At 34.1% G+C, this 140,430-nt stretch overlaps 18 protein-coding genes and 2 pseudogenes across 25 annotated transcripts in view; 13 read left to right on the forward strand and 7 right to left on the reverse strand.

Moving 5' to 3' along the window:
• The first annotated feature begins 4,264 nt into the window (after positions 1–4,264).
• On the forward strand, positions 4,265–10,730 carry LOC129290255 (glycosyltransferase BC10). The gene is made up of 12 exons (XM_054926980.1): positions 4,265–4,704; positions 4,786–5,059; positions 5,865–5,978; positions 6,241–6,341; positions 6,550–6,621; positions 7,447–7,528; positions 7,642–7,722; positions 8,008–8,046; positions 8,256–8,321; positions 9,268–9,417; positions 9,967–10,095; positions 10,381–10,730. Exons 2-12 carry the CDS (start codon positions 4,826–4,828, stop codon positions 10,402–10,404), a joined length of 1,092 nt encoding a protein of 363 aa, XP_054782955.1. The 5' UTR covers positions 4,265–4,704; positions 4,786–4,825; the 3' UTR covers positions 10,405–10,730.
• Positions 10,731–18,495: 7,765 nt separating this feature from the next.
• Positions 18,496–21,950, forward strand: LOC129288655 (probable galactinol--sucrose galactosyltransferase 5). Its single transcript, XM_054925341.1, is given in 5 exon segments — positions 18,496–19,640; positions 19,642–19,971; positions 20,423–20,600; positions 20,704–21,071; positions 21,159–21,950. Coding segments are annotated over 5 exon segments (2,343 nt in total). The 5' UTR covers positions 18,496–18,743; the 3' UTR covers positions 21,729–21,950.
• A 1,466-nt stretch (positions 21,951–23,416) lies between these two features.
• LOC129316583 (formin-like protein 14) lies at positions 23,417–29,029 on the forward strand. The gene is made up of 3 exons (XM_054961001.1): positions 23,417–23,942; positions 25,833–26,111; positions 27,679–29,029. The coding sequence occupies exons 1-3, from the start codon at positions 23,619–23,621 to the stop codon at positions 28,777–28,779; spliced, it is 1,704 nt and encodes a 567-aa protein (XP_054816976.1). The 5' UTR covers positions 23,417–23,618; the 3' UTR covers positions 28,780–29,029.
• Positions 29,030–30,332: 1,303 nt separating this feature from the next.
• On the forward strand, positions 30,333–31,312 carry LOC129316593 (germin-like protein subfamily 1 member 13). The gene is made up of 2 exons (XM_054961011.1): positions 30,333–30,506; positions 30,601–31,312. The coding sequence occupies exons 1-2, from the start codon at positions 30,380–30,382 to the stop codon at positions 31,131–31,133; spliced, it is 660 nt and encodes a 219-aa protein (XP_054816986.1). The 5' UTR covers positions 30,333–30,379; the 3' UTR covers positions 31,134–31,312.
• Positions 31,313–34,842: 3,530 nt separating this feature from the next.
• On the forward strand, positions 34,843–35,914 carry LOC129287228 (germin-like protein subfamily 1 member 7). The gene is made up of 2 exons (XM_054923421.1): positions 34,843–35,040; positions 35,161–35,914. The coding sequence occupies exons 1-2, from the start codon at positions 34,914–34,916 to the stop codon at positions 35,691–35,693; spliced, it is 660 nt and encodes a 219-aa protein (XP_054779396.1). The 5' UTR covers positions 34,843–34,913; the 3' UTR covers positions 35,694–35,914.
• A 3,038-nt stretch (positions 35,915–38,952) lies between these two features.
• Positions 38,953–45,423, forward strand: LOC129309161 (uncharacterized). Of its 3 annotated transcripts, XR_008592866.1 has the most exons (5): positions 38,953–39,076; positions 39,320–39,522; positions 39,903–40,118; positions 42,430–44,064; positions 44,280–45,423. XR_008592866.1 is itself a non-coding variant. In XM_054950576.1 (4 exons), the coding sequence occupies exons 1-4, from the start codon at positions 38,967–38,969 to the stop codon at positions 42,582–42,584; spliced, it is 684 nt and encodes a 227-aa protein (XP_054806551.1). In that variant the 5' UTR covers positions 38,953–38,966; the 3' UTR covers positions 42,585–45,423. The 3 variants fall into 3 exon arrangements, 2 of the variants coding, with proteins under 2 accessions (XP_054806551.1, XP_054806542.1); XM_054950576.1 differs by having other exon boundaries at positions 42,430–45,423; XM_054950567.1 differs by lacking the exons at positions 38,953–39,076; positions 39,320–39,522; positions 39,903–40,118 and having other exon boundaries at positions 40,591–44,064; positions 44,280–44,373; positions 44,452–45,423.
• Positions 45,424–46,697: 1,274 nt separating this feature from the next.
• On the forward strand, positions 46,698–47,699 carry LOC129288129 (germin-like protein subfamily 1 member 13). The gene is made up of 2 exons (XM_054924529.1): positions 46,698–46,886; positions 47,016–47,699. Exons 1-2 carry the CDS (start codon positions 46,763–46,765, stop codon positions 47,546–47,548), a joined length of 657 nt encoding a protein of 218 aa, XP_054780504.1. The 5' UTR covers positions 46,698–46,762; the 3' UTR covers positions 47,549–47,699.
• Positions 47,700–52,441: 4,742 nt separating this feature from the next.
• On the forward strand, positions 52,442–53,442 carry LOC129288390 (germin-like protein subfamily 1 member 18). The gene is made up of 2 exons (XM_054924931.1): positions 52,442–52,634; positions 52,755–53,442. Exons 1-2 carry the CDS (start codon positions 52,511–52,513, stop codon positions 53,285–53,287), a joined length of 657 nt encoding a protein of 218 aa, XP_054780906.1. The 5' UTR covers positions 52,442–52,510; the 3' UTR covers positions 53,288–53,442.
• Positions 53,443–55,187: 1,745 nt separating this feature from the next.
• LOC129302588 (putative germin-like protein 2-1) lies at positions 55,188–57,325 on the forward strand (annotated as a pseudogene).
• Positions 57,326–59,920: 2,595 nt separating this feature from the next.
• On the forward strand, positions 59,921–62,245 carry LOC129307296 (sirohydrochlorin ferrochelatase, chloroplastic-like). The gene is made up of 6 exons (XM_054948222.1): positions 59,921–60,053; positions 60,201–60,418; positions 60,593–60,654; positions 60,933–61,043; positions 61,123–61,215; positions 61,710–62,245. The coding sequence occupies exons 1-6, from the start codon at positions 60,010–60,012 to the stop codon at positions 61,809–61,811; spliced, it is 630 nt and encodes a 209-aa protein (XP_054804197.1). The 5' UTR covers positions 59,921–60,009; the 3' UTR covers positions 61,812–62,245.
• On the reverse strand, positions 62,197–63,423 carry LOC129307306 (chaperone protein dnaJ C76, chloroplastic-like). The gene is made up of 4 exons (XM_054948231.1): positions 63,308–63,423; positions 62,997–63,103; positions 62,539–62,749; positions 62,197–62,407 (listed from the first exon to the last, which is right to left on the reverse strand). The coding sequence occupies exons 1-4, from the start codon at positions 63,387–63,389 to the stop codon at positions 62,277–62,279; spliced, it is 531 nt and encodes a 176-aa protein (XP_054804206.1). The 5' UTR covers positions 63,390–63,423; the 3' UTR covers positions 62,197–62,276.
• A 3-nt stretch (positions 63,424–63,426) lies between these two features.
• On the reverse strand, positions 63,427–64,972 carry LOC129302599 (chaperone protein dnaJ C76, chloroplastic-like). The gene is made up of 4 exons (XM_054941522.1): positions 64,798–64,972; positions 64,422–64,599; positions 64,298–64,330; positions 63,427–63,441 (listed from the first exon to the last, which is right to left on the reverse strand). The coding sequence occupies exons 1-4, from the start codon at positions 64,893–64,895 to the stop codon at positions 63,427–63,429; spliced, it is 324 nt and encodes a 107-aa protein (XP_054797497.1). The 5' UTR covers positions 64,896–64,972.
• A 351-nt stretch (positions 64,973–65,323) lies between these two features.
• Positions 65,324–74,578, forward strand: LOC129313374 (uncharacterized). Of its 3 annotated transcripts, XR_008593903.1 has the most exons (8): positions 65,325–65,814; positions 65,915–66,043; positions 67,214–67,288; positions 67,419–67,651; positions 71,138–71,185; positions 72,246–72,441; positions 72,687–72,871; positions 73,507–74,578. XR_008593903.1 is itself a non-coding variant. In XM_054956409.1 (7 exons), exons 1-6 carry the CDS (start codon positions 65,700–65,702, stop codon positions 72,435–72,437), a joined length of 792 nt encoding a protein of 263 aa, XP_054812384.1. In that variant the 5' UTR covers positions 65,327–65,699; the 3' UTR covers positions 72,438–72,441; positions 73,507–74,578. The 3 variants fall into 3 exon arrangements, 2 of the variants coding, with proteins under 2 accessions (XP_054812397.1, XP_054812384.1); XM_054956409.1 differs by lacking the exon at positions 72,687–72,871 and having other exon boundaries at positions 65,327–65,814; XM_054956422.1 differs by lacking the exons at positions 72,687–72,871; positions 73,507–74,578 and having other exon boundaries at positions 65,324–65,814; positions 71,297–72,388.
• Positions 73,095–75,373, reverse strand: LOC129313369 (high affinity nitrate transporter 2.7). The gene is made up of 2 exons (XM_054956398.1): positions 74,100–75,373; positions 73,095–73,793 (listed from the first exon to the last, which is right to left on the reverse strand). The coding sequence occupies exons 1-2, from the start codon at positions 75,230–75,232 to the stop codon at positions 73,550–73,552; spliced, it is 1,377 nt and encodes a 458-aa protein (XP_054812373.1). The 5' UTR covers positions 75,233–75,373; the 3' UTR covers positions 73,095–73,549.
• A 13,572-nt stretch (positions 75,374–88,945) lies between these two features.
• Positions 88,946–90,199, reverse strand: LOC129302610 (shewanella-like protein phosphatase 2; annotated as a pseudogene).
• A 2,218-nt stretch (positions 90,200–92,417) lies between these two features.
• Positions 92,418–101,112, forward strand: LOC129312727 (DExH-box ATP-dependent RNA helicase DExH17). Its single transcript, XM_054955764.1, is given in 32 exon segments — positions 92,418–92,466; positions 92,469–92,484; positions 92,783–92,966; positions 93,268–93,399; positions 93,401–93,430; positions 93,677–93,914; positions 94,004–94,040; positions 94,146–94,196; positions 95,086–95,122; positions 95,230–95,251; positions 95,358–95,571; positions 95,747–95,902; positions 95,996–96,047; positions 96,504–96,575; positions 96,752–96,785; positions 96,788–96,800; positions 96,915–97,032; positions 97,107–97,170; positions 97,482–97,501; positions 97,504–97,609; positions 97,705–97,800; positions 97,803–97,900; positions 97,974–98,000; positions 98,002–98,163; positions 98,240–98,491; positions 98,596–98,645; positions 98,825–98,842; positions 99,314–99,393; positions 99,498–99,693; positions 99,786–99,822; positions 99,903–100,224; positions 100,309–101,112. Coding segments are annotated over 32 exon segments (3,492 nt in total). The 3' UTR covers positions 100,818–101,112.
• Positions 101,113–106,823: 5,711 nt separating this feature from the next.
• Positions 106,824–109,889, reverse strand: LOC129285304 (cysteine-rich receptor-like protein kinase 42). The gene is made up of 6 exons (XM_054920937.1): positions 109,033–109,889; positions 108,736–108,849; positions 108,286–108,636; positions 107,909–108,143; positions 107,629–107,773; positions 106,824–107,525 (listed from the first exon to the last, which is right to left on the reverse strand). The coding sequence occupies exons 1-6, from the start codon at positions 109,799–109,801 to the stop codon at positions 107,157–107,159; spliced, it is 1,983 nt and encodes a 660-aa protein (XP_054776912.1). The 5' UTR covers positions 109,802–109,889; the 3' UTR covers positions 106,824–107,156.
• A 3,701-nt stretch (positions 109,890–113,590) lies between these two features.
• LOC129317248 (polyribonucleotide nucleotidyltransferase 2, mitochondrial) lies at positions 113,591–128,943 on the reverse strand. Of its 2 annotated transcripts, none has more exons than XM_054961618.1 (16): positions 128,523–128,943; positions 127,196–127,351; positions 126,925–127,095; positions 125,388–125,513; positions 125,149–125,310; positions 124,923–125,042; positions 123,983–124,120; positions 123,530–123,692; positions 121,311–121,436; positions 119,694–119,824; positions 119,145–119,364; positions 118,952–119,035; positions 117,446–117,525; positions 116,139–116,282; positions 114,978–115,637; positions 113,591–114,505 (listed from the first exon to the last, which is right to left on the reverse strand). In XM_054961618.1, the coding sequence occupies exons 1-16, from the start codon at positions 128,853–128,855 to the stop codon at positions 114,401–114,403; spliced, it is 2,919 nt and encodes a 972-aa protein (XP_054817593.1). In that variant the 5' UTR covers positions 128,856–128,943; the 3' UTR covers positions 113,591–114,400. The 2 variants fall into 2 exon arrangements, with proteins under 2 accessions (XP_054817593.1, XP_054817598.1); XM_054961623.1 differs by having other exon boundaries at positions 128,444–128,664.
• A 7,254-nt stretch (positions 128,944–136,197) lies between these two features.
• Positions 136,198–138,735, forward strand: LOC129317437 (glutaredoxin-like). The gene is made up of 4 exons (XM_054961766.1): positions 136,198–136,358; positions 136,450–136,538; positions 138,125–138,223; positions 138,479–138,735. The coding sequence occupies exons 1-4, from the start codon at positions 136,300–136,302 to the stop codon at positions 138,559–138,561; spliced, it is 330 nt and encodes a 109-aa protein (XP_054817741.1). The 5' UTR covers positions 136,198–136,299; the 3' UTR covers positions 138,562–138,735.
• Positions 138,736–139,739: 1,004 nt separating this feature from the next.
• The window catches only part of LOC129317418 (uncharacterized), a 3,989-nt gene continuing 3,298 nt past the window's right edge, over positions 139,740–140,430 (reverse strand). For all 3 annotated transcript variants that reach the window (XM_054961759.1, XM_054961755.1, XM_054961749.1), the window contains exon 9: positions 139,740–140,430. This exon is cut by the window's right edge and continues 28 nt beyond it. Coding sequence is in view for 2 of the 3 variants with exons in the window: in XM_054961755.1 (XP_054817730.1) it covers positions 140,347–140,430 (84 nt within the window). In the remaining variant the exon portion in view is untranslated.

Here is a 140,430-nt window from a genome sequence, read left to right on the forward strand (position 1 = left end):
AACCGAACAGAAATTCCCATTAACACCATACATTAAAATACCCTGACAAGTCATGCATCATTCAAATAGCCAAACAGGAATATATCCGAACAATAATATCTCATCATGATAAATAAAAATAAATTTTTGACCCACTTGGCAATAATTTCAAACAAGTATATAACAGTATTTATTTTCAATAATTCATAGTTTTTCCAAACAACAAGTCAACACATAACCATTCACAAACACACTCATCACAACACATTAATAATGGTTACCTTGTGTCTTGAATAACAAGTTCCCCTTCACAACTCCTTTTTCACCACTATCTTTGTCAATATAATCTACATAATTATTTCACAATACTGTATATTAATTTTACATTAAAATAAATAACTCTAATTTAAAGAATTAGAAAGTCTTAGATCTATAATCCATATTAATACTAATTTAAGATTTATGCCTCATTTAGCTTCCCAAATTTTTTTTTCTAAAATTCTCGTACCCTAATAAATTATTTTTTTTATCCTCAAATCACTTCTAGTATCACAATTTCATCCTTCTATATTCTAAAAATTCATCCAAAAATAAATTAAAAATTTTAAAATTATCCTGAAACCTCAAATCACCTTTCTATAACCTCAAAAATACCTATTCATACTTAAATAAATATTTAATAATTAGAGGTTTATCTCTACATCTCAGATTCCACATAAATTCAACCATATAGATCTAGATTTTAACTCAAAAATTTTTAAACATGGGTTTTAACCTCAAGAAAATATTCTATAATATTTATTATATCCCTAAGAGTTTTAACCTATATTTTTAATCCATCATATGATCAGATTAACTATCCTATAAAAAAATCCTAATCAGAATATTTACTCTATCCTACAAAATAATCATATCACTAAAAAGCTAATGTTATTTAGAAAATAACTATAAAATTAATTTTGTAATTAAATAAATTTTTTAAATGCTAATCTAAACAGGAAAGTTAGAACATACCTGAAGAAAAAGAAAATAATTCCCCTTGCGAGAAAACGCTGAGCAACGTGAGAGGAAGAGAGAAAAATAATATAAAAATGAGATTGTGGTCCCAAGGTTATATTAAAAAAAACTATAGCTTTGAATTTAATTATTCAAACCTTTGAGCCATTACTTGCAATTTTCACAAATTGCATCTTGGGCCCTTAATTGTAATTTTCACAAATTGCAATAAAAAATTCTTCATGCTTCCTCCATAATGCACCTCTTCTTTTTATACATGAGGAAGTGCCTTTCATTCCCACATCTAACCGATGTGGGACTAAACCCCCTCCCCTTTTTTTTTTACTTTCTTTTCTTTTTTTTTAACTACACTCACACATTAATAATATTTTTTTTTAAATCTTAAAATTATATCTTAACAAAATATTTCTTATATAATTTTAAACTTAAGTTTTTAATTCATAATTAAATACCTAACCATATTATTATTTTCAAATAACCTCAAATAATATAAATTCCTATTATTATCATCATTTTAAAAAAATTTAAATTTCATAAATTTTTTTTATCTAAAAATTAGGATGTTACATGTGGCATTGAGAGCTTCTTCTTCTTTTTTTTCTTCGAGCAATCTTTGGTATGGTTACAACTCTTCTCGTGGGTATTTCAATCAATGTGTTCTCTATGAAGTAACATACCGCGGGATTTCAAGTTATTAAACAGGCTTCTGTATCATTTAGTACTAGAGGTAGGTTTTTTGTAAAATGTTGGATCCTTTCATAACATTCCATCTTTACATTTATCCTGTCTATTCATTTGCCCATCCTTTATTCTGTACAAATTATTACTACTATAAAATATATCTTTAAGAGTGGGTATTTAAAAACGCTTCTTTGAAAAACACTCTGAAATGTGAACATGAAGTTTATTGGAGCACTTTTTTTAAATAAGTACTTATGTATGTCAAAACTTTGAGAGCACTTAATAAGATAGCACTCTAAATTAATATTATTAAAATATTTTAAAAAGGCCTACAATATTATTTAAAAAATGTAACTAGAAATCATCTAGTTTAGTTAAATCAACTCTCCTCTATTTTTATTGAATTTTCGTATTTATTCTTTCATATATTTTATTTGTTTAGTATTTGCAAGTTTTAATAACATATTATGGGCCTTTGGGCTCAAGTTATCCGTTAAGGTTTTTATACGAGGTCTTTAAAAAGTCTTAATTGAGTTATGAATCTTTTATATTTTTTTAAATACTACTTGTGTGTGGACAACATAAGGGCAAAGTATATGGAATAAATAAGTTATTATTATTATTATTTTTTTACAAACTTCGCTTGTTTATTAGTGTTCAGGGTTAAATACTTTTCAAGTAATTGTGGCATTGGGAGTTTATTATTTGAGAAATCTCAGGCATAATTCAAACTTTTTGTGTGAGTATTTTAATTAGTGTGTCTTCTATAGAGTAACCGACCGCAGGATTTTGAGTTATTGTGAGTTTTTGCATTACACTTGATAGGGTGATATAACGTGATTAATGTTAACGACATGTTGCCACAACAGCACAATTCCTTTTCAGTAGAAATGATGTCACATGCATGTTTAACACCGAGAGATGAGCGCGGGCTTGATTAAGTAACGCTATTATATTTTTTGGTTGTTTCGAACAAAAGAAAAGGAGCTTGAATGGTTGATCATTGATTCATGTTAACAAAACAACAAATTTGTCAAAGTATTATGTTTTGAATAGACTCAGCAGAGGCAAGTGGATGAATTGCTTGTATTTAAAAAAACACAGTGTTATTCACCCAAAAATAATAATAAACAAATAAAAACACCACAGTATCTGCATCCATGTATTAATGCTCCTCGCCCTCACCGCATGTTTGATCACGCTTCCTCAACTAACTCTTCATTATTACTCCCTAACCACCTCCTTTAGGTATCCTTCCCCCATCATCACCAGCACCCCACTCTCTCAAGTTTACTTGCTAAATCAATCAAATATAGTTTAATTCTACTGATCAGGAGCAAGCTTTCTTAAAAATAGGATTTTATCTGATCTACATACATAAATCTTGTCAAAAGTATTTTTAATATAATTATATGATTATATGATATCTAGTAACATTTTGTAAGGTAAAAAAGCAAGTTGACCCAAAATTCTATATATATATATATATATTTGTGTATTGTTTTCCTTCAACTTTAAAAACAGTCTAATCTATCCTTACTATTAATAAAAATTAATTTTAATCGCTAGTTAACCAAAAAAATAATAAAAAAGGAACTAAGAATTATTAAAAAAATTAAGAAATTATAGACAATGACCTAGATTTTTTTTGGCTTTTTTTTCATAATTTTTGAGTTCATTTTTTTATATTTTTTAGTTAACAAATAGTTATAATTAATTTTTATTAATAATAAAAGTTAAGTTGCATCGCTGTTAAAAGTCAAGAAAAAAATATCATATAAAAAATGAGTTTAAAATAATACATATTTATGGATCGATAATTTAATAGTCAATTTATTTTTTAACTCTATTTTTTAGGGGAGGTTTGAAATAATATTTTTCAATGAAAACCTTTATTTTTGATTTGGAGGATTCTTCCTAACAAAGTTAATACTCATTGACATCAATAACCATTTTGATGCCAAAATGTTTTTAATTAATCATTTTAAAATTTAAATTGATATGAGTAATTTCTCACCATTGTTTTTTTAACTGGAAATTTATTACTTTTGATTAAATTTGTACAAACATATACTTTCTTATCTTTATTATATGATACTTTCAAATGATTCATGTATATTAAAAAAATTAATTATAAAAAGTGAGAGATTTGTTCAATTTTTATCCTTAATTTTAAATAATAATATAATTACATTAATTTTCATATTAATTAAGAAAAAATAAAATTAAAAAAATAATTTAATTATTATAAACTGTTCTCAAATAAAAAATTATTTTTAAAAAGCATGTTATAAATAGGATGGGAGCGAGTACTTATTTGTAAGTTAATTATTTGTGCAAATCGAATCCACCCAATAATCTTCTAGGAAGCACTACAATCTACAAGTCTATAAACTATTAATAAACAAAGCAACCCAACCAGAATTCATCTTGGCTATCAAGACTTTCTGCCTCTGAAATAATCATTCATTCCTGCATCCTAGAAGACGTTCTAACAAAATCAAATCATATTATCTGGAGATGCACAGATTCTGTTCTCCTGCTGTCCTGCTTGCTTTTTTCTGCTTAAAGAACAAGGTTATGGAAAAGAAAGTGAGTAGTTTCATTGAAGTTTAATCACAGGCTTCGCATCACACGCAACCAGAAAAGACCTTGTCACTTAGTGCCTGCGATGCGGAATATATATTTGGCAGGCAGCACCTCTTTCTAATTGAGACTAATAAAAGTTTCCCCGCTGAAATCGACACTCGACTAATGACTCAAGCGCACTCCTTCTCTCTCCTCCTCTCCATTTTCTAATGCTCTACAGTCTAGCTTCTTAACTCCTTTAATTCGTCTCAATCACATGCTCTCGCATATTGTGACAATTCACGAGAATCTTGAAGGACATTGTTTCTAGCACCACATCCCAGCATCCTCGCAAGCAGAGCTTGTATTTTCCTTGGGGGTTTGGATGGTTATCTGGGGAGTAAATTTTCCCGGGCATTTGTTCAAGTAGTGAGGGGAATTCTCAAGTCTCTCTCTAGGGTGAGAAACGCTGTTTGTTTTTACTCTAGAGTGAAGTCAAATGTTTCATTTCTCAAGGTGATTGAACTACTGCTGGATCAGTTAGAAATGGGGGAGCAATCAAACTGAAAGGGTTAACAAGATGAAGCGGAAGGTTTCTCAGCAGAAATCTCAACCCAAATGGACGAGGAAGCTCTTTGTTGTGTTATTGCTGGGAATTTGCTGCGTAAGCTTGTTGTTTATGCAGACGCATTACTCTCGAATTACGGGCCTGACTTCCTTGCAGCACCGATTCGTTGATAGGCCGAAGATTGCGTTTCTCTTCATAGCACGGAACCGGCTTCCTCTGGAGATGGTTTGGGATGCATTTTTTCGGGTGTGTTATTCAATTATTTTGTCTTTTGTGTGTGTGATCTGTAGGAAGCTAAAATAGGGTGATTAATTAGCTACTTATCTCTTTTTCCTTTTTTGGAATATCTAACGCTTTTAACTACTTTTGTATGGCTCAAGATTTCATGGATTCGAGTAATCTTTAGCAAATATCAATTAATGCGTGGGCAATCGCTTATGGATGGGCTATGGTTTCAAATTCTCAACACTGAGCTACTGTTTTGGGACTTGTTGCTTAAATATGTAGCGAATCCGAATACACAACAGTTCTGAAGTAGTCTTCTTTTTTCACCATAGATCTTAATTGCATGTGTATTCAGAATGTTTTTTTCCTGCTAAGAATATTCATCGAGTTTTCCACATTCAAAGCACCACTGATAAATAGCTCAATCTGCAATGCTATATTGAATCTCTTCTCGGAATAGTGATTTAAGCAAGGGCAATTATCTATCTCAATTGTCGTTTAAATTTTCACAGCAATGATGCGAATTTCCTTACCTTCTGGAACTAAATTCATCTTATGCAGTTTGCACACAGAGTTTCATGGTTCTGGCTAAATTGATTGTCTGAACCTCTTTTGATCTTTCTTCTCTCCCTCTTTGCCAAATGAGAAAATATATAATCATTTACAGATGTTCCCAATGTACAGTCGTAGAAAGTTACCATTTGTGCATTGAAACTTGAAAAGTCATGAACAATAAAAAATATTAGTTAATCATTTGTAATTGTATTTCTTTTAGTTTACCTATTGAAGCGTCATCCTTAAAAAGTTATTTGTGCTGTTTTATCAGGGAGGAGATGGCAAATTTTCAATTTTTGTCCACTCAAGGCCTGGGTTTCTTTTCAACAAAGCAACAACTAAATCAGTCTATTTTTTGGATCGTCAAGTTAATGACAGTATACAGGTTTCTCTCATTGAAAGTTAACAAAACTTGTTTTTGCATATAGTACTTTTCAATTTTCATGTCTTATTAGGGCTTTAAAGTTATTCACATTGTTATAGTTTCAATTTTCTTGCTTATCTGACTGAACTTTGGCTTGTTCAATTTTATTATCTTGGCCCAAAATTTTCAGAAATTAATTGTGATCTAAAGCTGTAAATCCACCTTGTTATGTGACTTATGTCTGCTGGTCTCTTGATACTCCGTGCACGTTATCTATGTCCAGGTAGATTGGGGAGAAGCAACCATGATAGAAGCAGAGCGCGTTTTGCTCAGACATGCATTAACTGATCCTTTAAATGACCGTTTTGTATTTCTCTCAGATAGGTGAGGAACTTTGAATCTTTTTTCACATGCTTTGCTGGACTCAACTCTGATCGTTTGTTTGCTTGAATATACTGTCAAATTCATGATTTCCTTCTATTTGTCTTATGGTTATGCTTTGCTTATTTGATGCCAGAAATGGCATTGATATCGCTAAATTCTTCATGAACTTGGCACCTTACTGTATTTCAGTTGCTTAACCTCTTTTCAGCTGTATACCTTTATACAACTTCAGCTACACATATGACTACATCATGTCGACATCAACTAGTTTTGTTGACAGGTGAGCATTATTATCTTGACTTTGCTGTACATCAGCTCTGCCATCTATTTCCCCGCCTTTTTTATCACTTGTTATATTGAGACCTTAAGTTGAGAAAGTGTATCTCTAGTTCTACCAAAAGAAATCAAAATTTAATTTTGTGAAACTATAATGGTCATATGAAAACCTAAGGTCAGCTTAGCTGCAAAGGGTAAATTTATAGTTAAATATTGATATTATCTGGTTAGTTTGAGCAAAAATCTCAGCTTAACTGACTTTATTGAGTTAAGAAAGTCGGCAGCCTCATGACCTGACTGCAAATGAAAATATACTGTATCCAATGATTGAGTATAAGTTGAATTCGTTGATGATGAACATTCTGTTCCATGGTGGTGGCATTCAAACTCTATCTTTACTGCCTCTTTCTGATCCTCTCGATGCCTCCTGACTAAAATGACGCAGACAGAAACAACGTAGCATGTTAAAACTGGGCCAGTATGTGTCCCCATGGCTGGGACGGTCATGGGGTTCGGTATTTACCATGATGCCTTGTCACTGGCATGGGGGTCAAGGACCTCCTTGCTTGGGATGCATTGATGTTTCAGTGAATAGCAGGAAACAAACCGCCCTATTAGATATAACACAGGACTCAACTATAAAATTTCGCAGTAATGAATCTTGAAGAGCTTTAAGCCTTTCAAAAGTCAAAAATAAAGTAATGGGATCACTTGTTATGTTATCATCAATTTTCTGAATTACTTGTCATCAATCACTTGTATAATTTTTTTTTTTTCCATTCATTGTGGATTGAATTGTAATGATTTTGGCAACCAAATGTGGGAGTAGCTTTGCTGACACGAAAGAAGGTCGTTACAATCCAAAAATGGCTCCTGTTATTCCCGTTCATAACTGGAGGAAAGGATCCCAGGTAAAGGCTTAAGTTACTACTGAGTCATTTTTAAACTTGAAAGCAAAATTCATGAGATATTTTATGATCCACGACCAAAGAATATCGTGTTAATCCTATTTATCTTCCTCCAGTGGGCTGTTCTAACCAGAAAGCATGCTGAAGTTGTAGTAAATGATGAAACTGTCTTTCCTATGTTTCAGTGGTATTGCAAGGTAATTGGTGACTGCATCCTTTCCAGGTCCCTGGTTTTACAAGCGGTGTTGCTAGTCATAGTAATTTTTTTGGAAAAAAAAAAATTTGCCTATTCTTTTAAATTTTAAAAAGGTTATGAATTATGACCTTGAAATATGTTCCGAAATTTATCCATGAAATTGAAAAGTTTTTTTTTTTTTGGACCAACATGAAATTGAAAAGTATAGAGGGCTTTTTTTTTTTTTTTGGGTCTCTTGCTTCTGACAACCTCTTTTCTTTTCTGACATGCGGAATTAATTATGCAGAAAAAACCACTACCAGAATTTTGGAGGGATCATCCCATTGTGAGTACTATCTATGCGTGTAAAACTCATGGGGATTTTTTTTCCAATATTAGTTCCAATCAAGCTTTTTAGCTGCATTTCATCCCTTTTTCACGAAATAAATTATGGTGTTATTAAATAATTTTATTTTGAGTTGTTACCTGCTGTCATTTTGGTTATTGCAAATGGTAGGAAAGAAGAGTACTGACCCAGTTCATTGTTTCATGCAGCCTGCTGATACATCGAAGAAGCATAACTGTATACCAGATGAACACTATGTTCAGACCTTACTGGCTGTAAGATTCTTGCTTATCCTGTTCCTGTGTGTGAAAGACTAGTGGTGGTTAACCTACTAAGTGAATAGATAGTGACGAAGAAAAGTGTCGCCAGATAGTTATGCCTGAAGTTTTCTTTTCTTTTCTTTTTTCTTTTTAAACTCTGTCAACTCATGCGAGTTAACTTGGATGTTGAGGCCCTTTTTTTTAATCTTACTATCAATTGGTGAGGATAACTCCTAATTTTCTTTGGGCATGTCAGAATGTATCTTTTTTTTTTTTTTCCTTAGCAATAAATGGTTAATCTCATCTATGTCAACACTTTTGCATGTGGATCAATGTAGATAAATCACAAGTAAACAGATGGATGCAGCGTTATTTTGGTCATTTCGTTATCAGCTACCTTTATTATCCCTATACTCACAAAAAGGCTGCTTATCTAGTTACTTGGAATGGTGGTTGATGATGATCAATTAAGTAGTTGGTTTTGAGTTTGCCAGAAGCGGTGGTGTGTATAAGTAATTATGCCCTGGGTCTGGATTCCTTAGTGGGTTTTCGCTTAGTATACTTCCCGAACCACTCAATGTTTGGTTCACCAGCTGAACAACCTCTTATAGCATAATTTATTACACTAGAAAGTTGGGCCATGTGGGATTAAAAGCTAAACCCGTAGTTTCTTTCCAATTCTATTCTATTTTGGCAGCACCACAATTGTAACGAGTTAATCACTGATATTGGTGAGACATAAAAAACTTTGGCATTGTTATTCGATATTTCAATTATGAAGACAAGTTAAACATAAGTTGCTCAAAAGCATCATATGAAAATAGACAGCAGCAGAAAAATTATGCAATAGCTTTGTACCAACTATTGTGATAGTGTTAATCTTAATGAATTACATTTGCAAATTTGCGACCATCTCATTAGTTTTGCTTAACATTTTTGGTGTTTGCCTTCTGAAATCTAGTTAAAAGGCCTTGAAGGAGAAATCACACGGAGATCAGTGACGCATACCTCCTGGGATCTTTCCTCCTCCAAAGATCGTGAACGTCGAGGATGGCATCCTGTGACATACAAGTTCTCGGATGCTACTCCAATGCTTATTAAGTTTATAAAGGTGCGACCTTTGCTGCTACTGCTAACATTATTCTGTTGAAGCAACTGTGCTTCCATAATTAACCCATTCCTTTTGCCCTCCTCCTCTCAGCTCAAACTTTTGTGCTCTTCATCATCTTTTATACTGGTTTTTGTTAGAAAGAAATTGAATTTGGGGGAAACACATGGAGATAGAGAGCAAACCTTTGGAGTCAAATGACAAAATCTGAATTAAGAATGAGATGAAACTTTGTCTTAATTTATGATGAGTATCATCCAACTAATGAACGCAGCATCTCGAGGAATCAGTATAGCATGCGTAAGCCATAAGCAGTTCATGTTGGCAAGTGATAAAGCATCGATCACAATTTTTAAGTAACTTTGGAAAAACATTTGGGGTGGGTGGACTCAGTGGTTGCTGAGTTGCAAATGAGCTGAAGATGCAATAAAGTTCACAAGATTGATTGATCTGGAAATCTTTAATCTAATTGATTGATTTAATGTAAGCATGCACAGCACATCAATTCTACTTTGGTTTAATCACATATTTAAAAAGTTGATAATTTTTCAGGAAATAGATAATATTTATTACGAGACTGAATACCGGAGAGAATGGTGCAGCAGCAAGGGAAGACCATCCACATGCTTCCTTTTTGCTAGAAAATTTACTCGTCCTGCAGCCCTACGGCTTCTTAACATGGTGAGTTTGTTTATCATGAATTTCCCTTCTAGTTAAAAGTGACACAACAAGCTTTTGGCTTATTTACACTAGAATCGTCCTTCTCCAATGAGAGTTTCGAGTTTGAACCCCTGCTGAAGCCAAAATAAATTCCAAAATTGTAAAAATGATACAATGGGCTTTCGTTTGTAAGACTGAAAATAGTTTGTGGAGTTGCTGGACTCAGCTGACCTTTTTTTTTTTTTTTCTTATCATTAAATGTTAGCCAGTATACATGCTCATTGTTTCCTGCTGCTTTTTTCGCAGTCTGTTCTTGGAGTTGGCAGTTAACAGCGAGAATGCTTGTGATAATGTCAATTGAGAGGCTGAATGTGCAAGCTGAAATCGTACTTAGTAACGGGAAAAAAGGAAATTCAAAATTAAATAAGAGTAGGCGATGATTATTGACGAGTATATTGGTAGGTACATTGAGATTTAGATTTGGAGAGTTGTAAAAGTGTGCATGCGGTGTATACGTGTTCGATATTTTTTCCAGAACCGAAATAATTAATAAGATTGGAGATGTTTGTTCCCAGCTTCATCTTCGGCTTTAGTCTGAGGTGGGTTTTAAAATAAATTTGCAGTGGAACAAAACCTCAAGTCTGATTCCAGTTCAACGCATTATGTACATACAATCATCTATATATATATATATATATATATATATCAAAATATGATGTAAAATTTATAGAAAGTGGTATCATTCATAAGCCGCGCCATGCATTTCTTCTGGGTTCCATGCAATTTTTCCCTTTTTTCTCTCCTTCCTGCACATTAATTTCAACGAGGTTTGAATTTGAAACAGAAGTATGGTTTTTAATAATCATTATATTATTGGACACAGTCTCCCCCCCCCCCCTTTTTTCTCGTCTCTTTATCTTTTTTTTAACAATCTTCTTTTTTGGAATAAGAATTGTAGGGGGGAAAAAATCTCTGCTGTCTATCTATTACTACTCTGTCACCTTGTTTGCCCTTGTGCAAGTTTCAAATACCTTTAAGCAAGGAAGAATTATATTCAATAATCATTCAAAAAAATTATTTATAAATAGATATCAATATAGAATAAATTGTTGTTAAATATGAGAATATAACTTGTTTTTTCTCAAATAAGATTTATTTTTAGTCGTTTTTTACAATAATATTTTTGAGTGGTGTTTCAATGTGATTCCCTCTTTGAACGAAGATAGTTTTTAGTTTCTACATCACACCTAGATGTAGAGTCAGAAAAATGAAAAGAGTCAGTCTAATTGATCCATTTAATCTTGTTTAAGTGAAGGGTTAAGTTCATAATTGAAGTGCATTGATGCTCAAACAAGCTGGATTGATTCAAAAATAAACGGCCAAAGCTTCTAGGGTTGAGGGTTGACCTGTTTAAATCCATTTATGTTATTTTTATATAAAGAAATTATTAATAGTGAATAAATGAGGAGGGAGAGAATTCAAATGTGGAAAAAAATATTTTAAAAAGAAAATCTTGATTTTTTTTACCATTGAAAGGCCAACTCATAATGAATACAATTAAATATTGTTGATACTAAAAATGATCATGATGATGCTTCTAATATTCTGATATTATTATTTTATTAATATTTAGAGAATACTCATTTAGTTTATTTAGCTTTCAACCTAGTGGTTGGCCGTGGGACAATGAGCCACAAAGAAAAAAGTCAGTTGGTTAGTTTATTTAGCTTTATTTGATTTGATTTGGAGAATTTGAACAATAAGTTTGTATTTTAATAGATTGATATTTAATATTTTTTATATAATTTATTTTATTTTTATATATTTATTTTAAAAAATAAACAAAATAAAAAGGCTCAAGGATCCAAGGGTCAGTCTTGAGCCCACGAGCTCTAGAATCAGACTCTGAAAATTAGGGCTTCAGAATAGAAACAGGCTTTTCAGGCCCTATCCTTTTTAGGGCTGAGTCTATAAAAAGCCTACTAACTCTACCCAGGCGGCTGGACCAATGGAGTGAGGTAACCCCTATTTGCTCTTATATCTCATGGCAATAACAATATTCCGTTTCGCATTATCTCAGTCAAATGTAAAAGGGACGAGAATGTGAAGAGGTGGGCCGTTGCCCGAGGTTGGAAGGCGAGGATACACCTGTGATACAGGTGTTGGGTGGTGATTGGTCCACCGACAAGTAGCAGCAGCTTCTTTGCTCCTCCTTCCGTCAAATGAGCAAGGATTAATTAAAATTAAAAAATTAACAACTGTAGTCATAGCTATGCGATATTGCCCCTTGATTTCACGCAATAATAATATATTATAGTAACTCTGCTCTTCAATTTGGTTGACCATTGCACCCTTAACATTACTTGCTATTTCACTCAAACCCCTTGACCGCTGTGCGCTTTATCCACCGACCATTTCCCTTATTATTATTGTTTAGTGTTTAATTAACAATTGTTATTTACCTTACCCAAGAAGTAACATGTTGGTATAATATTCTTTTATCTTAAATTATAAAATATTTTTTAAAAAATTTAATTTTAAAATATAAAATATTTTGATAAAAATAAAATTTTATTAATGATATTATTTTAAATATTATTTTATTATATTTTATCTAATTCTTAATATTCTTTAATAAATAAAATATTAAATGAAAGATATTTTTAAAAATTTATATTTTATTTTTAAAAATAGAGTTGTGAAGTATATCAAATGAAATTTATTAATATATATAATTTTGTCCAAAAATATTTTATAATTTTTTTAAAAATATTAATATCTATTTCCTTCTATCTTTTACTCTTTTCGGTTCCTCTTTTAAAGCATGGTTTGAAAAAAATATATAATTATTATTATAAATGACTTAATGAGATATTAATTAATTTTTTCAAACATTATTCATCCTTATCTAAAGCCATCAAATATAAAAAAATTATTTTTTTGAAATCATAAATTTATTTTATTTTTAATGAAATTAATGAATTATTTGACTAGAAATGTGCATTATAATAAAGGGAGGAGGAAGGAAGTACCAGAACTACTTTTGCCTTCTCTCTCCATATGCCCATGCCACGTGTTTCCACTGCTTTCTCCTTTAACGCTTCTTCAACTGCTCCCAACTAACTAACTAACGCACGCTAGCATTCTCAGATCTCCACATCTCTTTCGGCATACACCCTCCTGGCATTATTAAAGTTTACAGTTTCTGTTACATTCGCGTGTTACACGAAAACCAGTCCGTATGATTATACCACAAGCTTTCAATATAGAAATGCCGGTGAAAAAATAAAAAATAAAATCACCCTTCGTATAAATATTTGATAAATTAAATCATTTAATTAAATATTTGCGTTGAAACTAAAAGGTTAGGCCCCCTTCAAAAGTTGAAAGTCAAGTTGTTTACTTTCTACGAGGAAAGACATGGTTTACTGTTGAACAAATATAAATTAATACTATATTCTATCTCTATTTAATCAAAATTAAAAAGGTGTAATTAAGTCATTAATTTTATCTAAAAATATAATAAACATTTAATTATACTCTTATTTAAATAATTTTTTTTAAATTTGCATTACATTATTTCTCATGATTAATAAATATAAATATTATTAAATTAAAAACATATTAATACTTCATTGTCTTGTGTATTAAAGATCAAAGACCCTTTAGACTGTGCCCTATGATCAAAACGGGAGGGAATACATGACCAAATTCGTGGGGTGATAAGATATTCATTCTGTTTAGTGTTTATTCTCAATTGCAAAAATAGGAAAGATCGGCTCGAAATTTTATAAGTCATGATATTCAAATTTCAAAGCATTTAATGATATCGCCATAAAAATTATTTTCCACATTGAGACGAGGGAGCAAATATTCTTTTCTTTCCTTTTTGTTATGGGAATAACATTTCAGCGAACATCGCCAAAACTTAAGACATTGATCCGCACTTATCTTCACATATTTTTCAATTTAAGCATTTGATACTTGTCGTTTAAAAAAACAAATCGTAAAATTTGAGGCATGGCGTCCTCGAGACTTTCGTGATCTTCAATAAAATCTCAGTGATTATGACTAGCCCCTTTGCGTTTATTTGGAGTACGTTTTTAAGGCCAGACCAATGCGTTGATGACTTGAATACACGCGTCACTCCACTACATCTCCACGCGTCAGCGGTCTTTATGAGAGTACCGGATTCCAAGGGTCGGTGTACAGTGGACCAGACACGTTGAAATTGTCGGCACCCACGACATTCATTTTCCCCCAAATTTTTTAATGAAAACTGGGAGCTTTTTTAAAAAAAGAAGAAGAAAGAAACAAAGAAAAGGGAAAAATAAAAAATAATAATGAAGGGATGACCCCGCGTAGCGAAGTATTGGAGGCTGATATTAAAATTTTAAAAAGTAAAAGCCCACGATTTTTTATGACCATGAAAATAAATCAGAGTTAAGTTTCATTATAGATAATTCATGACAATTGATTTCTCAGCAATTTTTTATTCGGATAATTATAAGTTTAAAAATTTTAATTACAGAAAAATATTTAAATTTTAGAGAAAATTAATCATTTAATTCCTGTAATTTTGATTTAGTTATAATTAAATTCCTAAACTTTAACTCGTTATAACTCACTTCTTGAAATTTTGACTCTATTATAAATCAGTTTTAAATTTTACCTCTTACAATTTAGTTCCTGAAGTTTTAACTTCTTAAATATTAATTCATTTATTTTTAAAAAAATAAAATTATAAAGATTAAAAATATTTTAAAATTTATTACTAATATCTTAAGTTACTAAACCATTTTACTATTTATAAATATTAAAATATTTTTAATATTTGTAACTTTTTTAAAAAATAAAGGATCAATATTTAAGAGATTAAAACTTCAAGGACTAAATTACAAGAGGTAAAGTTTAAGAACTGATTGATAAAAAGGTCAAAACTTTAAAGATCGGGTTATAATGAGTTAAATTTTAAGGACTGAATTATAATTGGATTAAAAGTATAAAAATTAAATAATTAATTTTTTTAAATTTTAAATATAATTTTTTAGTTTGCGCCTACGATCCACCTACACACATATGATACACCTACCTGCATGAAGGGAAAGGTCATGCCAAGGGCTCCTGGCCAATAATAAGAAATCAAAACTCAAGGAGTCAAGGTTGTCATAAGAAGTTAAGAACATGCCAACCCCTTCTTGTGATCATATTTTTTGATGCAAGATGTTAGAAGTTCAGACCACTGTATAATTAAAGGAAAAAAATATACATTTGTGAGTGTGAATTGTATATGCATGTGAACCCCTTTCATTGTAAAGAGGAGTTTGAAGATTGTTTAAATATGATATCATAATGCAAATACAACTCCCTTAAACAGGGCTTTAATTTTGCGTCTTGTAGATTAAATAAAAAAAAATCATACTTAGAGAGTTTTAACACTCATTTCAAGCCTGGTCTTTTTTAAATATATTAGCTGGGAAGAAAAAGATAACTATACACAATCATCAATCGGTAATTAATTCATAGAGTGAGAGAAAGGGGGGGGGGCGCTCTCAATAATCTGAATTGATTTGGTTTGGTCATTTTGACCGATAAATTTGATTATTGTGATGGGAAGAAATCTCACGATAAATCTAGCTACTATGAAACAAATTGATTCAATCTAGTTTAATTTTGATTGATTCAAGTTAAAGTATAATTATATTGAAAATATTAAATTTCTTTTAAATATTAAGTATTATTCAGCCTGGTCTGTTCGCCAAACGATTATTTAATCTAACAATTAAAGGCAGATACTTGTAGTTTTTATTCCCCTAGGCGTACGTTGCTACCCCTTTCACGTTGACAATAAACACAAAAAATAATTAAATTCTATACAAATCAAGAATGGAGAAAAGCTTATTGAATATGCGTCGGAGCTCATCTTAAATGCCCAATCCAGTCTTGTTTACTGCCTCCGGTACCTAGTTGGAGGATACATTTTGATCCTAAATACAAGCTAAGGCTTTAATTTTTCTTTTATAATCTAAAATTCAGGTGAGTTGAGTCATAAGAACTTACATCATAATTAGGATCTATACTCAAAAATCACTCATATAAATAGTTATAGATTACTGATGAATAAAGTTATTGCATTAATAATGATATTTGATCACACGACCTTGTAAATTATAGGAAAAATTTTTAGATAAATTAGATCCACTGCATCATTTATAGTCTATTTAATTAAAATACTCTAAGTCATTTAAATAAAATTTTATATGATATTAATTTAATTTATTGTCTTTTTATTTCTCTACTGTCATTAATGTTAAAAATTAATTTATATTTAATATTATTCGAATGTTATATTTTTATTAGATAAATTATAAATAAGGTAGTGTGTCTTGTCTACTGAAGAATTCTCAAGCTGTAGATCAAAAGCTTCAATTTTTACTGTCTCCTTCATCTAATATCCCCACAAATTATCATAATCAATTTCATAGTTATTGTCACCTTTTTTTTCCTTCCCTTTTTAGTGCTTCATCTATTAGGTAGTACTTTTGAAAAAGTAACACCTTTTTTTTACATAATAATAAATAATCACATCCTTCGTCGTTGTCCATCGAGAGACTTATTATAGTGTCTTTGAATCCTAGCTGCATCAAGATGCTGAGATGTTTTACTATACCCTCGTCTTGTTTTTGGTTAGTTGATGAATAAAACCACATCCTTCATCGTCATCCATCTCTGCCTCTCGTTCAGACCATATTCACCATCAAGTCGTCGATGTTTGGAGCTCTTGTCTGGTCCCTCATCCTCTGTCAATTGCTAGATTCACATCCTTCGTCACAGCCTCCCACGTCATTCTCTCTGCATGCATTCTTTGTCATTATCTCCTCCTGCTTCTCCAACAAGCACCATGTTAACAATGACTTCACCCGCAGCTATGATTAAAGGGAACTTTGATGGCGATAATTAACCCTACCTTTTGTGACGACAATGGCAAACTTCAAACCTGCACTGCAGCAAGTTCGAAGATGTAGCATGTGTCCCTCTTTGTCGTCGACTTTTAGATCTGCTCCATCACCTCCATCAAGACCTTATTGTTGACACCTTATAGTGGGTACAACGGGTCTCAGGTTCGAAGAAGAAGAGTGGATCTAATTACATGATTTCAATTTTTAGCAACACAATTTTGATTTCTAATTAATGCCTTATTTGTTGATTCTTGTCATATGATTTCAATTACATTGTTGGTTGGCTATTAGTTGACATGATTTACGCGATTTATTCTCATTTTGTTTTTGGGTCGGGCTGGGTTGAACAAGGAAGAATATGGCAAAATGGTGTGAAAGTGGACAGGGGTAGCATTATCTTTTTACATGTTAAAATTAATGTATTTCGCACATTCTATTTCCGGTTCTAATTTTGACTGTGGTGCTCTGCACCAATTAACACTGCATTTTGCAGTGTTAATTTTTTTATTTTTTTAAATCACACAATTATTATTATGATAAAAATTATTGTAAAAATATTATTTTATTATTTAATAAATAAATAAATTTAACTTATTAAAATTTGACCTAAATAGTTCATATGTAAATTTTGGCTTGAATGGTTAAGAATTGTAGTAAAAAAATTAAACTGCAACTAAATATATTTTGTAAAATATTTTTTATTTTATTAATTTTACATAGCTGTCCATCTATGATAAGTAATATCATTCAAAAATATGATCGGGTATTAAATATAAGTACTTTTTTTAATAGAAATTTAAACATTGTTTTGGTACATAATAATAAACTAGCTCATTCTATTAAATTCAACTATTATTATAAACTTTTTAAATCATTTTTTTAATTTTTTTAATATAGTTTTTAACTGTTTGGACTAAAATTTTTATCTAAACTGTTAATTTTTATCTGAACTATGTAGATTAAATTTTAAAAAGTTGAACTTATTTATTTACTAAGAATTAAAATAATAATTTTATAATATTTATTTATTATTATAATAATAGCTTTGTGATTTAAAAAAGAAAAGAAAAAAAATTAACGCCGCAAAACGAGGTGTTAATCAGTGCTGAATCCTTCTATTTCCATTTCATTTTGGGTTCCAACCAAGTGGGGTCTGAGGACTAAGATGCCAATAGGTTATTCCTAGGGCCCACTTGGGAGTACTTTAATAATATCGCTTTTCCTTTTTTGACCCAATATTAACGTTTTCCACAACATTTCACCGTAGAGAGAGAGAGAGAGAGAGAGAGAGAGAGAGAGAAGGGACAAGGGGGGAAAAAGTAAAAAACGGGGAACAGATAATTCCCAAGCCGCTTCATGGCCGAGATGGTGGGACCTATACTTTTTCACAGTCCTCATGGCTCCCTCCCTCTCTATAAATACCCCACTCACCCTCTCAATGCACCATCACCAAACAGGCAACTTTTGATTCTTTTCAGCACCCATCACTCTTATATCGATCTTCTCTAAATCCCTGATTTGTATATATCATTCATCTTCTCCGATTCTCCCCTTAAATATCCCAGTAATTATTCACTTCTCAGTCCCCGCTCAATCACTCTTGTTTTCTTTTTCTGTATATATTAATAAACACCCCTCCTAGAAATCCCACCCTGTCTTCCTCGTTCTTCCTCAGAGTCCTCTGTTTTCTGTCATCGATACAGGACAATAATGGCTCCTCCCAGTTTGGGCAAATCCTCCTTCAATTTCACCAAGCACGTTAATGGCTTCAACCCTTCGCCTTTCCAAGTAGTGGGGTCAAACCTGCTGGTCAACGACCACGTTGTCCTCTCCAATGTGCCTGAAAACATCACCGCCACTCCTTGTTCCTACACGTCCACCACCAAATCCTTCTCCACCTCCGGCTGCTTCGTCGGCTTCGACGCTGCTGACGCAAGCAGCCGCCACGTCGTCCCCATCGGAAAACTCAAGAACATAAGGTTCATGAGTATTTTCAGGTTCAAAGTTTGGTGGACCACCCACTGGGTCGGCTCCAACGGTCGAGACCTAGAAACCGAGACCCAGATGATCCTGCTAGACAAGTCGGACTGTGGTCGGCCATACGTCCTCATACTCCCGATCCTGGAGGGTCCGTTCCGGGCTTCCATCCAACCGGGTCAAGACGACAACATCGACGTCTGCGTCGAGAGCGGGTCCTCTCAGGTATCGGGTGCCTCGTACCGCAGCGTCGTTTACCTGCATGCCGGCGAAGACCCGTTCAATTTAGTGAAGGAGGCGATGAAGGTCGTGAGAGCCCATCTCGGCACGTTCAATCTCTTGGAGGAAAAAACCCCTCCTGGTATCGTCGACAAGTTTGGCTGGTGCACGTGGGACGCATTCTACCTTACGGTGCACCCTCAGGGCATATGGGAAGGCGTAAAGGGTCTAGTCGACGGCGGGTGTCCACCGGGGCTCGTCCTCATCGACGACGGGTGGCAATCCATCTGTCACGACCGCGACCCAATAACCAAAGAAGGCATGAACCATACCGTCGCCGGCGACCAAATGCCGTGCAGGCTTATTAAGTACGAAGAGAATTATAAGTTCAGAGACTATGTGAGGCCAACCGTCGGGTCGTTCCGAGGAGAAAGGTTTGGCCGCATTCGTGAAAGATCTGAAAGATGAGTTTAAGACCGTTGACTACGTGTACGTGTGGCACGCTCTTTGTGGGTATTGGGGTGGGCTGAGGCCCAACGTGCCGGGGCTGCCGGAGTGTGCGGTGGAGAAGCCCAAGTTGTCGCCGGGACTGGAGACGACAATGGAGGATCTGGCCGTCGACAAGATCGTGAACAATGGAGTGGGCCTGGTCCCCCCGCACCTGGTCGATCAAATGTACGATGGGCTCCACTCACACTTGGAGGCCTCAGGGATTGATGGGGTCAAGGTCGATGTCATCCATGTGAGTGTTTCTAACCACGATTTCAATTTTGTGTCAATTATATTTTAATTCCAAACCTACCCTTCTTGTGGCCTCGAAGATCTGCCGTTTTTATGCGGTGGCAGTGCCACTGGTTCAAATAACAGTGCTCCTGCGTGTCAAAACTCAAATCTTACAATTAAAGCGGCAAAGCTCTATGGGCCATTCATCCCATCCCATCCACAAACATATGTGCTATAAATTTTGTTTTTATAAATTTTGGATTCTTTTAAAAAGAAAGCGAAACGAGAAAATTCAACTTCTATTCACTCTAATTTCGACTACTTGGGTTGGGCCTTTTTTTTTTTTTTTTGACTTGGTACTGGTTTTACTCGGACACGTCTTGGTCGGCACGAAATATCGTTGATTCTATTTAACCATTTACATGGATTCTAATTCTAATTAATGGACTAAATTGATTGAATTATAACAGTTGTTGGAGATGGTGTGTGAGAAATACGGGGGGCGCGTTGATTTGGCGAAAGCATACTACAAGGCTCTCACAGCTTCAGTAAGAAAACATTTCGGAGGCAACGGTGTGATTGCTAGCATGGAGCACTGTAACGATTTTATGTTACTTGGAACTGAAGCCATATCTCTTGGTCGTGTCGGTACGTTCCTTTCCTTCCTCATTTATCTAATTCCCATAAAACATTTATTATTGGTGTGATAATTCATTAATACATGAGGGACGGATTAATTTGTGCGGAGCAGGGGATGATTTCTGGTGCACCGATCCTTACGGTGATCCGAACGGTACTTTTTGGCTGCAAGGATGCCATATGGTGCACTGTGCTTACAACAGCTTGTGGATGGGCAACTTCATCCACCCGGATTGGGACATGTTTCAGTCGACGCATCCCTGCGCCGCCTTCCACGCGGCGTCTCGAGCCATCTCCGGTGGACCCATCTACGTCAGCGACTCCGTCGGCAAGCACAACTTCGATCTCCTCAAGACCCTCGTCCTCCCTGACGGCTCCATCCTCAGGTGCCACCACTACGCTCTTCCCACTCGAGACTGTCTCTTCTCAGACCCTCTTCATGATGGCAAAACGATGCTCAAGATTTGGAATCTCAACAAGGTCAGTCTCGCTCGCTTATTCAGTCCTTTCACACACACAACTAGAAGTAGAATCAGAATCTGATTTTTTTCCCCCTTGCTGAAGCAGTTCACTGGAGTTATTGGGGTTTTTAACTGCCAAGGAGGAGGGTGGTTTCCTGAAACCAGAACCAACAAGTGTGCTGCTGAATTTTCGCATTCAGTGTCAACTAAGACGAAGCCTCTAGATATAGAGTGGAAGACTGGCGACGACCTCGGTGTTTCCATTGAAGGAGATCAAGTCTTTGCAGTGTATTTCTACCAGACCAAGAAGGTTGTCCTGTCAAAGCCATCTGATACGGTGGAGATTTCCCTAGAGCCCTTCAACTTCGAGCTCATTACTGTTTCTCCTGTGACTGTCTTGTCTGCGAAGTCCGTGCATTTTGCTCCGATTGGTTTGGTGAACATGCTTAACACTGGAGGGGCTATCCAGTCCCTGGGTTTTAATGAGGATCATCAGAGTGTCGCTGAAGTGGGAGTAAAAGGTGGTGGAGAGATGAGAGTGTTTGCATCAGAGAGACCACAAGCTTGCAGGATTGATGGGAAAGAAGTTGGATTTGAATATGAAGAGGGCATGGTTGTAATTCAATTACCATGGCCTGGTTCTTCAAGATCGTCCATGGTTCAGTACATATTCTGAACATATGGGATGTGAAAGTGAAGAAACACTGACTATTATTATGATTATTTTATTGTTTTCGTGGATGATTTTGATAAGGGGGCTTTTTTAATCCCTTGTCTAAGTGTTTGATGACACTCTAGTTTTTACCTTTGATGCAGAGGAGTGAACAAGTGATTCGAGTATTGTCTGTAATCGGAGTGACTTTCGTGCTTGATTTAATATAATTTTGTCTTGTTTAAATCTGTGACCCTCTTTTTCCCTTCTGTCATGCTTTCCATCTTCCAATTATGTTCTCAGCACGCCCACCATTTTCACTCTGAAAATGAGACAGTGGCCAAGATCTCTATTTGAAGAGGATGTTTTCAAGAGCTTCGATGGAAAATTCGACCAAGTAATATTTTTTTGGCCAAAATTCGACCAAGTAATAGGTGCTAGTGTTCCTCAGTCTTTTATTTTTCCTGTTAAGTTTTCATTGTCATCTTGGCTTTCTCTTCGAACAAGGAAGATGAAGGTGTTGATTTCTCATTCCACTCTTGGTGGTCCTTATGTCCATTTATCTATCATTTTACCCTCGAACTTTGCGATTAAGTCATACATGAGTGTCTCTCCCGCCAATTCTTAAGCTCCTGCGCGTATATCCGAGGGGGAATGGCAAAACGCGGGCAGTGACATGTGGACTACTAACGGCCTGGCCCTTGACCTTTAACCTTAAGTTATTGGGCTTTTTGGGCCAATTAAGTTATTGGGCTTGACATGTACAGAAATCAATGCCTGTAGTGCCACCAGAGGAGGAAGGAGTCTCTTTCACCATTTTCTTTCTAGTTTCTATCTCAAGAGCAAGAAAAAAAAAAAAACGAGGTTATTTTCTTGTTATCTTGCTCAATGCGTGTTTAATTTTTTGCATTAGCTCCGGTAATTTAATTTTACACACGCATGAAGTTGACCACAAAATTGTTTACTCTCTTGTTTATTAAATGCAGGAGCTAATTACTTAATTCACGTTTATTAGAAAAATTAAATTAGTTATTTTGTAAAAAATGTGTGCAGGTTTTCCTAGAATACATATACATATCCCTTTGATCATTTACATATTGAAGAATTGTCAACATAACTTATAAATCATATAAAAAATTAAGTAGAAGGATAGTTTGAGAAAAATAAAAAAATATGAGAGAAAAGAAGTTGAGATCCTACATTCAAGTCTAAAATTCAAAACAAATATTATAATTAGCTCTAACATTTAGGATAGAAGAAGAATAAAATTAAATCAAGATAACTTTGGACATGTTTTTCAAATTTGGACTCTCTCTAATATCAAATACTTTTCACTGGTTGCCACTTGCAGGTATTCCAATCAAAAGAATTTAAATTTTAAAAATAATTACAATATCAATTGACTCAATCAATAATAATATTATAGTCAATATAAAATATGTAACAAATTATACCGTTGATAAATACAATCATAACTATTTTCCTAGACTCTTGATAATTTTGAATTATCTAATTTTTTTACTTGTTTATTTTTCTGAAACATACAATTTTTTACATGTTATTATGATTATGATATGATTCAAATTGGGAAGATCATACATAACCTGTTTATCAATTTTATCTCAGCGCACACATTGTATTTCATAATTTCTTAAATATTTAAATAAGAAAGCAAAGGAACGCAAAAGGCCTTAAGCGAGTCCATCGAACCTTTTATTGGCCCGAAAGAGTCCACTGAAGGGTTGGTTCGTTTTCGTCGGCATCACTGAACCGTGGTTGTCTTGTTCTGCCGGTTATCTCCCACGATCAACAACACTAGCTTCTCCCTGAAGAAAAACCCAGAAATTTTCCAAATTAAATAGCCTATCATCTCTGTCTCACTGGTTTCGTGTGTGAAGAGCAGTCTGGGAATCCATGAATACGACGCCGTTCATGGATAAGCAGATAATGGATCTAACCCAAGGATCGTCTTCGAGCAAGGATTTCATCGACCTGATAAGCCATCCTAAGGAAGAAGAAGGGGCAGACGTGGTAGGTGAAGTTCGCCGTGGCAGCCACCACCAAATCGGTGGCAATGGGATTAAGGAGGATATCATTCCCAGTTACGATTTCCAGCCGATTCGCCCACTCGGAGCTTCGATTCAGTCTCCCAATCACGATTCCAACCCTAATATGGGAGGGATTTCGAGGTCTTGGAATTCTGATTCCAAGTCTAACTTTTCCACCCCAACCCTTAGAGTAAGACCTCCTTTTTCCTGCCCTAATTTACTCATTCATAGTCATAGTTCTTTTGTACTTACATTTTTCTCTTATTTGCTGATAGGGGTTCCTTTAGATGAGAACTTTCGTTTGTGTTTTTTTTTAGGGCTTTTGCTTGAGTGCTACGTTCGGTGTCAGGCTTCTACGGTTTGCATTTAGAAAACATTAGAATTATGAGCATCGTTTGGTAATTAGGTGTGTGGCGGTTGTCGTGGCAGCTGATACTCTGAATGCATTACTGAATGCGGTGGCTTTCGTGTTGATGGCTCTGCTTACTTGATATAGTAGTTAATGTCTAGATCGATTGTTGATAACTTTTTGCTACATTTTTTAATTTTATTCTTCTGACAGATTTGATGTACGATGCCACATCTCCATTTCGTCTCATATGTGTGTTTGATATTTGTTCCTAACATCTTATGGCCGAACATGGTTTATTGTTTGTGATGAATACATTCCAACTGTATTCAAATTGATTTGGTGACTGGCTATATGAGTTATTAAACAAATTTTGTAGTTCAAACCTAATTTTGTGTCAATGTTCTCCGTGAAGTCTCTCCATCATAAATTAAGCTGGGAATATCTCCTCCATGTTAACTTAATATTTTTTTTGGTAGCTTTGAGTGATACATGGAAATGAATGAGTTATGAATTTGATTTGATAATCAGGCTTCCTCTTGTGATGGTAAATTCAAAAAATTCTTGTGGGGCTGGAGCCTGCATAGCTGTAGCTATCATTGATATATTGATATTTATTAGGTTACTTCTACTTCTGCCACACCCAGAGAAGGCCTCTCTAACAATTAGACCGTATCTGAATTCTGAGCTTACTTTCTAATCTGTAACTTTCTATTCATTTTCTCATGCCTTTTCATGTCAATTTTGTTATAAAGCAAAAAAGTTCCACTATTTTTTGCTGTCTCCTTGTGACATTTGCTGTTGCTACCTGTAGCTTGCTCAAGTCAAGTTGTGGGGTAGTTAGGAAACCGTGAGCCCAGTACACATGGATTATCCAAGGTGTATGCTGTGCTGATAATTGTTGCATATGGGCTCACTACTGTCTGCCAACCTTGATGACTTTTTTTTTCTTCACTATTAATGGAATGTGTAAATAGTAAACAGAAGAGAAGCCTGTGAGAACTGAAAGTTTTATCATTGAAAGTGTGGCCCTAACCTTGGTTCAGTCAAACTGCCATGGTTTCTACCTAAGAGCTCTTGGGTATGAATGATAAATACTTCTAGTAGTTCATGAGGTCAGGCCTAATTCCCTTAGACCCCAATTCACCACAATATGATGATATGCCTGCCCCTACCAGCTGCAATACCCATTTGAATACTTGGATCAAATGTAGGGAAGTGGGAACTAAAGCATGGGTTCAATCCATACCATCACTTTCAGAAAGGAAAGACTGTCCAACTGCATGAAAGCTATCAAGAGGCGGCAGTCTCTTGTATCAGGAGAATATGATTGAGAGACTTGCTTTAGTTTCATACACCTCAACACTTTCAACTTTCATTGGCATCTATCGATATTGTCATTTTCACTTTCTAAAACATCTTTTTATTTGTGTGTTAACTACTGATGCTGTTGAGATACTTGTGTTTCCCTCTCATTTTGTCTGGTTCTGTAATGTTGTATAGATGGAAGGGTTAGTGAGTATTTTTGTGTATCTACCATTTCATTGAGCACGAATTTGCTTTGTACCTATATAGTTCTATTGCACACATTTTGTATTGCCACAGATATTGTGAGTGGACCGGGGTTTTGTGTACTTGGATAATATGTTGATTATATCTTGCCTTACATAGTTGCTTTACTACACTGATTTAATGTATTCTTATTATTAATGTTTTCCTTCCATTGCTCAGAATTATAATTCTCTGGACTCTCTAGAACCTGCAAAAGTCACAGCAGAAAAGGATCAAAATGCTTTTGATGATGCAATATTGTCTGAGATAGATCAAACCATGAAGAAGCATATGGAGAATCTGCTTCATGTTCTGGAAGGCATCAGTGCGAGGCTAACACAACTAGAAAGCAGAACCAATCATCTTGAAAATTCTGTGGATGAGTTGAAGGTATCTGTTGGAAACAATCATGGTAGCACTGATGGAAAAATGAGACAGCTCGAGAATATCCTTAGAGAGGTATTTTTTATTATATTATTGCCTTTCACTCTTCTTAGTTCTAACCTTGATGTAGCAGCATTTGATATGAGAATGAATGCTTATGGTGGATGAAGAGGACATGATGTTATTGAGTTTTGGGAAATTTATGGTAGTAAGAATATGGATGTTAACAATTTTGACTATCATACTTTGTGTGTTTCACCCAAAAAAAAAAAAAAACAAGAAGAAGAGAAAGCTGTGTGTGTGAACAAGATCTAGTTTATGTTGTTAATTATTACTCCTAAGTCCTAATGCCTTACCAATTTACAGTATCAATTATTTTTAACTTTTAGTATTATCTATTCTATACATCTATGAAGATATAAAAGGAAAATACAACAAAAACAACAAGCCTTATCCCATAAGGTATGGATATACAAGGAAGATAATTAGCAGTATTCATTAGTGTAACTTTTAAGCAGCATTATCTTTGTTTCTTCAAAATTACTCTCTATATAATATTTACATTTTTTTAAAAATAAATATCCCCTGCATCCAATGCAAGGGGCAAATTATTATAGTTATGTTCTTAAAGTATATTCCAGGTTCAACTGGTCAATAGGCATTGACCAACATTTTTTTCAATTCCAAATCAACACTGGAGAATAACGGTAATCTTGGTATACTCAAAATATTCTCCGCCTGAATAATTTTTTTTGGTCTCTAAATTTGACCAAACAACTTTCTAGTCGAAAAAAGTTTTCCAAGAAATTTAGCTCCCCTTTTCTGGTTCGCTATATTTTTGTCTAAGCAAGGAATAGCATATCGTTGTATGAGAAGCCTAGCAATTATGTGGATATGAATATTGCCTCTCCCCTGACTCCTTTTTTAGTTGATCTAAGTATATAATATTCTTGCCGACAAATAAATTGTGGGTTATTTCTTTCTTGATTGTAATTGTATACTTTGATTTAGCTTATGTTTGATCGTTATTTCTGGTCATGGCTCGAATGGTTCTCTTAATTTTTTTTTCTCTTCCCTGAGGAATTCTAAGTTTCAGCCTTGTGAATTTGCTCTGACCCAGCTTGAAACTAGTACTTCCGTATTTTTGGATAACTTTGGGTGTGTCCTAGTAAATTGGATTAATTTTACCGAAATTCACTTAAAATATCTGGTAATAAGGAGGATATCAAAACTTTACGGCAGTTTGTGATTTACGGAATTGTCTGGTTTATTTAGTTGCAGGGCAATGCCCAAGTTTTCAAGGGCATATGGTCACCTCTAAATATGTTGTGTGGTAGAATTGTCTAAATTGCTGCCCTTAGGAGCTAGGCTCATGGCTTTCTTCAAGGGAATCTGCATTTCTGATAAGAGATTGGGCAGCTCTTTTATGTAGTTAGCTTCCCGGGCCTTTTGTTTCATTGTTCTGTTTTTGTGTTCATTTTTATTTTCTGACTTGAGAATTTCTTATCCTCACTTTGTTCTTTCTCCTTTTTCTAATAAATTCATGAAAAAAAGCATGTATAGTGACTACTGGTCATATTCACTTACTACTAGGTTACTTTAATTATTACTTTGTTTGATGTAAAATCCACAAAATGTACAGGTGCAAATGGGTGTACACGTTTTAAAGGATAAGCAAGATGTGGTGGAAGCTCAACTGCAGGTGGCAAAGCTCCAAGTGTCCAAGGTGGACCAACAATCAGAGACTCACGCTAGTGTGATTCCAGATCCTGCACAGCAAACTGCATCAGCTCCTCAGCAATCGCAACAACAGCTTCCTTCCCCTGTTAACACTCCACAGTCAGTTGCTGCGGTCCCTCACCCTAATGCTCCACCTCAACCTCTGTCCCAACAGAGTTTGCCACCTCCAATTCAACTTCCTAGTCAATTTCCTCAGAACCAAATTCCTTCTGTTCCTCAGCGAGAACCGTACTTCCAACGAGCACCTCAATCTCATGAAACCCCAAATCAGCAATATCAATTGCCTCTGTCTCAGCAGCCACATCCTCCTCCTGGGGCACCTCCGCAGCTGCAATATCAACAGAACCCACAGCCCCAATTCCCTCAGCCTGTACCTCATCCACCTCAACAACAGCCATCACCTTCTCCTGTTAATCCCCCACCTCAACTCCCATCTTCAATGGGTCACCATGTGGAGGATACATCATATACCCCTCCTCAGACTTACCCACCCAATGTCCGCCAGCCACCGCCCATTGGACCACCTCCTGCTCAGCAATTCTTTGGATCGCCATCCCATGTGTTCGAACCACTATCTAGTAGACCTGGTTCAGGTTTTTCTTCTGGATATAGTGCACCATCTCTACCTGCTGAGCCATATCATTATGGTGGATCGCCTCAGTATGGTGGCACTTCAGGGATAAAACCACACCTGCCTCCTTCTGCGGTGGCTCCTCCAAGCGGTGGAAGTGGTTACCCACAGCTTCCAACTGCTCGGGTGCTGCCCCATGCATTGCCTACAGCTTCAGGGGCCAGTAGCAGTTCTGGATCTGGTGGAAGTGGAAATCGAGTTCCATTAGACGATGTGGTTGACAAAGTGGCAAGTATGGGATTCCCTAGAGACCTTGTGAGGGCAACAGTTCGGAAGCTAACAGAGAATGGTCAAGCAGTTGACCTTAACGTAGTGCTGGATAAGCTTATGAACGAAAGTGATATCCAGCCAAGAGGTTGGTATGGTCGGTAGCAAGAGGAAAATTGACCTATCTTTATGTATAGATGCACCACTTGTTCCTGGGTCAAAATTTATGGGGAAGAGGCTTTATGGTTGGACCGTGTCTCATTGGATGCTTTTAGTTCTTTGCTGATTTGTTTTCCTGGAGACCTGAAGCTGTTATTTTGCCTTGCATGCCTGAGGCTCATCTGTGCCTTTTGATCGCACTGTGTATATTCACAATAAACGATAGTGGATTTTTTAAACTACTTGGATTGTTCTATATTTGTTGTTTTGATATAACTAGTAGTATTCATGTTCACAAAATATCTTACTAGCATTATACCGAGTGCTTGGGATATCTAGCATTTGACATGCAAGGAGTCGGCGGCTTCCCTCAGCTCAACTGAGGCAGAGGCTTAACGTATATTTAAATTTAATATTTTTAATTTTTTTTAAAACAAGAAATATATACAAATTGTAAATTTTTTTAATAAATATACATATTAATTTAACAGTTCAGAGTTCAGATTTAATATAGATGGTTTAAATTTAATATTAAAAATTTAAATTGATTTTTTAAAATATTTTAATCGGTGTAGATATATTCTAAACAGAATGTTAAACTTATTAAAAAAAATTTAATATTAAATTTAAATCATACATATTAAACTTGAATTATCATGGATTATCAAATTAATAAGTATATTTATTAATTTTTTTATATTTTTTTTAAAATATTAAATCTAGAATGTTGAAATTAAATCTCTTTCTGGAGAGGCTGAGGAGGTTTCCTCAATAGAAGGAAGTCGACTCCGACATGCAAGTAGTCACTAGTTATTGCTCGTTTTCCGTGTCCGAAAGCTAGTGGCCTTTAGATCTCTCTCCCCGCAAATAAGAAGAAGGAGAAGGAGAAGGAGATTTATAGCGCTTGAGCCTGAGCCACGTAGCTGAAGAAGAAGTGAAAATGAAATGGTCTTTCCCTTAAGAATGTCCTTGGTTACGGCATTAACATTTGGAACGCTTCTAATTACTTTTATTTCCAAATTCAAAGTTTTTTTTTTTTTTCCTTTCACTTTCGCACTCAATATCCTAAAGTGGCTGGATATGCTTTTGCTTTCAAACCAATTCATACTTTATCTTCGACAGCCTGGGCTTGAATTATCCGTAACCATAATATAATAATATAATATAGCCGCATTCCCATTTTTCAAATTAATAAATAATAACATGTCTGGGCCTTTTCAAAAGAGAGACACGTTCAAATTCAATCGTCTGTCAAACCTTACCTAGCCTTAAGACCTTGTTATCACCCATTCGGCATTTAACTGCTCATGCTTTGACAAGTGGCGCCTTTTTTTTCTCGAGAAGGAATTTAAAAAAGTTCCAACGGGAAAAGTTCCCACTTCTTCAAGTATTTGGTAAGGACGATTCATTAATAAATTAAAATATTCATTGTCGTTAAAAAATTAAAACAAACACTAGGTCTTGTTCATCTTCGTGCGAATAGACCAGATCAACGCCTCCTGCTTATAAATACACTTCGCTGCATGTAACGATCTCATCTATCACAAGCAAATATACACCAAGAAGCAAAAGTTACTATTTGATCGATCAGAAGAGGGAAACAAAAATGAAAACCTGTTCCTTGATCCTTATTGCCTTCGTGGCTCTCTCATGTTCTAGTGTCTTTGCGTTCGACCCTAGCCCACTCCAAGACTTCTGCGTTGCCATAAACGACACCAAGACCACTGGTGGTGGTACGTTTTTATCAGCTTTCTCTTTTCCTCCTCCCAATTCCATTTCGATTATGCCATGCATGCATCTTGACCTGTTTCCTTCATTTGTTTGCAGTGTTTGTGAATGGAAAGTTCTGCAAGGATCCCAAGCTTGCCTCTGCCAATGATTTCTTCTACGGTGGATTGAAACAAGGAGACACATCTGGTCCGCTTGGCTCTGCGGTCACTCCTGTTGCTGTTACCGAAATACCAGGTCTCAATACAATGGGCATATCCCTAGCTCGTGTAGACTTTGCTCCAAAAGGCTTGAACCCTCCCCACACTCATCCTCGAGGAACTGAAATTCTTGTGGTTTTGGAGGGTACTCTTCTAGTGGGTTTTGTTACATCCAATCCTGAGAATCGCCTATTTACAAAAGTGCTGTACAAGGGAGATGTGTTCGTATTTCCAATTGGATTGATTCACTTCCAACTCAATGTGGGTAAAACAAATGCTGTTGCCATTGCCGGTTTGAGCAGTCAGAATCCTGGAGTTATCACCGTTGCCAATGCCGTGTTCAAATCAAACCCACCCATTTCTGATGAAATTCTCTCCAAGGCCTTTCAAGTGGACAAGAACATAATTGATGCTATTCAAAAAGCATTATAGATAGAAAATAATTAAGAAAAAGCACTAGCTAGCTAGTCATTCACATTTTATATATTAATTTTATTGATTTGATCATTTGTAATATTTGTTTTTGGGTTTGCCTGTTATAATAATGTAGGTTTGTATCTCATTTTTAATGATGTTTAAATAAAATAAGCGATGTATACGCACGTTAATGACGCCTTTACATGCATGCATGTTGAAAAATATCAATGAGCACAGTGCATTGCGACCAAGCTATCAGCAGTATATTGATCGAACTTTTACCTTCGCGTGCTATCTGATTGAACTTCTACACACACACACAGACAACATATATCTTCTTACAGCACTTAATTATTTTGTCAATCTTCATTATATTTTTCGCCAATAAATTAACCATGCTTGTGTTGAAAAATGAAGGAATTTAACAAAAAAAGTGAAAAAATCATATTTTTTTCATGCCATGATGTCTTGTTCCTTTCTTTAGATATATTGTTGACGCAACTCGATCGCGCTAAAAATTACAGCAGATTGATGCTGAATAGTGTTAACATTAGATTATATAATTTTTTAATCAAATATTGCTAATTATGTGGGAAAATACAAATAAAATTAGAATTATTTTTTATCTTGCTGCAAAAGTAGTATTAAATTTTCAATTCTCAAGAGCATTGAATGAATACTGAAAATAAGCTTCAAAGAGAGAACAGCCAATAAGCGAGATCACGTCTGATTTTCTTTTCAACAGTAAAATTCCAGATTTGGGTAAATTCCACTAATTATATATATATATATATAATTTACGAAAAATTCTAAATTTACTTTATCGTAATTAATTATAATTTTACTTTCAACGTTAGTACACACACACACACACACTCGCAAACATTACCAGTGTATAATTAAGATTGTTGTTACCGGTATTAAAGTTGTTTCTTTGTGGGCCAAAACTGAACATCCGTGTGTGGAATTGAAAGTTGGATCTCCATTTTTATATCTATATATCTTTCCACTTTCTAGTTTCAATTTTGTGTTTTCGTGGTTAATACTCCAATACTTTGCCGTTAGCTAGATCATACTTACAGAACTCAAGCAAGTTAATTAAAATTATACTAACCAGCGAACAAATCTAATTTCAAGTCACAATATAATTTGGATTTTTACTAACATGTCGTCAAAATCAATATTATGTGCTTAAAACGAGACACACGCTCGAACCAAATTTAAAAAAAAAATGCATGGTTGAAACACACGTCTTTTGATTATCATAAATTAATCCATTGGATCGTTCAAAATTAGTTACCTCGTTGATTTCGAGTTAAATAAATTAATTTTATATCTTATAACTCGAGAACATCATTTTTCTGTATAGCCTCCAGCGAAATGTTCCTCAAATATTACATATTCATATGGATGTATGTATTTGTTGATATATTGTTAAAGTTTATCACCAACTAATTAAATAAATAAAAGGAAGGATCTTGAATTATGGAAGCAAGCTGATGACTGATGGCGGTGAAATAAGAATGTCCGAGAATGTCTCAGCTAGTGAATGAGCAAGTATTCAAGAAAGAGGCATAGCCGACTTAGAGAAGCTATACACACACACACACACACACACATATAGGTACAAGTGTGTAGCTCTCGTCCTAAGCGTGCAAGTGAGAAGTAGCACGAGAGCAAGTAAAGAAAGAGAGACGCTAAAGTGTGTGTGTAACGTGAGTGAGAGAAAAGATAAAGGGATGAGCTTCGGGAGTGTAAGAAAAGGATTTAAATTAGTGTATGAAAAGGGTTTAAATTCAATAACTATACTTAATACAGGTATTAAGTGTTTGTATCATCTGAGTTGATCTTTTATATCTTATTTTTAAATATGTTTAAATAAAATGAGCGATGTATGCCCACATTAAGTTATGCCTTTGTATGCATGTTGAAAAATATAAAGGAGCACGGTACATTGCAACCAAACTATCAGCACCATGTTGATCGACCTTTACTTTCACGTACGATTGTACGAATAAGATTGAGTGAACTGCGATGCGCAGAGCATCATTTCACATCTCACAACCCTTGATTATTTTGTCAATCTTCATTATAGTTTTCGCCTATTTATTAACCATGCATGCATGAGTTTAGGAAGGAATTAAAAAAAGTGAAAAGATCTTTTTTTTTTCATGTCGTCAATTCTTGTTCCTTTCTTTAGACCATATTGTTGATCCAGCTCGACGGCGAGAAATTTCAGCACACATTGATGCTGAGTAGTAGTGTCAACATTACATTATATACTTTTTTTAAATATTGTAAATTACTTGACTAAATATATATAAGAGTAGAATTATTATTTTTTATCTTTTTACAATAGTAGTATTAAATTATTAATGCTCAATAGCATTGAATGAGGACCGAAAATAAGCTTCAAAGCGAGAACCAATAAGTGAGATCTCATCTGATCTTCTTTTCGACATTAAAATTCCAGATTGGGTAAATTTCACTAATATATATATATATATATATATAGTTTACTAATTAATTACAATTTTACTTTCAATTTTAGGATGTATATATATCAAATTTCGTCAATGATACGTAATATGGATTTAATTCTTCTGAAATTTGGATTGATAAATTTTTGTGAAGTTTTCTATTTTCAGAAAGAGAGAAAAGATTTTATATTTTATAAAAAATAATAAAATAAGTGAAAATATTAACAAAAAATTATTTAAATTTACCAACCCCAATTTTAGAGGATTTAAATCAAACACAATATTACTAGTGTGCGATTAAGATTGACGTTACTGGTATTAAAGTTACGTTGTCTCTCTGTGGGCCAAAACTGAACGTGTGGGTACGCGGAATCAAAAGTTCGATCTTCATTTTTATATCTATCATTCCATTTTCTATATATTTTCATTTGTTTTCGTGGTTAGTACCCAAATACTTTGCCATTGGCTAGATCATACTTACAGAACTTAAGCAACTTAAAATCATACTAACGAAAAGAAAAAAAAAATCCAATTTCAAGTTGCAATATAATTTGTCTTGTTTTTGTTTTTTAATTAACATCTTGAAAATCAATATTATGTGCTGAAAAAGTGATACGTTCGAACCAAATAAAAAAATGCCTGGCTGAAAACCCACGTCTTTAGATTATCATAAATTAATCCATTTGTTTGGAAAAATCGTATAAAATTAATTACCTCATTGATATAGTTTACGTTAAATAAATTAATTTTATAACTTAAGATTGGGAGAAGATCATTTTTCAGTAGCGTCCAGCGAAATGTTCCTCAAATATAATATTGATAAAAGAAATGCATGTAAATAAATATAAAAAATGGTCTTTCTCTAAAATTTGTTCTAGAAGGTTACAGGAATATTATTTTGGAATGCTTCCGGTCAAAGTTACAAACCAATTCATGGTTTGCTGTTACAGTCTTCGAATGATCAATCTGTTGCTAAACCTTAATTACTTATAATACACACAATGGACTATATCAGCGACATCAATCAGGTGTAAAAGTTTGACACATTGTCTCGATATGACGTAACGAGTTAGATTAATGGCTGAAGAACTACTAGTTCCACAAATAAAACATTAACTCTGACCACTTAAGCTTGCCAAGTCTTCACCTGCCTCGTGCGATCAAGTGCGGTCAAAAAGTTGACCAAATCAACGCCTCATCTATATATAAATGCGCATGGCTTGCCATGGAACAATCTCATCCCTCCCTCGAACGCAAATACACACAAACAGAACTAAAAGAGTTTGATCAGTTTGATCTGAAAGGTTCAGAAAACATGAAAGCTGTTCACTTGGTCCTTATTATTGGCCTCCTGGCTATGGCATCTTCTGGTGCCTTGGCTTTTGATCCAAGCCCTCTTCAAGACTTTTGTGTTGCCATCAACGAAACCAAGACTGGTGGTGGTGAGTCGCTTTGTCTTTCTCTTTGCACTTCAGATCATTTCACATTTTTAGTGATATATAGTACTATTCATGCATGCATACAAAATTTTTCACAGTATTAATGTTTGTTTGCATCGGCAGTGTTTGTGAATGGAAAATTCTGCAAGGATCCCAAGCTTGTCTCTGCCAATGATTTCTTCTACGGTGGATTGAAACAAGGAGACACGTCTGGTTCGCTTGGCTCGGCAGTCACTCCAGTTGCTGTAAATGAAATACCAGGCCTCAATACAATGGGCATATCATTAGCTCGTGTAGATTTCGCTCCTAAAGGCTTGAACCCTCCACACACTCATCCTCGGGGAACTGAAATTCTTGTAGTCTTGGAGGGTACTCTTCTAGTGGGTTTTGTTACATCTAACCCAGAGAATCGTTTGTTTACAAAAGTGCTCTATAAGGGAGATGTATTTGTGTTTCCAATTGGTTTGATTCACTTCCAACTCAACGTGGGTAAAACAAATGCTGTTGCCATTGCTGGTTTGAGCAGTCAGAATCCTGGAGTCATTACCATTGCCAATGCCGTGTTCAAATCAAACCCTCCCATTTCTGATGAAATTCTCTCCAAGGCCTTTCAAGTGGACAAGAGCATAGTTGATGCTATTCAAAAAGGATTATAGATAGAAAATAATTAAGAGAAAGCACTAGCTAGTCACTCACATATTATATATAGTGGTATCATTGTTTTGATCGTTTGTAATAATTTGTTTCTGGGTTTGCACTACTACAATAGTGGATGGATCTTTGTTTCTTATTTTTGATGTTTAAATAAAATAAGCGATGTATACACACGTTACGTTATACATGCAGTCGTCAGCAGTGCAGTACATTGAGGGCTAAAGTTCTGTTGATATATATAAATCAACACAACCTAACCGATACATTTCGCAGGAAGATCTGCCATTCTATACTTCTACCGAGAAACTCTCCTTCAACGGAAATTTTGTTCTGATTCATGAAAACCGAAGGAGAACAATATAATTTGTGAACAACATATTATCTCGGTTCTGATAATTTTGGTTACATATATTATATTGAGTGAAATTTAATTAGCGTAGTTCAAATTACGATGTTGGTGGATATGTATCCATATATTGCTTTGATCACACACACACACACACACACACACACATCATCATCATCATCATCTCGATGTTGATCGAACTTCATGTTCTATTAGGATATCCACTTACAAGTGCATTTAAGCTAATTAATGAAAAAGTCACGTACCGAATAAAATTGAATTATATTTAATAAATATATATATAATAAAGTGAAATTATTTATAAATTTAAATTTTAAAATTTTGAGCTAAAATATATTGTTACCCCACCCATTTATTCTCCTCCTATTTTAATGTTGTCTATAACATCTTAAAAATAAAAAATGATGATGATGATGATGATAAAATATGTACATATATAATAATAATAATAATAAATTAAATTATAGGATACAATTATTATTTAATAATAATAGAAGGGAGGATAAGGCATGTAAAGCGTGTGTTTGTGTATCACCAAATTAAATAATATTATAAATCATTAATGAGGAGAAACTTGTCAGCTTTCCTTGTCCAAGAAGATAAAAAAATGCCTACGTAAAAGAGGATGACATCATGAGTCAAAAGGCTTCGAAAGTTCTAACAAGATAAATATTACACATAGGATTCATTGTAGAATGAGTGGACTATACATACACAAAAAGTAGAAATAAATAGGGTGTTTTCCTAATTAGTAAACACAACGAAAACAACCAAAAAATAGATAAGAAGAGAAAGGGAACAAAATAGAGCTCAAAAATAGAAAAGAAAGTAAGACTTTCTTGTACTCTTGGTATTGTAACATTCCCTTACTTCTTTAAAACATACGTACTTTAATCTCCTTAGAATCGTTTGTCTTTCATTCATACTGTTTTTTTTTTTTTTCATTTGTACTAAACTCTCTAACAGAATTGTTGGGAATATATATAAACTACTTTCAGACACACACACTACCAAATATGCATAAATGCTCTCCCTTTTTCACAACCACACACACATTTGTACGTAATATCTACACACACACACACGAATTTATTAAAGGCATATGATATTAATTTGATTGAGTTTTCTCCTTGATAAGGGTGGCACTGTTATTCAAGAACTTATAATTCACATATGCGGTTGTTTATTAAATATATATTATTTTAGACGATAAAATTGTGATCTATTTTAATTAACATTTTGTTTAAGTATTATTGTTATTATTTTTAGTTAGTTATTGTATTTATTTATGTATTTATGCATAAAAAAGGAGAATTATATTTCAAGAGCCTCAAAGGATTTCTATCAAGAGAATATTCATTAGATTAAAAGGTTTCATATTGTGGCCACACTGTGGTACACCCTAGCTACATGAATGTATTATTTTGATAAAAGAGCAAGGCTCCATTGTTTTATTTATGCATGCATGCATTGATAAATATTTCAGTACAGGGAAGAGAACTTATTTACTTGTTAAGCAGTGGGATCATTATTAGTTTAAAATTATAATTTTTGTATAATCCTCATTAATTTTCACAATGTGTCCAGATGCTGCTCACGCAAGTATTACTCAAAATTGATTGGATTATCATGTTCCAACCAAGAATTGAGAAAGACCAATCATATGAAATATAGTTATTGTAGACACTACTAATGTAATTCCACTTGAGAATTATCCTTTTACTCCACCTCCATTTTATAATTTTTATTCTCCATCTCAAAATGAATACTCACTTCCTCCATTTGAAGACATTTTATTGGCTCTAGAAGACATTTTAGCTCCCCTGCCAACTCCTGTGGACTTTTCAATTGTTCCTCCTCTACATGAAGATCAAGAGTTTCTGCTGAATCTGAATTAGCCTCCACCTCCGACCAATGACTCTTACGATTGTAAATATTATTAGATATCAATAATAATGGATTTTCGTTGTAATAATCTTATCTTTATATGACAATGTACTATAGCTTGTGATGATATTACTAGCATGTGATGATATCTATATTGAGTTAAAATCATTATTGAGTTTTTAATTATTAATATACAGTGAAGATATATATATACACACACACTTTAAGTTATTAATATTTGTACAGGTAAAATTATAAGAGAACTCGCACATAATGATTTATTTAATATTTTCTGCGAATCTAATTGTAAAATAAATAATAATAATAATAATAATAATAATAATAATAATAAAAGAGATATCACATTATCGCTCCTGTTTCTTACATCTTTATCTATACTTTGGGGAACTACACATTGATGTTGAATAGTGTGATTTTTTAAACTGCCTGAATTGTTCAAGTTATGTCGTTTGAATGTAATCAGTATTCTTCCTCAATTTGTTACTGTAAAACATAAAATAAATGTTGGTAATATGATGTCATAACCTCTTTATCTCCTTGGAACGAGTTCTCATTTCATCATACGGTGGGGGACAAGTATTTAATTAATTTGCACAAATCTGGGTGAGAGAGACTGCAAAACCATAACCCGCTTCTCATTTTATTATGGAAAAAATCAATCATATGCATTTAATTTGCACAAGTCTGGGTGTGGGATGTGAGAGACGAGACCAAAATGATTAACTCTAACCCACTTCTTATCAATAAATATATATTAACAAATCGCGTAGAAGGACTCTGATTGGTTATCATCATTGATTTAATACAAATTGCGTAGAAGGAATCAGATTAGTTATCATTGATTTAATCAACCTTAATACATTTTAAATTGTTTATTTGTCTATCTCAGTGTTAATTACCATTACGGGAGCATCAAACTTTTTAAAGGCAGTGAATGTTTTCCCCTGCCAATCTCATTCTTCTGGTCCTTTTCTCAGTGAGTCTTTTTCTCTCCCGAGCAATGAGTCCGAAGAAGTCAATTCTGCCAATCTCATTCCTTTGCTCTTCGAAGGTCATCGCTTTTTTTTCTCCTACAATTTCTGTTCGGCGTCGGCTAATGAAGCTTCGAAGGTCATCGCTTTATTTTCTCCTAGGGTTTCTGTTCAGCATCGGCTAATGTTTCAAAAATCATATCCTCATGCTTATAAAATGTGATCGTGGTACATTAGTAGATCCTTTTATCCTTTTAGCAAATCCTAAACCTCATAGTCATAGTCGCATTTATTACCTGAATTCATGAACCCCTCTTCAGTCCTTAATTTCCAAAACCCTCGTCATGACTGAACCAATTTCATCTTGGGATTTGACTTTCAGTGATTTAGCATTCGGGTTCAATAACCTCCCTGTCTTGTCTATGGATCAGCTTTTTTTATCTGGCATCGACCTCGCCATACCCACGGAAGCATTTGTGGTAGATCTTGCTGATTTAGCCATTGAGTTTAGAGAGCTGTGCTTTACGGAAAGAAGTATCTCACGCTGTGCTTTGTTGAAGGGAGTATTCCTTTGTCTTGAATTTGGTCAGCAGGTTTATTCTATCTATTCTTCCTTCCATTTGGATACTTTATTTATTCTTCAATTTTCCATTATTTGTTTTCTATTATGGGATCCAAGCCAACTAATTTCTTTAAAAACTTCAGTATCAAAGCCTCTATAGATTCAAATGTTTTTGTTAGAACTGCTTTAAATGATGTTTATGCTAAGTGCTCTTCAATAAAAGATGTAAATCAGGTATTTCAGAGCATACGAAAAATAAGTCCTATAACATGGAGTTCTATGGTGGCAGGATATGTACTAAATAGGTTCTATGAAGGCATCTTGCTACTGTTTCATAGTTCTCAATTAATAAGTTTGGAGCCAGATCAGCTTATGGTTTCATCTGCTATTAATGCTTGTGCAGGTTTGTCAACTTTGATCGAAGGGAACTTTGATCTCAAAGATCTATTCGAGGTTGCAATAGTAGGGCCCTTGAGATCTGATGATAATGTAGATACTGTGTATGTTCTGGTGGCTCTTTGGATTTCAGGGTCAATGATTCTATTCATTTTAGCCTTGATTATTTCCCTTTCGATGATCCTGATAATGATGAGCTTTAGTTTCATAACTCAAAACGCAGGTACATGTTGCAATATTATTGGTGTACGCATAACATTTGATCATTGTTCCTACTATTACAAATAATCAATTTGATGTAACATGATGTTGCAATATATATATCTATATATATATATATATATATATCAAAAGTTAGTGGAGGGCTTGCATGAACTGTATCTTGGTATATATATACATATATGAACTATGTACTGTACATGTGTTTTGTTTGTGAAGTCTAAATCAAAAAAGAAGATGCCAAAATTGGAGTTAGTGGAGCCCAAAGGACAAAAACGTATGGAGAGAGTAATTAATGAATTGAAGGTAGGCAGGAAAACACACACAGTTAGATCTGATCAAAGTCTTTGGCTCTTTGGTAAGTGACAAAATGGATCATTGTTAGAAATATATATATATATATATATATGTATGTATGTATGTATGTATGTATGTATGTAGGTGTATATATATATAAATAAAGTTGTTTTTATTTTTAAGTCCTTCCAAAACATGTTGTGACTTCCTCTTCAACACGTTAAAGCTATGGCATTAACACAAGTCCTGTAGAAGATTCTTAGATAGAGAGAGGTCTCTATTGTTCTTCTTCATTTTTTTCACTTTATTAATTATATGAATTGATAGCAAATGATGAATTGGCATGCTACGTAAGTCAAGGAACTGGAGCTAAGGCAAGTCCTTTCTATTGCTTTGAATAGTTGTAAATCTAGAAGATTATCAGCATGAGTAATCTTGTCTTGACTATCTAATCTTATACTTGCCTTTGTCTTCTGATAAATGTCTTTCTTGAGGTTATACTTTTAGATAGAATATATGTTCTAAACTTTTCAAATACAGACTATTAGAATCATTAATTTTTAATTATAAATTTATGCTATATCAGAAAAACTAGTTTTAATGTTTGATAGTAAGAATTAAATCCTAGGCACTTTGAAATTGGAAAAAAATAAATTTTGATTCCTAATACCAGTTTCAATACTTTACATAAGAAAATTAAATCTCAATCACTTCGAGAATTGAAAAGGATTAAATTCTAAAGATTTAAATTATTGGTTATCTCATTGGAACTTAGAAAACCATTCTTCTAGTATCCGTCTATTAAATTCGTAACTAATTGATTTTCCAACCAAAAGTCTCTCATTGTAGTGCCTCTTGAGAAATTGAAACATTCATTTTCTGATATTTCATGTACCATTTATCAATTTAATTTAATTTAATGATGTAGTGAGAATTATTTTTCTCTTATTCCAAACACCTAATAAATTACAATATGCTTCTTATTGCTTGCATGCATTTATAAAAGGCCCCAGATTTTATTACTTTACATTCTTTCCTTCCAAATATAACTATTCTTCTTTCTAATTCTTCTTAATCAAATTGTGTACTTGAATCATATAAGGCAAAGATGGAATTTGATGAGTATGACTTTGTTCAAGATAATAATGACTCCATGGAGACATGGTATATTGTCATAAGAGTTTTGAGAAAATGGCACATAAACTAGAAAAATTCCTCTTACCATATCTGGAACATTTCATTCTTGCTCATTGATGAGAAGGTATTCATTCAAACAATTCTGAAGAAATGTAGGCCATTGACATCTACGACAAATGTAGTTTACAAGAAAATTTTTCAAGATGTTGAATGAGGGGAAAAACAAGATGTTTTATATTAAATTTGAATAAATGTATCCATATTATGTATTCTTTGTGGAAATAATGCATTGTAAGAAAATGCAATCTAACCAATCTTCTTATTTGATTTTTATTAAAATCTCATTCTTTTCATAACTCAATAATGCATAATGGAATCATCAAAAATTAGATATTTTTAACCTTTACCTATAATTTACTATAGGATTGGGAAACAAAGATAAGATGTTAATAAGTCAAACATCCAAAAAGGAAAATGGCATGTAGAATAACACTTGAAAATATAACAATCTCACATCCATCTTTATCCATGGCATCAATTATATTTTTCCCAAATTCCTCAATTCTAACCCGTGCAACGCACGAGAAAGAGCCTAGTTTCATTATCATATATTGTATGTTTCTCACTCCTTCTTCATGCATGTCGTGCGCACTACCAGGATAGGTTTCCAATTTAATAAATGATACTTGATAAAATAGAAAAAATTAATACCCATTAACCTTTAGAATTTCATATCATTTCAATACATGTTCCTTAAATTCTAATATATTTGTATATATTTTGATTATTTAAATCAAGAAAAAATATGCATTTTGTATTGGATTTGCTCATTGAGCTTTATTGTGTCATCTTTGGCATAATTTATGCTATTTGTGTTTAAGGTCTAGTTGGAAGCATTTTTGGACCCTTGATGGTACTTTTGAAATGCTTTTGGATGAAGAAATCAAATGGAAAGACTAGTCATGTTAATTGGAAGAAGCATGCAAAACTAGGGCCAAAGTCGCGACTTTCATCTCTGTTAGAGGTTTTCTTTTGAAGAGCTTGAACAAGACTCTGATTTACTTCATCCCGAAATGTGAAGTCACTCAGTCTTTTAAGGACTATATGCCAATTAGTCTTTGTACAGTGATCTATAAAATCCTCCCAAAAGTTCTTGCGAGTAATATCAAGCAGATCCTGGATGACTGCATCTCGCCTCATCAAAGTGAAAGGAAGACTCATTTCAGAAAATATTTGATTGCTGAGAGCTTTTGCACTACATTCATTCATCGAAGAAGTGTGAAGGTAAATGGGCAGCGCTTAAGATTGACTTTTCAAAGGCTTTTGACAAAATTTCTTGGCCTTTTCTTCAGGCTGTTTTATCCGAAATGAATTTTCCTCCCATTTGGATTTCTATGATTATGCAATGTGTCTCCTCTGTGTCGTATCAGCTTTTATTAAATGGCAAGCCTTCCAAAATTTCAATCCAAAGAGGGGGATTAGGCAAGGAGATCCTCCATCTCCATATCTCATCATTATCTGTGCTAATGTCCTTTCTTTTGCCATTACAAAAAGCGAACATTGTAAAAATTGGGAAGGGATTAAAATTTGCAGGGGAGGAGAAGCTATGACTCATCTTAGCTATGCAGATGATACTTTATTATTTTTCAAAGCTGGGAAAATCCAATGCAAATGTGAAGGAAGCAATTGATGATTATTGTTTTTTCTCTGGTCAAGAAGTTAATTTCAATAAATCAGAGGTTATTTTCAGTCCCAATACCACACCTTTGTTGCGCTGGAATTTTAAACACTCGTTACTCTTCTTCTTTGGGCATATATCTTGGAATGTTCATTAATAATGGATCTAGAAAGCACAGAATTTTCAGGGATTTGATGCAAAAAATTCAAGCAAAGCTTGGAAGTTGGAAGATTTTGATGTTATCCCAAGCTGGAAAACTAACTCTAATCAAATCAGTTTTGGCCTCTTCCAGCATTTATCAACTTTCATGCTTCCTTCCACTAAAGAGCCTGGCGGCAAAACTTGATTCCATATGTGCGAATTTTTTCTAGGGTCCATCTTCTAATGGCAGTAATAAAATGCATTTTGTCCCATGGAAGAATTTATGCAAGCATAAGAGTCTGGTAGGTCTGGGCTTCAGATCTACTTATCACACTAATATGGCTTTACCTGCAAAGCAGGCATGGAGGATTGTTTCTGCAAATGCAAATTCTCTGGTGGGGAAGACTCTACAGGTTAAATATTTGGATTTTATTCTGAAGGGTGATTGCAAGCCTAGAAATAGATTCTCATGGGTCATGAAGGATGTTCTTAAGGTTTCCTTTTTGATTGCGAACAACCTAAAATGGCAGATTGGTGATGGAACTATGATTCCTTTAGACCATGTGAAATGGTTTCCTTTGCAAAATGACTCAGCAAATCATAATGTCACCGTGGCTAATCTTATTTATAAAGAACAAGCTTTCTGGAATGAACAGCTCTTATCTTCCCTTTATTCACGCCGAATCAAGGAGGAAATGTAAGTACATCCTTCTCCCTGTTTAGACAAGATGATCGTTTTATCTGGAGCAAATCAAATGATGGTGTTTATTAAGTCAAAGCTGGATATAACCCATCAGATGTCTCTGATTCAAATTGGAATTTCTTTTGGAAAATAGATTTGCCATTCCGTTGTTTACTGTTTATTTGGAGAATTATCAATGATGCTATTCCAACACCTGAGATTTTTCGTAGGCATCATCGTCAATGTTCATCCTTATGCCCTTTCTACAAAGATCAGGAGGAATCTTCAGATCATATTTTCCTTTCCTGCGACTTTGCCAGAGCAGTTTCGTTTGCTTCAACCTTTTTTTTTTTTTTCAGATCAAGTGATGTGGATAACATTAAAGTTTTCATCTCTTGCTAGGTTAAAACTGCTGAACCTAACTCCATCAATGTTCCTATTCACCAAAGAATTTTCCTCACTCTGCAAACTCTTTGGGATTCTAGAAACCTAGTAAAACATCAATCAAAAGAAATTCATCCTTTTCAGGTAATTCAAAAGGTAAAATGGTATACATCCTTTTTGTCCCTAACTTTAGATGAAATACCAAAAACTCCAAAACAGATGAACTCATGCAAAAGGTTAGAAATAGTTGAAGCTAAAGCAAGACCTGGTTGTTTTCTCATCATTGATTTGGTGAACAAAGTCATACTTTAGGGAGTAAATCGAAAGGACTTGACATCATTATATTCAGGGATTTTAATTTTGTCAATGCAAGAAGAAAGATTTTGGACAACGAATGGTAATCCTATTTTTTTCATTCTTAAAGAATTGAGATCTATTATCAAATGGATCACAGATTTGGAGGACTTTGGCCTGCTAGGCTTTTATGATATTACTCTAGTTTTCAAGGATCCCAAACTATTAGGAAATTTTTAGAGTAGAGCTGCAGTGTTCCTGGAGAGCAAAATGCTTTGGATTAATGTCAACTGCTTCTTGTCTCTGTTTCACTTTTGTTGGGTTGAAGGTTTTCCTCAGCGCTGGTCCCAGGGGTGGAAATCTTTAGATTTTAAGTTTTCTCATAATTTTTATTGTATTAACTTAAATAACTATTGTTTACCCTCTTAGCTTTGTTTGCAGTTGATCTTTAAATAAAAAAAATAAAAATAAAATATTGCGTTTTGTTTAGCTGAAAATGCTTGGGTGGCAACTTGCTCAACTCAAAACTTATTCTACACACTTGAAATCACTTTAGGAGTTTGGTTGTATTAGAGTTTTGGTTTTGGATGAGTTGGGTCCAAAAGTTTGAAGCTTTAAATGCATTTGAAGCTCCAATTTTTTTTTTCCAATTTCTTTTGTTTATTCTTCATTTTTCTTCTTGTAATCCGATGTGGCTGTAAATATTATGAATGGCTAAACTTTTTGCTTTACAATTATTTTGAATCATTGTATGAATTAATACTGATTTCCTCATCTCTTTTTTATGTTTAATGATATCGAAGTATTTATACTCTTTTTTTAATATTTTTAAGTGTTTAGTCACCATTTAACTTATACGTTTACTTAGGTGATATTTGAAAGGGCTAGCTTGAGTGTAAATTTAGTTAAAATAGTGCAAAAACTTAAAATTTGTATAGTGATTGAGTGGATGCTTTTGTTAGTAAAATAGAGATATACTAGCTAACTTTGCATAATCACTTGCTCATGATTTAAGAGAGTTTGTTTAAGTATTTTTAAAACTCTCGATTATCACTTATTTTTATTAAAAATATTTATGAAAGGAGGTTATTTTAGTGTTATGAAATGCAAAAGGAAATAAATAATTGTAGATCCCAATTTGTAAGTCCAAGAATTAATTATTTTTCTTTATTTTTTAATTTTAATATAATTTGCAAAATTAACTTTCTTCTTTAATTGTGTTTATCTCAACTAAACTGAATTTGCATGGTATTTGCTTGGTCACTTTTTTCTTTAAACAAATCTCCATTTCTATGATAGTTTACTCATCTTATATCAATATATTACTTGTCAAGACCTATACACATGTAGAGCAACAATACCTTTTAATAATTTTAAGTGTATCAAACTCCACGTTGAGAAGGATTTTTTTTTTCTAACTGATTTAGTTTGAATCTAAATTTATAGTATCTCATCAGTATAGAAACTTGATAGTTGTAATTTTTTTTTAAAAAAAGTCTTAAACAATAATTTACATGTTATTTTTTGGGTAAACAATCAGTTTAGTTATATTATTTAATTTCTACTTGTTTCTTAAAAAAAACTACAAGGATAATTTTTATAACAACTATAATTAAGCATCATTAGAACAACTTAAAATTCATGTGCACAAAGCATTATACTTGTATTATGTATTATTCATGAGCATAGACTTAATATTTAATTTGGAAGGTCAAAGTTATAAACCAGTTCATAGTTATAATACACCAAATGGACTATATCAGCCATAGATTTGGTAGTGTAAAAGATTGACACAGTGGCTCATTATGATGTAACAACTCTCCACAAATAAAATAATATTATCTATCACGCTCAAAACTTATGTTACTTACCAAGTCTTTACCAGCTTCGTGCGATCAAGTATATATATGGTCAAAAAGTTGACCAAATCAAGGCCTCATCCATATATAAATAGGCATAGTTTGGCACGCAACAATCTCACCCCTCGAACGCAAATACTCAAAACAGAACTGAAAATCTGAAAAGTTCAGAAAACATGAAAGCTGTTCACTTAGCCCTTATTGCCATCCTGGCCATGGCATCTTCTGGTGCCTTGGCTTTTGATCCAAGCCCTCTTCAAGACTTCTGCGTTGCCATCAACGAAACCAAGACTAATGGTGGTGAGTCCCTTTGTGTTTCTCTTTCCACTTCATTTCACATTTCTAGTTATATATATAGTACTCTACATTCATGCATGCATGCATGCATATAAACATCTTCACAATACTTATGCTTGTTTGCATCTGCAGTGTTTGTGAATGGAAAATTCTGCAAGGATCCCAAGCTTGTCTCTGCCAATGATTTCTTCTACGGTGGACTGAAACAAGGAGACACGTCTGGTTCGCTTGGCTCGGCAGTCACTCCAGTTGCTGTAAATGAAATACCAGGCCTCAATACAATGGGCATATCACTGGCTCGTGTAGATTTCGCTCCCAAGGGCTTGAACCCTCCGCACACTCATCCTCGGGGAACTGAAATTCTTGTGGTTTTGGAGGGTACTCTTCTAGTGGGTTTTGTTACATCCAATCCCGAGAATCGCCTATTCACTAAAGTGCTGTACAAGGGAGATGTGTTTGTGTTTCCAATTGGTTTGATCCACTTCCAACTCAACGTGGGTAAAACGAATGCCGTTGCCATCGCTGGTTTGAGCAGCCAGAATCCTGGAGTTATTACCATTGCCAATGCCGTGTTCAAATCAAACCCTCCCATTTCTGATGAAATTCTCTCCAAGGCCTTTCAAGTGGACAAGAGCATAGTTGATGCTATTCAAAAAGGGTTATAGATAGAAAATAGTTAATAAGAAAACTCTATCTCGTCTTGAGTTTGAGTTTGTAATGATTTTTTTCTGGGTTTGCGTATGACAATAATGTATGGAGCTTTGTATCTTGTTTAAATAAAAGAAATAAGCGATATATGCGCACATTATAAGTTAATTTTGCCTTTTTACATATATCATTATATTTGTCTACTCCTGCGTACCAAGTAACTCTACTACAACAGAAAATCAACTCCGATTTATGAAAGCTAAAGGAGAACAAATAATTTATTATCGAACATACATCTCAGTCAGTCTGACTATGAAAGCCAAAAGAAAATTAGTGTCTAAACTTTGTGCGCTGCAAAACAATGACGTTCTCGCGTGATATTATTTATCAAGTGTAAATTATGGGACAACATCTAAATAACAATATAATTTTTTCTTGTTACAAAAGTACGTACTACGGAGAATCAAAATGAACTCATGAATAACAATATTGCTTGAACACCGAAAATTAGCTTCAAAAAGCCATAGTCAACAAGTGAGATCACAATCTATTTTCTTTTCCATACAACAAATCCGTTTCAGTAAATTCCACTGATAATATATATATTTATGTGATTTTCTCAAAAAAACATAATTTTACTTTAACATAAATAAATTACAAGTTTACTTTGAATATTAGGATACATAACAAATTTCACTAATTATAATTTGCCATAGAAGCAATAGTTTTGAACAGGCCTACACTGATGAAGATTTAGACTCAATTGTTTCAATTGAACTCTTATCACAAAATGCAAATTCAAAGGATGATCAACATTTGGTTGATATAACCAAAATTGCTATGGCTCAACATCATCCAAAACTAATTGTGGAAGACCTTAAAAATGATCCAGAATCCATGGACGACAATTAGGCTAGATTAGATACTCATAGTTCTAGACTATCTTTTGAATGTTGATATTTGGGGTGGAAGCTTCATATACACTTCTTTTTCTAGATCTCTATTAGAAAGGCATTTTGAACATCCATCTAATGAAGAGGCTAATATGCTTAACAACAACAATGGCTAGAAGGTTGTGAACAAAAGTCATATAGGTAACAAGTGCAAAAGTCTCCTCATAGCCAACACCATACTTTTGAGTGAATCTTTGGGCCACCAAGCAAGCCTTACGTTGCTTCAAAGAGATGTCAGAATGAGTCTTGTTCTTGTAGACCCATCAATGCCTAACCATAGTTTTACTAAGAGGATGATCAACAAGATCCTAAGTATGTATTTTCTTTAGGGTTTGCAATTCATTATCCATAACTTGTTGCCAAAGGGGATTATGAGAAGCTTCCTTAAAGGATCTAGGTTTTTGAAACTAGAGAATGGTGAAAAAATAATGGTAATCATTGAGGTAAAAGGGCGAATTTCTTACATAATTGGGCAAGAGTTTATAGACGATATGGGCTTAGTTGGCTTGACTTGTGCTAGAAGAGCATTAGGTGTGACAGTAGAAGAATCCTTTAAGGAATGGGCATATCTGGAGCAAGCATAACGTCAATCGTGGAAACGAGCTGATTAGAAGAATCTGTACTTGAATTAATGGGAAAACGATCAATAGAAATATTTGTAAAAATAGGAGGTAAAGAAGATGAGAATGATGAGAGATCAGTTAAAGATGAAAACTTGATATTTTCCTAAAAGACAACATGCTAAGAAATACGAATGTGGTGAGAAGGAGGATTCTAATAACAATAACCCTTATACTCAAAATCATAACTAAGAAAACAACATACACAAGAATGAGCTTGAAGTTTGTTTGTCTCATGAGATAGAATAATAACAAAACAAGCACAAGCAAAAACTTTTAAAAGACTACAATCGGGACGATAACCATAAAGACACTCAAAAGGAGAAATGTTACTGGTGACGGCAGATAGGATTCAATTGATGCAAAAGATAGAGGTTAAAACTACTTAATCCCAAAACCATTTAGGACAGGAAGAGAAAATGAGCAATGGTGTTTATGCTTAGTACGCATGATATTCGAAAGCATTATCATGATGAAAATTTTTGATAACTTTAGAATACTGAGTGTGAATTATAGTAGAAAATTTGATATAAAGTTCAGGTAACTTATATTAATATTTCATCATATAAATTCAGATAAAATGAGAAAAGTCATCAACAAAAATCACAAAATATTGAGATCCTCCTATGGAGGGAGTAGGTGCAGGATTCCAAACATCAAAATGAATCAAATCAAATAAAAAAAACAGCAATAGAATCATTTTTATGAAAAGACATAGCATGTTATTTAGCAGTCTAACAAAAAATGCATTGCAAAGAATAACTATGAACATCACCTAAAAGATTACTAGAAATTAAAGAATGCAATTTACTTATAGAAGCGTGAGTAAGACAATGATGTCATAAGTTGAGAGAAGAATTAGGAGAAGAGGATGTGGAGGCAACACATAATGTGAGAACATTGATCTCAAGTAGGTGCATTGAGGTGAGCTCAAACATGTGACCAACTTTGCATCCAATCCCGACAACTTGCCTCGTATAAAAATCCATCACAACACAACTACATTTATTAACCCATATCAACAAGTTGTCCAATAAAAAGAAGGTTAAAGTTAATGGCAAAAACAAAATATGTATCATAAATAGATAGAAAAGGCAAGGAGGCAGTACCAATATGACTAACAAGCATGTGAGAATTATTAGCAGTATATATAGGATGGGCAGTAGAGTTAGATGCCATAAAGAAGAAAAAATTTTCTTGACCTATCATATGATTGTAATAAGCAAAGTGAAAATACCAAGTGAATTTATTGGTGAGAGTAGATAAGGTAGCAAATAGGCTAGAGGAATTAGAGATGAACGTGTGTAACAGAGTTTCAAGTTCAATCACAGAGGATTTCAAAGTAGGCTTAGCAATATCACATTTTTCCAACCCAAGAAGGTAATTACAACCATTCATGGTAACTAATACAGACTGAGCAACCTTTGAATTTTTTATTTTTTAAAGGGAAAAAAAGGCTTACAAAAAAAATGAAGGATTAAAAATACCCAAACTAGAGACTATAGTGCGAATGGCATAGTACTCACACCAAAAAACTAATCAATGATCGAACCATTGAAAATGACACATTGGATGTCTTATACCTTTTGACCAAATTTTAACACGATCCAACAATTAACAAATCTGCAAATGCTGATTTACCGAAACTGCCTTGTGGATATGCGAAAATAAATTTCAGGTGGATCTAAACTCATGATGAAGGATGGCAACATTGCGAAAGAAGGCTAATGCAAAAATATTATATAACTCTGGTACCATAAAAATTATCAAAGATGAGAGAAATAAATTAAAGAAGAATTGAAAAATATTGTATTAATTACTATTGTGATGAGTAATACATACAAGGAAAAAGGGATAACCTAATAAAAACCATTTACAACAATATCTTATTAAATAATATTTTCCAAATAATAGCAAATGATAAATAGTAGTATATCTTTAAAAAATTCTAAATAACAGTTTCAAAAAAATACTACAAATTATATTACAAAATAATTTTTAAAAATAAAAAAATAAGAATAGAAATCGAGCGGGCCCATAGTTCCTTTAAAAAAAGTGGATTTGACGGACGTGTGAATATGAAAGGGTCTTTCTCTTAAACACTTTTTTATTAGTGTCGATCAGTTCGGAATGCTTCTAGTTATTCTCATTTCACCGAATGCTTTAGATGGCATTTATAATACCAACTTACCAAGTCATATCACACATGTAACTGCATACTTTTCTCCGACCTTCCCGATCTCTTATCAGATGCATCAACTACTTGAGAGACCAGGGGCAGAACCAGCTTTAAAAATCAGGGGGGGCCAATTTTTTTAAAAATAAATGTATGTTTAATTTTTAAAATTAATTTATTAGTTAAAATATATTATTATATTAGTTATTAGAAGTATAATTACTTAAATATTTCAAGAAAATTGAAAAAAAAAGCACAAGATACCATATATCAAAATAACTAAATATAATATATATTTTTATTAAAATATATTCTCTTCATTCTTATTTATAAGTCACTCAATGCATTTTTATTGAAATCAAAAAAATTTTAAACCTCATTAACTTTATTTAAAAATTCAACATATTTTTTACTTTATTCTTATTAAATATACATATTTTAAAAATAAAATACTCTAATATTTAATATCATTCGCAACATTTAATATGAGCAATGATAAAAATAGCTATAATATTTATTAAAGTATTTTATAAATAGAATCAAAATAAGTATTATCTTTTTGCCTTATATATAGGACCAAAGAAGTACAAAAAAATATATACATATTGTATTATATACATATAATACCTTAATTAAAAAAAGATATATGATGAGTTTTTTTTTTTTAGGGGGGTTGCAAGTTGCAGCAGACGCCACCCCCCTCTTATATAACGTAGGTCCGTCCGTGTGAGAGACAATATATAACACGTCAAACAAGAAGAGAGACAAACTCATATATACTCGGCATAATCAATAGACAAACGTACGCACTTACATAATTTATTCCTAAATAAACCATGTCGTGTAAGCATGCTAATTAATTTGACCTTGTTTATGGTAAATTATTACAATATCAACCGTTTCTTATGTGTAGTTTGACAATATGTCGTGTGATCTTGAGGGGAAGGAACAAAACAAGAGACAAGAAAAGTTCCAAGTTGTACAACTTTAAGTAGTTGTTGAAGAATAATTCGTTCAATAAAATAAACTACATAAATTACTATTGCTTGAAAGCGTGCAAGTCTTCATCTGCTTCGTGTGTCAGGTAATAAAAGAATCAGACCAAATCAACGCTTCGTCCTTATAAATAAGCATTGTTTTTCATGAAACAATCTCATCCCCCGAACGCAAATACACACTCACACAATTCTCAAAACAATACTTGCTTTGTTTTTGCAAGCTAAAGAAAACATGAAAGCTGTTCACTTAGCCCTTATTGCCATCCTGGCCATGGCATCTTCTGGTGCCTTGGCTTTTGATCCAAGCCCTCTTCAAGACTTTTGCGTTGCCATCAACGAAACCAAAACTGGTGGTGGTGAGTCGCTTTGTCTTTCTCTTTGCACTTCAGATCATTTCATATTTTTAATGACATATAGTACTATTCATGCATGCATGTAAATATTTTCACATTTTTAATGTTTGTTTGCATCGGCAGTGTTTGTGAATGGAAAATTCTGCAAGGATCCCAAGCTTGTCTCTGCCAATGATTTCTTCTACGGTGGACTGAAACAAGGAGACACGTCTGGTTCGCTTGGCTCGGCAGTCACTCCAGTTGCTGTAAATGAAATACCAGGCCTCAATACAATGGGCATATCACTGGCTCGTGTAGATTTCGCTCCCAAGGGCTTGAACCCTCCGCACACTCATCCTCGGGGAACTGAAATTCTTGTGGTTTTGGAGGGTACTCTTCTAGTGGGTTTTGTTACATCCAATCCCGAGAATCGCCTATTCACTAAAGTGCTGTACAAGGGAGATGTGTTTGTGTTTCCAATTGGTTTGATCCACTTCCAACTCAACGTGGGTAAAACGAATGCCGTTGCCATCGCTGGTTTGAGCAGCCAGAATCCTGGAGTTATTACCATTGCCAATGCCGTGTTCAAATCAAACCCTCCCATTTCTGATGAAATTCTCTCCAAGGCCTTTCAAGTGGACAAGAGCATAGTTGATGCTATTCAAAAAGGGTTATAGATAGAAAATAGTTAATAAGAAAACTCTATCAGGATTTCAGTTTGAGTTTGTAATACTTTGTTTACTAGGTTTGCCTGTCAGAATAATGTCTTGATGTTTCTAATTTTTTTAAATAAAATAAATGATATATCATACATGCGCACATTTTTACTTAATCATGCCTTTACACATATATATGAGGAGAAATATCTTGCGACCAAGCCATTAGCAATATAATATCGAGCCCTAAAGTTCTCTTGATCTCTACAAATCGTATACATGTAAATACATTTTGGAAGAAGATCTATCATTCCATTTTTCTTTACGAAAACCAAACGGGGAACAAATAATTTAGGAAAAATTACACCTAGGTGCACAAAAGAAATTAATTACTAAGAAATCCCATGAAATATACAAAACACTCACAAGTTTCAAATCTTGCATATTTACAGTTTGGCAAAAGATTTTACAACTAGATAACAGGCATTTATAGTTTGTAAAGAAAAATGACAACTTATAATAATAAATTGTGAATACTCATTGCTCAAATGTAAATGCATAAGATTTAAGACTTAGGATATATTTTGTGCATTTTATGGGATCTTTTAATAATTAAATCTCTTTTGTGGGACCTGAGTATAATGTTCCCTTTAATTTATTATCAAACACCTCAGTCTGATTTTGGTCAAAATATGCATTGTGTAGAGTGAAATTTAGTGTTTTAACTTTGTGCGCTAGCTACAACTAAAATTTAAAACAATGGCGTTGGTGATTCTTTATCAAATGTCAATTATATACGTGAAAAAATCTAAATTAAGAGTATAGTTATTTTTTTTTTGTTACAAATGAATAATACTCGATGAATACTCTTACCAACGTATATCACTATTTCATGCATTTATAATTTATTCTTTTGAAACTAATGCGATGAATGAATAGTAACAGAGTTCCGCGGACAAAAAGCGTGAGGGTGCTTTGTTCGTACAACAAGGGATGGACAAAAAGGTTTTGCTTTTTCATTTTCTTCAAGATAGACAAAAATTAAAGCTCAAATATTTGGTGGTGAAACTTAAGAATATACACATAATACAAAAATAACATTTCAAGTCAAAGGGAAACGTTTTCAAAAGGCATAGTTTTTTAAAAGCTGAATACCAATTTTGAAGTCAAAAAAGATATATCACTGTACGAGCGAAACTAGAGTCATAGATGTTTATATGGCTAAAGATATTGCTTAATTTTTTTATTTTAAATATTTATTATAATTTTACAATGCGAGAAATTTTTTAAGAATAAAAATCATTTATAATAATAAAAAATTAATAATATAAAAATAAAGCATACTAACATTATCATTATCAATATACACACTTTACATAAATAAATAAATAATAAATTTTGTAAAGAATTTATGAAATTTTTTTTAAAGAATACATACAAAATTAATAACATTTTTATAATATAGGAGAACGATGATTATAAAAGTTAAAAAAAAATAGTTTATCAATGCTCTACAGAATCATTATTGCTAAACCATATAAAAGACACGTAGAAGTGAAGGAGAAGAGAAAGGAAAAAGGGGAAAGGAATGCACAATTATCACACACAAGAGACGAGAGTTAAAATTGAAAACATAGGGGGGCCAGGACAGTAATTTTTCCGTGGAGTTAACCTCTCCCTCACCAACTTGAAAAAAAAAAAAAATCTGGAGGGCCATATACGCCCCTACAAGACCAACTAAGATAACAACTTGTCAGCTTTATTCAAATATATTTTTTCATTAGCTTAACGAGTGAAGTACTGTTTTATTTTAAGTGTGGGAAAAAAAAGTGGATTTGACGGACATGTGTGAATATGAAAGGGTCTTTCTCTTAAACATGTTCTTATTATTAATATTGATATTGATTGATCAGTTCAGAATATGGCCTCCAGTAATTTTCATTTGAATGCTTTAGAGAGTAGTTATTCCCAATACCAACTTAATTACCAAGTCATATGTATCCATACGTTTTTCTTCGACTTTCTCCCGATGATTAACCGTCATCAGATGCATCAACTGCTTGAGAAGACAATATATAACTTGTCAAACAAGAAGATAGACAAATTCATACTCAATGTACTGTAGACAAACGTACGTACGTATTACGTAATTCTTCATTCACCGGATAAACTAAGTCGTGCGATTATAGTATGATTACTTAGACCTTGTTTATAAAAAAATATTACAATATCAACCGTTTCTTATGTGAAGTTTGACAATGTATCGTGTGATCTCGAGGGAAGGAAGAGAACGAGAGATAAGAAAAGTTCCAAGTTCTATAACTTTAAGTAGCCTTTGAAGAATAATTATTCATTAAATAAACTATAAATTAATTACTGTTGCTTGAAAACGTGTGAGTCTTCATGTGCGTTTTATTTTCAGTTCGCCAAAAATTTATTTGGTGAAAATCAATTTAATGAAAGTCAGTTGTTGTAACAAAATTTGTGTTTGGATATATTTTTTCAAAAGTCAGTTTAATACATTAAAAGTTGTTTGGTTTGTGATGGTAAAATGTACTTTTGAATGTACAATTACCAAAAAGGATATTGATTTATAATAAATTATAATTTTTATTATACAAATGTAATATATTCAAAATATTTAAAAAATGTAATAAAGATTATAAATAACATAAATTTTGATCTATAATACTAAAAATTTGATCTCTAATTATTTGTATTTTTAATTTATAATTTTAAAAGATGTAATAAAGATTTGTAATTTTTATTATACATTAATGCTAAAAATTAACATGATTAATTACTCAATTTATAATACTAAAAAAATTGATACCTAATTATTATTATTAAAATAATAATTATATTTTTAATGAATTAATTATTTTTTAAATAAAAAATAAAAGATTAAACTTAGAATAGTATGGTCAAATAACATCCTACTTTTTAAATCTACTTTTCAAAAGTTTTAAATAGTTACATTTCAAAAATTCACTTTCAGCTACTGTTTGAATGTACTTTCAAGATGTGCTTTCCTACAAAATATTTTACCCAAACAACTTTCAACTTTTTAAAAGTGAAATTTTGCTTTCTGAACGTAAAATAGAGGAAAAGCAAACGAACCCTTCACCTGCTTTGTGTATCAGGTAATAAAAGAATTAGACACCAAATAAACGCTTCGTCTAACCATTGTTTTGCATGCAACAATCTCATCCCTCGAGCGCAAATACACACTCACACAATTCTCAAATCAATACTTGTTTTTTTTTTGCAAGGTAAAGAAAATACGAAAGCTGCTCACCTAGCCCTTCTCGCCCTTCTGGCTCTGGCATCTTCTGGTGCCTTTGCTTACGATCCAAGCCCTCTTCAAGATTTCTCTGTCGTTATTAACGACACCAAGACCACTGGTGGTGGTGGTGTGTGTCTGTTTTTTTTCTACCTTTAACTATCCTCACTCTAGCCCGCACATCTAATTTTAATCTGAATTTGCAGGCATGCTAATGACTCACGGGTTTTATTTTCTTTACTTGTTTGCAGTGTTAATTTGTGAATGGAAAATTCTGCAAGGACCCCAAACTTGCCAATGCTAAGGATTTCTTCTTCTCTGGACTCAAGCAAGGAGACACGCCAGGTCGACTTGGTTCAAGTGCCACTGTTGTTGACGCTACTAAGATTTTGGGACTCAATATTATGGGCATAGCCTTGGCTCTCTTGGACTTTGCTCCTAAGGGTTTAAACCCTCCTCACACTCATCCTCGAGCCACTGAGATTCGCATAGTCCTGGCGGGAACTCTTCATGTTGGTTTTGTGACATCCAACCCTGAAAATCGTCTCTTTACCAAACTACTCAACAAAGGAGATGTGTTTATGTTCCCAATTGGTCTCATCCACTTCCAACTCAAAGTGAAATGCGGTTGCATTTCTGGTCTTAGCAGTCAAAGTCCAGGACTTATCACCATTGCCGACGTCTTTGGATCTAATCCTCCTATATCTGCTGAAATTCTTTCCAAGGCATTTCAAGTGGACGAGAAGATAATCAACAATATTCAAAAGCAGTTCTAAACAGTTACTCGTATATAGCTATTGAACTTTGGAATAATATTATGGATTTGAGTTTGTATTAATTAGTTTGTTACCAAGATAGGCTGACACGTTATGATTATCATGAGAATAAAAAGTTCAGGATTAATTTTATGTATTTTAATTCATTCTATTATATTGTTATCTGTGGAGGCTTGGAATAAGAATACTTTGTTATTTTATCTTTGTGTTATTTTTTTTATGTTATGGAACATCCAGAGTATATTACTAATGTAACATCTTTCCAATCCAATTTTAATTGGACGTGAGAGGAAGTTTACAGGTGCCCTTCGAAGAGGAGAAGCATCTTGACAGCTCTAACATGCACACTTTAATGTTTAAAAACCAGGACTAGGAAAAAAAAAATGGTTTAGTTCAACCATTTAGTTCGGGTTGACCCTCTTTGAACAAGGCAAGTTTTAAAGATCAAAAAATAACTGAAACCCGAAATGGGTTTTTGTGGGTCGGGTGTGTCTTTGAAAGGGTAGAATTGGTATTTGAAAAATTGAAAACCCTTCTTTATTTTGCGTGGTCGCATACTCCTTTATATGTTCTCCCTCTTAACCTCAGGTTTCACTCTCACCATCCCAACAACACATTAATCAGCCTCAGCGACTCAGACTCAATTATCATTCGGTGTCGATCAGCCTTTATTCCGTTCCACCCTTCTTCATTCTTCATCTTCTTCAACAATGGCAGACTAGCAGACTGGGAGTGGGGACTCGAGCTCGAGCTCATCTTCGTCTTCTTCACTCTTCACTAAGCTCAACAGTGATTAGCAATTTACATTCTTCACTCTTTTGTCACCTTTGTCTTCTTCACCCTTCAGAATAGTAGAGGCGATCGACCGTTGAGCCTTCACCCTTCTCATCTTCATCTTATTCTCCACTTCTAGATTAGATTCTTTGCCATGCTTTCTTCTTCTTCTTCTTCTTCTTTGCTATTTGAAAAATTATTAAATCCGATTGTGAGGCCAGCTGATTGATCTTGTGATCTTTGGTTCTAAATGCTGCCAAAATTAGCTCCAATTTATTTTTAATATATATTCTGATAGCTTTTATGGATTAAAGGGATATTTAATTGTGTTTAAAAAGGGCGATACTACATTATCACGACTTTCCAGTGTAGAAAGAAAATTTCTACCACACAATTTGCTTTAATAATGTAGTGTTGCAACTAAAACATATTATGAAATTATGGTGTTGTTGTATTAATAACATGATATATTGTGATTTTTTGTCAATCAAATTAATATTTTGTTTTTTATATATATAATTATATACATACAAATATTATTTTTTATTCAATTATTTGGGTTACCTATTTGACTGATTGAATCATGAGAGTTATGAATCACTAATATTTTTTGTTCATCATCCAGTTCACAATTTAAAACATTATATATAATTTATTTTCATTGGAGAAAAACCGTTTGAAAATAAATAGGTGGAACCGTTGGGATGACTCATTGCCACGTCATTTTAATGATGTTTATAACATTTCTTATCATTTCAATTTTTTAATTAAAATTTATTTTTAACTAAATATTATGTCAAAATATTTGACAAGTGTTATATAGATAACTTAAAAATAATTAATTTCAATCTTAATATTATTTTTTATTTAAATGATAATAATGATATTTATAAAATAAACTTTTTTCATATTTTTAAAAGTATTCGTTTGGGTTGGGCTAAACTCAACCGAACATTAAAGCGTGGGGTTGGCCCAGCTACACACCAGGGTAAACCAAGGGACCTTGCCCATGTACTGAATTTTGTCCAACCGAGGCTCTTAAAATTATTATAATTAAAGTAAAATACAATCACCTTACTTCTATTTTGTTAAACTACATAGACCTTCATTCTATTTTTTAAGATCTACACTTTAATTTAATTTTTAATATTTTTAGAAATATTTCGTTAAGAAATTTATTTTTTTTATTATAATTATGTCAATAATTTTGAATTATGATATTGCCTATATGACTTAATTTGTCTTCTCTGTCTCCCAATTTTCAAAAAATCTCTAAATAATTAAATATGTTGATATCTGAATAAATAATTTAAAATTTTTGTGTTAAAATTAATGAAATTTAAGGAAAAATAGACATAAATTATATTGAGCAATTTATTATATTAAATTCTTATTTCATATTTTTATTGTATGTTTATATACTTTTTTATCTAGTTTATATATTTATTTTCTTATAAAATTACTAAATAAATACATTTACATAATTAAAATATAAATAAAAAATTTAAAATTATATACATTATTTGTTTGGTTAGTTTGAATTATTTTTAAAGAATATTTACATTTAAAAAAAGAATATTTTGATCTAACCAATATGATTTAATGATTAAGCAATGGTTTTGTGGATGAAAATAAAATTTTAAAAATAAAAAATATTTATATTTTTTTATGGTTTATTTTAAAAGAGGTTGGTATAAATTTGAAAAATAAATAAATAAATATTTATAATTAAGATAAAATACAGACAAGGTCAGAGTATTTTGATTTTATAATAATAATTATTATTATTATTATTCTTATTATTTTTCGCTGTGGACCAAGTGATGAACAGGTATAAGCTTCTAGCTTAGTTTTCATTTTGTCTCCCTGGGGCGTGCACCTGAGACGGCTTTAGCTCCCAAAATTGGAGGATGAACCTCGAGTTTCTGTCGCTTCCATCCCGCACAATCACAAGGTACTTATTACCTTGTTCCTTCAAATCCACAGTTGGATGATCGCCTTCGTTTTCCATCTCAAATTTTCGCTATAAACACTTTGACCTTCTTGTTTTTCTCGTTGGCGATGCATCATCTCATTGCCATTTCTCTTCATCCTGTTAAAGGTTTGCTCCTATTGAAACCGGAAGAACTGCTGGATGGGCACCGTTCAAAACCCCAAATTCGCTCATTTGTTCGTCAAAGACTCGAAGTATGGGCAGACTTTTGTGTTTTAGCGCTCAAAACAGAGACTTTAGAGAAATCTCTGGAAGGGTTGGTGATGGGGACGGAGTGATTATTGTGGATCACGGGTCGCGTCGTAAAGAATCCAATTTAATGCTTAGTAAGTTAAACTCAAATATTACGATCTCTGAGTTTGTGTTGTGCACTGTCACTGTTATTCTACCACTGACATTTAAAATTCTGTTTTAATTTTACGTAATGTGAAATTGGTTGTTATGTATTCTTTAAAACGATTTAATTTGATGCCTAAATCTCGTCATAATTTGAATGTCAGATGAATTTGTGGAGATGTTTAAACATAAAACTGGATACGAGATTGTGGAGCCTGCTCATATGGTAGTTTTCTGATTTATTACTGTTGTTATAATTATGTTAATCTGAAAAAAAAAAAAACAAGAAAAAGAAACAAGGCGAGTGTTGCTTTAATTTCAGCTTGAGCTCTGGGAATCTCTTCTTCATATTGGGGATAACTTATTTTATCAAGAGTAGGTTACCGTTGCTATATGCAATAACCTTAGAAAATTCTTAGTGTACTGAGAAACATGGTACCTTTCGCATTTTATGAAGAACTTGTAACCGTGAAACTTATCTTGATCATTCTAATACATGATCAGGAATTGGCAGAACCATCAATAGCAGGTGCCTTCAAGTCTTGCATTCAGCAAGGTGCACGCCGTATTATTGTTAGTCCTTTTTTCCTCTTTCCTGGTAGGCATTGGCATCAGGTTGGTCTGCGTTAACCCTGTCCTACTTTTATTGAGTCATGAAAGTAATGAAATTAATATACTTTGCCCTATTTTACAGGATATTCCTTCCTTAACAGCAGAAGCAGCGAAGGATCACCCAGGTGTGTCATATATTATAACAGCGCCCCTTGGACTTCATCAGTTACTCGTGGTAAGAATTCTCTGATTTTTTTTTGCCCATCTGTTTTCTTTTGGAGATAAGAAAAATTAAAATAACTAACCTGAGAGAAACACTCTTAGATAGATGTAACCACCAACTTCTATTGGACTTAAAATTCTTAATGTTACATGTCAAGGTAAATTTGTATGCATTGTTTGTGAACGCAATATGACCGGTTCTTTCTATTTCTAGTTAGTAATAACCTCTTCAGAACCCGTTGGGAGTGATATTGGGTAGTTGAAAGGCTCTCTCTTTGCCGGTTTTCATCATTGGGTTACTTGAATTAAGATCCCTAGTGTGTTAGACTGCAGCAGCTTGGTCCTTGAAGGGGTTGGTTCAACTGTTGGAAGAGTCTGGCTTTGTTGAACCATCTTGAGAGAATTTCTAAGAACTTCGATTTCAAAGTGCAGAGGGCATATCACTTAAAAACGGATCTATGTTGCGTTATGTCTGCAATTTTAAACTTTGATGATCGTTTGCTGCAGGATGTTGTAGATGATAGGATCAAGCATTGCTTAAGGCATGTAGCTGGAGATGCAGATGAGTGTTCAATTTGTGCTGGGACTGGCAAATGCAGGCTATATTGATTCATAAAACTTGCTTGTATGGGATGCTCTTGATGTGAAGGCAGATGAATCTGAGTCGATGGAATCTATGAATTGAGACATAAATTGCACAGAGCAATTGCAACTTTCTGTAGCCTTGATTTTGAGGGAGGTTGTGTTCGTGATGATATATTCTTCTATCATAATCTGCTGCTGGAGTTGAAGTTTAATGGGTCCAGCCTTGCTGATGTCATGGATTTTTAGTAAAATTAATGGATTGAATATCATAATTTACTTTGGCGTGTGAAATTGATGGTTTATGACTGCTCTAGTCTAGTCTCCTTATTTGCACATCCATGCTTTTGTAATGGTGCTGGAATTCTGTAATAAGAATTGAGATTGTGTAATAACCAACACCTCCACCAGATTTCTTTATATGTTATACACATTCATTTTTGGTTGTTCATAATTTTTTACATTTCTCTCATGAGACTGCATAATTCATCTCTATGGATCAGGGGTGCTAAATGTTTCTGTCACCCACTTCCATAGTTTAAATAAACCTCCCATTTTTATCTCCAAACTTGCTTGGGCTCGAGCCTGGGCTTCTGCTGGGCTTTCTTCAACAGTTGTTTCACCTGCATTGAGGCAACACCAATCTTTATCTTTTATTTAAAAAAAAAAAAAAGACACCAATCTTTATCAACGTATAAATCAATGCCACATGCAAAAAGTTTCATCACAGATGCAATGAGGGAAGATTGTGTACCTGAGCTTTGACTGTATCCAGCTGCTGCCTTTCTCTCTAGTTGTTTATTGAAAGCCTTAGCTGCGCTGAAGACATTTGCAGGCCTTTCCCAACCTCCTCCAAATACACCATACCCTTTCTTTGGTTGAGGCTGTATCAAGAACTCTAGCACTGCCAACTCTTCTGTCTCCACCCAGTGGATGCAGTTCACTGGGCATGACTCCACCGATACCTAAAATTTGTTGTTACTGTAGACTCTTAATGTGCGTGTATATATAGAAAACAGTAGTATATATAATTGTTGAATAGTGCGACTCACCTTCCTTGGACTTAGAGCAACATGGAGGTCTCATATTTAGTTTCGTATTTTGCAGACTTAGGTTATGTGGCCTTTTATTTATAAATCGAGTGTGCTAAAAAATTGTTCAAAATCATACCAAATATGCAGGAGAAGTTCATTTTTTTGAGAGTTGGTATACCTCAATATTTTGGTCATCATCTCCATATTGGACCTTTACTCGCGCAGATCCAAGAGCCTCATCCATAATGAATGTATTGCTTGCAAAGTGCGCACACTCTCCGCATCCTGGCAACAAACAGTTAAACTTTTTTGTGACTGATGGAAATTGATGGTCAGCTACCCTCCAATGTATAGAAGCTCTATAAATATATCAGCGGTGCATGGAACTTTGAAAAGCTATTCATTACAGTGATGATTGATGACCTATGCATGCATTCTCATCAACAAATAAAGCTTGTGGCCTCAAGGGTCCTTTCCATGTGCTGTAACCTGATGCAGAGTTCTTTTCCCCAAATCTAAGTCTCATCTGACCGATCGATTCATCATACTTCCTTCTTTCATCCTCTGACATCAACACTTGATAAGCCTTATTCAGCAACAGCGTATTGTCACGGGCTGAGAGTCTGGCGCAGCACATGGCGCCCGTGCGGCGTCCTGGAGGACCCTATAATCCTCAGGACAAGCCTTACCACGTACGGATCACACTGGTTTCGCCCTGCCATGGGCTCATCAGGGAGGCGGCACTAGCCCCCGACCAGTTGTGCACACAGTCCGAAGACTGAGGCAGAACACCCCCAATGCTAATGTCGCCCCCTTTACCCATATTGTGCGAGGCTAACCAGCGGACCGTTCATTATCTTGGTCTTTACACGGTCACGGAAATATCATCCGTGACATTCTCCCACACCCAATCTAGCACGCCCTCGTGCTAGGGGAGAACGACTCCGCCCAAGGATCGTACGTACAGTACTGCCACAAACACATCAGCTTACTTGCTGAGTGGCCACCCGAGTCCTGCACTCTTCGGACCCACTCGCACCCGCGAGCCAACAGGAGTGGAGTCGACAACGGCCAACCATCCCGCCCGAGTCCCCACTTTGGACCCACCTGCTCGGAGGCCTTTCTGGAGCGGTGCCGAGGCCGACCAGTCCCAACGTGGGACCCCACGCGCACACGACAGTAAAGTACGTCCTGCTCTGATACCACTCTGTCACGGGCTGAGAGTCTGGCGCAGCACACGGCACCCGTGCGGCGTCCTGGAGGACCCCATAATCCTCAGGACAAGCCTTACCACGTACGGATCACACTGGTTTCGCCCTGCCATGGGCTCATCAGGGAGGCGGCACTAGCCCCCGACCAGTTGTGCACACAGTCCGAAGACTGAGGCAGAACACCCCCAATGCTAATGTCGCCCCCTTTACCCATATTGTGCGAGGCTAACCAGCGGACCGTTCATTATCTTGGTCTTTACACGGTCACGGAAATATCATCCGTGACAGTATGCTCATGACCCTGAAAATTGAACTTAGTCCAAGTTCAATCTGCTTCTCATGAATCAAGTAACAAATTAAGTAGAAAATTATTGGAGATGCAAGGGACGGACCTGCTGGCCAGCGATATCTGGATGATATTTCTTTTGCAGCTTCCGATAGGCTTCTTTGATCTCCCGGGCATTTGACTCAGCAGAAATTCCCAGCAACTCGTAGTAATTCTGTTGAGCCCGTGACTTTTCCCATGCCCTTCTATTACAACATCTGATTACAGTCCCGTTCTGCCTCCATCTTCAAAAGGATTTCAAGTTAAAAAAAAACAAGATCAAGTAGAGGCTAAGACGTCATAGATTTTGAACATGTAAGTAACTAGTAGCATTTTTAAGTAACTAGTTCAAAAATCAATTCTCTACAGGGAGTCGTTGATCTTCTACTTCCTCACGAACCAGAGAGCTGTTAGCTGCTAAGAAACATGTTAAAAAAGAGTACCTTGACATGGAGCCATGGAAATTCAGATAGCCATGAACTTGAGAAAAAGGCTTTGAACAAGACAGGAAGCAGCAACTCGAGACTACCCCAACTGACATTACTCTTTTTTCTCGTCAATTATCGGGGATGAATTCTGAAGGATATCCTTTGAAGAAAATATCTCCCATTAGATAGAAAATAACTAAAAGCGTAAATGAATATAAAAGCGCTTGCAAAATATCTTGAAGATATTTACAGTCCCGTTCTTATTGCTTCTGGTGATTTGATGCGTTTTTAAATGAATAGTGGATTATAGTTAATAGTTAAATAGAGATAAATTTATATTTGACAACCGTTGTAATGTCTGGTTGTTATAATATTTTAATATAAATAATTGTAATTTAGAATTTGAGTTCTATTTATTTTATTTTTTTTAAGCGAAAACTAAAATGCATTAATATTCAAACAAGAAGGGTCTATTCAAATAGACTAAAGAGAGAGTCAAAAAAATCATTCATCATCTACCTTTAGCCTTGTGAAAGTGAGTTTTCCTAACTAATCTATGAGAAATGCTAGCGATGTTCTTATATACAAAATTAATGGTAACAAACCAGTTCCGGTTTAAAATACTAATAGCATGAGAAATGATATCTGGTAAAGGATGATCATCACTACAGCCTCTAGCGATCTATTTATTTTATTTTGGATCACTTTGTTGGCGATGATCAAATGATTAAACGGCGTCCCTGTGTCGGGTCGTTAGATGGACCGAGGAGTCGAGGACAAGCGCAAGAAAACCATCAAGCGCGTTTTGATATTTGAGCTACAAATCGACTCGTGACTCCGGGAGCAGGGCCCGGTTCGCTGCGGGGCAAATAACAGTATTGTGAGCGAACTTTGGGAGTGAGGGGCTCAAGGGGGCGATGATTGTACTGCGCCGAGGCATGGCCTACTGTACCAAATTTCTTCATCCAATCAAGCACTCTATTACTGTAATCTCGTCTCACAGCTCATCATTTTCTCATCTGAAGCGGTCCAGTAGGTTCTTCTTTCTAACTTGTATTTCGCTAATTTCGTTTCTTTTACTTCTGGTCGTTTCTTTATTGACTTTTTTGTTTTGGCGCTTCTTTCGTTTCAGATTATGGCAAATTCGATTTCATAAAAACATTTCTGAAAACCATAGAGCCCTCAGTATGCGGACGTTCTTCCATATTCAAATCCGATGTACATATAGCTAGAAAGTATCTAAGAAATATCTATTTTTGTGGTGAGTAATCATGTTTCGTTATTTTGCTTGATTTTATTTTTTTCAATTTAAAATTTCCGCCTTGTTTTTCTTGCTTCCATCATCAGTTGCTGTATGAACTTGGTTGTTTATGGTTCTACATTTCGTTTTTGAAGCTTCCAAAGTCTTCTGTTGAGAATTCAATGGGTTAAACTTCAACTCCTATTCATCCCATTGTAAATTGAATGTCAACTTTACATGATTTGCGTTAGTTTTCCCTCTTTGCCTGTATACAAGCTGCAAGCACTAAAAAGCTCTGATTACGATGGAAGATGAGGAGACAATAGTGGGGAGTGACAATGTACCATACAAAAGTTTTAACTTTTAAGAGCTATTCCATTGACGAGGGGCGTTGGAGGAAAATATAAAATTATCTGAACTTATTTAATTATTGATGATTTAACCGAGGAATACTTTTGGTTTTTTTTTTTTTTTTTTGGGGGGGGGGGCGTAGACGTAGGAAGATCTGAATGTTACTATTGATGTATAGTGGGATCGTCGAACCATGGCCCGAAGAGCTTCTATCCATCAGTGGGAGATGCTGTTTCTTTATTAGCTTTTTAAATATGCTTTCAGTCGTCAGTAGTTATCTATACCATGAGGCAGTTTCTGCTTCTAGCCGACACGTACTAATATAATGTCATTCACAAGTAAATATGCGAAGCTTCCTTTCTCCCCAAAAGGATTGTTTGATGGATCAACCTGTCATAATTAACCTTTTTTACTTATTATCTACTCGTTTTGGTCACATTTATAAGTCACATTCTAGAAGATTCATTTGATATCATTTATAAGTTATGGTGCAACTTTTTAGATTATATTTGAAAGATATTTCCAAAATTACCCTTCATGAGAGAGAAAAAGTAACAGGCATTACTTTTTGGATTTGTTATATAGTGGCATATTTGGAATTCTATAAACTTTTATTCCTTATACTTTTTTTGCATTGGTATTAATGAGGTTGGTAAAAATGACTTATAAAGAGGATTAGAGGAGTACATATCATGGTTCCAAGTTTGGCTGGAAATCAACATTCTTTCATTTGAAGCAATACTAGAATGAAACTTAGTATTCTTGGAATTTAAATGTGCATATAGATTTTGCTAATCATTATCCTTTTTTTGTCACTTGGGGTTTTGGTAAATGTTTCAGGAAATAAGTTCAGCAGTGGAATCATTTTAGGCACGTCAATTGCATATGGGTCAGTTATGGCTTATGCTATGGATGGTGAGATAGATATCTGATTGTTGCTATGACTACTTTTTTATCTTATTATTATTAGTAGCTCTCTCCTTTCCCATCTCTTGTTTGAAGTTTACCCTTAATAACTTTCAGTACCTTTTTTCCTGATGAGTAGCTCAAGATGCTCTAGTTGATGAACCCTATGAAGACTCGCTGGACCTTTCAGAGGAGGAAGAACATCGGCACCATCTGTGGATGCTTGCTAGGAGATTTTGGCTTCCTGTCTTTCTCTTTCTTACTGTGTTGACAAACTTGGATGATCCGATCTTGCTACTACTCATTAAAGTTACTTTATTCCTCCTTAGCACAAAGCCCAATCCTTACTCTGTCTATGTTTTCATTGATGAGGTCTGAAAGCATTCTTCTAAGTTCTAATTGCCTCATTAACTTCTTCAGAAACTCTTACTGTATAATTTACTTTGATCTCTTATTTGGCCTTTCACTTCAAAGTCATTATACTGGGCTAGGTTTCCTTCATTATAGTGCATTGGGTCACTCTTGAATTTCGTTTGTTATTTGCCAAGATGTTTTAGAAAATTTATCTCTACTCATTCTTAACCTAGATTTTTCTTGTCTTCTGAATAGGTTTTGTTTTGAACAGTGCTTATATGGTATTGCTTGATTATATATTTTTTGACAAATTGTTCTTATTGCAGCTTTGAACTCCGCCTATGTTTATAGCCGGTCCCAAGCCCGGGTAAAGGAGGAGGGTTGTGTTAGGCCATCAACAGCCAATGTAAAAATTTGTTGAATCTATCATGAACATGGACAATAGACGTTATAATGTTAATGCTAGGTCGTTGCCCGTAAGTAACGCGCTGCATGGCTCGAGTACAGTGATAAGTGAGTTAGAGCCGCTGCATCGGCGCCCGGATGTAGTGTTAAATGAGCAAGGGCTACCGCGTCATTCTGGACGCACGCGGCTAAAGAAGTTAGTCCATAAGAGCAAAATTAGATTTGGTACTTGGAATGTTGGGACATTAAATTGTAAATCTGTAGAGGTTGTAGGGGTTATGATTCAAAGGAAAATCAATATCATTTGCTTGCAAGAAACAAAATGGCGTGGAGAAGAAGCTAAGGATATTCAAGGTTTCAAACTTTGGTATACAGGAAAAGTAAGTGCACGCAATGGAGTAGGCATCATTATAGATAAGGAGTGGAAGAAGAACGTTGTAGCAGTTAGCAGAATTGGAGATAGAATTATTTCTTTAAAAATGATAATTGGACGTGAGACTGTTAATATTGTTAGCGCTTATGCGCCGCAAGTCGGGACAGAAGCCAGTCTTAAGGAATTATTTTGGGAGGATCTAGAGGGGTTGATTCGACACATACCACAGAGTGAAAAGATTTTTATTGGAGGAGACTTTAATGGGCATGTCGGGAGGGAAGCTGGTCAGTATGCGAGGGTGCATGGTGGTTTTGGTTTTGGAGAGCTAAACAATGAAGGACAAACTCTTCTTGATTTCTCATTGGCGTATGATTTTAAGATTGCCAACACTTGTTTCAAGAAGAGAGATGAGCATCTCATCACTTACAAAAGTGGAGCCTCAAGGTCGCAGATTGATTTTCTTTTGGTTAGGAACACAGATAGAAAACTTTGTAAAAATTGTAAGGTGATACCCGGAGATGCTGTAACGACACAACATAGGGTCCTAGTCCTTGATGTGTGTATTATGAGTAAAATCCAAAAACGTCGACAAGTAGTAACACCAAGGATTAGGTGGTGGCAATTAAAAGGTGAGAAGCAAGATATTTTCAAGCGAAATCTTTTGGATAAAGGAATTTGGGATTCTCAGGGAAGTGCTAACATATATGGGAGGATATGGCTAAAAAGATACGGGAGGTTGCAAAAGTAGTTTTGGGAGAATCGAAAGGTTCTGGTCCGAGAGATAAGGAGTCTTGGTGGTGGAATAATAGTGTACAGGACAAAATCAAGTATAAGAAGAACTGTTTTAAAGCCATACATTTGTGTAACAATGAGGAAAATTGGGAGAGGTACCGTATGGCTAAGAAGGAAACTAAGAGAGCTGTGGGTGAAGCTCGTTCTAAAGCTTTTGAAGAATTTTATAAGAACCTTGAGACGAAGGAAGGAGAGCAAAATATTTATAAGATTGCCAAGAGTAGGGAAAGAAAATCAAGAGATCTAGAACAGGTAAGGTGTATTAAGGATGAAGAGGGAAGAATTTTAGTTACAGATGATGAAATTAAAAATAGATGGGAGACTTATTTTTCTAAACTTTTCAATGATGGAGAGGATTCATCTAGTAACTTGGAGGATTTAGTAACTGGTGAAGGAGAACAAAATTTGTCATTCTATCGAAAAATACGTGATAAGGAGGTAAAGGAAGCTCTTAAGAAAATGGCAAATGGTAGAGCCAACGGACCTGATTGTATATCTATGAAGCGTGGAAATGTTTAGGTGAAGAAGGGGTGAGATGGTTAACTAAGTTATTTAATGTGATTTTACGGTCCAAGAAAATGCCTGATGAGTGGAGGAGAAGTACATTAATTCCTATTTATAAAAATAAAGGAGATATTCAGAATTGTACTAACTATAGAGGGATTAAACTCATGAGCCACACAATGAAATTGTGGGAGAAAGTAATTGAGCACAGGTTGAGATTGGAGACAAGTATTTCTGAGAATCAATTTGGTTTTATGCCAGGTAGATCAACTACAGAGGCGATTTATCTACTAAGGGGATTAATGGAAAAGTATCGTTGTAAAGATAAAGATCTACACATGGTTTTTATTGATTTGGAAAAAGCTTATGACCGTATACCAAGAGAAGTGCTTTGGAAAGCGTTGGAAAAAAAGGGAGTACGGATTGCTTATATTAAAGCCATACAAGATATGTATGAGGGGGTAAAAACTAGTATAAGAACGCCTAGTGGTCAAACAAAGGATTTTCCTATAAAGATTGGACTACATCAGGGATCATCTCTGAGTCCTTATTTGTTTAACTTGATTTTAAATGTTTTGACGGAACATATTCAAGAGGAAATCCCGAAATGTATGCTCTTCGCGGATGATATAGTTCTTATAGCAGAGACAAGAGAAGAGGTTAATTGCAAACTTGAGTTATGGAGGAGGACATTGGAGTCGAAAGGTTTTCGTCTGAGTAGAAGTAAGACGGAATATTTATATTGTAAATTTGGTAAAGGACTATTCGAAAATAATTTGGAAGTGAAATTGGGAGATCAAATTATACCTCAAGTGGAAAAGTTTAGATATTTGGGAGCCATTATTCAAAATGATGGCGAAATCAGTGGAGATATTTCACATAGAATTCAAGCTGGGTGGTTTAATTGGAGAAAAGCTAAAGGAGTTATTTGTGACCGTAAGGTGCCTAATAAACTTAAAGGAAAGTTTTATCGTACTGCTATCAGACCGGCAATGTTATATAGTAGTGAATGCTGGGCTCTAACGGGACAGCAAGAGCATAAAGTTGGAGTAGCAGAGATGAGAATGTTACGATGGATGTGCGGACATACACGTAAAGATAAAATTCGAAATGAGCACATACGCGAAAAAGTGAGGGTGGCACCTATTGAGGAAAAAATGGTAGAAAATCGGTTGAGATGGTTTGGGCATGTACAAAGAAGACCAAGGGAGGCACCAGTGAGAAGAGTGGAACATATAACTTTGAGTCCGATTAAGAGAGGTAGAGGAAGGCCTAAGAGAACACTCTTGGAAGTTGTTGAACGTGATCTCTTAATTAATAATATTTCTAAAAGCTTAATAAATGATAGAGCACAATGGCGTCTTGCAATCCATGTAGCCGACCCCACCTAGTGGGATAAAGGCTTGTTGTTGTTGTTGTTCTTATTGCAGCTTTGCCAACAATGCATGCGTCAAGAACCTTCATTGCATAAATCAAAGGTGGGTAGCCATACCATATCTTATGTATTCAAACATTTTTATTTGTAACATGTTATTGTAATTTGGATGAAAACCTAAGTGAACATGGGGAATCCGCCCTCAAAAAACCAGTTTGCTGAGAATGTGACTGGCTGGATTGTGACCACCCCAGGGTGCAGCCACCTATGATGTCAACTCTTCAGAGTTAGTGTTATGATGGAGTCTTACATGAAGCGACCACAAGTAATTTTTCTGGTACTTTACCAATTGATGGAGACCTAAACAAGAATGGGGATCTCACTCTCAAAAATTAGTCTGTAAGGGAGAGAACCTCCGCCACTTAAGTACTACTGGAATGAATTGTAGCTAACTTCTTTGAGACTCCATGAAATTAACAATCTCTGTTCTATCACATCTGAAATAACTTTTAGCATTTCATTATATTTTTCTTTTAGAAACCAGGGCCGTTTTTGTCCTGAGACTTATGAATAGAAATTATGGGATATTTTATATAGACAGCTTATCCTAACTATAGCTTTCCATATGGAATAGTAGTATTAATTGTGCTTATTATGTGTCTTCTGTCTTGTATTGCTCTAACCACTCATGCCCACTTATGCATTTGTTGATCTCCTTAGAGTAGCTAATATCTATCGATGTGGCAATAGGCTATGTGTAGTTTGCTAAAGCCAATTTGCCAATTTATCCATCTGTGATGCATAATCATCGGACAAATTACCAATTTCCTACTTGTTATGTTTATATATTTACTGTTGCATGATTTCTGGAAATATTTCCCGCTTTAATTTTTGTGTTGTCATAAAATATAACCCTATGTCATTAACCTGTATATTCATATAATTGGTTTCATTAATAAATCGCCACATTTTGAACGTGTATCGTTTATACCGAATATCAAAGTAAAATATTAGGATAACTTAAATCATACAATCTCCTTCCTTTTTCCTTCCCCCTCCCCCCATTCCTTTGAATTTCACTCATCTCAAAGTATATTAACAATCTGTTTGTTAGGTGAGTATATTGCCTTAAATTTGATGTCTGCTGATTCTTTACTCTGTAGTCATTATATGCCAGCAAAGTTGAAGTTCAGGACTGTAAGCTTCTCTGTCTGGCCAATATTGAAGTGAGGAATCAGAGTTTCACTTTGGTTGGAGTTCTGGGTAACTGGTGGACCTTGCCACATATAATGCCTCATGAGGCATTTTCTTTAATTAGAGATAGACTTGGAAGCATGTTAGTGAAAGCAACTTAACAAGGTAACCAGCTAAGTTAAATTTATTGATCCTTTTACTTAATATTGATGAGCTTGTTATTTTGGGTTCTGGATTGTGAAAATGACCTACTGAACTTGTTTCCTTGAAAGGGTCATCTAACCCCCCTTCCCGTGTGATCAATTGATCTGAAAAATCACCATTTTTCCATACAGCTTGCATTTCGTTTTAATCTGACTGCCTAATATTTTTCTAATATTTAGCAATCCCTCATTTTGTGTTAAAAACAGGGATTTGTTTTGAATCTTTTGGACAATCATTAAACTGAGACTGAAGTTTGCTTGGGTTGGAATTTATGGTGGTTAATGGGAATTTGCACTTACCGTGGAGTGGATAAGGCTGAATGAGCATAGTTTTTCTTAAGATGCACTGATGCATATATCTGAAGACCATTATCTAATGGCTAATGAGTGAGGTTGTGTGCAGTAGCGAAGATTCATCCTTTACATTAATCATGCAGTTATTCCCAGAAGTATCTGTTTCTTTGGCTTTTGGTAGATTTAACCGACTTGGGAGGCTTTTTAACTGTTGACCGCTTAGCTTTCTCTTAGCTTTCTCCCTCAAGTTATCAAATACTGATCTGAGTGAAAGAAAAAATAAATAAATAAAATCTGAGAATAATTTCACGGTTGTAATCATCCTTTTGAAAATAAAAATTTATTCGGTAATTGGCAATCTGAATTAGCATTCAGTCATGTAAAAGAAACAACTAAAATTTGCAGTGTCTTCGGTTGGCATGCTTCTGAACATCCCTTTACCTGTCTGGTCAGCAAATGTTTGCCGGTGACCTTTTTGACCCTTTTGTAATTTGTCTCTAATTTTTCAGTACATATTTGTTAAATGTCTGCAACTTATGCCACGAGTGGAGTGAATCCTTTGAATATTTTTAGGAAAAATCCCTTTGCCAAACTTGTATCATAATATTACGCAGTCTGTCCAATAAAATACTTCATTATCACTGTACAAATGGATGTTTTTTCTGTGGATTTTAATGGGTTCTACCACTAGAAATGTAAAACTGATTGCACGTTCATCTTGAGCTTTATGCAGAATGCGTCTGTGGACATGAGCACCAGGAACCCATTGGATCATTCTAATGTAGCAGGCGATCATTTTCTTCAGGGGAATCGGCATCTGATGAAGGGCCACAGAACATGCCTCCCCATTGAGGGAAATACAGCAAGGTCACTGGAAGAGTGCACAGTACCATCATAATGCCCATCAGAGATATGCTTGTTTGCCTTGAGAATTGGGCCCCTGAAAACAACAGCGTTTGAGTCACCACGGCCCCAACAGTCCCTCCGCTCCCCGTCATCCCTGAAATTACTCCAAGCGATCTGCACAATGTGATGCATAAAAATTCAGAGAGAGAGAGAGAGAGAGAGAATTTGCAAAACTGAGGAGCCGTGGGTATCTTTTCTTTTTGTTTTATATCGTCATTAGGAAATTGTGTTCCTACCATTTAAGATTGAAAGTCTCGAACTCATTTGAAGGGTTTCGAAATTAACACATTCAATTTGAATTAGAAAGGAACTGAAAGCTTATATTATTTACCAACAAATACGAGCCGTGTTTTACTTTCCTTCTTGCTCTGACGTGGGTTTGTCTCGAAGCTCAATGGAATAATGAGATAGTGAGCTAACCTCTTGGAAACGAAGGGGACGACACCGAATATGAGGCCAGAAGCTGCTTGGACAAACACGGAGAAAGCACACATGACGAGGATAGAGCTGCAGAGAGAGTTGAGGCGTCCAAGTAACACACAGAGAACTCCAGCCACTGTTTGGACCACCCACAAACCCCACAATCTCCCTCTCATGCCAAACCTCCTTCCCATCCCATCAGAAATCACTCCTCCCAGAGGCCGCGAGAACAAATTCGCCATCCCAAAACTTGCCGCTATACTCCCCGCAACTTCAATATTCACGTCAAACCTGTCATAAAAGTATTGTGCTATTATGTTGTCTGTAGTTAGTTCCACCCCGAAAGAGAACCCATAAAGCAGGCCCAAAATCCACCCTCTGTAATTGGTCAAGCCCTCCAATACAATCTTCAATGCGTTCTCTCTTTCACCCTTCTGGGTCTGGCTGGTACGCACGTATTTCCCCGAAGGCAGGTCTTGCCCGAAAGCCAGGACCAGTATCCCTGTGGTTGCTTGGAAAATTGCAGGAACAACAAACGCAAGCCTCCAAGCAATGGAAGACGGGACGTTGAAGTGCATGATGAGAGAGTAGATCAGAGGCATAACAAGTTGGGTCACACCCGAGCCCACGTTGGCCCACCCGGCTGCAACACCATTAGCCAGGCCTACTATGGAGGGGGAGAACATGGAGCTCATCCAGAACTGGCTGGACACGAAGTTGGCCAGAGAGAAGCCGACGAGGAAGCGAATGATGATGAAGGATTGGGGTGTGCACACGAAAGCGGTTGCGAGGATGACAGGTGCTGTTAGGAGGGAGAGAGTGCCGGAGGCTATGCGGGGGCCGACGAGGTCGCAGATGGGGCCCATGAGGAGGCGGGAGAAGATGGAGCCGACGAAGGAGGCGACGCCGGCGTTGCCAATGTCAGTGGGGGTGAGGTGGAGGTCGTGGAGGATAACGGGAAGGAGGGGAGGGATGGAGAAGGTGGAGAAGAAGCAAGAGAAGAGGTTGAGCCATGCAAGATGGAAGGCGCGCATGTGAGGTGGGGCGAGCGAAAGTGGGCGGAACACGGTGGCTCTCTCTTGGACGTCGACGGGGAGGAGGAAGGAAGGCTTAGAGGAGAAGTGAGATTGCATGGTGGTGGACTGACTGGACTGGAGGTGACAGTCGTGGAAATGGTGAAGAAATTTGAGTGGCAATAAGGCAGAGAAAAAGCAAAGGTACGTTGGACGTAATTTGAGGCGTCTGGAACTTTTGATTCGCTGCGTCAGGTGGTAACTGGTACAGGTTCTACATAAATAATGGAATCTTAATCCATGTAATATGCTGCTATCACACTAAGGGCAAGGGGCCGCTGCAATGAAAAGAAGCGTGGCAAGTTATACAGGGAGAAGGACAGTTAGGTTTTAGAACATTAAGTTGATGGTTGTTGGGTTTTTGACAAAATTTAAAAAAAAATAAATTAAAAATATCGATATAAATAATCATAAATTCAAGTGTTTGAATTGCAAATATGCATTTAAGTATCAAATGTAATTTTTAAATTATAACATGAATTTTTACATTTGAATTAATATTTACAATTTATTTTTTAAAAAAATTATTAAAAATCTAACTGTCGTTAATTCAAACTTTTAAAATTTTACTATTATTCTCCCAATTATATATATCCAGCATTTATCATTTAAAAGTTACATGTGATAATTTTTTTAAAAAAATAGATATTATGTTTTATAAAAATCATGCTAAACAAAATTTTCTTCCAGTAATAATTTAAAATCAATTTTTTTTATTATTTATAAGTATTATCTTATAGGAAACAATCATATTTGAGGCAAGATTGTGCATTAAATGTGGATACCTCTCTAATAAGAATTTAAATCTTAGTCTATCATGTTATCAGAGACTAACTCTTTTACTAGACCTAATTTTATTGGTAATAGTTCAAAATTGATTTAATGATACATTATTATACGGTTAATGAGTATTATAAATTTTAAATTATTGTGTAAATAACATTCTAAACTCTAAACTTTTAAAATATGTAAAAAAAATTCTTAACTTTTAAATTTTAAGCACCGAAAACTCCATCATTAAGTTGGAGAAAGTGACTGTCATTTTTAAGGGTCAAATGAGTGTCACATTAGCATGTGCTTGGACTTCACAGCTATAAAAGTAATGGTTATTTTTTTAACTTAACGGCAGTGTTTTAGACATTTAGAATTTAGAAGTTGAAAAAAGTTTTTATATATTTTTATAAGTTCGGAATATAGGATATTATTTATGCAATAATTTAAAATTTAGGATGCTAATTAACCCTACATTATAACCATGTAAAAAGTTGGTTAACTCTATTTTACAATAAATAAATTAGAATAGAAGCTGCTCATTATGCATGACGCGCATGTACAGGTACGTAGAAAAAATTCTGTTCTAATTAACTAAATAATTAGGAGTGTTCAATTTATATCCATCCCGATTGACCAGATATTATCTCGATCATAGTGGAACGGGTTTCTTCTCAACTCGAAAATAATCAAGACAAGATTTTGAGGGAAGGGAATGGAAAGAAATTCGGGACGGGACGGGACATGAGATTATTATAAAGACGTCTTGTCCAGTCCAGAATATTATATATATTATTTTTATTTTAAAAATATATATTAAATATATTAATTATATTAATATAATTTATAATTATATTAATTATAGGAATTATAATTTCAATACTTGTAATTCTTATATAAAACTAAAATTTTTTATATTGATAATTTTAATGACATAGAGTAAACAGGTTGATATCTTTCTTTCTAATATATTAATTATATTAATACAATTTATTCTTATATCTATATATTTAATAAGTTTTATTTATATCGTACTTCTTGTTTTATTTTTAAAAGAGTCATTAGTTTAGTATATATCAACTAAAGTAAAAAAAATAATGATTTGATATTATGATTGGTTTGCATATTGTTGTTGCTCTTACAGTCTAGAGATCACTTGTAATTGTTATTATAATGTATAGTTGTGACTAATATAATTCAATAATTGGTTTTAAATTATTGTGATTTATATACTTATATTGTTTTGATTTTAAACTTAATAAATTATATATTTTAAAATTTTAATGAATATTATTATTTAAATCTTTCTTTAACATTATTCAATTTATTGGGACAGCGAGACGTCCCAATCTTATTCCGGTCCGATCTTAATTCTTAATGAAATGAAATAACTTTTAGAATAGGACGGGACGGAATAAAAATTTAATCTTAATTTTTTTTCAAAATGGGTCATAAGATAAGGTTGTTTCAATTTCATCCTATTCTTTGAACACCCTTACATATAATGAATCACATATATGACGTCAAATTTCCGTGTGTGTGGGTGGAGTTACGTGGACGAAGCCTTTCTTTTGTTTTAGTTTATCCTTATACAAGATTCAGTGTGAAAAGCATAAATCTTCGAAGCATCATCAGGACAAATGACAAGTGGGTGTAAACGAAGCAGGGAGGGAGTGAGAGAATGGGAAGAATAATAAAATTTTTAATTATTTAAATTTATTTTAGTTTTCACTTTGATCTTTCAAATTTAATTTTTATCAAGTTAAATTTGACTCAATTATTTATTTTGTCTTCATTATTTGAAAAGAAAGTAATATTGTTCAAATCTACTGAGATACATAAACGAATATTGATAATAATTATGTAAATTAATTAAAAAAATTTAATTATTTACATAGGAAATAATAAATTTAAAATTTTAAAAAACATAAAAACAAAATAAAATGTAGTGTGAGGGAATGGATTAATAAAAATTAAACTGATCAAATTACAACACAGTTTACACTTTAATAATTTAAGAGTCAATACCTGTTTTAAAACTTAAAAGATTAGCCAGATGATTTTAAAAAATATAATAATTAAATTGATAAAAATTAAATTTAAAAATTCAAATTGATGAAAATTTTATTATCCAAAAAATGGAAATTATTGAAAAGAAACAAAGGAAAATTATTGAGAAGTTTCACACAGATAATTCAATAATCTTAACCTTAAAGTCTCATGAAATGTATAAATTATTATCAAATTTTAAATCCTATACAATTATAACTTGACAAAAAAAAAATGACAACTTGATAGTAAACCAATACTCAAGTTGTCATTTTCTTTTGTTAACTTGTTATTTTCTTTTACTAAATTGTAATTTATATATTTTATGGGATCTCTTCATAATTAAAATATTTAGAGGAAACTTGATAGGTATTTTTCCAAGAATGAAGCTAGTTTGGAGACGAAAAGACGTCCTCCTACCATATATACGTACATTTGTTTTCTTCCTCCAAAATCTAAAAATTTACCTCCACAAATCTCTTGATATCCTAAAATTGAAGAAGGGGTTGGGCCCCTAATAAAAATACAAAGAAAGTCAATGTTTCACATTAATTTCTTTGCCGCTAAGATAAACGGAGCATTGTGATTAGTCTAAACGATCGACGAGTAAAAATTGAGCGAGCTGTACCCAGTGATTGAGATTTCAAAGGTGGCTTCCAATATTTCACATTAATTATTAAAATACTTCAATTTTCCATTATTCCAGAGAATAAATTTTCTAAATTCAAAGACAACGATATGACTTGTCGTCATTTAATATGCTTTGGTTGGTGATGTTGATTTCCCAATTCTTGTGGAATTCACGGTGACGATTGGTTGTTCATATCAACCTTTGGCGAGCAAAGTAAGGTAGGCTTAGCTTAATCCGCAAGCTCTCCCAATCCTACTGGTACTACCCATGTTCAATTTCTACTTCAAGCTACCAGGTAAATGAAGATATATATTAATAATTTATTTAAGAGACAATGACAATTAAAGACCTGCTAAGAATATTAATCTCAATTATGGATCGTAAATTTTGAAATTTCAGTTAAGGACCATGGTCCTTAATTGTGATTAAAAAAATATAATTTGTGTAGTGGGATTTATTATTATCACTTGGAATTCACTAACCCAACTTGAGAAAAATTTGTAATGTATATTGTGAAAATATGAAACCCCACTTGAAAATTGAATGTTTAATAAAAAGCGTCACTTGAGAATTCATTAACTCAACTTGAAAAATTTCTAACATATATTGTGAAAACATGAAACTTTACTTGAGAATCGATTGTTTAATAAAAAATACTAATTTGGATAAGTCACTTTTTATTAATGATTCTCAAGTGGGTTTCATTTTTTTACAATATACGTTAGAAATTTTTTCAAGGCTAATTAGTGAATTCCTAAGTAGTGCTTTTTGTTAAACATTTCATTTTCAAGTGGGGTTTCATGTTTTCACAATATACGTTAGTAATTTTTTCAAGTTGGATTAGTGAATTCTCAAGTCGCGTTAGTAAATCCTACCTTACAAATTACATTTTTTTTATCACAATTAAGGATCATGGTCCTTAACTCTGATTTCAAAATTTCACGGTCTATAATTAAAATTAATATTCTTAATAGATCCTTAATTATCATTCTCCCTTTATTTAATTACTTTCCCCTGAGTCCTTCAAACGTTGAATTGAATTGGATTGGATGTACTTGTAGAGATAAACTTTTTAAGATTCGAGATCTTGTTTCCAAAAATGAAACTAGTTTACATGATTCATATTCATGTAAATTTACCCAGAAAATTCATAGATATTCAGATACACAAGCAATAATAATCTAAAATTGTTTGTCTCAATGCTTGAATTGGAGAAGCACTTGATGATCAAATTCTTTACGGCCACACTTTAAAAAATAAAATAAAATAAAAATTTGCCTGATAACATCATTTGAGTTACTCCACAAATTCACTCTAAAACGCCAGGAATATTGTGTCTCTAGTCTAAATTATAAGCAAAAACATATTCATTCGTTTTATTTCATCATTTTTGGGAGATTAATTTAGACCATTCATTCTGAGATATATTGTACTAATACTTTTTAGCTAATTTGTCCATTATAGTGATTCGTTAGAGAACTGAAAAACTTATTTTTTATGTTAATTATAAATAAAAACTACCCAGTTTTAAAATGTAATTAATTAATAAATGTTTTCAATTGTATTCCTTGTTCAAAATTATTGATAGAGAGAAGCATTTTATATTGTTTTAATAATTCAAGGTTTGAATTTAAAAAAAGTATTCATATTTAAAATTGTCTCCAATAAAAGATTTGCTGATTATATATTGAGGATTAGAAGTCTATAAAATAAGCAAAATAATAGAGAGAGGGGAGAGAGAATTTACCCAAAATAGAAAAAATTATAAGGATTTAATTTCCAGCAAAATGATAATATTACGAAGGATTCAAAATAAAATACATATTGTCATACACACACACATAAGTGAAGAAAAAAATAATAAAGATATATACATAAATTTTTATAAAAAGGTTTGGGTATGGGCCCAAGGCCCACTTCCACCCATTAATCTGAACCTAAGTAGTCAAAAAGTAGAAGCCAGCGCACCATTCATTCTTGATTTCCTCATTACGGCAACATGCCAGAAAGAGATAGGAATGTGAATCAGTGAGATTTTAAAACTTAGGTTTGTGGTGAGATACTTCAAAGGTAGTTTTAAGTCTTTCTAAGACTTGATTCTCACTGAGAGCTCTTATAGCTTGAATTCTTACTATACAATTATTTGTAAACTTAAGGAGAACAAGTAACTCAAGATTTTTTTTTATATGTACGCCAACTGTGTTTGTTGTGGTGATTTATAAAAATACACCAGTACAATTTTGTATAATCAAGTATGATACATGTACATGAACTTATGATAAATAGTAAAGGATTGATTGTGGAACACTAAAATCTAATGAGTTACTTTAATCTTGTTAAGCATGTCTGTGACTTATTGTCATATTATGTGGTAATATATTTCCTTTAAAGCTTGTTGGTATGCATTGTGATTGTTGCATATGGTGATAGGTTGATGAGATGATAAGGATGATGACTATGATGTTGAGATATATATAATTTGTGACCATATAGTTTATCTCCACTTTTAACACAGTGATTGGCCTTATGTAAGGCCCCATTCCTCAATACTCACTTGACTAAGTTTGTAAAGGAGAACATGGAACAGTGACACTTCCTTGTTGGGTTCTTTAAGGAGGGGAGACATAGTCTAGGTTTGGGTCCTATACCTTGGTCGAATACATCTCAAACACCAGAGATGCTTTAGTCAGTCCAACGTGTGGCTTAGACAGTGGATAAGCCTATAATTTTAGTCAGTGGTATAAGGTCGGACGAAGTAATACGGGGGTTACCTACCTCACACATCATCGCATGTTGCATATAATTATTATGAGTTATGTCCCATGAATTTGTATGTTCATAACTAATAGTAATGAAATTTTATGTATACTTATAGTTAATTATGTGTGGTTGTTAGTGTGTACATGTATGGTAAAATTTTAGGTTACTGGGACGTTAGTTCTCACCCCTCTCTTTAACATTTTATGTAGCTTAGTAGAGTTAAGTGAAAGCATCTGAAAGTTGAGAGCTTGGCTTGAATAAACTTTAAGTCCCATTTCAGATTATAGAATAATTACTTGCCAGTACATGACTTATTTTCGTTTGGATGGATTTTTGGAGATTGTTTATTATCTATTGATGACTGTTAAGTACCAGTGGTTGAGGCCTAAGACCATTGGAATTGCATAACTGATTTATTCAAAGTATATTTTGATATAGAATTTTAGTGTTGAGACTTTTATTAAAATAAATATTTGAGTATTTATAATGAGATGTGACTTGCATGTTAGCATAATTTAGTAAGCCTAGGCTTTTGTGAAAATGAATAAATATGTTTTGGTTTTTTTTTTCTACCAAGATTAGTTTTTGTTTAAAAAAATCTACTTATTAACTAAATCTCGTTATCCATGGTAGCTCTTGAATAAGTTTAATTATTGTCTACCATAGTTATCTAAATAAAATAATAAGTTTAACCAACTGGTTTTTATCAATTTAATTATTTTTATCATTATGATATTTGATTTAGTTAGTAAGATTTTAAGATGTTACGTTAAGCCATTTGTATTTTTAAAAGAATTGATTGAATTCATGAATTAAATTTCAATTGTGAGACTATTTCAATTGGTGTTGTTCTTTATGAGATAACACATTGTGGGATTTCAAATTATCATGAGCTATAGTTTGGTTGCTCCGTACCATTTGGTATTATGAACTTTAGTTGCTTTTTCAGGTTGTGTCATTCATCGTGTTCTTCAATTTCTCATGTTTATCTTTCTTACTTGTTCATCCTTTCTTCCATATATCATTCATTGTCATTGTGTTTTTCATTATTTATCAATTCATTATTTTCATTCATTCATTCATTTATTCCCTATATATTAATCTATTTTTCCATCTATGTATATTGTCTCTATCCATTCTTTTGTAATAAAAAATAAAAAAATGCATTGATTTGTTAATGGTAATGTTTTTGGATCTCTTTTCCTTACATATTCAAATTGAAACAAAAGGCAATGTGCTTTAAAGACAAGAGCCATCATCATTTTTAGATCTCTTTTCCTTACATATTCAAATTGAAACAAAAGCAATGTGCTTTAAAGACAAGAGCCAACATCATTACAAAAAAAAGAAAAAAAATCGTGCCAAAAGAATTAAAAAAAATAGAGAGCTAAAAAAAGTTAGAGAGATGGGAGATTCAATATAATAAATGATAGAGTTGATATATTTTTTTTGCTTTGATGAAATCTTATCATATCTCATTTACCATATTTTTTTTTATTTCATTCTTATCTCATATTATTTTATTTATCTTATCTTATTTTATCTACCATATCTTATCATATCTCATCTTATTTTATTTTATCTTACCTGCCTTATCACACTCTCATCTTTTACACTTTCTTTGTAACTTAAGATTAGTTTCGCCAAAACTGTTATCTTATACTATCATTTCTTATAACATCCTAAAAATTAAACTCTTAATATTCAAGATAATTAAGGGCAATTGAGTAAGATTTATGTGGTGTGTGGCTAAAGAAGGTTGACGAGTGTTTTTTAGTTGTAGTTTCAATTATAAATTGGGCCCAAAGTGAAATTGAGTTACTTAGACATCAAAAGAGGAGAAAAACAAAGAAGAAGTCTCGTGCCACATACCACAACACTTATGTCGTGGGCCGTGGTGCATTGGGCTAAAAAAATTAAAGGGTCTTTTTTTATATCACATGTTGTGGCGTGTAGCATGCGTCATTGCTCATTGCTCATTTTCTAGATAATAATTTGTAATCAAACTCAAAATTAGAAGAGAAAGAAAGAGAAAATGAAGAACATTGTGAGAGCTTTTTTAGGGCGTCAAATCTTAAGAAGCTTGAAAAAGATATTTCTGAGCCATCAAACTCCAAGATTAAGTCCCCTAACTCTTCCTTTTTCCTTTCTAACAACCCATTTTTCTTAATGCCTGCGTCGTTTGGTACAGTAGAAATGATTTTGACGAAAATGGAAATTGATATGGAAGTGAAAATAGATATGAATATGAAAGTGGATATGGAATTTAAAAATATGTTTAGTATGTTCATGGAATTGGAAATTATTTTTATTAAATATTAATATTAAAAATATGAAAACATTACTGCCCTGCCCCTCATCCTAAAAAAATCTACCCCTGCCCAGATCATCCAAATTGAAGCAAATACATTTATGGCAAGTAAAAATCAAGCAAACTACATCCAAGCAAAAATCGTGATCCATTAGAAATGCAAGATGCAGCCTCCATTAACAATTGATTCAAACATGGAAGCAAGGGATGGCACAGGGGAAGATGGCGACATCGTCAAGGTTTTGGACACTAGTTTGCCCACGGTAATGTCACTGCCATCGCTAAAGACTTCCTTGGATGCGATGGGGTTTCAATTGCCGACCAGATAGTTTTGAAAGGAAGAACCAACAAAGTGAATAAATGAAGAATGAAACCCATAGCACTTTCCATGACTTCTCTTTACAAATTGATAAGAGGGGGGAAGAAGACAACGACAGGGAGTAGTGGAAGTAGAATCAGTGAGGGAGGAGGTCGTTGATGTTGGAAAACAAGCGATGACGCTAAATAGTGAAGTTCAGAGATCGACATCAAAGGTCAATCTTCACTGCCGATGCTGAGGAGGTCGGTATTATTCATTTGTGTGAAGGTGTGAGGGGATGAGAGAGAAAGGGTAAAAACTGAAAGAGGATATGTGGAATTGCAAAACTGACTTTTTTTATGGAACTCAATTCCATCAATTTTGATGGAAATGATTTCCATGTGGAAATCAAATTCAACTTGATTTTAACCAACCAAACATAAAAAAATTTCAATTCCATCTCCATATCCATTCCCCACCCTTCAAATTCCATCATACCAAACAGGCCCTAAGTATATGGTTAGGGTTTGTGTTAGAGAGTTGATTTTTGGTCTCTAAAGGTTATAGATCCAACTCATTAGCTCAAATAGAGTTAATGGAAATTGTTTTGAGTACTTAAACCTATAAATTATAGGTTTATTGTTAGTGGTGATTGTTGGATATTTATGTCCGAAAATGAGTAATAAATAGGGTTGTTAAAGTGGTTTAAAGCCATTAATGGTGAATTAAGCCTTTAATGAAGCTAATGAGAGTTAAAGAGAGTTAATATCCCAACATGTAAGCCTAAAATGAGAGAAAAAAAGGGTTTTAGATATTTTAGAGAGTTTAAGAAAAGAAGTTAAGTGTGTGAATAATGATATTGATGATGTGGGTTTGATTAATTATAGATTAATTACCCTGTACAACATATTTGGCTTAAAGAGCAAGCTAGGAAGCAACAATTTATTTTAAAGGGGTGAACATTTAATTCTTAAATATTTGAGGTAACCAAGAGAAATCTCTTTTGTGTAGTTATTTATTAATTGAATTTATATTTTCAAATTTGAAAGAACTTACTTGAATGATTGAATTTGTGATTACTAATATATGCCAAAATTATGTGAGGTTTTCTTAACCTTGGTTTGACTCTAAATGTGAAGTTGAATTAAAATGAATTCAAACAACAACTACGTGTCGAAATGAGAAATTGGCAATTGATATGATGAATGTGATTGTTTAAAATATAATGATTGAGTATAGTAAAGAAAATATAAATGTGATTGAGATTGCAAGTAAAAGTTATAAGTAATAAATGAAAATGATTGTCTTGCTCACATGCTTAAACTAATAATATGATTTAAGATAAAGCTTGTTATTGTGAATTACAAGCATGTGTAAATATGTATGTGTGAGCACAACACATTGCATGATCGTTGGCGGGAGTTCGCCTAGGGAGAGGATTAGATAAAATCCATATAGTAATATATGGTCACCTTTCAGTGCATGAAGGCTAACCTTATCCCACTGTTTATTAATGGACTATCTCATATTTATTGAGGAGACCAGCTTAGGTTTAACAACACCCTTAAGGATTCGAGAAGGGAGGAACTTGTGGTTTAAGAATTAGTGTAGTGATCTTTGGCTAGGTCTCTCCCTACAATTGATGAGTTTGGGTAGTCCAGTCACTTAGGCAGAGTCCTGATTTGTATTTTAGCTTATTGTTTTAGTTAGAGGAAATAAAGATATAATGAGGAATCGATCATGTATATATATATATATTCAACGTGTCACATGGTTGATAAGTTTTGTGACAAATCATAATAATGATAATACCATTATCATATAATTATTGGTATTGTGGCAATGCGCATTATGATTGTGAATTAGTCATTATCACATAATTATCTGTATTGTGGCAATGTGCCTTGTGATTTGATTTTTAGAAAATGAGAATAAGTTAAATTGTGAAATTATGATATATGTGATTGCATACATTTGAGTATTCATTTATCATTTATGTGTTTTGTCAATTGATATACAAATGCTAAAGATAGATGAGATGTACATTAATTACTGAGTAATTATACTCACTCCTTTTTTTTATATTTTACAAGCTATAACTTAAGTGCGAAAAGGGAAAAACACTCTAGAGATTATTTTGTGTAATTAGATAAGACATTTCCAATTAGGAAATGCATTTTTGTTACACTTACACTATGTATTATGCATGATTAGATGTTTGTATTTTGAACCTCAGGGTTATTTTAAAAGTCATTCAATGATTTTGATAGGTCAAATATTAGTATAAGTATAGGAAATGTTGTTCATATTGTTATATTTGAAATTAAATGATTTATGTGGTGCTAAAACCTCCCCCTTATATTTTTGATCTTAAAAGGATTGAGGAGTAAAAATTTAGAATTGTTGAGATTATGTGCATGCGGTGTGTTATACACATAACTTAAATCCATTGGATATAGTATGGGTGTTAATTGTGGCTTTTGGCATAAATGTGGGGTTTTGGACCCCTTGAGTTGTAAAAAGTGTAAAAAAATTATGAAAATATATTTGGATATCCAACTTCCTTGTGTGAAATAATTTGAACGTAAAACCTATGCTATTAGCTAGTTCATTAAAATTTTTTCTATAAACACCTAGATCAACTCATTTAGACATTAGACGAAAAAATTGGGTGTGTCAAAAGTTGCCCTAGTTGATGTTATTTGACAGCATAATGCTTATTTGATAATGTACAAACACACTACAGCACATGATGCTTGTGTCACAACGCGTGGCATGAAGAAGGACAGTCTCAGTGCATGTGCATATGCCACGATGCATCTTTCTGTTTTTTATTTCTTAATAATTTTCAATTGGTTTTGAGTCCTTTAACTCCTAAAATATATCTCATACTTTTGTAACAAAAATTTACTCTTATTTAATGTTTGTTAAAGGAGGTTTAAGTAATTTTTAGAGATGAAAATTTGATATCTTAATTTTGTAAAACTATAAACTTGATTATCTATTTGGATTAATCTAAGGATTGCTTAAGGTTTTGTGATAAGTGTTGGTCAGTAAGGGTAACCTTACATTTCTCATCTAGGGCTTTGCCAAATTAAATTTGAGTAAAGCGTGTTTAACTATATATTAAGAGAGTGATAAACACAAATGATATTCTATTAAGTGAAGCATGTGAGCAAGTGTGTGAGGTTTAAATTTTTTACTTTACTACATTAACATTTTAGGTACATCATGAGTGAGTATTCCTATTCAAGGGAACACTCTTCCTAAAAACCTAAAGTTGATTTTGATAAGGCTTTCTATGAAAAGCTTACTCAACCTAAAAAGAAACTTAGAGAATTAAGACCTTCTTAAGGAGATAAATGTAATGGTTACAGTGAAGAAGAAATCTCAATCAAAATTTGACATTTCCTACAAACAAGTTAAATATCCACTATTAAAAGGTAATCCAAATCCAGATGTTTATCTTGTTTAAGAACTTAAAATGAAGCAAATCTTACAATCTAATGACGTGCCTAGTAAAAAAAAGGTAAAAATCACTACCTATCAATTTTCTAATTATGCACTAATATTTTGGGAGGATTTGTTAATGAAGTTCTGAATCATTGACAAATAGCTTCCAAAATCTTAGGAAAAGCTTAAGAAGCACATGAGAAACAAGTACATGCTTGACTACTACAAGGAGTTAAAAACAAGGCTATAATTGTTCAACCAAGATTCACTGATCGTGAAGGAGTATGTACATATGCTTGATTAACTCAAGATGTGAATCAGAGTACGTGAAGTTAATGAAGCTTCCAAGACCCAAACTATTAATGGACTTGGGCCAAAAATTAGAGACAAAATGAATATGCAAATTTACACTTTATAAAAAGGAATAGCTCGTGTACAAGCCCATTAAGAATTGAGAAAATATTTCAGGAGAAACGATAAAAATTTTCAACTTTTAATTGGAGGGACAAAATCAACCTCTAAATTGAAGGATTCTAAGGCCAAACAAGAAGTTAAGTCTACATCTAAAGCTAAGGAGGAATCCTAGTCCAAATATGATGATGGTCAAGCATTTGACTTTATAATATCTTGTTCTACTAAAACATCTCCTTAACGTTATACATGTTATGAAAAGGGGCATAATTCATTTATATTTTTAAAAGATTGATTTGATTGAATTTATGAATTGAATTTTCTTTTAATTAGTAAGACAATTTTTGATTTTATTTCCATGAGATAACATGGCCTAAAATTTCAGATTATCGATAGTTACCATTCAGTTTCCGCATCACAGAATTTAGCAGAGTTGTTTCTTCAACGGGGAGTCACCATGCCTTTCAACGTATATCAATTATTTAGATGGATGACATTTATTTGTTTTATCATCATTAACTAAGTGATGGCCCGTAAATTATAAAGACCTCCATTGCATTAATCGTGTCCTCTATACACTGATTTCTGCAACTCTGTCAGCAACGCGACTTCCTGTGTAAATTTATTATATATTAGACCGTGTTCTTAATTCAAACAAAAATTCATTACAAATTGGCGGGGCATCATTCTCATTTCTGAACAACTAATTCTGGCCATTCACCCTGACAAAGTTGAAAGGAAATTTAGTCTGAAACCATGTTGATGCAATAGCCTTGAGCTTTTTTCAGTTGAAATCATGTTCAACAAGATTGGAGAACAGAAGCAAGGAATACCTTCAGAGTAAAAATTCCTGAGGTAGCAATGCAGTATTACTTGGAGGGTTTCTCAGTTATCATCGCAGGCAAATAGACTATATTCTTGTTACACCATTTCTCCTTCTTCATTGATATTTCCCATTTTTTCCCCAGCTTTTGGACTGCAGATATGATCGATTTTGAAATCTGGGAACCCATATTTAAGCCATGGAATGCCACTTGAGGAAAAGCTCAAAGCTGAGAAAAATCATATAAAATTATACGCTATTAGCTTTCACCTCACTTGCTGTGGTCGATGTTCTGGAAGCAACGATCCACGGCCTTCTTTCTCTATAACCAAGCCAGGAGATATGTTGTTCTGGTACAAAGGATTTGATGTCAATATCCGCAATCCTGACCTTTTCCCTTCTATCTCCAACACTTCAGGCAAACCATTTATGCAACCCTTTGACATGCCTACATCAATCCTGATAGCTCTGTTATCACAAACACCATTTATCCCAACCTCTTGGATTGTGTGGCCCATGATCATTCTCTTCGCACCAGGAATCGTAGCGAGAGAACATGCTCAAGCGTGGAACAATCACAATTTCTAGCCAATTCATCCGAAAATCTCCTCGACCAAACCACACCATTCCTCCCCCGGCAACAAGCAGGCGAACGTCTCCCTGACCACCCGTTAATCCAATCCCTCACTTCTTCATTAATCCGCTCCAATCCAAGCGTAACATGTTCGGGCAATAACCCCCGTGAACAAAAAATCGAATCTCCAACAACCAGAAACAGTCAGATTCTGCGACAAAAAACCGGCTCGAAATTGGACCATTAGGCCGCAGTGCAGCAATCCTGGCTTTAAAGCCGTCAAAGAATTCTTCCCTAACGCCGCGAAAAACAGAGGGAATCCCGTCAAACGGATTTTTGGGCTTTTCCAGCCCTCGACAAAGACTCTTCATTTGTTCCCCAAACAAAAACCAGTCCGCCCATACCTTAAATTCATCCAGAGCAGGTTGGGTGACGTACCTGAAATCGCCGTCCACGTTCATATCTCGTGGTTCCCATTCATGGTAATGATGGCGCCACCACTTCTAGCTGCCTCGCGCTTCAATTTCTCGAGAAAATAGAGGATCTTAAGCTCTTCACCTCCCCGGTCCAGCACATCCCCGATCTGGACCACAGTGGTGGACCCTCCAATCCAACGATCGGACTCATCTATCAGCTTGGCAAGTCGGAAAGCCTGTTTGGATTTCTCAAGATCGCCATGGAGATCGCCAATGGCAATTAGACGGTCTGGTGAAGGGAGGCGGGTCTGCAACGCAGGGAGAAAACGTAGAAGAAGAGAGAGACGAAGACGGCTCGTCACAGCAGCGAGGGTAGGATTTTCTACCGGCGGCGGCGGCAAGAGGAAGAGACCGCTGACTGAGAAGTCAACGAAGGCATCGACGAAAGATGACAGAAGATTTGGAACGCCATTGCAGAGCGATGAAGCTGAGGCCTCTTCCATTTACTGGAGAAGGCTTCAGAGATTGGCTTTCCTAATTGCAAGTAACTAACTATTTGAACCCCAGAAATTTCTTGGCTTCTTCTACAATGGGCTCAAGCCCTTTTGGATATAAGGGTTGGAATTTGAAGGTGGACTTGGCATCCTCTTTCACTTCTTACGTTTTTTTTTTTTTTAAATATGTATGAAAAAACAGACTATAACCTGGACTGAATGGAGTATATTTATAATTATAGTATAATGTTGCAATCACAAGCATTATCATGTGTTTTTATTTATAAAGCAAAAACAAGTCGTATTACATGGCTTTTTGTTGTCCTGGAGTCGTGTTATATAATATATAGGTTTGATGTAAATTTTATATTGTAAACCAAATTAAAAAATGTCACATCTGATATGGGATAAGGGTGAAATTCACTTATTTCTTTTCTTTTTCTTTTTTTGACATGGTATTATGAGAATATAATAAAAAAATTTAGTGAATGTTAATAGTCATGATCAAGAATACTTAATTTTTTTTAAAACAAAGCAGAAAAGAGATATGAACATGAAAAATGTAAAAGAAGGAAAAGAAGAAAAAGAAGCTGTATTTATAAAAAAAAAAAAAGAAAGAAAGAAAATGACATTTAAAACCTTTTTAAGAAAATGTGTTGCAATAAAAGTTTATTAATTTTGTATTTAATATTGTCATGTAAAAACAATCAAACTTTAAAATTAAGTTTCAACAATCGTATACATGTTTTTATAAAATAATATTGATATAAAATTAATTAATTTTCACGTGATAAATTTCTTGAGAGGCCTTTAGTTGTCATTCCCCAAAACTAAAAGCCATTTTTTAGTGTTTTACGATAAAGAGGAGATTATTAATTAGTTAAAAACTTATTAATTTTTTTTACAAAATTATTTACATTGTGCATACTAAAAAAATATAAATACTTAATTTTATTTTTGAATTTATTACCAATAAAAAATCAAAATATAATTTAAAAATATATAAATAAAAAATATGTTAATATAATAGTATCAAAATATAATATAAAAAAGAGGAAAACATAATTTTAAATCTTACATTTTATTTACATTTTGTTATAAATTTCTGTATTTTTTTAATATTTTAAATTTTTAAATTTTTATTTTTTAATATTTTAGGTCTCTATATGAATAAAGTGTAGAATCTAAAATATTAAAAAATAAAAGTATAATATTTTAAATTATTAAAAATGCAGGAATCTAAAGAAAAATAAAAGTAAAGTTCAGGGATTTAAAATTATGTCTTCCTTATAATTTTTTTAAATAGTGGTAATTTGAGTCAAACATATTTAATATTTAACAAAATAAAAAAAATAGGTACAATAAAAATATATTGTAACAAAAAAGTTGAGAAAAAGCAATGAAATTTTTATTTAAAAAATCTTGATCGATCCAATAATTACTGTTAATTCACTATTCTTTAGAGCAGTAATTTTTTAAAAATATTTTATAATATATAAGAATAAAAAAGATAAACTATATAAGATTATATAATGTTGAAACTAACGTTTTGATAAATAAAAAATATATTGAAACTGACACCAGCACAGTGGAGGAAGGATTTCCCGCCGTTTTCGTCGTCGACGAATAAGCATTCCACGAGTGGCCGAGCTCGCCGTTGGACGCGGTCCACCGTGGTCAGTCCTGCGTGCTTGTTCTCTGGAAGGTCTAAACCACGCTAGGGCTTTGTCTTCTACCAAAGTCGGTGAGATTGATTTGTACAAGCTGGCTTCGAATGATCTAAATTTTGAATTTGTTCCCCGCGTCACCTTACCCTGCGTGGTTTTCCACCGTGTCGGTCGCCGTCTCACTGTCTTGCTTGTTATGAATTTTCATTTTAATTTGGCCTTGAAACTGTTTGATGAATCTCCCTTGCTTCTTAACCGTGGAGCTTCTTGGATTTTGGTGAAGACCTGATTCTATTGCCTTATAATTGACCTATCTTCCTCCTCCTCCTCCTCCTCTCCCTCCCTCGCACACTCTATCCGTTTTTAGGCTTCTATCTAAGATGTCTCTTCCTCATTTTTTGGAATAATCACTGGTTCTTATCTGCAATGACCATGACTGCATACAGTTTCATTCCTCTACACGTGATCATGATCATCTGTTCTGACGTTTCTTTTTGTCTAGGATCGATCAAGTTAACTCAACCACAATAAAGTCTGTACTTGAGAATTGATAATTTCTTGCTCATTTTGTTTGTGTAGTTCTGATTATGGATACGTATTCATTGAAGTCTGTTTCAGATTTACCCGTGCCTTTTCGCTAACTTTTAGTTTCAGGTACTATATTTTATTCCTTAGGAACATCTACCAAGTTAAAACATGGAATGATGTTAGCTATTCTGAAAGTTGTAGTCAGCATAAGCTTTTACCAATTTTTATTCCATTATCACATGTAGTTTTTAAAATAAAGATGGTTATCTTTCATCTATTATCTCTGATATAACATACAATTTTAATTGGCATGTACAATATAAAACCTCTAATGGTGTAAGCGCAGAAAATAATCTGCATCTATACGTAAAAACTTGAAAGATTAGCTTTCGTAATCAGCCATTGAGTTTAAATGTACGTGCAGGTTTTTTAACTCGCTCCAGAGTGAATGCTTTCCTAACTGTTTCCACTCCGATATAAATATGGTAATTTCTGCGCCAACTGGAAGTGGTAAAACAGTACTCTTTGAGCTTTGCATTTTGAGGCTTCTCTCTAAGTCCATTTCTACAGAGGAGAGATTTATACATGCAAATGGAACTCTCAAAACAGTAAGTCCTTTACCCGGTGGCACCGGCTGCCGTACAATTCTCTCATTCCTCCTTTGAGAAAGAGTAAAAATAACTCCAAGTTTATAAACTACAGAAAATTGTTGTGAGCTCAGTTCTTGTTCTCCTTGAGTCAACTTAATAGATCAAATGAATCTTTCCTTAAAAGTTGTATTTTGCTCGAAAATTGGCTTAAGCTTTTGCATATAGTGAATGATGTTAAGTTTACTGGTTAATGAGCATGTGGATCTCCGTGTAGAAGTAGCTTACTGTTGCTTCTATGATTTTCAAACATGGTGTCAAGGTCTATATAGCCCCGTCTAAGGCTTTGGTACAGGAGAAGCTTCGGGATTGGAATCAAAAGTTTGGGCACTTGGGAATCAATTGCCTGGAGCTGACAGGTGACAATGAATCTTACAATTTGAGGAACATACAAAGAAGCAGATATTATTCTGACCACCCCTGAGGTCAGTATGCAAATACAAGTTAAGTGAAAATTACTCTCTGGCACACTTTTCCTAAGTCTTATCAAATCGATATCATCTTGAGTTATGAAGTTAATGGCACCTATTCTCAACACTGTGGGAGGAAAGCATTAGTGAATTACTTTATTTGGGGCACCTGCAGATACACAGACATGCACAAGCAGTGGGTTGGTTTATTGCTATTACTGGAGATGGTTAAAACATATCTTTTTTTTTCCCTATGGATAGAAATTTGATGCAGTATCACGTAATGGTATAAAAGATGGTGGCTTGAGCTTTTTCAGCGACATCGCACTGCTACTCCTTGATGAAGTTCATTTGTTGAATGATCCACGAGGAGCTGCTCTGGAAGCAATTGTTAGTAGAATAAAAATGGTTTCTTGCAATCCTAAATTGAAATCAAATCCTCTCGCCCAAGCTCGCTTTCTAGCTGTCTCTGCTACTATTCCAAATATTGCGGATCTTGGTAATTTTTGTTTTAGTTAATACTGTCTGAAGAATTATGTACATCGTAATAAATGGGAAAATCCTTATGCCATATTTGCGCTAATGCAGCCGAGTGGCTTATGGTTCCTGTCCAGGGGATCAAAAGGTAGGTTTTAAACCTCCACATCAATAGGATGAGCATGTGCTCTGGTGCTTAAAATAATATAAAGTTACACCAGAGAAATATCAGCCGACTTTTAAATGCTCACAGGTTTGGAGAAGAAATGAGGCCTGTAAAGTTGACAACTAAAGTGTTTGGTATGTTTCCAAAACTGAACCTAATAGTCTTGAAATCAGTTCCTTCTATTTATATGAGTATATCATGCATGCCTCTTCTAGATTTTGTTAAAATGATATACATACACTTTAACTTTTCAATATACTTTTTTGTTAAAATATAGTCCTTGTTTAAAATATATTTAGGTCTAACTCAGGTGGTAAGTGTGGGGTGGGGTATGAGTAGAGATCAATTGTTCAAACCATTCGTATATAACCCAAAAGAACAAAGAAACTCTTTTGTTCAATTTTTATTTTCTCATCTACCTTTGTGATAGTTATGAGTGGGCCAATAGAAAGGGTATTTTATTTAAAACGTTTAAAATTAGACTAAAGTTAGAGTAACTTGTTGTTTCAAGAAGGTGGAATAAATTTTGAAATATAGAAAATGTTAATGTAATTTTAAAAAAAACTCGTGAAAAAGTTTCAATAATTTAATCTCCATTTGTAATTTCTACGAGTGGGTGACAATCCTTTCTCTTGGAAAAGGAGATCATAGCAGCTTGTGATCTTATTACGATTATTATTATTTATGTTGGCATTTATGAATTCTTATTTGTATGTCATAATTATGGAAGTAAAGAAATGTTTGGTATAACTCCGCCTATGTTTATAGCCGGTCCCAAGCCCGGGTAAAGAAGGAGGTGTTGTGTTAGGCCATCAACAGCCAATGTAAAAAATTTGTTGAATCTATCATGAACATGGACAATAGACGTTATAATGTTTCTAAAAGCTTGATAAATGATAGAGCACAATGGCGTCTGCAATCCATATAGCCGACCCCCCTAGTGGGATAAAGGCTTGTTGTGTTGTTGTTTGTTGTTGTAAGAAATGTTTGGTATCATCAATCATGATTCTACAACTACATTTCGCAGGCTATGCCCGGCCCAAAATGACTTTCTATTTGAGAAGGTCAGTTTCGTGTTGTAAAAAAAAGATAATAAATGTTCTTATTAAAAAGCAATCTGACCAACTAAGCTAATCATAATGTCTGATTTTATTGTTTTGCCACCATGCAGCGCCTTCAAAACTATATTTTTGGTAAGCAGGGAGAGTTGAGCCAACCATTTAACAGCTTTCATGGTCTCTCTGCCTGAGAAAAGTATTTGAAGGATTTCATCGTTTCATATGTACAATTGATTACCAGATATTCTCATGCAATACTCAAGAGGGAAATCTGCACTTATATTTTGTTCAACAAGAAAAGGAGCACAAGAAGCAGCTCAGCGACTCTCTCAAATAGCCATGACTTTTGGTCACTCGAATCCATTCATTAAGAACAAAGAACAGCAGGATCGACTGAGGGAAGCTTCTCTATCATGCAGCGACAAGCAAATTGCAATCATACATCCATTATGGTGGTATGCAAATGAGCTTTGTAAAATAATAAAATATAAGACAGTTCAAAGCGATAACAATGATTGTGAATGTGAGTTGCCTTTGTAGTCTCCATCGGGGGTTATGTGGGATTTGCTTATAGTTGGTAGTTTCCATGTGAGTTGGTAGCCGGATCGACTGAATGGCTTTTCTTTGTAGTTGGTTTCACAATGGTGGGCTTTGCCTAAAGGATCGGAATCTTGTAGAAGGCCTTTTTCTCAAGGGTGATATTCAAGTACTTTGCACTACAAATACACTTGCCCATGGAATCAATCTCCCAGCACATACAGTGGTTATAAAATCGACACAGCACTTGTACAGTATTTTCTTTCTTTTTTAAAGTGCACGTCGTCAGAGCATATCTAGAAATCTTTTGCTATTAATTTATTAAATTTCAATGATTTACAGCAACAAAGAAAAAGGTCTCTACATGGAATATGACCGCTCTACAATATTGCAGGTGCGCTTCTTGAGATGCATTCTGATAATTTTACTTTCTCTATGCACAATCTTGCCAATGGCTAAGGACTTAGTAACCATGGATATTAGACTTGTATCTAGGTTAGACTTGTCCTTAATTTAAATCAAGTATTGCCTTTCAATGTTACCTTGTAACATCTGCACTCATAGGATCTGTTTCATGACCTCAAAGAGGTCTTGTCGCTATTGCGTTATACTATACAGGATAACCTAATAGCCAGTGATTGAGATGTGCAAGTGACTTCTCCGCCTAATAGCTATGACTGTCAAAGTTTACTTGAATTGAGAAAGTGGTTTCTGTAGGACAAATTTCATAGACAAAATCGAAGTGGCACACAAACCAAATTAAAATACTAGTTCGAGATACGTGCATTTGCTTCCGTTTCTTCATCTTAGCTTGAAAGGGAAAAAGTTGCTTGACCTTTTTATGGTGTAGATGTGCGGCAGGGCAGGCCGACCACCATTTGATGATACAGGCATGGTTATAATCATGACAAGAAGAGAAACGGTGATGCTCTTCCCCCCCCCCCCCACCCCCAAAAAAAAAAAAACAAGCTGTACTTGTCTGTATTGCTTGATGTCGGCTTGCATGATTTTATTTACTGCTTCTTTGTTCTTTGTTCTGGAAGCAGGAACTATTAACTCTTTCCAAGTATGCCTTCTTGTTTTTCTGTTGCATTACAGGTCCACCTGTACGAAAATCTCTTGAGTGGTTGTGAATGGTGGAATCACAGTATGAGTCATGACTACCTCTCTTTTAAGTTGCAGAATGGATTTGTGTCCTTGACCATTTGTAAACCTCGAGCACTTATTCTGATTAGCCGGTTGATTTTTTTCTTTACTATAGATTGTTCTCATGTGTGACGGAGCATTTGACTGCGGAAATTGTCCAACTGACGGTATCTGATATCACAAAAGTAATTGACTGGATGAAATGTTCCTATTTGTATGTGAGAATGAGAAGGGTATGTAGTCAAGGATTTCTATTAATTTATGTAAAGTTTCTCCTATTTGATAATTTTATTTCCTTCACAAGCAGAACCCAAAAAAATATGCTGTTAAAAATGGAATTTCTGGCGATCGTTTGGAGAAGCATGTACAAGGTACAATTGTCATTATCTACCTGTTTTCTGTAGATTTTTAACTACTGTCTATCGTTGTCACTGACACAGACATTTCTATTGAGGTTACTTGCCATTTGCCTTGATTAATTATTGAAGCTATTTTACATCAGAAATATGTGTGTTAAAAAAGTTAAGAGTTATCACAGCATCAAATGGTCTGGGTGATGAAGATGGTTTTCTCTAAGGCCATTAGGTATCAATCTTCGACTTATAAGACTTATTCCTGCTGCATATATATAAAAAGATTAAAGTCTCATTAGTTTCTGATTTTATCCTTTTCCTTTCTTCAGAGCCTGGAAGGCTGATGACAACAAGTATTATTTGAGATTTAACACTATGAAACAGATAATGCGAACCCCTGAAAACTGCACTTTAGAAGATGCCCTTCGTGTTATTTGTCTTGCTGAGGAAATCTCTTGTACGAGTATAGTTGTGATGATCTAATATTATGATACAGTAGAACACAGTTTATTCAATGTAGCATTTGACAACATTCTGCACTTGAAATTGAAGGGATACAACTTCGACGCAATGAGAAGAAGATCTTGAATGAGATCAATGCTGACAAAGATGGCCGGCTTCGGTTTCACATCCTTGGAGACAAGGGAAAAAGAAAAAGCGCATTCAAACAAGAGAAGAAAAAATTATATTTTGGCAAAATGACTGCTTAACAGGCGATCCCACTGTTCATGATCTATCCCTAATTCAGGTGCAGTAGTAACCTCTATTTTGCGCTGCATGTCAACTTATATCTTAGTGATTCAGCGAACTTGGTGCTACAGGACACGAATTCTTTATGCTCAAATGGATTGTAGAATTGCTAAATGCATGAAAGATTATTTTATTTACAAAAAGAATTACAAAGGAGCTGTGAATTCTTCCCTTCTAGCCAAATCACTTGACCAGAGACTCTGGGATGACAGTCCATACTTGTTGAAACAATTACCTGGAATTGGCATGGTTACCGCGAAGGTAACATTATTGATAAAGTATGATGGCAAATCCATATTTGCTAGCCTTTAATTGGCTGCTTTTCTTGTCCATTCAGGCATTGCATTCAATGGGCATTAAATCATTTGAGGCACTAGCTGAAGCTGATCCCAGGAGAATAGAGATAGTAACTGGTCGAAAATACCCATTTGGGAACCATATCAAGGATTCTCTTTTATCGCTACCTCCAAAAATTGATATGAAGCTTGAGGAAACCGAGAGGCAGAAGCAAGGAAAGTCCAAACTAGTGGTTACACTGACTAGGAAGTCAGAGTCAATCCAATCAGTGAAAAGGCATTATGCTGATATGGTGAGCAATCTGGAATTTTCTTTCTTTCTTTCTTTTTCTTTTTTTTTTAAATAAAAAATCTTTTGAAAACGTTTAGTGCATTTGCTAACACTTCTTTCTTACAGATCATTGGTGTTGAGGAAGACAACAGCATTCTCTTTCATGAAAAAATAAGGTGATGACGTATGAGTCACGTTCTATGCTAGATAATTTACACTATGTTAAATGGTTTCTCGCAAGCATTTATTCTCTCTTTTGACGGTGATGACTCTATAATACTGTGCCCAACTACCCATGCTAATTGTTCTTCCTCATCTGGATGCATTTTGAACTCTCACTAAATTTTTGCTGCAGGGTGGATCAATTCACCAGGTATGTAAACTTAAATCCTTGATTCTCCTTTCGCGGGGAATAACTTTTAAAAATGTGGAGCATCCCGGGCCGAGATACTTTCAATGGAGAATAGGAAGAATTTTTATTTTGGGAGCTTTCTGCAGATTCATATTTCAAAATTCGGAGCTTCTAACGCATTATTCAAACAACTGATACCCTGCATGAAATGCATTTTATAGTAGTAGGCAAAATAATTACGAAAGTTATTTCACCAAAAATTGCAGCAGTGATTTGACGTCGGATGAAATACTTTTGGCTTGCAAGTCACGATCATTAACCATATTTTGTTTAGTGGATAATGATACAATTGAAAACGAGAACCGCATAGAGTACAAGGGACGCTTGTCGATGAGAAAAGTATATACAACTCCTTCTATCGGACAGTCGACTGCTATCTGTACTTCAATTTTCTGCAAATTTAGAGGCTGAGAATTTTCTTTCATGTTGCAGCCCTTATAGTGCGACAATACTTGTCCCAATCTCACGTGGGAAGCAGATCATCAAAGCTGATTTTATATATGAAGAGTATAGTAAGTTGTGTCCACCGTATATTCACGTTATGAATGATCTCAAATCTGTTTTCTTTAGATAGTGCAGTTATGGGTTTTTTTTTTTTTTTTTCCTTTTTGTGCAGTTGGTATTGATGTCCACCAAAATCTTTCCTTGATCCAAGAGAGAAAATCAAATGTGCAATTACAAAGAAATAGAAAGCTCCCTGCTTTTCCCTCGCCCGAAGGGATACATGTTATTGAAGATGGCAACATAATCGCACCTCAAAAGCCAACGGAAGAGCTATCCAATTTGAAGTCTAAGGATGAAACAGATTCCATGTCAGTCGTCTTCCTTTGAGATATCTGTGATAACTTCTTTTCTTAATTCCTTTTTATCCATATCTTATTTCTAATTATCTCTTCTGTTACAGTCCGAATTTTAACCTCCTAGATGAAGAGTTGGGAGAAGGTACGACATAATTCAGAGATGTTTTTATTTTATTGGTTTTATGTAACATAAGAAAATTCTTCCCGTTTTCACCTGTGCGGAAGGTGGGTGTGCGCCTGAGGAGGATGAGGATGATGAATGCAAAATCATCAATGAGAAGACAGTATTTGACCACATACGCGAGAAAGCCAAAAACTTCTCTCTCCTGTCTGCATATGATAATATTCGCCTCGCATCACCAAAGGTCGACCTTCTTCTGACAAGAAAGCGCGCCCGAGAGAAGAGACCTGGAGTCCATCATGAAGTAATTGTTTTGGATGATGAGACAGAAAGACTCAACATATCACCACAAGCCGAGTTTACTTTTCCTGCGGGGCTCAGAAAGGCAGAAGATAACACAGTTGGAAGCTCAATCGACACAGGTGCACGTTTGACTATCATATGATTTAATTAACATCTTTTGCTCTAAAAGTTTTATCTTTATCCTTATCATTTCGTCGTTGAAGGCGTTGTCCTCACTGAACCTGAAGCAAGAACATACGAAACGTCAACTGGCCAAACAATTTTCGACCATATACGAAGAAAATCCGAGGATTTCCCACTGATTAGTAATTTGGATTGCAAGGAGTCAATTTTCCAGAGAAAGGAATTAGTCTCACACAACCATTCTGATTCCCTCAATGCCGCTTCCGAAATGGAAATGGAGAGTAATGTCTCGAACATTGTCGGAGAGAACATACTCACTTCATATACGGAATCGGTTGATCATAACAAATTTGAAGGTTGCAGTGGCGAAGACAGAGTAAGTACAGTGTTAAAGGACAACAAGCGAGCGCCAGATGCAAGCAGCTTTGCACATAGCAGTAGGAAGAAGCATTGCACTTGTATAGAATCGGAAGCAGAGAAGTCGAGCTTAAGTGAAGCAAGAAGACAGTGCGGTTTTTTGGAGACCGCAGGCAAAATGAAGGAAGTAGGTTCAAGTCCTGTGTTCAAGAGCGTATTTTCCTTTCTCTGACTTTTTAAAAAAAAAAAAAATTGGGGGTTCATGGATTTTAGTTCAGAATGCCTCATTCTTGGGTTGCCGGATCGCACTAGCTTCTTACTATAAACGGTGTATTTCATTATGCTGTCCTACACCGGTTATGGGATCAGCTGGTAACAGCAAGACTGGTTATAGTCGACTGCTCGACATGGAGAATATGACTCGCGAGTAAATTTCGGTGAGAATTTGTACCGTGAACTATATGATGATTTGCCAGCCCAAATGCTATAACGCAAATAGTTTTTGAAGGATTACCTTCATGGCTTCATCTCTTTGATTCAACTGCCAATATCAAATTACCATGGTGGTTCTGAAATCTTAATGTTTGGCGCCATCTGGTGGTGTGGTGTGTGTGCGTTGGTACCTTATATGTAACCTGTAATTCAATATAAAATGGAATAAAAAAATTAAATTTGGAAAAAAAAAAGTGATGGAATAATTTTTTATACTTTCTATTATTATCATAATTTGTAATGAAAATTTCATTAATATATAATTTCTTAATTAAGTTGTTTGTGTCATTACTATTTGAGAATTTGATCATTATATACTCCCTCTTAATTATAGGACAAAATTAACAAATTTCACAATTTTTAAGAAATATATCCTTGAATTTAAAGAATTTATTTGAATTATCAATTTTTCCTTTTGCTAAAATTGGTAATTGATAATATTAATAAAATTTGTTTAAGACTTATAACTTAATGAAATTAAAGAGACAATATTGAAAAAAAAATATTATATATTTTCTTTATATTTAGTATAAAAAGCGTTTCTTAAAAAAAAATTTTAAGAAACGCTTTTTAAGTTATTATAAAGCAAATAACAAACGCTTTTTTATTTGTCAATTTTCCAGAGAAAGGAATTTAGTCTCACACAACCATCTGATTCCCTCAATGCCGCTTCCGAAATGGAAATGGAGAGTAATGTCTCGAACATTGTCGAGAAGAGAACCATACTCAATTCATATACGGAATCGGTTGATCATAACAAATTGAAGGTTGCAGTGGCGAAGACAGAGTAAGTACCGTGTTTAAAGGACACAAGCGAGCGCCAGATGCAAGCAGCTTTGCACATATAGCAGTAGGAAGAAGCATTGCACTTGTATAGAATCGGAAAGCAGAGAAGTCGAGCTTAAGTGAAGCCAGAAGACAGTGCGGTTTTTTGGAGACCGCAGGCAAAATGAAGGAAGTAGGTTCAAGTCCTGTGTTCAAGAGCGTATTTTCCTTTCTCTGACTTTTTAAAAAAAAAAAAAAAAATTGGGGGTTCATGGATTTTAGTTCAGAATGCCTCATTCTTGGGTTGCCGGATCGCACTAGCTTCTTACTATAAACGGTGTATTTCATTATGCTGTCCTACACCGGTTATGGGATCAGCTGGTAACAGCAAGACTGGTTATAGTCGACTGCTCGACATGGAGAATATGACTCGCGAGTAAATTTCGGTGAGAATTTGTACCGTGAACTATATGATGATTTGCCAGCCCAAATGCTATAACGCAAATAGTTTTTGAAGGATTACCTTCATGGCTTCATCTCTTTGATTCAACTGCCAATATCAAATTACCATGGTGGTTCTGAAATCTTAATGTTTGGCGCCATCTGGTGCGGGTGTGTGCGTTGGTGCCTTATATGTAACCTGTAATTCAATATAAAATGGAATAAAAAAATTAAATTTGGAAAAAAAAAGTGATGGAATAATTTTTTTATACTTTCTATTATTATCATAATTTGTAATGAAAATTTCATTAATATATAATTTCTTAATTAAGTTGTTTGTGTCATTACTATTTGAGAATTTGATCATTATATACTCCCTCTTAATTATAGGACAAAATTAACAAATTTCACAATTTTAAGAAATATATCCTTGAATTTAAAGAATTTGTTTGAATTATCAATTTTTCCTTTTGCTAAAATTGGTAATTGATAATATTTATAAAATTTGTTTAAGACTTATAACTTAATGAAATTAAAGAGACAATATTGAAAAAAATATTATATATTTGCTTTATATTTAGTATAAAAAGCGTTTCCAAACTTGTCTTACATAATTAGGACAAGAAGGAATACTTATTAAGTTATTATAATATATCAATAACAAAAAAAATCCATATAGAATAAAATTTATGAAACAATCATACACCATTTATGACTTATCTTTTTTTTTTTTTGGTTACTTCCAAGTAACTTGTCTTTGTTCTAAACACAAATCTGAGTCCTATATGTGTTCTAGATAATTAAAAATAAAGATAAAATGATACTTCATCTTTTTAAATTATAAAACTATTTTAAATAATATTACGTACATTAAAAAATTCAATAGTAACAGTTTATAAATTTGTTTTTTAAAAATAAAATTATAAATTTTTAAAAATTTCTCTACACATTTAATCATTACACTGTATTATCTTTTCACTTTAAAAGTAATATAAAAAATATTATTAATAAAATTTTATTTTATTTTTAAATTTTTTCAAATTTTTGGAATAATCAATTTTTTAAAATTATTTTATAATTTGAAACGTCATATAAACCAAAGTTATTAGTCGGTAAAGTAGTTGCCATGTGGCTTGGCTCATCAAAGGAGCGAATAGCTCGGTGGTTAGCATGGACTTTCGCCATTGGAGCATATCCAATCCAGCAACGTTGATCACAATTGATATTCCATTGATTATTCCTCCCTCCATTTCCATGACACGTGGCAATCTTATTAAATGCTACAAGAAGATAAGGTGGGGAGGGTCACCAAGTCAAATTTCACTTCTTTTTATTCCTTTCTCCCTGATCCTTTCAATTTCTCAGATCAATTTTTAAATAGTTAAAATGTAACATTTTATAAAATTATTTTTTTTAATTACAATCGAATTGTGATTAAGATTAAATTTGTTTATATTTTAAATTTACTTATTTATTTAGTTTTCATATGAAATTAATGGATGATGGGACATGCAATGGCCGGAAGTGGATACGTGGATGAGGGCGGGGTGCTTGGAGCCAATGAACCGCCGACGACTTGCCTTGCTTGACTTTGTAACAGTAGAAGAAATGGATGATTTTGTCAAACAGCATGTCCCTGTTCTGGACATGGTACAATTCGCACTTGCCTCCAAGTTTCACTCTCTTACTATTCTCTCCAAATTCTCACGTAAAAAGGCTTTCAACAAAATAATAATTTCGTATCGTCGTAATTTTTTGTTGGCCTTCTCACAAAATTTCTCAATGGTGCCTTCTGATGAAATTTCTCACTGGCCCACTCATCACTTGCCTCATTTTTCCCCCCTTCATATGTTCTCTTATTACAAATAATTTTATTTAAAATACATTTAAATATTAAATATAAGCAGATTTTTCAATCAAAATTAAATATTGATTTACCATATTAAAATATACTAACACATTTTAGTAGACCCCACCCATGTTAGTTTTTTTTTTCCTTTATTTTTTTAAGTTGGCAGTATTAATATCAATTACAAAATTTATTCATATTATATTATTCAATAAATGAGCAAATTATATTCTAAACTTTAAATTCAATAATACCATAAATCTTAAACTCATTTATTGTGTAAATTATTTTTTTAATTTTTGAAAGCAATGTAATCAAACTTTTACTGTTAACAAAAGTTAATTTTAACCTTTAATTGAGCAAAATATTAGAAAATGATCCAAAAATGATTTGTGGGTCATTTATTGTAATTTTTGGTCATTTTATATAATTTTAAGATTTTTTTATTATTTTCTAATCAATTAACAATTAAAGTCAACAGGGATCAGATTGTACCTTTTTTCAAATGTTACGAAAATAATTTGCACAATATATGAGCTTAGAGTCTATGGTGCTATCGGATTTAAAATTCAAAGAGTAATTTATTCATTTATTCTATATTATTCATGAATTATTAACATTACATATTCATAATTAACTGTGTCAGTTTTAAAATATTATGTGCTCTGTAACTAGATTTTACACCAATGTGATGCACATGATATTAGCATTTAGTTGTAATATAAAGAGAAAGAGAGGAGAAAAGATTTTAATGAGTTCAATTTCTAGAAAAAAAAATAGGTTAAACTTTTTAATATATTACATTCAATTCTACTTATAAGTCTCTTCTAGTCAATTTTATCAAAATTAAGAAAATTAAATCTTAAACCTCATTAATCATGTCTAAAAATTGGACAAAGTGAAAGATTATAAAATGAAATCAGCTATTATTTATATTTTTAATATATATAAGAATAAAAAAATTATAAAATAAAACAAGTTGCTTATTATATGTATAACATGCAAGGGAGATTAAACTTTGAATTGCACGTTGTTATTAATATTTTTAAAATATCACAAAGCTAGCAAATTAAAAAAGGGTTACAGGTGTCATCAAATTTTTTTGGCATCATTTTAATATATTATTTATATCTTGATGAGTTAGATTTTAAAAAATAGAGAAATATGTTTGAAATTTTTTAATTGATTTTTGTATATATTTTTCTCCTATATATTTTCTCTTTATTCAAATGTTATAATCCTATTTGTCTAGATTTTTAAATTAAACTTAAAACGTCTCATACCTCCCCTTTATTTTTCTTGAACTGAGTAGAAAATTAATGTGTTCCATGCATCACAAGGGTATAACTATTTTTATTATGTAATTATCGTCGTTTGGGTAAACTATTTCTTTCATTCTTTTTCTTTTTTGGCTTTTTCATTTTATAAAATTTTATATAATAATGTATAGTGAGACAAGAGGCAATTAACGTGATGAGATGATGTCACATGAATAGAACTTACATCAATAAGATTTAAATTTTATTTTATTAAAAATCTAAAACTTTTTTAATAAATCAAACTGCAATTAAAATTTTGATTGTTCCATTTTATTTTCTCACCATTAAAATTTGTTAGCTATGGCCCTTTTCATTTATTAAGAGAGAGACCTATTTCTTTCATATATACTTTTATACATTAGATTTTATTAAGTTACTATATAATTGCATTTGCATACTTTCCATGTTATTGCCATCCTAGCATAATAAAATAATAGATAACAAGTAACTAATACTAAATAAATAAAAAAAATAGTACAGGTTAAAGTTTTTGCTTAATAATTTTAAGGAGACATTGTATTAATATGAAATAGATTAATGTTTTTAAAATTACAATATTCTATATCATTTATGATAAAATCTTTCTAGTGCATTGCACCAGTGGGAATTCTAGTTCTTTAAAAAGTGTCGTAGGTCTCACACCCAAAATGTGATTGCTATGGTGGAATATAGTCTCAGTTCACCAAAAAAAAAAAAACAAGGGTTATAGTTTTATCTTTAACTTCAAATTTGAATTCATGACACAGCAAATTTATCTTCAAATAATAATCTCAAACCAGATCTCGTTTTTTATCTAGGGAGAATTGCACCAAAGGTTCTCAAAACTAAGAAAATCGCAACAAAGGCCTAATATAATCTGAACCGATTCTACAGGCCTAGGGTCTCACATACAATTTAAATTTTGTCGTGAAATGACGGGATTGTCCTTGTTCTCTTCCAACCCCCACCCCAACGAACCTTCAGGTAAATAAAATTCCTTTAAGTGAATCAGAGGGGCTCGTCTAGGATCACTTGAAATGGAGAGTTCCCAGAGTTGGATTTGCCGTGTCAGAGCCTGAAGAATTAGTTCAGGAATTTGGGTGAGGAAGAGAGACCAAGGGCAATTCAGTCATTTCACACCAAAATTTAATTTGGAAGGGATCTTCCAATTCAAATTCTATTGGGCTTTTGATGTGAATTTCTTGATTATGAGGACCTTACGTGCGTGCGATTCCCCCTTTTGTCGATGCTTGAAATCTTTAAATTTAGATCTTGGAGAAATTTAAAATTAACAATTTGATTATCCCATTAAAACTAGTTTACAAAGTTCATGCATATAATTTCCCCCTCCGGAGGGAATTAATAACAAAAAAAAACTCAACTAATATTCCACTGATGTTCAAGCATTCCATCAATATAACAATTGGTTGTAACATCACAGTGCAAAAAATTATTTTATGGGCATGAAATAAATAATAAAAAATTACAACATACCAATAATAAAATGGACAATTTACAGTGTGGCTCTAACTGTTGACAATTAGTGAATCGTTTTTGTCAAAAAAAAAAAAAAAACACATTAACTCACTGGCAAGCGAGGATCTTATCTTTTCTTTTTTATTAGTTTTTATCATGACTTTTTGTTTACGGGAAAACAAATCACTCTCGTCCCCAATTAATGCTCTACTACCTCCCAAGACCTCTGGACCTGCACCGTGTTAAAGAATCAAGCTTGGTTCACCTGTTCTGAACTGCGAGTGCTGAAGGTCTCCGAGGATGATACTTCGGACGTTACAATCTTCTTCAATGCATTGGAAACAAAACTGTTTGTGCTGTAAGACCTAATAGAGCTCTCCGAGTTTAGCAAACCAGTCCCAGCGCTCAAAAATGGGGGTTGACTCGGTACAGAAACATCCACGTTTGAATTGCTTAGCAGCTCTACAACTTCTTCCATGGATGGCCTCAGGGAAGCAGAAGCTTGCGTGCATAGCAGCCCTATTTGAAGCACCCTTGATAATTCTGCTCCTGCAGAATCATCCCCTAAGCATGGATCCACAGCTTCATGTAATCGGTTTGATCGATACAGTTTCCAGATCTGAGGCCAAATCCAAAGAACAAAAGGTGTTGAATGAATCAGGTAGCTGAGAAAACTAATGAGCCTTGTTTCAAGATTCAGGTGAAGTAGAGAAAGATCTCACTGTTTGTAGAAGGGAGCCAGAGTCTTCTCTGAAGACATTGTTCCTTCTGCCACATAAAATTTCCAGAACAAGCACTCCAAAGCTATAGACATCAGCTTTATCTGTTAGTTGGCCTCGAGTAAGATATTCAGGTGCCATGTATCCTCTGCCCAAGAAATAAGAATTTAAAAAAAAAAATAGTCAGCTACGGTATAATTTCTTCAGTTAAAAAGAAAATTGATAAGTAAAATTATTTGAGATTTTTTTAAAAAAAATACAGACTAAAACTTTATGGACTCACAGTGTTCCGGCAATTCCAGTGCTAAGATGCGTCTTGTCGGCAGCAAAACAGCGGGCGAGGCCAAAGTCGGCAATTTTAGGAGTGAGATTCTCGTCCAGAAGAATGTTGCTACTTTTGATGTCTCTATGGATTATTCTTATTTTAGATCCTGCGTGAAGATATGCAAGCCCCTCTGCTATTCCAATTATTATACCAAAACGCTGCCTCCAATTCAGAACCTGACTTTTGTTCTTTTCTGCAACAAAGCAGAGTAAGAGGACGTCATGTTTCCGGAGCGAGAATTAAGCCGTTGATGCTTTGCTCTTATAAAGTTCAATTGGAATCGAAAATATGTAAGGTTTTGATTGGGAAAAGTATAATAAAAGAGAGAAAATTACCAAAAATGAATTGATCCAAGCTCTTGTTGGGTAGGTACTCGTACACAAGGAGGCTCTCGGGGCCTTCAATGCTACAACCCAAGAGTTTGACAAGGTTCTTGTGCTCAATTCCGCTGATCAAATTCACTTCGTTAAAGAACTCGTCAACCCATTGCCTGTTATTGAACACTAATCTCTTGACAGCCACGACTTTCCCATTTGACAGAGTCCCTTTGAACACAGAACCAGCCCCTCCCTGGCCAATTTTTCTTGAAGAGTTGAAATAATCGGTGGCCTTCTCCAGAGTCTCGTATTTGAAGTTCAAACGTGACTTGTTTATGGAAATCGAAATCTGGCCAAGCCGACTGTTTTCTGGGTGACGAAAGAGAACAGAAACACGGCCTCAGAAAACAAAATATTTAACTGTTCCAAGTTTGTTACGATTGCTGTCATACTTTCCTAACATATCACCTTTATTCATCTTTGATATTCTTGAGAAGATTACATAAAAGGCAGAGAGAAACAGCAACACAACCGCAGCCACAGATAACACAATTGCTATAACGGCTCCCCTCCTGAATGACCCTAAAAATCAAAAGGTTAACTCAGGCAATTGACATAAAGATCTATAATCTTGAACCGGAGTTCGAACCAAAGAAATATGAAGATTTCAAATGTGACTCATACTAGTCCCATGTGAGCCTGAATTGCCATTTAGTGAAACAACTCTAAAAAGAGCAGAAAACTTTTGCAGCCGCACATACTTACCCTTTTGACCCTGTTCTTCACCTCCTTCGTTGTAGAACTTGAAAGATGAGTATCTCAAATAGCATCCAGCATTCAAAGCCCTTCCTTCCCTCTTAGGCAAGCAACCTCTCACCTCTCTCACCGCTTTCCTCAAGCAATTCTCACACGCATCACTCTCCAACGTCTTCCAACACTGAGCCAGAGCATAAACTCCCCCAACCTCTCCCACACCGAAGCCGAATCCCTCTCCTACAGCAACCCTCACCACATTATCAAACACCTCGCCGAGACTCTTGTCGAATTTCCACCTCTCATCGCCTTCATCCTCCACCACACCATACTCGGCGCTACAGTTCACGGTGTCCCTGACAGGATCAATGGCTTCCGAGTAGAAACTGTAGTTATCGTAGCGAAGGAAGCAGCCGTCGAGGTAGATGCGCGCGGAGAGTGACGGGAGGCAGCGAGGGAGCTTGGTGCGACTGGCGGCGTAGCAGAGGAGGCAATCGGTGTGGGAAAGGTCGTGGAAGCACTGAGCGAAACCGAAGATGGGGAGGGAAGAGAGATTGAGGGAGTGAGAAGCCCAGTTCTGAGTGGTGATGGTCTGGGAGAGAGAGTGCATTTCCTGGACGAAGATGGGGATGTAATGGGAAGAGAGAGGAGCTTTGGAGTTGCCGCAGAAGAGGCCGGCGAGGGAGATTCGAGGATCGGAGAGAAGGGAGGGAGGGAAACAGAAAAAGATGAAGAGGATGGGAATGAGAAGGCATGTAGATGGGAGGGAGGAATGTTCCATGGCGGTGCTTGGAGCCGTCGGGTAGAGAGAGAGAGAGAGAGAGAGGTTTGGTTTTATGGGAAAAGAGGAGGGAAGAGGAGGTTGGCGAATGGCGAGTGCCAAGTTTGATCTTTTAGGATTTGGTGATGCATCACTTTACTGCATCTCTGGATTCAATGGTCGATGGGGCAGGGACTAGGGAGGGAGGCACTAAAAAATATTTGTTGTATTTTTCTCAAACCATTCCTTACAAAGTGAATATTTATTTTCATTAGATAAATTTATTTATTTAATTATAAAGATAATTCAGTTTAAATTTTTAAATTTCAAGCATAATTATTATATTTAGATAACTTTTTAAACTGTATAAATTGATTATTTTCTCTAATACTCTTTCAATCATATTTATAAATCACTTTTTATCATGTTTTATGAGCATTAATTAAAAATCTTAAACCTCATAACTCTATTTAAAAGTTTAATAATTTATTAACTTTGTACATATTAAATATACATGCTTAAAGAATACATTTTATTTTTCTAATATTTAATAAATGATAAAAGGAGAAGTTGTAATAAAAATTTAATGATGTAAGTTATAAATGAAATTAAAAAAAAAATTTCCTCCCTATCCCAAGAGTAGGACTGGGTGATATTTTTTCACATCCTCATCACACATGCTAAATTTATGCTAATCAAATTATCATTATAATAAAGTATTTATCATTTATTACAAATTACCAAAGCTATTAAATATGCTAGATTAGTTGTTCAACTAAACCAGCACAAGCTTCCATGACTAATCAGAACCACCAATAAATTATCAAATATATGACACAAAAAATCAACCGAAAAACAAATAAACACAAAATAATGCTATAGTTTTTTGAGTTCTTGAAAATTACAAAAAGTTGATCCAAATATGCCCAAGGATAAGGCATAAGCTATTGAATTTTATTGAATCAAGTCTGAATACATTCAACACCTTATTTATAATGAAAATAATCACTAAACAATAATAAAATTAATAAAACAACGTGTATGCATGAATTTTTTGACACGTGGCAAGTTTTAGATACTTTTTAGTGGCTTGTGGGTAATCGTCGCGAATCAAAAAGAGGTTCAAAGCCGGTTCTCACCAGTTTTCAACTGATTCACTTTTTGGCGAGTTCTTTAGGACTTAAGGTGTCATGGACTAGAAACATGGCCAGTAGCCCAGTGCTCGGTTTGGCCATTCGTTCCAGCCAATCGATCTGATTCTGATAATACTAAAATGATTAACATTATGAATATTTATAAATAATTAGCAAGAAATAAGAGTTAGCGACAACACGGAAGAGGCATGGATCCGTGGGGCAAGAATGAGGTCAAGTTTGATAATTTGATTCGAGGAAACTGAAAGGAAAAGGAATGGGGGCCCACTTTGACTTGGAGATACAGAGAAGGTGCTCGTCACCGTCAAAACAAGGTGTTGGAATTGGAAAAGCCTTCTCTTGAACATGAAGTAATAGCAATATTAATGTTAATGTAAACGCGACCCAATTTTCCACTTCCACTTTCCACCGACCTTTTTACTGCCTTTTTATAATCAATGCATCATTTCTCCTTATTTTTATAATTAAACGTTCATTTTTTTTAAATATAATTAAGCGAATCTCATCATCTCTGTTAAGTTTCCATCTGAAACTGACGACTACATTGAAACCTTGTTTAGAATTACTGCACTTAACAAGTGCCTATCTTGAAAGCTTAATAATATTTTATTCATACGCCTGATCTCACGTGCATTGCTCCCATCATATAATTTTAAAATATATTCGCTCTCAACTAAATTTGATCCTTTTTCCCCGATGCTTGATACTCATTTACCATTTGTTTACATAATTATCTGATAGGATTATATTCAATCATTGTAAGGCTCAATTAAAAAGAATAGCTCTTTTAAATTTTTTTTTAGAGAATTGAAATCAAATTTCACATAAAAAAATAATTATTATAAAATTATTGACAACTGAACTAAAATGCATTGACAACACGATACATTTTAGCTCAATTATTAATAGATCTTACAGTAATTAATTTTTTTATACGGAACTTTAATGTATTTTTTCTTTCTTTCTTTTTTTTTTTTTTTGCATTCCGTAAACATGAACTCAGAAATTTATATTTAATTGACCACAACACTTCTCATTATGACTAACGCCAATTGATCCTCATCTGCAAATTCTAAATTCAGTTATATCTGAAACTTTATACCACTAAACGGGACAGACACAACCGTCTAGCTGCAGCCGAATTGCACCCTACCACACACGCCGTCTACAAGTATTTGTCAGACCCTCCTTTTCCACGCAAGACTTGAACACGCATACAAGAAAACGCAGAAGATAATGATATTAAAACTAGTTAATCGTAACGTGACTAAATATATAAATCTAATTTTGTAAAAGCACAAGAGAAAAAGTCTTCTCCAAGCAGGACATACTGCCTGTGACTTTTTTCCCAAGCTCTCGCTGGCAAACAACAGTGTTGCTTGCCTTACTCCCGACCGTACTTCGTTGAATTTGTGAAGTACTTGTCTCGGACTTCATCAATAAATAAATAAATAAATAAATAAATAATTGATGTTAAAAGTCAACACTTATTAATTAGCAGCTGCCACGGAAGTCTTTCATTACTCATTGAATTACGTTCATCATGACCTCTCCAACATTCCTGGATTCCGACTCCAAAGTCATCATACTCTGTGCCATTGACAAATGCCGACTGAAAAAGGCAAAAAGCTTGTCACGAGGCGTCCATGGCGGAAATATTCTTTTCAAATCTGAAAGCCGGAAATATTCTTTTCAAATCTGAAAGCCAATTAGACTTACATATTTTATGTCTTTTGATTTGACAAGGCGTTATCCCCCATGAACAATCTCTCTCTCTCTCTCTCTCTCGTACAGTGGTTCTTAATTGTAATAAAATCTTTTCTCCATGACAACCCTTCATGAATCTTTTTATTGTTTAATGTCGTGCCGAACAAGAACCAAATATGGGTTTGGTCACCTAACTCTTGGTCCCACCAGGATAGCTCTTGCAATTTCTCCATCATCGTCAGCCTCCATGCTTCGGTCCATATTTTTGCTGATGCAGTGTTCAGTTGGAGACGTCTTCATGCCTGAAAAGCATAGCCAAAAGGAAACACTGAAGACAAAATCTTGTAAAATGGAGATAACAGAGGCCAGAAATGGTTAAAGCCTTTATCAAGCAAAAGAATGTTTGAGAGGAACGAAATAGAAGATCACGTGCCTGCAAGGGCTTGACTAGTCCATCCCATGAACTTGTGTCCAGCTCCTCTTCTACATTCTGATTTAAGCATAGGTCAGGACTATCATATTTAGCCCTTCTATGCTAAAATAGAATGGTCAGCAGAAATGGCTGCTGCTCCATTTTAACTTTACTGATTGATTCATTATCATCTATTACTTTACTTTAATGATTTTCTAAGGTCAGGAAAATATTACTTCGAGTGCGTTCTTTTAGCTTCGCTAACAATGCAACTCTCGGCCGCACGCATCACTGTTACAAATTTCTACTTCATGACGATCGTTACTTGCAAACCAAGAAAGGAAACCGCTGCTTTACTCATTAGCTGCAATTAGAATGGTCAGTACGAGTTTTTTATTGGATTTTCCCACGCGAAGAAACCGACTGTATTTGTTGCACTATTTGTAGTTGAGAGTTTTTTTAGGCCGCTGATTGATGAAAAGAAAAGCATTATGACAAAAATTCAGATGATGAGGATGACAGACCTCTATAGTCAGGTTAGACCGCAGTACAAATGGCTATTACGTTTATTAAATGTAAACACACGCAATGTTCAGAGCCTGAACTAAACTGTAATATTCCATGATTAAAACGATGCAACTTCCTATAAATTCTACACACCCACTCACCTTCCTACAATGCGTCTTGAACAGCTATTAATCTCCAATTGAAATAACTGAATCTACCTATCCTCTCTTGAAATAGCTGGTGTAAGCTTCAGCATTGCACAGCGCTCAAGGTCCAGCACAATACTGAGTACAATGCATATGTTCTTGTAAAGCTCTTCAAACCACTGAGGAAGAAGACCCCAAAAAACTGAAGAATGCTGACCAGCCAAAATTCTGGTTTTGGATGGCTAGGATATCTGTCCGCCATTGATGAAGTTTGGCCTAAAAAAGAATTACCAACACTACCCCGTACATGTGTAATTTGTCCTGTCCTTACCTCGGGAAACAAAAAAAAATTAGATAACCAATATGGGTCAATAACGACTAGACGCCTACAAATTACAAAGATGAACATCCACTGTCTGACATGAAATGGTGGTCAAGTGCCATCAGGCATCTCCAAGACCCTTTATCCCCATAGCTGCTATTATGTACCATCAATCAGTAGCCTCAAGAAGTTAAACTAGGCTTAGCAGCCCAAAAATTTACATGTCCATAGCCTCTGAATCGAATGCGTTCAAGGCACGCCTTTCAGCCCATCGATGAAAATTTAATTCACTGTTGAAAACACAGCCTTGAAGACATCATCCTAGCATTAGAATCGCGTTCAGCTCCTTTCTCAGGAAGTTAAAATCACAAGTTATTCATCATCCACCGAAGACATCACTGGAATTCCCTTGGTAGAAAAACTAGAGCACACAACTCGTAGTTGGTCACCTATCTCATAGTCCCTTTTGCCATCTTTCTGCTTGACAAGACAAGGATGATTCAATAAATGAATTCATTGGTTTATTGTGCACATGCAATCAAGATAATCGGAAAGAATACAATGTCATCAAAAGGAGGATACGATGATACAATTTAGTTCCAGTAAAATACGAAGCATAGATTTTAAAAATTAGGAATAGGAATCACAGGGATAAAGTAATGCATTTCATCCACAAGCGTTGCTGTGACAAAATGTATGGTTGCAGAAATGGCAAACAAGTAGAGTTGTAGGGACATCGAAATACCATGCAAAAATCATAAAGTCTGATTTCCTACAAAGCAAAGTAACACAAAAAGCTGACTAGCTTTTTCCAGCAACAGCATTGGAGAAAAGAATTTAAGGCCTAGGGAAAGGCAGGTACAAGGAAAATCATGTTTATTTAAATTAAAAAATAACACTGACCACTAATATGTATAAACATGCAAAAAGGGAAAATCATAACTCATACCTCAAACCTATACATTCCTCGGAGTCCTCCCCCCAAATCCAAAACCAGACCATGTGCACGAATTTGATCAACTTTTGCAGCGACTTTTGTTCCAATCTTCATAGCTTTTGGTGTTACCACCTTATCTCCAGCTTCGTTCAGCACTGACGGTTTGGACTTCTTAGATTTCTCATGGGCAAAGGGAATGGAAAGAGATGATAGAGAATCAATCACATCCTGAGCCAGATGAGATGTACTTGGTGTAGAATGAACTGCATCACGAGACCTAAGAGATTTTGACTTGCGACCTAGCTGAGACCCATTACCAGATTTGGGGTTCTTCTTTGAAGACTTATTCAAAGACTTTTCCTCCTCATCACACTCTGCAGCACTACGTATTAAAATTGATGGTTTTGTCTCACCCACCTCATGTTTGCCAGTGGTCAATTCAACAGAATGTTGCTCCTCTTGAGTAGCATACTCATTCCCAACTGGGGCCCAAATGTTGCGTGTTTCTTTTGTGTCCAGGACAGATTCTTCAGCGGCATCATTAGTCTCCATTCCTTCAGGACAAGGCAGAGTTGCTTTGAGGGATAATTTAATGTTGCCACGAACATCCTGGCCTATGCACAACAAGGAAAGCTGCTGGCCAACAGATACCACGTCTGAAACCCGTGAAACCTAATGAATGGTGTAAGGAGTAGTTAAGAGGATGAACTCTGAAGGCCAATATATATATGTCCCATGTTCTTTGATGGCAATTATAGTATAACCCATGCGATAATATGGCGCTTAAAGATAAATGCATATTCCTATGATACTGTGCATTAAAACATATTTAAAGAGTCAAGAGCGGAAGAATTGAACTCTTGACAGCTTAATCATGAAAATGAAACACAACATCAACTAGAGCTTATTCCCCTTGCATTGCACGGGCAGTTCAGGTCAATCTATTGAGAGATGGCCCAAGCATCATTAATATCAATACCAAATTTATAGCAAGTGACCAATTCATCGGACTTTAAAATATAAAATCTATGATAAGTCACAATGTTCATGACAAAAATTGTGAACAATGCAACTCATTCTTCAGATTCTGTGCAGCGCATGAAAGCCCGCTTCATTAATTATTTTATTAATATCTTAAACAGAAGCAAGTAAAATACTTAAAACCACACATACCGGTTTATGTGACAATTCAGAAATATGGAGAAGGCCCTGCTGCCCACCATTGAACTCCACAAATGCTCCATATTCTTTGATAGAAGTTACAACACCTCTGTAGATGCCTCCAACTTCAATCTCCCGACCAACTAAGAAGTCAATCTGAGAAATAAGGTGTTTTTAGGGTATGCAACTGTGCAGCTGGACAAATATTCAGAAAAATAAAATAATTGAAGACAACATAATTGCCAAATTGTATCATTATGTCTGTTCCTGACCAAACCTGGAGCGTGTTTGGTTAAACTTTTACAACCCCAAAACCTAGGTTGTAACCCCAAAAAGCTAGTTGGGGCTTAAATATGCTGTTGGGATAATTTTTTTATCAAATGGCTTTTACCTCCCAACCTAGGTTATAACAAAAGCTAGTTGGAGTAGTTTTTGAAGTTGCATTACCAACTTGCAGAAATGTCATGTGCTCTCTCTCCTCTTCTCCTTTTTTGCCATTCAACCTATTTTCGTTATTGCTCTCTTCCCCCCTTGTATGTTCCTATTTAATGTACTTTATATTCTTATTATTTTTATTGTGTGTGTGTGTGTGTGTGTTATATGTACGAGGTAAAACAGTAAAAGTACACTTTTAATTAATCTTATAATTTTGCATAAGGTTTCATTTTGATGCCTTAATTTTATGAAGTTTTTTTTATCCTCTAACCCTAACATTATTAATTTCATTAACCGAACATACTGATAAGAAATTCTCAAATTATAATATTTTAATCTAATCTTTTTTTAATTTTTAAAATTAAATTTCATATGTGAACATTGAGAATGTTCAAAAAGTTATAGAATTTAATATTTTGTCATTTATAAATTTATTTTAGCTTTTTAGAATTTACAAATAATACTTAATTATGTATGGACTCTTTATTTTTTAAAATTGTAAATTAAAGTTTAATATTTTACCTTAAAAGGATCAAATTAGACACAAATATATATCATAAAATTCATAACCTTTTCAGTCATTAATACATCTAAACTTGCTTTTGAATTATATTATCCAAACAAGTTTCAGTTTGTCAAACTGATTTTTTTAAAAAAAAATATATTCAAACATAAATTACTATACAATAACTAACTTTTACTCTAATTTCAGTTTGCAAACTCCAATTTATTCAAACTTTAGTTTCACAACTTTTAATCCAAAGTCCAGACACAACCCTTCTAGAACTAAGACGTGTTTGTATGATATAGAACTACAGGGATGATAGGCCAATGAAAAATACAATCAGATGGAAACTATTAGCTCAAATGAATGAAAGGACTACCTTTTCCAGAACTTTATCCATTACGGATTGATTCTTAGCAATTATTGTAAGTGTTCCATCTCCTACAGACATCCGTGCACCTGATTACAGTAAGCAATACTGTCAGTAGGCATTTCACTGATAATATAGTGCTCTATTGCCCTCTTTTCCAAAAAAAGGACTTTAAACAATCCATCATGAAAAAAACTTCTTATGCAAAACATTGGCATACTGATAAGCAAAAAGAATGAGAGAACTTTCCTGTAAAACATATAATGGACTTAGTCATTATCTAAACATTTGAGTCATCCAAAAATTGAAGATCATATCTTTTTATAGACAGCAAAGCAATTGTAAGTTTTCAAGATACATCCACAGAAAGTTCAGATGTTAATGTAATATTACTGTTTAAACTCAACAACTGACGAGTAACATATATAGGTGAAGATCGATTCCTTCCTAAACATAAGTTCTACCCAGGAGAATAATATCAGGAAACATCCAAAAGAGGGAAGCAGACAAAACCAATAAGTTACTGGTGGGATCAGGGGCGGATCCCCAGGGGGGGCCAGGACCCACCCCAAACTTCTTTTCTTTTTTTTTTTTTAACATAGGCATATGTATTAGCTGTTAAGACTTGCGTAGCACATCACTGCTTTTCCACACTGATGGCCCAAAAAAAAAACAAAGAAAGAAAAAGTTCCTCTCATGGCGCAACCCCATATGAATGCTTGCGAAGTTCCAACAATATACATATCTGAATCCTAATTAATCGAAAACGCTATCAACTTTTCCATTAAAATATTTCACCAAAAAAAAATCATTAAAATAGATAAGAGAAAGGTATCAACCTTCTGAGTGTGTATGTTTTAGGTGGTGTTAGCAATTATACTTACAATTCAAAATATAAAATTTTTTTTCAACTAATCTTAATTCAAAATATAAGAAATTTAGTATTTGTTAAAAAAATTCCATTTTACCTTTTGTATTTATTAACTTGAATTTTTGTGTATTTTGTGTATTTTTGTGTATGTAAATTTATGACCTTTTTTCACTCTTAATAAATTATAAATAATGGTAAAAAGGGGAAAATAATTTTTTTCATGATAAAAAATGTTTATATTTTAGACTGCAGGGAGTATCTTTTTAAGATAAGAAAAGGGAAGCAAAGAACAAGAAAGGGGACGTCCGTGAAGTGAAGTATTTTGGCCCCCCTCAAAATTCAAAGCTAGTTTCACCCCTAGGTGTGATAGCCTAACTAAAAACACAGGTGGGGTATTAAGAGCACTAAAGAAGAGTCATCTTATAAGGGAAGTCTAAGGATATATTGAAAGAACCAAATTGAACACCTGATAGATAGTACAAAACAAATGAAGAAAGCCTGACCATGTGAGTGGGAAAAAATGATACAAGAACTCCAAAGTCTTGGATTATCAGATAACAGTTAACAAGAAATATGAACCTCAAAAACTAATTTAGAAGTACAATTTGAAAGAACTTTGCTACACAAATCAAGGTTGAATGAACCTGTTTCCTCTTCAATTTTACTCTTAACAGCACCCAGTGGCCCAATCAGGTTGCGAAGAACATCATTGCTGTACTTTAAGGTAGCTGCATCAACAATAATATATTTCAAACTTGGAAGTTACCGTATGTGATTAGGAAACATAATTAAAAAAAAAAAGACAAAGCCAAAGAAGGATAGGAAAAGATGTCAAACCTAGTCGTGGAGAGTTTCGATCAATCTGAGTGTGAGGTGCATTAATCTCCTGGTTCATGTGGTCAATAATCTGAAGACGAGCTTTACGGGCAGGTTCCAAACATTCACATATGATATCTAGAGGAATTCCAGCAGGTTTTATATCCAGCTGAATAGCAGTAACTCCTTTTCGAGTTCCCGCAATCTTGAAGTCAATGTCACCCAAATGATCTTCCAAGCCCTTAGAAAATATAAAAGTTAATATTCTTCCATGAAAGCAATACCTTGCTTTTTCAACATTTTCTTCCACTTGAAAAATTAAATATGTGGAAGGATGACCAATGAGTGACAAACCATACAATTTTTAAATCATTACATCTCTTAAAAATCGTTAGACATAACTATAAAAAAATGATTAATGAATCCTATACTGCCTTTTGGTAGTGAACACTTGAGAAAAATAGAAAGAAAGAAAGAAAGAAAAGGGGGAAAAACTAGAAATAGATATACTTCAATCTAGCTAAGACAACCAGCTGGAACAAAAAATACTCAATAGTTCATGGAAAATACCAAAATATCAGTCAATATACGATAATCTGTTATTTTGCCACTGACAGGATCAAGTTCAGTAACAAGACCCACAGAAACACCAGCAACATGTTCACGAACTGGAATGCCAGCATCCATTAGGGCCATACTACCTACAATAAAGAAAGCTAATATATCAGATGAATATCATGAAGCATCAATTCAATTAAAAATCCAAGTAAACAACAGATATTAGATACATTATACGTCCCTCAAAAGTCACAGAAATAATCAGATTATAAGAAAATCTAATCATGAACTTTCAATCTTCACTTAAAAGCCTAAACATTGGAGTTGAAATGGTCCGTGAAAAAATCCACACAGACAAGGATCTAGCCAGTTAATAACACTAACTGCTGCCCTGCTGTTAGATAGTTCATGTCGTGGTTTAATCTTCAGAACAGTGGAGTAGTTTAAATTTTCAAAGTCCATGGAAGATACAATCTTGACATAAGTGGCTCTCAAATATGAAAACCGCAATTCAAAATATCCAAATGCGCAATTGTGAACCAAATTGCAGCACTCCAGTAGCACTTACACAGAAACATTCCAAGATAGATTGTTTTGTTATTACAGTTAAATAGAAAAAAATTTCCAACGGTCAATCACAGAAATTGCCTCTCACAAGTTCCTCAATATAACTCACATTAAGCATCTTTAACAAAAGTTATGAACAACCTAGAAGCTGAAAAATACCTAAGCAGCTGGTAAGAGAAATATGTCAAAGCCTTAAAGAGTAATGTTATAAGGTATTGTAAATTTGATGTCAAAAATAACAGTTCATCAGTAATATTGATATTTCAGAGGTCAGAGCGCTGCTAAAGCTTTACTTAATACTTTAAAATTCAACAGTTGGAAGCATCCTGAATTATCACCAAATCTCCAGGACATGAATATCAACCACATAGATGACCTTCCGTGCAAGGACGCGCTATTGATAGTACGTGCGACAATTTTTATCAGCTTCATCACTTTGCAATTTGATAGGCCTGGCTTAATGTTTTTTTTTAATTCCTACTAAAAAAAGATTAAGAAAGGTTTCATTAAGTTCACATCATCCTTAAAAAGTAGGGGGCAAGTAAATTGATGCCTCCCACTATTAGATCAAAACTCTAATCCTATTACGTTCCCCCTAAAATCTCATCCCAAACTCATACCTAGAGTATTATTAGACCTTACCCAGGCTTCAAATGATCCACCATCATTTAAAACTTCTATACCCAAAAAATCCTCAACATTATTCGCCTTCCCTCTTACCACTAATCCCTGAATCAAAAGGACTTTTACTGGCTATCATACAAATCTGCGTTAATGAACTCATGCATCATTCGTGTCCCTGGTTTTAAAGAAATTATTTATGCATGTTAATCACAAATCGTCTAAAAAGGTCACAGGTTATGCAGATCAATCAACATGTGCCCCTCAAATTATAGATTTCTACAGTGGAAGAAGCACTAGCATGACATGATTAGGTACCAATTCAAACTTCATCAGCAAGAAATGTACAACATAAATGATAAAACTTGTGAAGATAAGAACCTGAATTAATCATTTAAATTTGAATCACTTATGCTACAACTCTCTGGATTGACAGAGTACCTCCACAAACTGTTGCCATTGATGTTGAACCATCGGAAGCCATGACTTCTGAGTTGACTCGAACAGTATATGGAAAATCGTCTTCAGGAGGCAATACAGCAAGAAGAGCTTTCTCAGCAAGAGTTCCTGCAATACAGCAAATAAGGCAACATCTAATTATTCTACTTCATTGATGAATCCAACCTCTTATTATTTTAATTAATCAGTGAAGGTTCTTTATATGTCATTTGGTATTTTCAGGTGTTTTCATAATGCAACCTCCTGTTCATTAATTTATAGTTCAGGATACAAAAACAAATAAGCCTAACCCTGAATATATCAATTGACAATATACTAAAGCAATACAACAATACATCATCTAATATGAAACCTTTTTTTTTCACAGGAAAGAAGAATTATCAAGACAGAAAAAATTAAACTGAAGAAAGATCAGGAGTCCTCCTTGAGAAAAGAAAAGGCAGCAGAAAGAACTAAAAGAAAAATTGGGAAACATCAGTATAAGAGGGCTCTCTAGACCTTCGGCGTATCAGAAAGACAAATCCTTTAAAGCTGAAACCAAACTAGAAGATAGAGAAACATGTCTATCCAAAATATGGATTGGCACTAACTAATTAATGGTTAAAGGTCTTGCAGTAAGCCCAAACCAAATGCACAAGCAACAAGCAGATCAAAACTCCACAACACTCTGCACTCCTAATTTTCAGTGGGCAGGTAATACCAAAGGTGAAACTAATATTCTGATTCCTTCTAGTTCTATGAGAAATTGCATTGTAGATAATGATCATCAGTTCAAAGTTCAGTAGTACCAGATCTTACATATTTATATAATGATTGCAAGCCACGTGGGTTTTTTAGCATGTCGTCTCTCCAGATACAAATATTTAATTACAATAAGAAGCAATATAAGTAATTTTCATCATGTTAGCTAACATTACAACACTTAACTTCAAAAGTTGCACTTTTCTTATTTTTCTATTTAAAAATTTGAAATGCTAAGTTGATAATTTTGAGATTGATTCTTTTGTTAGAAAATGCCGCCACACTTTGGATGCAGGCAAAGTCATAAAAGTTCAGTTCCTATGACCTTCTCAGAAGGCTGTTCAAAGTTGCATCCGTTAGAGCAGTTTCTTAAAAAGAGTTCATCAAGAGAATGATTCTGCTCGCAGAAGGGCATAAAAGTTAGTCTGAAATTGGACTGATCAGTCCACTTTGATAATACCAAGACAGCCAAAAAAAAACAGCTGCCAGTTTTGACATCCCATCACACCCAGTGCTGATTTTCCTATCAGTTGTACTACATATAATAAATGTAGCCTCAAGGACCAATTCAACTAAAAAGCTTAATCTGTTATGCAAAGGCTAGGCTAATGAATAGTGTTCCGATATATTCTCACACATACCCAATAAGCCAATACCTTAGACCCACACCCACCAAGGATGACTCACATCAACAGATAAGTGTTCTCTTTCTCTCTCCTTATATCTACCACACTGCATCCCAGAACACTAGATAGGCAGCTAAAAGCACAACACCACCACTGAAGCTAGGGCAGAACTACGGCCACAATCTACATGAGGCAAACAGAAATCCACTCTTCGTGGATTTATTATTTTGTCAGCACCAGCCAAAGCTTATGCACTAGGATCCTGTGTTGCCTATCCAATTAGATTTTGAAAGATAAAATCCCACATTCCTAGGGCCAACATATTTATGTTTTACCAAGAGGGCATTATGGGAATGACATATAGTAGCATCATCAATAATCAATAATATAAGAATTCTATTAGGTATTATGAAGATACAGAAAGTAAGTTTAATCTTTTATTAGTATCTTTCACCACTTCTTATATAGGACTATTTTTGAGTCCTATAAGTGGCTTTCAGCTGATAGTTTCTTCAGAAGGACTGAAGCGTGTCCCTTGGGGATCTCCAAAGGAAACGGAAGGCCTACTTCAGTTAAAGAATCTAGGCAGTACTTTTTTCAAAAACTTCTGTTTTGAAACGATCTTTTTTCTTTTCTTCTTGAAGGTAGTATTCTCTACTCTGTTCAATGAATTCTCTCTCCATTAAAAAATAAAAATAAAAAAACTATTTTCCCTGTATAAAAAGCTACAATGAGATCTTGCCGAATGGCAAACAAGAGTGGAGGCCTTTGTCGCAGACATATCCATTAACTGACTTTGTAACAAAAATTTAAATTTAAATTTAACTTCTTTACCATGTCCAACTTCACGCCTGTTCAAACCAGTACGTTTGCCAACTTCATTTGTACAGAAGGGTGGAAAACTGTAATGAAGCATAAATCGCTTTGTTGGAGGGCCCACTAAAGAATCCAAGCGTTGAGCATCTGAAGGTGCTCCAAGAGTTACTGTGCAAAGGACCTGTTCCACAGATAACTCAGAATTAAAACCATCAAAATATGATGGTGAACGATAATCAAAATTACAGGATGTTTTCTTGGAATGAAATACTGATCAATAAATCAAAAGAGATTACAAGCTAATCAATAACTTGAGAGAGCCTCCTTTCATCATCCACCACCTTCCTACAAAAAGGTGGTGGTTAATCAAACGTGTAGAAACTACCCACCCAGTCTACTGCATTCCTGGCCAAAAAATGGGCTCAAAAATTACAGAATTCAAAATCAGAAAATATCAAATATAATTAACACCTGCGTGTCTCCACGAGAAAAAAGTGCAGATCCATGCAAAATAGGTAAATTTCCAGCTTCACAATACAAAGGCCTAACTTCATCAAGCTGTCGCCCATCAACTCTAAATCCCTCTGCAATAATTCTTTTTCGAACAACCTATATTTTATGAATATGCAAATCACCAAGTAACTAAAGGAGATATACCAATTAGGCACATATAATAGTCAATACATAGCTATGATACATAGATATAAACTAAATTTTAAAAATTGAACATTAATTGACAAAAAAATGGGAGATTTAGATATTAATTACTAATAATGAGGTGATTTTTTTTTTCACATCCCTTTTTTAAATGCTAATTTAAAATTTTTTTATTAAATTAATTGATAATTGATTATTTGATAACTGCTTAATACAAAAAACACACTAGTGTCACAGACCAGACTGGTTCGAGCCCACAAACTAAATTAATGACCTATAAACCAGAAAGAACACTCTTCCATGGACACAGGTCAAGAAGGCAAGAATATGTGGAAGGATTTATTAATTGTTTTGTCAGAATAGGCATCAAGTATCAACTTTTCATTATGGCTTTAGGGAATTGCAGTACCGGTTGTTAAGCCATATCAACCCCAACACTAGACAATGGCTTAGACACATCCCAGTCATGTCTAAACTGGCAATACAGGATAAAAAATTGGCAAGTACTTCTGACAGGCATCTAGCTTTGTCCAACACATGTTGGTATTCAACTAATATCCCACACTAGTGAACCAGCCGTTTAAAATCTAAAGAATCCATGCTTTCTATATAACTTATGAGGCAATAGTAAATAATACAGGATAAAGTTTCAGCGACATAGAAAACAAGAAGCACATAATATGGCTGAGAGCTTGATTACCACTCACTAAAAGGGTATTGCAGTTTATTTTAGCTTGTTCTAAGGTGTTTGTACCTTCTTCCTCACTGTGTCTACCACCTTTGGCAAAATTTTTAAGCTTTCTTCATCACATTCTTCTTCAAGGACTCTTCTTACATCTTGTGTGATCTTATCTAGTGCCTCTCCACGTTCAAACTGGGTATAAAAAAAAAATCATAAACATGGCAATAGAGCAACAAATATAAACTTCCAAAGCATGAAAAGCACAGCAAGAGAAGAAAAAGGGAGCATGCAAGAACACCTTTCCATAATTAGGATCAGTAAAAACAGCTTCAATAGGTGCTTCAGCCAAGTTACTGACTTTCTCCAGTGTATTGTCTAACAGCATGGACAATCTGTATTCCTTCTTAGATTTACCAGCTTTAGCAGCTAGTCTGATTTGAGGCTCAATATACTTAACTGCCTGAACAGTTGGAGAAACAGATCTCAATAACTTTCAATTACAAAAGGAGACAGGCAAATAACAAGCTTTGGAGTCACCTCAGGATGAGCCAGCCTTAATCCAGCCTCTAGATCTTTTTCAGATATTTCGCGAGCTTGCACATCAATCATCAGAGTTTTGTCCCTTGTACAGGCATACACCAAGTTTAGATCACTTAAATTTAGCTGCAGTACCACAAAGAGAGCCAATAAGAAAATGGCAAGGTATTGAAACAATCAGTCAAGTATACTTATTAACAATGCCAAACATTACAGTCCTTCCTGATGTTCTCAATGAAAAGAGCTTGCAATGAGGCAAAGTTCTCTTTCCCAATGCTTGAAAAATGTGTTTCTCTAATTGCATCCAGTTTGTACAGAGAATTGACGCACTTTAAGATATGCACATTTGTTTTAGGAGGATAATCAAAGGCAAAAGCTCTTTTTTTCCAGTGAAAGGGCAAAGCTCTTCACCAGTGTGCAATTATGCTGTTACTTAGAGCATATGGCAGAGAAGAAAAGCCATAAATTTGGCAGATGCCTTCAGGGGCATAAAGCGATGCTTTTGACTTCTTTGAAATGCACAGCTAACGGCTATTCTTGAGGGGCTTTTCTGCTGGGTATGCATTGAAATTGGCAAGCCTTACTGACCTGATGGGTTGTTTCCTGCTTGTTTTAGTCTTCTATTTATTAAGTTTTTCTTATGAGGGTATGTGAGCGATTATGCAGGCCTAAAGACACAGGCACACAGGCTACTTAATCCGGTTACAATCTTAGAGTATTTTTATCCTCTCCTCAAGTACTTCTTTCTTTTCCTCCCCTACCTTATCTGATTACAAGTAAATCCAAAGAATATCAAACTAAATAAAATTTGAAAAGGCAAATGCTTCTAAGCAAGTTATTTATCAAGCAACATCTTCTAGACTTTGACAATTGTTATTAATTTCTAGAATTCCAAGACACGATATAAATTAAATTTTTTGAAACACGACAAAACACCTAAAAAATATTAGCCAACTACTTTAAAGTTTAAACTTTCAAGATAAATTAAGAAAAGTACTGTGCAACGTAGATGAGAAAATATTTGTTCACCAAACACGCAAAACAGCATGTTACAAATAGAAGAAGCCAACGGTAATGTAGTTTACCAACCACTGCTATTAGCACATGGAACCATGATGTAACATAAATACATACATACACACACATATATATATATTTTAGATTTAGATTTAGATTTCTTGAACTGCAGCACTATAGCTAAAAAATATTTTTGAGTGCTTTAGAACTTATAGCAAAACATAAGAATATACAATATTATGCAATTTGATGGAGAAAAATACACATTCTTCTCCAACAACTGTGTGAACCAGCGTGATACCACATAGAAGAAGCCAGTGGCAATAAAACAAGGGATACTTTTACCAACTATTTCCATTTGTAAATAACCGAATGTCAAAAACTACCCCATCCATGGTTGAATTTACAGCAACAGTACAAACCACCGCAATGCCACATAGAAGTTGATATATAAAACAAGGGATGATTTGCCAATTTAAATCTGTAAATAACCAACAACACAATAGATGTTATAAACTACCTCATCCATGGTTGGATTTACAACAAACTGCCCGCTTATCCTTCCAATACGAACCACTCCTATGGGGCCGCCCCAAGGAATATCTGATAACATAAGAGCAGCAGATGAAGCATTAGCTGCCAGTACATCTGGATCTTGATTTCCATCAGAAGAAAGAACACTTGCCATTACCTAGGAAAAACAGATTATTTTGGTGGAAAGGAGTACTTAGCAAATGAGTAAATGGATGAAATGTGAATGAACAAGAATTAATTAATCAACAGCAAAATACCTGAACTTCATGATAAAATCCAGCAGGAAATAGTGGTCGAATTGGTCGGTCAATAATGCGACCACACAAAAGTTCACGTTCCTTTGGGGCACCTTCCCTCCGCATGTACGTGCTTGGAATTAAGCCTTGGGCAAACTGCTTTTCTTGATAATCAACCTAATAAGAAATGAAATGTTATAAACATCAACACAATGATCAATGTTGTGTGTCCCCACATGGACTGAGATAAGATGGAGACAAAGGAGCAAGTGATTTCCAATCAATACATATAAGCAGAAAGGTTACCAAGAAAGGCTCTAGATACCTATTCGTTCAAAAATGGAATGCAATGATGTATAGCCAAAAATAATAAGGACTCTGTATTCAAGTATAGAGGCTTAGATGATATACCTTGCTGCAAGTGCTATTCTTTCCAGACAATGATCTTTGTATTCTATCAAAGTAAACAGTGTATATTTTTTATCAAGCAAATATGTTAAAGCTGGAATGTTCCAGTTGTATCTTTAAATTCGATTTATTCAATTCTACATACAGCAGAGTAACTTCCAGCTTTGGAGTAAGCAAGACATTAAAAGATAGCAGTTCTTTTAGGAAATAGTACTGATAGTGGCTGTCGAGGGTAAGTTAAAATTTGAAAATATTCCAGCAAACACACGATGAACATAGATATTCCCAGCTCTACTTATTCGTGAAGTATGAAACAGTGAACACAAATATGGGCCTATAGCCAAAATAGGCACATATGTGCATATGTATTAATTAATAATAGGGAAAATAAAGCAAACTCAACTTTGCCGGGGGGCACTTGCAAGTTAGCCATGACTATCAAAACAAAATAGGCACCCATGTGTTATCTATCTGTATTAAAGGACATAATTGTGTAACTCTGTATTATATTACTAGTTAATATATATGACTGACCTGGTGTATCGAAGGTACCAAGAATTTTCCACTTCAAACTCCTCTAGAAATGACGTGGATTATTAGGAAAAATAGGAAAGTTTATGCATAGTGAAAAGTCGGGCGTTTATTTTGATTTCGAAAATTTGAATTATTTGCAAGTGGCCGAGTCGCTGGGGCATTGCTATATTCTGGTGATATAATCATGACTTTGAAACAAAGAACCCCACTCCCTAAATAACTACATATCAGAATAACCCACTCTCATCATGATGAAAATAAAAATTAAATTACAGAAAGCATATTTACGAGAGCATTTTTTTTTCCATGTTTAAATTCATACAGTACCCATTTCTATGGAAAGGAGGAGGATTAATAGATAATGGGGGTGAGGACATCAAACTCGTAAATGAGCGTGTCGACGTACAGTGAGGGGTAAGAAATCACGACCAGTATCTCCTTTAGCCGAGGTAACTGTGGACAAAACCTTGGTCTCGCCCATACCCAGGACAGCAGCACCATTCGCGAATCGAGCAATCTTGCCAGTTTCAAGAGTTATCAACCGTGATCCTATTTCAAATTCTTCTTTGAAGACGTCCAGGACCTTAGTTCCAGCAATGGGAGGGTCAGGATCGAGCTGGGATTGAGTAGAAAAGCCGAGACGTCCACAGCAAACAGTGCGGAACCCAAAGTTTCGCCATGTAAGGAAGTGAGGGAGAGTGGCGAGGAGTGGGTTGGCCCTGCTTCTCACACACGCCATGGTGATCCGAAGAAAGGGAAATGGAGTGAGAGTGGGAAGAGGGGTTTAGTTGAGAAGCTTGGCACTCGGAACCGAGTAGGGTTTAGGGTTTTAGAGCCAGGCCGTGGGAAGGTAACATTTATGCCGCTACGCTGGGCTGGGCCGCTTTTACCGTTGGAAGGGTGGAGAGGCTTGACGCTTGAGTGAGTCGCAAGTTTCCTTTACGCTCGTTTATTTTTATTTTTTTTTTGGGGGGACAAAAAGTCATCATGCAGTTATTTGAGTCGTAAAATTTTTTTCTAAAAAAAAATAATGCATCTATATAATTTTAATTAAAACTACAGGGATTAAGTTACACTAGGTTGAGATCAGTAACTGAATTTTAATTAAGTCAAGATTACAGAAACTAAATAATTAAATTTTCATTGAAATAGTATAATATAATTTTGTATAAATCATATATATGCGTTTATATAGTATTCTCAGTGATATTAACATTGATAGTTTTCTGTTGATAAAAAAAATAGTTTAGTTGGTGAAGTGTTTGAGCTTGAGCTATTCTTCATAGTCGATTTTATTGTTTTTAAAAAGCATGTGTTTTTTTTGTCAAGAAAATAAAAATTTTCTGTTGAAAAATAAAATGAAGACATGAATTAAATTGTTTAACCTTAATTTGGGTTGTTTATTATAACTTTTTATTTTATGATTTGAATAATTACTTCAAAAGATGTGTGTGCGTATTTAGAGCTGTTAAGAATAACATCGCAATAACAATGTTTCCTAACTACGTGAGGTTAGTTTAATTAGTAAGAATAACATAACTACATATTTTATGCGAATGTAATAATTAAAAAGGAGAACAGCATAGCTACATGAGTGAAGTGCTAAATTGTTAGACATTTAAGTTAATCAGACATGTTTATTACACTTTAAGTCGTCTAAAAAAAATATTAATATTTAAAATTTGACAATAAAATCATCCTCACAACTTCCCCAATAAAACAAATAACATTTTTGACGACTCATTTCACGCTAAATGGTGAGAAGGATAAAACGTCAGTGACGAGGTACAATGCTACAAATTGGACAGGCATTGTGCTATGGCGCTTATTTGAAATTTTGTTATAGTTGCTCGTTAAAAGATAGATGTCGGCAAAATTATCCCCTGAGAATATCATTTTATTCCCCAAAGCCCAGCTCAAGGTTATAAGTTCTATCCCGCCCATAATTTCAGACTATTAGTGCATGTCACTTTAATTCAAAAAATAAAAAGGTACCAATCCATGAAAATATTTAAAATCGTGAAGTTGAGGTGAAAGTTAGAGTAGCTCGATAGCATGAAAATGAATGAATTAATCTCTCGATGGCTATTTTTCATATTAAAGGAACAGTAACTTTCACGTCAAGGAAAGCATGATGTAGTTATGTGATACCCGAATGAAATGCAGTGAATGGGGATGTGAATCAATAGCGCTACTAACAAGAGCTTGTTATTATCATCAATTAGAGTTCACGTGTGGGAATTGGGAACCTACAAGCACTTGTGTATTTCAGTGATGAGAAACATTAAATGCTGACTCATCAACATGAGAAGAAATGAATAATTGTGTGTGTGTGTGTGTTTTTTTTTTTTAATGGAAGTTAATAAATAGGGTCCATAATCAAGGTCATAATTGGAATTTTAAATTAAATATGAGGATCTGGGACCTAGGAGATCATTATCCCATTGGCACGATGACAATATCGTAATATTTATTTCAGGTTTGACATAGTCAGTTGGGCTAGCCGTTGAGTGATTTAATTCACTGCCATTCACAAAGCTTGATTGACATTGTGCGAGAGACTCTCTCGTCTTTTCTATGTTAAGCATCAATATCTGATCGGACATGGAAAGCATCTGGGATTTATGAGACATTCATCATTTAATAAAAACATGATATTCATGTGACATTAAATATACATTAATTCCGACATCAATGATACTAAAGAGAGAAAATGCAATAAATTAAAAATGTATTATATTATAAAAATAAAATTAATTAAAATAATATCATGTAAGATTTTATTCAAATGACTTTAAACATTTTAATTGAATAGACTACAAATAACATGATGAACCTAATCTACTCAAAATTTCTTAAGAGTTAAACCCCTTGTTGCAATTTAAATCTAAAACTCACAAATATATGATCAAATAAATTCACTTGTTCATAGAGAGGAAATAAGTTTCTATTTTCTTGCAAGATCAATCAATATGTGGTGAATAGAGGTGTGGTTGCCCATCTCCCTGACCTCTTTGGCTTCTCCCATGAAACTCCCATTATTATTAATTATTCTATTAATCTTATACTCAACTCCCATTTACGAATTCATGTACCTAACCAATCTGCACACACGCTCTTCTAACATAATTCTCCTATCCAGTTTAAAGCTTGCAATGGGCATTAAGGGGTAAGGCTCATGCTGTTGGACGTGTGTGTGTGTGTCATTTTTCAAACTTCAAAAGGGAAAATCACTATGAAATCCCATAGGAGTATTTAAAATACCCTAAAGTCCTGTAAAATCACCAAATAGCTAACAGGTTCTTAAGAACTTGAGGATGGATAAGTTTAAAAATGCAATAATCAATTTGACCCTTGGAATTAAAGAATTTTTTTTTTGCATGCACACATTCACATAATTCATGGTCAATAATACTGAAGATTGTCAGCATTCATGATTGCCAAATATCTATTATTGTTGATCAGTGTAGGGTAATTTTCACTTCCTCATATCCATGACCACCTCCTTTGTCTTCATCTGAGCGACTTGGGTGTCCATAGTCTACAACTGCAAGACTTCATCAAGAGAAAATGTATAATGATTGCTGAGTAGGTAAATGACTTTTACATTAATGAATGATTCTTGTGCGTTAATAATTTCATTATTGTTTGAAGGTGTCATGATGACTTCATTAGTTTTCATTCGTTTTGCATAGCTAATAGGCATAAGAGAATCTAGTACAGCATTGATATATTGAAAGATCTCTGATATGAAATTACATTATGCATTATCAATATGCTTGTGTTGTCATTATGTTATAGGCAATTGCCAATACACCGTGTTTTGTAGGTTAACTCGTAAGATAGCAAGTTCTTTTAAAAAACATATAGTATGTTATGTTTTTTTATATAAGGGGATATTTTATAGATGATGCCCGAGTATATGGTGCAAGATTGATCTATTAAAAATTTTTTATTATGAAATAATACTATTGGTTGTCAATAATGTATGCACGTGTTGTCATTATGCTATATGTAGTTGTTAGTACACTATGTGTGGTGCAGGTTAACTTATAGGATAAAAAATTTTTATAGAAAAATATATTATGTTTTTTTATACAAAGGGACATTAATTTTATAAATGATTCCCAAGTATCTGGTTCAACCTTGATATGTTGAAAAGTCTTTGTTATATAATAACATTGTGTTTTGTCAACAGTTTATTTGTGCATTGTCATTATACTATGGGTGGTTGCTAATACACTATGTGTGGCACAGATTGACTTATAAAATGACAAGTTTTTCTTAAAAACATATATTATGTTTTTTTTTCATAAAGAGAGACATTTTCAAAATGATGACTAAGAAAATATGCAATATGTTGAGGGGGTGTAAAAACAAAAACAATAAAACAAGGGATGACATATGAAGAGTTAATACAAATGGTATAATCAATTATAAGGGATAAAAGCAGTGTAATCCAATTAAAATTCACAGTTAGCATTGATACAAGCATACTTGTAGATCTAGTTGATGATAATAAAGTGAAACATTTGATATAGTTAAAAAGTATATATGCATATGTAGTTGCAAATAAAAATGATACAATATAAGCATCTACAAATTACATAATGGAGGATCAATATGTGTAAGTTGTCTCATTTTTTTTAATAATGTAAATAATGTTGAAAAGTACGATTACTAATGTGTCATTGAATACATGATTGATATTTTATTGGGATGTTTAGATGGATACTCTTTATTTTCACCAACTATCAATCCTGAGATTGAAGACTCACAATTGGCATGTGTAATACAAAGAATACCTACATCAACACCTCCAAGATAAAAGGTTTATCATTATGAAAGATGTCATGAGATTGGTTATGCTTCCAAAACTTACAAAAATTCTAATCCACGTTAGAAAATATTAGAGACAAGTGTGCTTTTGAAAGAAATTCATATTTTGATAACTTTTGTTACTTGTTAATGGATAATGCCTAACTTATCAATATCTATCGCCCTATAGCCAATGACTTTTGATAAGTTGTCAACATATTTTTTTAACTTGTTCATTTTTAAAGAAAATTACTACACCTAATATATTTGCCCTTATCAATGGCCAATGTCTAACTTGTTAATAAATTGACACCTTGTAATCAATGACCATCTGCAAGTTATCAATAGAACCTTGTAACCCATAATATTTTGTAATCTAATAAATTGCTACATATAGCTTGTCAATAATTGTTGGCCACTTGCCAAACACTGTTTGCCACATTAACAAACTTGTAATTAGCATTCATAACAACATTTACTGAGTTAACTATACAAAACAAACTAACTATACAAAAGTATATGATTATCAATAAATTCCACTCTAAAGTCAATTCATGACTTAACTCGTATATTTTTCATTTCCTCTTTTTGCTTTCTTGGGATTTTTCTAACAAGGATATAGCTTCGCTCTCCTTTATGTTATTACAATGATTCAATAGCCACTATAAGCATTCTACCTTCTTCTCTTGGAGATCATCCAGCACCACAATTTAGTTTTATAAGGTACAACAACAATGTGGATTTTTTTTCACAAGCTACGTCATATAGTCTAGAAGTAGAGCTATAGTTGGGAATTCGGATGAGTTAGGCTTATTTGAGTTCGGCCTGAATACCTTAATTTTATTTTTTAAAATTAGTTTTAAGTAAATTTTATTTTAAAATCAATTATTTTATTTTATAAAAATTTGAATATTTAAATGATGTATAAAACTTAAATATATAGTATTTTAGTATAAAATGATCTAAAATGTAAAGAATTAATTAATATTTATTATAGTTTACATATTTAAAAAAATTATTTGGGTACTCAAGCCAATCCCAAACTCGATCTAGCTTGGATTGATTTTTTTTCAATTTGAACAAAAAATTCATTTTTTATGCACGACCCTAAAAAATTTTTGAGTAGGTATAGGCTAGCTGAAATTACTAGCTCTGAGTAGAGCTATGGAAGATGACAACCAAGTAGTCAATATTCTCCTAGATAAATTTTCAAACTAACAACTTCAAATTCGTATATATAAATCAAAATCCCAAATGCATGGAATTTTAAATTTCTTTATACATTTCAAATTAATTTCTTTATTACAACCCCAAGCATTTACAAGCACAACAATAGGGATAGGCAAAAATGACCTACCATTATGGTTGAGCATGTATAATGGATCCAGTTGAATAAGTTTAATAGGTTGATCAAACAAGTTGAATGAATTTTTGTCACCGTTAAGCCGCCGATGGTGTGTATAGTTTCAAAGTTTAAGAAAGGTGAGTTTCAAAGTTTTGAGTGTCATGGTTTGCGACGAGAACATGACACAAGTGTAATATAATGTTATAGCTAGCTTTAGTTGGCAATGAGCTTTAAGGGTTACAAGGCAATTTTTTGAGTTTCAAGTGTCATGGGTAGGTTTTAGTGGGTAAGTGGTGGAAACAGAGTGATTTCCTTGTATTTTAATAAAATGAGCATTTTGGTAATTGTATTTTTAAACTTATTTACCTTTAAGGGTGTGTTTAGTTCGAGAGAAAGGAGGGATTTTAATGGAACGGAGGGGAGGGACTTTAATGGAGAAAAGGTGAGGAGTTTGATATTACAATGTTTGGTTTAGGAGGAGAGGGGAAGAAAATAATTATATATGGTAATTTTATCCTCATTTTATTAGTGTTTAGATACTAGAGAAGCGCATTTGTATTTTTTGAACTTATCATGAAGGATATATTGGTCAAGGTGTGACAAATTTTACCCCTCCCCTTTCAATCCCCCAAATTTGGAGGGGAGGGTTTAGAGGCTAAATTTTAAAGCTAAACAAAGGGGGGGACAAAATCCCTTCTCTCCCCTCCCTTTCCCTCCAACCAAACATTCTTTAAATTTCTTAAAACTTGACAGTCATTTGATAATTTTGTGGAATTTTTGTGAATTTTGAATGATTTCATGGGACCTCATAGTAATTTTTCCAACTTAAAAATATAACTAATTAGAATCATTTTCAATTAAATGTTCTCCATAATAATTATTTAATAATATGGTGTCAGTCTCCCCTCGAGGGGGGAATGATGCTAAATTTAAGCATACATAAATATAGTCATAAAAATCATCTACTATAGTTTTTTTTAGAAAAAAATAACCATTTACATTGAAAGAATCGTTAAATCATTAATTTTGAATTGTGCCATTTCCTAATTTATACTCTCTTCATTCAAAAATGTAAGGTAAGAAATGTAAGCATACATTAAGTTAGATGTTAAAAAATGTAAGGCATTTTTAGTTTTTTGAGTGTAATTATTGTCTTTTTTTTTTTAAGTGTTCCTATTAATGGTAACTTTATTATAAGGTAGTTAATAGTGATAAATATAAAAAGATAGGGTTAGTTTTAGAGTAGGTAAGAAATTTATTAGGAGGTGATATTTAGTTAAAAAATATCTTATATTTTAAAACGAAAAGATTATATTTTATATTAATATATTGATTGATTTTCTTTAGTCAATCCATTGATTGATATTACAATTTCTTTGTTTGATGTTTTTTTATAAACCAACATAACAATTAATGGCATTTTTATTTTCCATAGTATTCACATAGATTGAATATTTTTTTTTTTGTATTATAAAAGGTGTAATTCGTTCTAGCTTTGATTTTGATAGTATAAACTCTGGCCAAAAAAAGATTTTGATAATATACACGTGGGGACATTGACGTTTTATATTAAAAAAAGTGTTGATATAGATTACCAATATATATATATATATATATATATTGCATGAGAGCATCTAGTATCCAGTTCACAAATGTGGGGTAAGTATCACTCGAGAAAATTTACCACATTGGCTACATTTTTAAAAATTTAAACTTAAAATCTTTAATTAAGTTAGGATCACTCTTTGCCAGTTGACCAAAGTGTTCGGTGATGATATATACATATACATACATTGATATTTTGCGTGTAATATTGGTTTTTGGTTATTAACAAAATGACTTGTTTTTGCTCAAAAAAAGATACTGGCGGAGGAAAACGATGCACGCGGTTGGCAGCTGCAATAAATAACCTCGGCCGCGGAAGCATTTATCATAGTAATTCATAACTGCGAGTTAAAATAGTGGTTCGGGTCGCAAAGAGAAAGAAGGAAGGGTTCCGATCGAGATAATAGGCGCAAACATGGCGGCACTGCCCAAAGCCAAGGAGATTGTTTCGTCGAACCCCGTCGTCGTTTTCAGGTTTCTCTCTCGTCATTTTCTCTTTTGCACGAGATTGTTGTGCGCGGATGCCAATTCCGAAATAATTTCTGTGAATGGTTGGTTGTTACAGCAAATCGTATTGTCCGTTCTGCGTTGATGTGAAGAAGCTTTTGACTAAACTGGGAGCCAACTATAAGGTCATTGAGCTCGATTCTCAAAGTAAGCACTATTATTTTATTTGCTCGGCCATGTGCTTTTTCCCCTTTTAGCATGATTCCTCTTTTGTTTCACTATGCCATCTATTTATTTTAAATAAACATGATTCCTGTTTTCTGTCGGTATGTTTCATTTGATTTAGTGTTAGGGAAATATGCAGTACGATAAGAAGAAAATAGGCTTCGAGGCGTGAATAATCATTGTCTCTTTTAAGGAGTGGAGTGTTCACTGTTCAGTAGGATCACTAATAATGGTTTCTCAACATAACAAAGCCTCTTGAAAACTGGTATTTAGACTTTGAAAAATGTCTTTCAAAAACCGTCTTTAAGAGTTACGACACATTTTCATGTGAATAGTTGTACCTTTCTGTAATTCATGAATCCTTTCAAATGATTCGTGAATTATCTTGTGCGAATCATTCAAATCAAATCCTTTCAAATGATTCAGAAGTCCTCTATTTATCTAGTAAGCCCTGATTCCAGGTTCAAGTCATTCAAATCAATTATCTTGAGCATTCAAAGAAGGCTTCTCGTTTGTCTAGTTATCTTACATGTTTCGTTTTCTCTCCAATGCAAGACATTGAATCTCACCAGTATTACAAACTATTCCAATATTGACGATGGTTTCACGGATTTGACTTTCTTTCTATCGATGTTTAAATGCATTCTTTCTGTTGATTTAATATCTTTGAAATTCATTTGGTAAGGCCGCAAAATATCAAATACAGTTCTGTTTGGTGCTTTTGTGTGCACGCCTTTTTTCAAAAATCTGCTTGGCAGTTCTCCATGGAAGAAATTAGTTGATGCAAAACCAGCTTGGTTTTGAAGAATTACAGATACATGTGATCGTGGTTTTTAAGCATATACATACCTGGATGACAGTATATATAGCTTTATGATTTAGCATCAGAGAGTAAACTCTATAGCAAGAAGTTGAAGATGTAAAATAGTTTGAAAGGATACTTCTCTCAATCGGTTATAAGTTATACATTGTATGCACGATACCATCAAGAAAAACACACTTTTAAGCATAAACTTGTATACATCATGCCTACTACTTGTTCTGTTTTAATTGCCTTTAGAACTCTTTATGTATTTTACTTGAAATTGATTTTTATGGCACGCTGGTAATTTTTTACGTGTGTAATAATGTTGTTTAAAAGAAACCTATGTGGTCGTTCTTGAATTTCAGTGATCTCACTGTCTGCTCTAAAAGGAGCCTTTGAGATTAGAGATGCAAAATTAAACCCCTAAAAGAAAAATTCATTCTGCATGTTACCGCAAATTTGCTGGTTGCACCTGGATATTTTCTGCACGTTTGAGCCCCCTAGCACCTTCAGTCTCTGAATGATTGGGTAACCTGTACCACTCCTGCATATTACCAGAAGTACTCTAGTTTGCCTTGGGAAGGTGACTTTCAGCATTGCTTTTCACTATAAATATCACAAGGGTAGTGTTTTCACCTAGGTGTTATCAAGTTCTACAATTTACTGCTGACTTTACCTGTCTTCAAACCCACTGTTTTTTCTACCCGTTATTTTATTCTCACTTCTGGTAATCGGCTCATAAGAATGGTTGGCCATGGTGCAGGTGATGGAGGTGAGATTCAATCTGCATTAGCTGAGTGGACAGGTCAACGAACAGTGCCAAATGTGTTTATTGGAGGAAATCACATCGGTGGTTGTGATGGTAAGATTTAAACTTCCTTATTTTCCTTTATAGATAATAAACTCTGTAACAGATCTTCTTAGTTATTTTAGAGGAAGTTCCGAGAAAGAGGAAGGAAGAAAGGCAGGTGTGAAGACTCACATCCCTGTCCTTTTCTCTTTGAACTTGCCCTGACATTGATTCCCGAAGATCCCGACTGAAGTAAACAGAAGCTTCGTAATATTAAATTTCATTTCATGTACTTGTTAACCTTAATAATTTTCTGCTTTTATGAAGACACAACTGCATTGCACAATCAAGGGAAGCTGGTATCTTTGCTAACTTCGGCTGGGGCTCTTGCTGCTGCTACTTCTACTTGAAAGGAGCGCAAAAGCTGTCATGTAGTTATCAATATTAACTACTATAATAAGGAACAGGTTCAACTGTCCGGTGGGACTTTGGATTATGCATAATAATCCTTGAAACTCTAATTTATTTTCCTCATTGTAGCCGTTGGAACATCTTTTCTATCAATCATAATAATTGAATGAAAATATGCTAAAATAATTTAAAAAGATAACCTAATAATTTTAAAGATTATATTTATTCAAATCTAATAAAATAAAAATTTTATATCTAATTAATTCTGTATTCGGTTACCTATATAATTTTTTTGTCATGGCCAGTAAAATCATTCTTGAAGTAATTAAATTATAATAATGTTTAAGGATAAAATTGTTACGATTTAATTACTCGATTTAACTTAAATTTATTTTTAAGTCAGTCAAGTTAGCAGTTAATGTGTGCTCATTTTATGTTAGGGATGATATTGCTATGATTTAATTACTTTAAAGTGATATTATTATGACAAAGTTTAAGACAATAAATACTCCGAGAAAAATAGTTTTTGACAAAAATGAAACTTAAAAGAGAAAAAGCTTCACCCTGGGGATTGGCTTTGCTAATTATGGGTGGTGTGTATTTGTGCATCGTACTGTATATGTCTATTGATACATAGTAAACACAGACGAGGACACTTATTTTGAAGAGGAAGGCACCCAGCCAAGTCTAAAATAGGAAGTTTCTGGAGAAGGTTTTTGTGGGTGATAATAATGCGCGCGCCCGGGTGGGTATATAGTAAAAGCATGCATATATATATATATATATAAACGTCTTTAATTTATTTTCGCAAGAAAGAAAGAAAGAAAAGGGTATTCCACAACTCCATGTCCCTCCCAAAAGACAATAAAACATAAGTACAGAATACTAAATCAACTTTGAAAATTAAATTTTATCTTAATGATCTTCAAATGCCATCTAGAGATGAAAGCTATGGAAGCCGTGTCATTAATAAAAGAAAAAATGAACAATGAGGCTCATTTTAAATTTTGAACAAAGTAGAGTCCAGCTCAATAAAACTAGTAATCTTGTAAGTTCCAAGTTGTTTCAATTTCATTTTGCTTGATTGAGAAGCAAAGCACGAGTATAAACCGTCGTCCAAGCTAGTTCAAAACAAGCTGGGCACTAGCAGGCTCGTGAAAAACGGGACGACAGGAAGTTTAGTGAACTTGGCATTCACCCTTATAAATGACATCGTATTTTCCAAAGAACACAAAAGGAAGAACAGATTCAATGCTCGGCAACTTTTGCTTCCCAAATACGGCAAATATTACAGTACATATATAGCAACAATAATTTTTCTCAACATTATACATGTCTGAAATTCCCAAAGTGACCATGCTCATCCTATTTTGTTTCCATCTAAGGACAACTATGGACAGAGAGATCTCATATTGTAGAGAAGTCGATGGCTAAACAAATTATCACCAAGTCATCTACAGGGAACAAGCAAGAACACCTGCGACCGTGGATCCAACAGAGGAAAGGAAGAAAAGTACCAGGACAAACAAGCTGTTCCTCCAATTTGCTCCTGCAAATTATTCTCAACGTCTGCTTTAAAAAAAAGTTGGCTTGTTAGAAGCGTTAAATTCAGTTCTTGGAAGCTTCAAGTATTATATTGAATGAATGTTAGTAATTTGTTTGATTATATGATCCTTTGTTGTAGGAAGAGTGCGTAAAAGAACTCATCCATGCACTCTGCAGTGAGGAAAGCTGAATTCAGTTTGGAGGCGGCCATCCTAGAAACACTCTCAAAATCTCAATCTTTAGCGTTGATGAGAGGAAGGGAACCATTTTGACAGAAAATAATGTTTCAAATCGACAATCAGCACAAACAAGCCATAACATGG

This window comes from Prosopis cineraria, unplaced genomic scaffold (genome assembly GCF_029017545.1).
Source record: "Prosopis cineraria cultivar Desert tree isolate PC_DT_omini unplaced genomic scaffold, ASM2901754v1 PC1, whole genome shotgun sequence".
NCBI classification, from domain to species: domain Eukaryota; kingdom Viridiplantae; phylum Streptophyta; class Magnoliopsida; order Fabales; family Fabaceae; genus Prosopis; species Prosopis cineraria.

Bases quoted from the DNA above. Each gene is read 5' to 3' on its own strand.
- LOC129290255 (XM_054926980.1), top strand. From the start codon at position 4,826: ATGAAGCGGAAGGTTTCTCAGCAGAAATCTCAACCCAAATGGACGAGG. The intron at 5,060-5,864 runs GTGTGTTATTCA...CTGTTTTATCAG, and splicing joins TTTGGGATGCATTTTTTCGG to GGAGGAGATGGCAAATTTTC. The intron at 7,723-8,007 runs GTAATTGGTGAC...TTAATTATGCAG, and splicing joins TGTTTCAGTGGTATTGCAAG to AAAAAACCACTACCAGAATT.
- LOC129316583 (XM_054961001.1), top strand. From the start codon at position 23,619: ATGAATACGACGCCGTTCATGGATAAGCAGATAATGGATCTAACCCAA. The intron at 23,943-25,832 runs GTAAGACCTCCT...TCCATTGCTCAG, and splicing joins TTTCCACCCCAACCCTTAGA to AATTATAATTCTCTGGACTC. The intron at 26,112-27,678 runs GTATTTTTTATT...CAAAATGTACAG, and splicing joins TCGAGAATATCCTTAGAGAG to GTGCAAATGGGTGTACACGT.
- LOC129316593 (XM_054961011.1), top strand. From the start codon at position 30,380: ATGAAAACCTGTTCCTTGATCCTTATTGCCTTCGTGGCTCTCTCATGT. The intron at 30,507-30,600 runs GTACGTTTTTAT...ATTTGTTTGCAG, and splicing joins CACCAAGACCACTGGTGGTG to TGTTTGTGAATGGAAAGTTC.
- LOC129287228 (XM_054923421.1), top strand. From the start codon at position 34,914: ATGAAAGCTGTTCACTTGGTCCTTATTATTGGCCTCCTGGCTATGGCA. The intron at 35,041-35,160 runs GTGAGTCGCTTT...TTGCATCGGCAG, and splicing joins CGAAACCAAGACTGGTGGTG to TGTTTGTGAATGGAAAATTC.
- LOC129309161 (XM_054950567.1), top strand. From the start codon at position 43,625: ATGCATTTTGTCCCATGGAAGAATTTATGCAAGCATAAGAGTCTGGTA. The intron at 44,065-44,279 runs GTAAGTACATCC...GATTTTTCGTAG, and splicing joins CGCCGAATCAAGGAGGAAAT to GCATCATCGTCAATGTTCAT. The intron at 44,374-44,451 runs GTTTCGTTTGCT...ATCTCTTGCTAG, and splicing joins CCTGCGACTTTGCCAGAGCA to GTTAAAACTGCTGAACCTAA.
- LOC129288129 (XM_054924529.1), top strand. From the start codon at position 46,763: ATGAAAGCTGTTCACTTAGCCCTTATTGCCATCCTGGCCATGGCATCT. The intron at 46,887-47,015 runs GTGAGTCCCTTT...TTGCATCTGCAG, and splicing joins CGAAACCAAGACTAATGGTG to TGTTTGTGAATGGAAAATTC.
- LOC129288390 (XM_054924931.1), top strand. From the start codon at position 52,511: ATGAAAGCTGTTCACTTAGCCCTTATTGCCATCCTGGCCATGGCATCT. The intron at 52,635-52,754 runs GTGAGTCGCTTT...TTGCATCGGCAG, and splicing joins CGAAACCAAAACTGGTGGTG to TGTTTGTGAATGGAAAATTC.
- LOC129307296 (XM_054948222.1), top strand. From the start codon at position 60,010: ATGAACCTCGAGTTTCTGTCGCTTCCATCCCGCACAATCACAAG. The intron at 60,054-60,200 runs GTACTTATTACC...ATCCTGTTAAAG, and splicing joins CCATCCCGCACAATCACAAG to GTTTGCTCCTATTGAAACCG. The intron at 60,655-60,932 runs GTAGTTTTCTGA...ATACATGATCAG, and splicing joins TTGTGGAGCCTGCTCATATG to GAATTGGCAGAACCATCAAT.
- LOC129307306 (XM_054948231.1), bottom strand. From the start codon at position 63,389: ATGTCAGAGGATGAAAGAAGGAAGTATGATGAATCGATCGGTCAGATG. The intron at 63,104-63,307 runs GTTACAGCACAT...GTTTGTTGCCAG, and splicing joins GGAAAAGAACTCTGCATCAG to GATGCGGAGAGTGTGCGCAC. The intron at 62,750-62,996 runs GTATACCAACTC...AACAAATTTTAG, and splicing joins ATGATGACCAAAATATTGAG to GTATCGGTGGAGTCATGCCC.
- LOC129302599 (XM_054941522.1), bottom strand. From the start codon at position 64,895: ATGTCAGTTGGGGTAGTCTCGAGTTGCTGCTTCCTGTCTTGTTCAAAG. The intron at 64,600-64,797 runs GTACTCTTTTTT...ATCCTTTTGAAG, and splicing joins TTCCATGGCTCCATGTCAAG to ATGGAGGCAGAACGGGACTG. The intron at 64,331-64,421 runs GTCCGTCCCTTG...TTCAATTTTCAG, and splicing joins CAGATATCGCTGGCCAGCAG to GGTCATGAGCATACTGTCAC.
- LOC129313374 (XM_054956409.1), top strand. From the start codon at position 65,700: ATGATTGTACTGCGCCGAGGCATGGCCTACTGTACCAAATTTCTTCAT. The intron at 67,652-71,137 runs GTCTGAAAGCAT...TTCTTATTGCAG, and splicing joins TCTATGTTTTCATTGATGAG to CTTTGCCAACAATGCATGCG. The intron at 71,186-72,245 runs GTGGGTAGCCAT...TTTACTCTGTAG, and splicing joins CTTCATTGCATAAATCAAAG to TCATTATATGCCAGCAAAGT.
- LOC129313369 (XM_054956398.1), bottom strand. From the start codon at position 75,232: ATGCAATCTCACTTCTCCTCTAAGCCTTCCTTCCTCCTCCCCGTCGAC. The intron at 73,794-74,099 runs GTTAGCTCACTA...CACATTGTGCAG, and splicing joins GTCCCCTTCGTTTCCAAGAG to ATCGCTTGGAGTAATTTCAG.
- LOC129285304 (XM_054920937.1), bottom strand. From the start codon at position 109,801: ATGGAACATTCCTCCCTCCCATCTACATGCCTTCTCATTCCCATCCTC. The intron at 108,144-108,285 runs GTAATTTTCTCT...GCTTTGTTGCAG, and splicing joins CTTGGATCAATTCATTTTTG to AAAAGAACAAAAGTCAGGTT. The intron at 107,526-107,628 runs GTGAGATCTTTC...ATTTGGCCTCAG, and splicing joins CTGGCTCCCTTCTACAAACA to ATCTGGAAACTGTATCGATC.
- LOC129317248 (XM_054961618.1), bottom strand. From the start codon at position 128,855: ATGGCGTGTGTGAGAAGCAGGGCCAACCCACTCCTCGCCACTCTCCCT. The intron at 119,825-121,310 runs GTACTCTGTCAA...TCTTTATTGTAG, and splicing joins AATGGCAACAGTTTGTGGAG to GTAGTATGGCCCTAATGGAT. The intron at 114,506-114,977 runs GTATGAGTTATG...CTTGTCAAGCAG, and splicing joins GAGGAATGTATAGGTTTGAG to AAAGATGGCAAAAGGGACTA.
- LOC129317437 (XM_054961766.1), top strand. From the start codon at position 136,300: ATGGCGGCACTGCCCAAAGCCAAGGAGATTGTTTCGTCGAACCCCGTC. The intron at 136,359-136,449 runs GTTTCTCTCTCG...TGGTTGTTACAG, and splicing joins AACCCCGTCGTCGTTTTCAG to CAAATCGTATTGTCCGTTCT. The intron at 138,224-138,478 runs GTAAGATTTAAA...GCTTTTATGAAG, and splicing joins TCACATCGGTGGTTGTGATG to ACACAACTGCATTGCACAAT.